The sequence below is a fragment of the Lactuca virosa genome, chromosome 6 (assembly GCF_052849685.1).
Source record: "Lactuca virosa cultivar CGN04683 chromosome 6, Lactuca_virosa_CGN04683_v6, whole genome shotgun sequence".
NCBI classification, from domain to species: domain Eukaryota; kingdom Viridiplantae; phylum Streptophyta; class Magnoliopsida; order Asterales; family Asteraceae; genus Lactuca; species Lactuca virosa.
This window is the reverse complement of record NC_136431.1, coordinates 205,892,323-206,036,501: the sequence shown is the minus strand read 5'-3', so window position 1 is coordinate 206,036,501 and position 144,179 is coordinate 205,892,323. Positions and strand designations below refer to the sequence as shown.

Sequence of the window (144,179 nt, the reverse complement as noted above, 5' to 3'; positions counted from 1 at the left end):
ACTGAGTATATTCATAATCGTTGTTATGAACCTATAAGTGTTGATGGGTCTACTTACGGGAAAGGTGTCTAGGCTAGACACATTGGCATGGTTTTAGGATTTTAGAAAAGCTAAATTTCGAAATGGTCATACCTCCCGACTGTCTTGACTGACTGGTCCTTATTTTATAGCCATGAAAGTATATTTTGCGATTGTGAAGGAACTAATTATTAGTTTCCATGCTTAATAGTCAGTAACCATAATAGTATATTACATATTACTGTGTGTTGGTTGAGCTATTTGCAAATCCACCTTCTTAGCAGCTTCAGAACTATTCAAGTGAGTTTTCTCACTATAATATATATTACAGTATGTACCCTCTGTATGTTAGGATGTAGTAGTATTGTATTATGTTGTTAGGCAAGTAGACTAGCTTAGTTAGTGGCATGTTCTGTAGAAAGGATTTCTTATATGTCTGTCATATATGTGTTGACATATCATGTTGTAAGTTGAGGGTGGACCATCTTTGTGCTAAAGATCATTAATTGTGTGTATTGTGTGTATATTATTGTATGTGGTATTTTAGGGAACTCACTAAGCCTTGGATTATAGCTGTTGAATAAATGTTCTTTAGGTTATTCATATGATAGGGAGAAGGCTCCAGCATGACTATATTCACATCGAAGAAATAATTATGTTTTTAGACTTTTGCTAAAACTCCCTTTTATGTTAATGAATGTATGACTATGATCTTTTAATAAAAAATGCACCTTCAAATTTATTCTATGTATGTTTTAAAAATGAAAAAATTGTGTTGAAAACTAGACGTTACAAATGGTACCGGATTTATCCACTGTATTGTTGAGCGAAAAGTCTTGAGAGAACAGGTTGTAGTGAAAATTTGGATTTCTTTTGTGACATCCTCTAATTTTCAGAACCAACTAAAACTTTTATTAACGCTTTAAAAATCATTTATTTATATTTATGAAAAATATCAGTACAAAAGATAATTTTGATTACAAATGTTTGTTTCCAAAATGTTAAAACGCTAAGGATGTCATAATCAATACAGATACATAAGTTATGGCTTAAAGACCTGATAGTCCTGAATATTATTGCAGGTTATCTCTTAATCACTCATTATCTAATCAGGTTCCACTAGCTTAAGTCTTGATACCTGTGATACATATAAACTGAGTTGGTCAGGTTCGGAAACCTGGTGAGATGCATAGGGATTTCAATCCTACAATATTGTTATGATAAAATTCCTTAATTATCAGACCTGCGAAATCAACTGTTACCATACAATAACCATATAGGCTTACATTCCCACATATCCATTCCTATTGATCCTCATAGATTATCAGGGAGAAATTATCTCTCCTGATGAACAGTTAAAAATCTTGACTACTCAGCTAGGGGCTTCCTTGTTCGGTGCAGTCATAAAGACATATAGGTCATCAAAGTATTTGATGAATATTGTATACTATTTCAACTACGTATGTGAGTAATGAGCTCACGCCACCAACGTATTCAAAAGATTATCTAGAATGTCAAGTGTTGTCACCTACTCTTGGAGGTGACCAGACATACCATTGCAGTTGTCTAAACAAGACCTACCATTTCTGGTTATCCTAGGGGAATACTATAATATACTCATGTACAGAGCTACCGTACATCGACACTTGAAAGTGTCATGGAACAGAACTTTACTCTCCGTCCCTAGGTTACACACATTCTCCTAATGAGACTACCTGATATCAAACTTAATTGAACTAGGCATATTCATTAAGTCTAAGCTTATCCCTAGACTAGATTACAACGCATGTAAGCAACTTCTAATACCAACTCTATTCTTGAGTGACACTAACATATCTTTAGTGTGTGTGTGTGTGTGTGTGTCTATATATATATATATATATATATATATATATATATATATATATATATATTCCATACAGAGTAAAAGGTATTACCGTTCATTTATCTTCTTAACAATGCTACTTCTAATATTATTATCTATTTATCCTAACATAAAATAGAACCATATTTATTTCGCACATAGCATGATATATATATATATATATATATATATATATATATATATAATCCAGGCAATAAGCATATAATTCACATACGACTATCAACAAATATTTAACACTTCGATTTAAACTTGTATTAAATCATTTTCATGAAAAGGACTATGCACTCACTTGATAAAAATGGGTAACTGATGATTTCGGCAGCACTTCGCTTCGCACTTCCAAAGAGACCAAGACGTATAAAGCATTAAGTCTTAGTCTAGTTTCATATTCCTGGAAACTATAATAATTATAGTCTAGATTCCTCAATAATCTCAATGTCTACATCAAGATCTATCAAGTAAGGAATAATCAGGTAGGTTCATATCAGAGGTAGGGTCCGTTTGGTATACATAGTATACTGTTTGGAAATCTCACTTTAAACACCTCACTAATTCCAGCCTAGATATCAATCTTGTAAGTAGATTAATCAGTATAATGACTTGGAATCACTGATAAATCCTAATTATAAGTTCATAATAACGACTTGTGACTATCATTAAAAGTTACACTTAAATAAAATAAGTGTAGCTTAACTTATAGAGTAATCTAGAGAAAACTGGGAATTATGCAGGCAGAACTAAGACCCGGAAGCTTCTATTCACCGGTTATCTGACACCGCAGGGCTTTTGTCACACCCCCAAACCAAGGATGGCGGAAACGTCCGGGGGTGGAGGACTTCATGTATAGTATCATAACAACAATCGTAATAGTAATTCAAGCAACCACAACCAACATATATATATATATATATATATGAAAAAGTTACATCGTTGTATGAATTACATGTTTCCAAATCAATTACAATATGTTGACAAAATGTGAAATGTTTGACGCCTTAACGTCCCATCCTCAAAAGCACTTGGTTACCTGTTTTAGTGATTTCCTAAGAATACAAGTTGTTTGAAAAAGTGTCAACACAAAGGTTGGTGAGTTCATAAGCATTTGTACGTAGTTATGAAAACCTTTTTCTTGTGAAAGTATCGTTTGTTCCAGAAAATCCAATATTTTCCTTAAAGTGTGAATGTAGTCTTAAAAAAAACCCCAAAGACCAAGATGTATAAGTACTTTCCTTACTTATAGTAAATAATGCAAGTTTAAATCAACATAAACTCTTTTGATTTCAATGAAATCCCTGTAAATTCCTATGTTTGTTAATACTTTCTGTGAGTTATTATAACCATGCTATGACCTAGATGGCCTGAAACGACGTTCTTCAAGCGTCGGAAATGTTATGACATGTGTCACCCCAGACCTGCCGGTCTAACTGTTGCATGCAGTTAAGGTGTGGGTTTGTCAGACCCAATATAGATCTATATACAACTATCACGCTCTCCCTCCAGGAGACTCTGGTTACAATACAGGACTTATTTGTAAAGTGAAGCGAATGTCTCACAAAGTCATTAACGGAATTACGTGTTGTGTAATGAAAATCCTCTTTGTACAAATGTACCCTTTTGAAATGTATGTATTATGTAATGTATCATAAACTATACCTATTATAGTTTATCAAAACAAGGGTAGTAGTAGTAATGTATGTAAACTATACTAAACATAGTTTATCCAAATGTTTGTATGTAATGGATGTACTTTGATTATAACAATTTGTTATTTCTATGCTTTATCTAGCAAAATCCATTTGTTAACTGTTGTATGTCCTTATACTAATACAAAATGTCATATAATGCAATAACATATAATCACATAAAGATATACACCTTGCTCAACATGTTACAATGTGTAATGAAATTGATAGCATTTTTCTGTTGTTAACAATTTCTATTACTGTTCTTAGAAAATTGTAGAAAAATCATCAAAGGTCCAAATCAGAATCCATAAATTCTGAGAGTTTGGGAAATGAGTCTAGTTTGTTCATAAATTTTCTCACGACTTTTAGTGACCTCCAACTTAGGTGAAAACGTCCATAATCACATACTGGTCCGGATTGGTTCTTGAAATGATAGGCAGTTTTGTAAAAATCACCATAAATTGTAGAAAAATCTTATGGAGATGTGAAAGTAGCCATTTTAAAGCTAAGAACTTGAACTACCTGCACCTTGTACAGTTTTGAAAACAAAAATGTTTAAGTTGACCAAAACAGTCCGTGAATAGAGTCCAACTTTTCTGATGAAAGCTGTTAGAAGAATTTAGTTGTGTTCTTGGTGTTTTAACTTGTATCCCCCCCCCCTTAAAACATAAGAAAACATGAAAATGTAGGGGTATGAACTCACCTTGTGTGATTTCAGTGGATGAGTGTTGGAGAAGGGAAGTGTTCAACTCAAGAACACTTGAAGAAGCCTTGAAGATTTCGAGAATCTAACACCAAAGGGATGGAATTTGTGTGAGCAACCCATGATTTGAGTAGAATGAAGTGTAATAATCACAAGGAGGATGAGTTATACTTACCAAGAGTGGAAGAAAACTTGATGATCAGCCTTGAAATCCCGAAATTGAGAGAGAAAGTTGGAGAGAAAAGTTGTGTTTGATCTTTGGTGGAAATGAGTGAAGTGGGTGAAATGAAGAGAGAGAGTGGGAGTCTTTCAGCTCTTTGGACGAGATAATGGCTGAAAAATGATGAGAAAGTACCTTAACATGACCAAGGTAGGGTGGGAGGAGTGGCTGGCCATAGAGTGGGTGAGGGGGGTTGCTTGTGTCATAAAGTAAAGCAAGGTCAACACTCCACCTTAATTACTCCAACCACTAAATCTTGGATAAGATTTGCATAAAAAAACATGATTAATTAAGACATATGGGTCTTAATATGTTAAAATAAAGTTTTGGGTGGAAATCCCCCAATAAAATAATTAAAGACGGACTTAAAATGAGTCGTGGTCGAAAACCGGGTAGAAAAGAGGAGAATCCGAAGTCTAGCGAGGATTGGGTCATCAACAACCTAAATCCGGAGTGGCATTGGTCGCATGACTGCGGTCCGTGGAGAAGAGAGGCTGCGGATCCGAGCTGCTACCGCAGGCGGCTTTGTCCAAAGGAAGACTGAAGGCGAGGTGGCTGCGGGCTTGACGGCTGCGGCCCCGGGCTCCGGCTTGGTGACTGCGGCTGCTGGCTGCGGTCGATGGCTGCGGCTGCTGGCTGCGGTCGGTGGCTGCGGCTGCTCAAGGAGACTTCGATCCAAGGAGGGTTTGGCCCCTATAGGGGGACTTCGGCCTCAAAAGGGGTTTCGGGTCTTTTGGGGTATTTTTCCCGTTCTAACCCCGTTTTAAGCGATTTTTGACCCGGTTAAGGGTCGGGATGACCCGAATTGTTTCAAAAAGTTACGGGAACTTTTGAGAGAGATTTGGGAGAGATTCGGGAGAGATTCGGGAGAGATTTCAAATAGAAGGAGATAGAGTGAAAACGATTGAGAGAGGTTTCGTTTGTGATTATTTTCAGGGTCCGGCTTCGCAACGCTAGGTCCGTAAACCTCGTTAAACCGCGTTTTAGTGTCTTACACACTCCCGATGAGTGTGTATAAATGTTTTATCGTTTTGGTTCAATGTTTACCGCTTTTAAGGCTTAGGAAAATTCAAACACACGAACTTTCCAACGATGTTTTCTTATTAAAATAGTGAGTTGTACAGTATTTACACAATGTAAACCCTAATATACAAGGGTTAATTGAGTCGAACGGTTTGACTCGTTGACTTTGTTTGACTTTGACTTGGCTCTAATTTGCCGATTGTCACATCATCCCCCCGTTAGAGGGAATTTCGTCCCGAAATTTGCATTTTGACTGGGACTTCAAGAGTTTGGGAAAAGATGTGGGTATTTTTGTTTCATTTAATCTTCGCGTTCCCAGGTGAACTCGGGTCCTCGTTTAGTGTTCCAACAGACCTTCACGATGGGGATACGACTTTGTTTTGTTCTTTTGATCTCTTGATCCATGATTTCGACTGGTTCGTCCACGAAGGTGAGGTTCTCGTTGATCTCGATCTCGTCGAGTGGAATGACAAGAGTCTTGTCGGACAGATACATTTCAAGTTTGAGGCTTTGAGGGTAGAACGTACGGTACTGAGTTCGCGGGGTAGGTTGAATTTGTAAGATACGGGGCCGATTCCAACAAGAATCTCGAAGGCATCAATTATCTTGGATTTAGATTTCCATACTTTCCGAAACGTATCAAGCCTTTCCAAGGTGAGACTTCCCAAAAGAATTTGGTCTCTCTCTTGGAATTCTAAAGGTTTCTTTCTCTTGTCTCTCTTCCCAGTTAAGGGTCATTCCCTGCTGGGTCAAGGTCGTAAGAGGTTCCGTAATTCGAGAGGAGTCCCGAATGCACTTACGACAATAGTCTGCGAGACCTAGAATTTGGCGAATTCTCGTAGGTGTCTTTGGTGCTGACCAATTCTCAACGGTTTTTGATTTTGGAAGGGTCCTCATGAATTCCCACCTCACTCGTAGTGTACCTTAGGAATTCGGCTCTTCAATTCCCAAAATTCGTATTTAGAGAATTTTGCGTAGAGCTTCTCTGATCGTAATGTTTCCATGGTTTGTTGTAGTTGCTTTTTATGATTTCGTTCTCACTATGAGAGTATTTAAATAAGTCATTTCACAAGGAGAATGACGAACTGGTCCTAGCAAGGATGGCATACCCTATTCATTTAGTTCATGAACACTACGGGTGCATTGGTCTTATCCGAGGGGTATCATTTACGGACTCATGGCGTCCGTATCGAGTTTGGAAGGTCGTCATCAGGACATCCTTCTTTAACACTCGCAGCTGGGGATATTCGGGTCTCAGGTTCATTTCTGAAAGGTAATTTCGTTCCTTGCGGTTGGTCAAACGATCCTTCTACACGAGGCAGGGGTAATGATTTCTATTGGGGATCTTGTCGAGTTCTCCGTTAGGCGATGCTCTTACGAAACCATTCGTCTATCTTTTTGAAGAATAAGACCTAAGCTCTCCTAGGTGAGGAGCTTGGTCTTCAAAATCCATTGTTGAGTAGTTGTTAAGTTGTCCAGACGGTTCTTGCATCTTCGTTGGTGTGAGACTATAGGCGATCTGGTTACATGAGTCGTATTGGGTTATGAGTTTGTTTGCATGACGATGCAATTACTCGTAGTCTTGGGCAGTCTCCGTCCTGAAGTTCATATTAAAAGTCATACATGGTTCATCAATCACAGACTCGTGTATACGAGTCGTATATAATTAAGGTTGAAAAGGTAGTCGAATAAATGATTCTACTGTAAGCTCACATCCCAACGAGGAGAAGAAGTTACAGTGGAATCATCACTTCTAAACCTGTGGAACCTTGTTTATATACCACCCTTGTGTATACATTCTTCAGCGATAGATCAACCGCATGGGTCTTTGGTCTGAATTTGACGTACTGTACGAGTTGTACTCCGGGAAGGTTTGCTGAGGTTTCTTCGGAACGGTCACGAAACATGAGGTACTCTACGCATGAGTACTTAGGAGTTCTGGAGTGACGGCTTTGCTAGGAAGGCGATTTCGGAAAAATAGATTTACGCACGAAACTGGTATTGTGAGGATCGAATGGACTCAAGTTGTATGATAATATCGGACTCACTTAGAAATAATGGCATTAGATTTGATTATAAAGGCATCACAGACAAAACACAATAGTGCAACTTTTAACAGAGTTACAGTACTTTAGATTAACTACTAGATTGTTGCTGCGAACAAGGAGTACTACAAATAGGCAAATATACGCAGCACGAGGGTCCCTTTACTGACGGGATCTCGCAAAAGATAAGACTCTAGTTGCACTAGTTTTAAACAGTTTTATGGGTTTATTACAATGAAACGCCTTAAGTACTTTAGCGTGGCTCCGGGGTAGTCTCTCCTGCGGCAGTGATCCTTAGTATCCTCCTGTCTGCGTCGGAGTTCTTTGTTATTGGGCAATCCTATTTGAGGTGTCCAATCTCACCGCATTGATGACATATCTGGCTTGTGCTAGCATTGGTGGTGGAAGTGAGGTGTCGAGCCAGAGTTATGTAGACACGGGTGTTTTCCTTGTTCATCCACTTTGAAACTTTCCTTTGATAGGGTCTGGTTTTACCACCACCACCCCGTGCAAGGTTGATCCCGCTGTCAGGGACTCGAGTGGTGGGTCGTGCTGGTGCTCCCCAGCTATGGGCATGGTGTCCTAATTCGTGGCAATTGCAACATTGCATTTCTTGACAAGCCCCATTATGATGGAAGTTACACTTATGACACTTCGGAAGTTTGCCCTTGTATGGTCTGATTGGTGCTGAAATGGCAGGGGTTGCCACTTGTTGTTGTAGTATGGCAAGTCTTTGAGATCGCTTGCGCTCCTTTCGGGCTTGGCGTTTTCGTTTCCTTTTCTCGGTTTTACGGTTTTGCAAGTCCGTGGTTGTTGTCGTTTGTTGGCTTCCCGGATCGATACCACAATTGAAATTGTCAACTCCTTTGCCAGTCGTGATTTCGTTGCCAGAGCTGAGGTTCGCAAGGACAGCCGCCACGGCAGCTGTTACTACGGCTTGGAAGGTAGCGGCATCGATATGAAGGATAGGAGTTTCGTTGCTCGGCTGACTATTTCTGAATGACGACATGATTCTGTCATATGAAAGAAAAGGAGTTCGTGAGTGATTATGTTTGAACCTAGCTGTATTTTGATCGTTCATGCAAAGAGTGGTATTATGTTCTCGAGGGTTTGACCTACATCCCTATGATGCAGTCCTAGTAAAGAGTATGAGTCAGTTCATAGAATGGTCACAAGATGTTTGCCGTTCGAACCGGGGTACCATTGGTTGGTGGACAACATGATCCAACCCTTGAAAGAGAGTTGGAAATGATCCCGAGGCCAAATTACTATAGTCCAATAGCTTGACAAGAGTGAGTTTCAGATAGACTTCAACGATAGTCTGAGGAAAGTATTTGAATAAAGAGTGACAAAGAAATTAACCAACCGTCAAAATCATTGATATTCATGATGAAATAAGTTTGGGAAAATTGACCTTATAGGAGGCCTTACATCATATCCGACGCCTGAAGCCTAACTAAAAGTATTTATGGTACGGGGGTAGTTACATAGAAAAGTGCTACATAGAGCATAGACAGGAAAGTGATTCCTTAAAACGAGGACTGAAAGATAAAGCGTCTCCTACTGGTGATGGTCATCCCTCCGGTGAATCCTCAGTTCAGCCAGCTGGCGCTCCATGTCAAGCATGTGTCTTTCATATACCCTCTGGCGTATTCGAAGTTCTATGACTTCGGCTCGTGTTTCAGCGAGTGCTGACAGTAGGGTCTCATGGTCCCTCTCAGATCTCTCACGAGTGTCTTCAAGGCGATTGGTGCGGACGGTATGCATCCCTGCATTAACATCAACCTCTGTGATACGCTAGAGAGTTTTCCTGCCCTGAATTTCGTTTCGGGCAACTCTACAGACCAGGATTGGCAGGACTCTGCCTGCTGAGCCCCCTTCGCTTAATTTGTAGAAGTTTCGGTCCCCATTAAATGGCATAGGTTGGTCCTGCTCTTCGCTCCATATTTCCAAGCATTCTACCCAAGGGGGTGTCGGGCCATGAAAAACCGGACGAGGATTAGGATTTGGAATGGGAGCTACCGGGGGTAGGTTTTCAACCTTGGGTTCGGAGTTAGCTCCATCCGAAAGGTCTTCAGCATGGTGATCATCCAAAGGGATTGGATGGTCGTCTTCTGGCTCTTCATCAAACCATCCAGCATAGCCTTCGATTGGTAGGTACGGTTTGCCGTGGGGATGGAGTCCAGCCATGTTATCTATGCGAGAATAGGGAATAGAAGGATTTGATAACGGAAGATCTATCTAAGGGAAATATTTTAAGATGATCTTTATCGGTTACTTCAATAGTTGCAAAGTGCATACTAGTCATATGTGATCAAGACAGGATAGTCCTTCGAATAGATGACCCTAACTCCAAGTCCACAACCAAACAAGGACAGGAAATAAAGCAAAGATACATAAATTCTGAGTCTATAGCATCTTAGTTACATATAACCTTAGCATATTCACTTAGCAGCCATTGATCTATAAATAAAGACCTATTTAATTCTCAGATAAGTTGTTATAGTAACACAAAATACTCCTATAGTATTTTAAATTTCTGTTCCGTTCTGTTGTCATCATTGTGAAAGTATTGGTAAGTTTGTTAGACTTGTTGCCATATCATGACTATCCCCCAGTATATGCAAGTCACTTCTCGGACAGATATAATTGATCAGGCTATATCCCTCCCAGACTTGATTCACATATACCAAGGCATACTCATAATGTACAACTCCTCTTCTTTTGCTTTATGTTTTCCCTAGTCATGATACTATGCGAGCATGTAAGGCATGTATGTATACTTAAATTAAGAAAACCATTAATTTTCTAAAAGTATAGTCATTTGAAAAATTGTTCAAATCAGAGACTCTTAGTCCCAAATGTGTTTATAGTTTGTATATCTTATGTGGTTTGATATACTTAATTCACTATAAACTATGCTCTGATACCAATCTGTCACACCCCCAAACCAAGGATGGCGGAAACGTACGGGGGTGGAGGACTTCATGTATAGTATCATAACAACAATTGTAATAGTAATTCAAGCAACCACAACCAACCTATATATATATAAATGAAAAAGTTACATCGTTGTATGAATTACATGTTTCCAAATCAATTACAATATGTTGACAAAATGTGAAATGTTTGACGCCTTAACGTCCCATCCTCAAAAGCACTTGGTTACCTGTTTTAGCGATTTCCTGAGAATACAAGTTGTTTGAAAAAGTGTCAACACAAAGGTTGGTGAGTTCATAAGCATTTGTACGTAGTTATGAAAACCTTTTTCTTGTGAAAGTATCGTTTGTTCCAGAAAATCCAATATTTTCCTTAAAGTGTGAATGTAGTCTTAAAAAAAACCCAAAGACCAAGATGTATAAGTACTTTCCTTACCTATAGTAAATAATGCAAGTTTAAATCGACATAAACTCTTTTGATTTCAATGAAATCCCCGTAAATTCCTATGTTTGTTAATACTTTCTGTGAGTTATTATAACCATGTTATGACCTAGATGGCCTGAAACGACGTTCTTCAGGCGTCGGAAATGTTATGACATTTGTCACCCCAAACCTGCCGGTCTAACTGTTGCATGCAGTTAAGGTGTGGGTTTGTCAGACCCAATATAGATCTATATACAACTATCACGCTCTCCCTCCAGGAGACTCTGGTTACAATACAGGACTTATTTGTAAAGTGAAGCGAATGTCTCACAAAGTCATTAACGGAATTACGTGTTGTGTAATGAAAATCCTCTTTGTATAAATGTACCCTTTTGAAATGTATGTATTATGTAATGTATCATAAACTATACCTATTATAGTTTATCAAAACAAGGGTAGTAGTAGTAATGTATGTAAACTATACTTAACATAGTTTATCCAAATGTTTGTATGTAATGGATGTACTTTGATTATAACAATTTGTTATTTCTATGCTTTATCTAGCAAAATCCATTTGTTAACTGTTGTATGTCCTTATACTAAGACAAAATGTCATATAATGCAATAACATATAATCACATAAAGATATACACCTTGCTCAACATGTTACAAGGTGTAATGAAATTGATAGCATTTTTCTGTTGTTAACAATTTCTATTACTGTTCTTAGAAAATTTGTAGAAAAATCATCAAAGGTCCAAATCAGAATCCGTAAATTCTGAGAGTTTGGAAAATGAGTCTAGTTTGTTCATCAATTTTCTCACGACTTTTAGTGACCTCCAACTTAGGTGAAAACGTCCATAATCACATACTGGTCCGGATTGGTTCTTGAAATGATAGGCAGTTTTGTAAAAATCACCATAAATTGTAGAAACATCTTATGGAGATGTGCAAGTAGCCATTTTAAAGATATGAACTTGAACTACTTGCACCTTGTACAGTTTTGAAAACAAAAATGTTTAAGTTGACCAAAACAGTCCGTGAATGGAGTCCAACTTTTCTGATGAAAGCTGTTAGAAGAATTTAGTTGTGTTCTTGGTGTTTTAACTTGTATTCCCCCCCCCCCTTAAAACATAAGAAAACATGAAAATGTAGGGGGGTTATGAACTCACCTTGTGTGATTTTAGTGGATGAGTGTTGGAGAAGGGAAGTGTTCAACTCAAGAACACTTGAAGAAGCCTTGAAGATTTCGAGAATCTAACACCAAAGGGATGGAATTTGTGTGAGCATCCCATGATTTGAGTAGAATGAAGTGTAATAATCACAAGGAGGATGAGTTATACTTACCAAGAGTGGAAGAAAACTTGATGATCAGCCTTGAAATCCCGAAATTGAGAGAGAAAGTTGGAGAGAAAAGTTGTGTTTGATCTTTGGTGGAAATGAGTGAAGTGGGTGAAATGAAGAGAGAGAGTGGGAGTCTTTCAGCTCTTTGGACGAGATAATGGCTGAAAAATGATGAGAAAGTACCTTGACATGACCAAGGTAGGGTGGGAGGAGTGGCTGGCCATAGAGTGGGTGAGGGGGGTTGCTTGTGTCATAAAGTAAAGCAAGGTCAACACTCCACCTTAATTACTCCAACCACTAAATCTTGGATAAGATTTGCATAAAAAAACGTGATTAATTAAGACATATGGGTCTTAATATGTTAAAATAAAGTTTTGGGTGGAAATCCCCCGTTAAAATAATTAAAGACGGACTTAAAATGGAGTCGTGGTCGAAAACCGGGTAGAAAAGAGGAGAATCCGAAGTCTGGCGAGGATTGGGTCATCAGCAACCTAAATCCGGAGTGGCATTGGTCGCATGACTGCGGTCCGAGGAGAAGAGAGGCTGCGGATCCGAGCTGCTACCGCAGGCGGCTTTGTCCAAAGGAAGACTGAAGGCGAGGTGGCTGTGGGCTTGACGGTTGTGGCTCCGGGCTCCGGCTTGGTGACTGCGGCTGCTGGCTGCGGTCGATGGCTGCGGCTGCTGGCTGCGGTCGGTGGCTGCGGCTGCTGGCTGCGGTCGGTGGCTGCGGCTGCTCAAGGAGACTTCGGTCCAAGGAGGGTTTGGCCCCTATAGGGGGACTTCGGCCTCAAAAGGGGTTTCGGGTCTTTTGGGGTATTTTTTCCGTTCTAACCCCATTTTAAGCGATTTTTGACCCGGTTAAGGGTCGGGATGACCCGAATGGTTTCAAAAAGTTACGGGAACTTTTGAGAGAGATTTGGGAGAGATTCGGGAGAGATTTCAAATAAAAGGAGATAGAGTGAAAACGATTGAGAGAGGTTTCGTTTGTGATTATTTTGAGGGGCCGGCTTCACAACGCAAGATCCGTAAACCTCGTTAAACCGCGTTTTAGTGTCTTACACACTCCCGATGAGTGTGTATAAATGTTTAATCGTTTTGGTTCAATGTTTACCGCTTTTAAGGCTTAGGAAAATTCAAACACACGAACTTTCCAACGATGTTTTCTTATTAAAATAGTGAGTTGTACAGTATTTACACAATGTAAACCCTAATATACAAGGGTTAATTGAGTCGAACGGTTTGACTCGTTGACTTTGTTTGACTTTGACTTGGCTCTAATTTGCCAATTGTCACAGCTTTGCCGAAGGGGACTGGAACTTAAACTAAATAAATCTTGGGATAAAAGAGAAAGAATTCGAGAGAGGATCGTTGGAAGATGTGAGGAATGAAGTGAGTTGAAGGCAGCTTTATATAGGCCAAATTGATATGCGCATCGCGCATAGATCTGGTGCGTGTCGTGTATCTGTTCGGAAGAGAGTAATGTGTTGCTTTCTGTGTGGTGCCATGTTTCGCATTCTGGGTGGTGTGTCAGTGTGCGTCACGTATGTTGTCTATGTGCACGGTTGTGCGCAAAGTTTTCTGTTTTCATAGAAAATTAATAACTTGCTCATAAGATCTCCGTTTTCGATGGGTTTTATATCCACACGTAACTATCGACGAGATCTACAACTTTCATTTAGACTCTGTCGGCTAATTTTTACTTAATTTTTAAAGTTATATTTTTAAAAGGCTTAGACTATTAAAGTCCGCTAAAAATTCATAACTCTCTCTTTCCAGCCTAGACATCAATCTTGTGAGTAGATTAATCAGTATAATGACTTGGAATCATTGATAAATCTTAATTATAGGTTCGTAATAACGACTTGTGACTATAATTAAAAGTTACACTTAAATAAAATAAGTGTAGCTTCACTTATAGAGTAATCTAGAGAAAACTGGGAATTATGCAGGCAGAACTAAGACCCGGGAGCTTCTATTCACTGGCTATCTGACACCGCAGGGCTTTGCCGAAGGGGACTGGAACTTAAACTAAATAAATCTTGGGCTAAAAGAGAAAGAATTCGAGAGAGGATCGTTGGAAGATGTGAGGAATGAAGTGAGTTGAAGGCAGCTTTATATAGGCCAAATTGATATGCGCATCGCGCATAGATCTGGTGCGTGTCGCGCATCTGTTCGGAAGAGAGTAATGTGTTGCTTTCTGTGTGGTGCCATGCTTCGCATTCTGGGTGGTGTGTCAGTGTGCTTCACGTATGCTGTCTATGTGCACGGTTGTGCGCAAAATTTTCTGTTTTCACAGAAAATTCATAACTTGCTCATAAGATCTCCGTTTTCGATGGGTTTTATATCCACACGTAACTATCAACGAGATCTACAACTTTCATTTAGACTCTGTCGGCTAATTTTTAGTTGATTTTTGAAGTTATATTTTTAAAAGGCTTAGACTATTAAAGTCCGCTAAAAATTCATAACTCTCTCTTTCGACGTCTGTTCTCGACTATTTTTATTTTCCGGGTTCCTATTAACGATATCTTCGATTCTTGTTTAGATTGTTTTGGCTAACAATCAACCGATCTAAAAGTCGATATTAGTGTCGCACACTGTTATGCTGGAACTTAGAAAAATCTTAACTTCCTCTTACAAAGTCGGATTTGGACGTTCTCTATATGCACGCTCTCAGTTTCACGACTGCTACAACTTATTTTTAGGTTACTTAGGCTAATAAGCAACTTATCTCCTATTCATTATTTACATTACGCTGACTGATCATGAAACTTTGGAAGTCTATAACTTCTACGTATGAAGTTGGATTTGAGTATGCTTTATATGTACAGGATTCATATCGCAACTCCTACATTTTATGTCAAGATTATTTATCCTAAATAATCTTCTATCAAGATTGACATTTCGTCGCTTATCAATAAAATACTAAAATGTCTTGATAATACGTAGTCTGCAATGCGCACAACTAATGGGAATCCTAATCGGGGATTTAAATTGTGATTATTATTTATTTTTTCTAGCCTGAAGATGCGGGTGTTACAATTATCTCCCCCTTAGATGATTAAGTCCCGGAATCATCAGCAAAGCAGTGCTGAATAACAATTCCCAAGTGGTCTCGCAATCCTCTACTAAGGAGTTTCCTTAGTACTTGTTTCCACACAGTACTATCCTAATTGTTTCTTTTAAACGTGAAACGACGCTTTAGGTTCTTTTTATTACCGCTCAACAGCTTATCGACCTAATTTCATCAACACCTTTACTTAAGTGACTTCTCATAACTATTCTTCCAAGAATAACAGGGTCCAGGAACTTAACCGTTATATGTCTCTTTCAAGTTTCGACCTTTTCTGGACTTCGAAAGTTCTTACACCATTATTAACATAACTAATAGGAAGATCTAAGAATGGTCTCAGATCCAAATACCTCAAGTTATTCTTTGATATTTAGGCTTTAATTTAATACATTTTAAGCTATATTTTGGTAAATTGCAAAGATATTTGGTACTTATTGAGTTGAATTACATTTTGCAGCCAAATAGGACATTCTTGAAGGAAAAGGACCAAAACTGAAAAATTACGGAACCTGGAAGGACTGGAGCTTAAAAGGAAGAAAACCCATGAAAATACAAGTCCCACAACGTGGATTCAAAGTACCGTGGCATGGAGGTTAGAAAATTCCCGATGATATGCACAATAACTGAGCTCATGCCGTGGGCATTATAATCTCACATCGTGAGGAAGAATCCTCCAGAAGATAATTACGCGGAAGGCAGTTTCCTTGCCAGACACGAATTGCATTGATCTCACGACGTGAGACCTTAATTCTCCTGACGTGAGATACGTTTTATGGAAACTATAAATATCCATCTACATAATCGATTTAGAGATGTTGGATCTGATATTCTAGAGACAAAAACGAATTCAGAAGCCAAAGAAGATCAAAAAACAACCCTTTGGAAGAGAAAATGTTTGAAGATTGAAGATTTAAAGAATACACATCACATTCGGTTTGCATTTGAATAAGTATTTTAAATTCTTATGTCTATGTGTGTTTATTTTCTACCATGAGTAGCTAAATATTAGGCTTTCATGTGTAGATGAACCCTAATACTATGTGTTAGTTTCTTGCTTATATTTCGATTTTATGAAGTTGGTTAATGCATGTGTTTGATTATCATTACCTAGCATGTTAAATTTTGCATCTTTGTTTCTTTTGATTCAAGTTAAGTGTAGTTTAATGACCATTTGAATTGCATGAACTTGTTTACCTAGTAATTTGTGATCATTAAATTGCTAGAGTTAGGATTAATCGCATCTTAGATTAAGTAATAAAGGTAACAACTTTAAATGTGTTGAAGAACATAAATTTGATCACAATTGTGTTTAGTAATTTGTCTTGATCATAGATGATTATCTTGATATATCTTACATAGCCCAATTATCATTAATAATCAATTTTGTGTTTGCTTGTGTATGATCATTACATAGTAGTTCATGAATTTATGAAAATATTAGGAGATCGGATCAAGACTGCTTATTATATTTAAATTGGTAACCAACTAAATAAATCCACACTAGAAACTATACATAGGAAAATGGGGGATTCGAAGCTAAATGGAAGTGTTTTCTTAATCTTGTTTACAATCGTTTTTTTTAGTTGAGTGTTGAGTTTTAAGTTAATCTGAACTTGCAAAATCAAATAAAACCCTCTCTTTACTTATTGTTTTTAGATTAATTTTTAGTAATTATTTTATTAGCTAAATCCGTTCCTTGAGTTTGATACCCAATTACCTAAGCTATTCTATAAATTTGACTAGGTACACTGCCTAAGTGCAATTAGCTAATTAAGTAGGTTAGTATTATAAATTTAAATTTGGGTAGTATATAAATTGCACATCAAGTTTTTGGCGTTGTTGCTAGCTGGGGAACGGATATTTTAGTTGTTAATTTAATTGCTTTTGGTTAATCGATCTTTTTTGTGGGGTAAAAACCATAAAGAGTTAATTTTCTGCAAAATTTTTATTTTTCTGGTTGCACAGTTCTCACGATGTGAGGGATACTTCTCACGACGTGAGTTCAGTGTTTTTCAGTTTTTTATTTATTTTCTTTCTATTTCGTTTTTACATGTTTTGTATTTTGTTTTATTTTAGTGCTTTATGACCCGAGGATCCAGAACTCCAATAATTCCACCACTCAAAAATCCAGAATTAGCATTCCACAAGAAGAAGGGTAAGAAGGTCGACGAGTCAAGTAGCACTTTCGAATTTGACACATTCGAGCATTTCGAGAAGACTCCAAGCAAGAAGGAAGTAGGATATAAACTAGAAACTTCTACCGAGGAAGATTCACAAGAAGAAATAAAAAGTAAGGTCGAAGAGATGGTGGACATAGCAAATATGACGATGGAGGAGTACAAGAAAAGGTTGTGTAACGACAACGGTCTGGGTCTTGTGCCACCCAAAATTCCAGCAACCTCAAATCTCGAACTCAATGGGCATATTTTAGCCATGATTAAAGATATTCCGTTCTTTGGGAAGGACCATGAAGATTCCTTCAATCACATCGATGAAGTCTTGGACATTGCTAACTACTTCAATGTCCCAAAGATACAAGGGTCTTCTAAGAAATATGCCCATTGAGTCATCATATGAAGCATGGGAAAGATACAAGGGTCTTCTAAGAAATTGTCCTCAACATGACTTAAACGTGCAACAATAAGTCTCTATTTTCTATTATGGGTGAACATTACAACAAGACAACTTCTTGATTCTCAAGGGCCAATGACAAGAAGAATCCGGCCACGATTGAAGAATTCACGAAACATTCAAGAGAATATCATAACCCGCTCGAAGATGCTACAAGAGGTAAAGGAGATGGAGGGAATGAGAACATGGTTACAATCATGGCTAAACTATATAATATGGATAGGCAAATGACGAAATTGGATCAATCTATACATGCTATAAGAGTAGGGTGTGAAAATTGCAATGGGCCACACTTAACTAGAGATAGTGATTTGGATGAATACGGAAATAGAAAAGAGCAAGTGTGATATTCAAGTGGTGATAAAGATGATGAATATTGGAGGAAGCCAAAGAAAGAATGGTTACCTTATGAAGAATAGAAGAAACAAAAAGAAGAAAATATAGGAAAACTAGACAAGGTTACTACCAAAAAGAACAACCACCACCCGAGAAGAAGATGGACTTTGAGTTAATACTTAATATGTTTATGGAAGCCTATGAAAAATGACACAATGCTACTGATGTGACCATTAGAAATCAACAAGCTTCCATCAAATACATTGAGACACAACTCAGGCAATTGACTACACTTGTTAAGAAAAGGTTACCACCAAAGAATCCCGATCAAAGACCGCAACCACATGTCATGGCCATATCCACTGAAGAAGACCTTCATTTAGAGCCTATAGTGATCCATAATAAAGCCTCAAATCAGCCCGATCCTCAGCCAAATAGAATGAAGCTCGAAGAAAAAGAAAGGGTTGATACCCAGTTCTCATGACGTGAGCAACAGATGCTCACCACGTGGGCTCAATCTGAACAGAAAAGTTCGTCTTCTGTTAAACCTTACCAGCCTCCGCTACCTTTTCCTTCTCGAGCAAGGGCACATCCATTGGAGCAATAGCATAAGAAACCTATCAATCAAGTCAACGGTATTCCAACTAATACCCCATTTATTAAATCATTAGCAAAAATGACTGAATACTCAAAAAAATTTCAAGACCTACTTGACACTCGCCAAAAATTAGAGAAGACTTCCAAGGTGGTTCTTAACGAACAATTTTCAATGGTAATCATGGAAGGAATACCAAAAAAGATGTGAGATCTAGGACGCCTTACACTACCATGTGAATTTGGAAATTCCATGAAAACATTTGCCTTAGCCGATTCTGGAGCTAACATTAATTTGATGTCCTATTCCTTTTATTAAAAGCTCAACCTTCCATAATTGAAGACTACAAGGATAGCGATCCAGATGGTAAATCGTTCAATAAGTTATCCTAGAGGAATAGTAGAAGATTTATTGGTCAAAATTGGAACATTTTTTTTCCAGTTGATTTTGTAGTAATAGACATGAAAGAGCATGAAGATGTGCCCATTATTTTGGGAAGACCATTAATTAACACCGCTAGAGCCTTGGTGGATGTTCGTGAATCATAGCTTACTTTACGAGTGGGAAAAGAAGGGATACCATTTGGGGTTGAAGAATGATTCGAGAAGTCTAAGAATCAAAATGAAGTGTTCTTTTTAGATGAAGAAAATGAGCTTGAAGAATTATAGAAATTAATGGAAGAAGAGGTCCAAAAAAGAGAAAATTCTAAAGAAGAAGTCAAGCCCACCAAGCCAAGAGCCTTGATCCCAATGATTTTTGAAGTCTTTGCCTTTACTTCACCAAAAGTTCAAGATGAAAAGGTTTGTGAAAGCGTAGAGATAAGTTCAAGTGATGAAGAAGATGATCAAGAAGGCGAGGAAGTAAAGCTTGATAATATGGGGATAGACAAGAAGGAGTTAGTTGAAAATAAAGATAAAATCTCGAATGATGAAAAGTCCCAAGGAGTTAAAAGAAAGCATGAAGCTTGAAATAATCAAAGGAAAAGGGAAAATTAAAAGAAAGCATACATAAGGAGAGTTCAAGCGTACAAGAGGGGGGTGGAAGGAGCAAAAGGAGAAGAATGAGATTCCGCTCCCAATTGACGCAACGTAGAGGGGGGAAGGAGTCCGGCTCACGACTCCTAAAAAAGCGCTTCTCGGGAGGCAACCCGAGCTCGGTTTCCATTTTCTTTTCTTTTTCTTTTTAGTTTTAGTTAGTTTTTCATTTATTTTATTTTATTTTTAAGAATAGTCATCTTAGTCATCTTCTTTTTTTAAAATCAAGTGTGGGATTAAATTCATGAGTGGTAAAAAAAATTGTTTTTTTTATAAAATTTACAACCCACGACGTGGGCTTAGATACCACAACATGGGGAATAATGAAAGTCTCGATCTATTTCATCCGTTTAAAACTCACGACGTGAGGGTAAAATCTCACGACGTGAGCTTCAAAGGGGATCAGATGTATACACCATGATAATCCTTTTGACTTTCAATCTTAAAAAAATAATCACGAAGAAAGAAGTAACTATCGGTCCCCACTTCGATTTTCTACACTTTTCGCCTGATTTTTGTTCAATTTCATGTTCCAAATTTGATTATGATAAGATTCCCATGCTTTAAACTTGCTAATTTTACTAATTTTAAGTGTTTAGAGTTAGGATTTGTTCTTGAGATGCAAATGTCGAAATTGGTACTATTTCTATCAAAATTGTTCTTGCATGTTGGTTTTATGGACTTAGATTACTACTTAAGCAAACCCCCGTTCGTTATTTTGATATTTGATGTCCGATTTCATTTTTCATGTCGAACCAAACTAATAACATGAGCCTTAAAGCTCACAACATGAGAATTGGACGTCCAACCTGCTGAGCTTTCTGTTAATGCTAATTATGGTATACTTTTGTTTGCAATTGGTTTTCTTTCTATTTTGCAGGTATTATGGGTTCAATAAAAGCTCCTCAATAGCAACAAGGCCATGTCTGGAGCCTACATCCGTTTATGAATTTTCGGATGATCTCCCATGTGAAATTTTAAACAATTACATGAACAAGCTGGGATGGCTCTACAACCGCGAATTTCCAATTTCACCAATAATATATTGGAACACACTTAATGAAGTTGGGATTTTGGAAAGATTGCACCTCTATCTCACAAATACGGATGTTGAAATGGGATTTCTTTCACTTGCAACGGGTGGAAAAATATATTTTCAATTAAGGAACCAGTTTTCAAAGAATTGTGTGTTGAGTTTCTCTCAACAATTTCTTTTAAAGCAAACACATTTGATCCTCCCTTCGCTACGGCTTTTGTTTTTTGTCTCAGTGGCCAATATCGAGAATATAGTGTGGCTGAGTTCGCATGGAGAATGGGCTTGTACGAACAACATGAAGCAATGTCTCCCATTTTTGATAGATTTTTTAGATTGACTGCTCGTGATTACTCTCAAGGTGTGAATGGGTATGGTATTTGGACAACAATAGCTAATGGTGGATTTCATTCCGGGGTATCTCAAAAGAGCCAAACCCAGTCTCCCATCTATTGTCTCATTCACCACCTCGTGACATTTTCAGTCAACCATAAAAAAACATGGGGATAAAGTGACAGCTTTGAATTTGTTTTTTATGTGGAGCATCGTCACACTGAAAGTTTATTGCAATATTCCTTATTTTCTTTCGCAATATTTGGCAAGTAAAGCAGTAACATCTAGAGCCGGGAACCCAATAGCAGGTGGGCATTTGTAACTCACTTGGAAAATTCGTATAATGTGTTCATTCCAAGAGTGATTTGTACTCTTACATACATCAAGGGTACCGATCTTACCTTGAGTTTTTTTGGAATCAATTAATGTTGTAACCAATATGGGAACACATTGGAGTATATTGGTTGATGAATAGGTGGAACCAGTCGCAACCAACAAAGCAGCCGAGACAACGAGGACGTAGGAATGTAATAGGAATAGGAGAACGGGGTCAACCACAACAACAATTTCAGGATGTACCCATTGGATGTGTACCCACCGACCCTTTCCAAAATCGGGTCAGGTATTATTTGGACAACATACGAGGGGAGATACACTATCAAAACTGAGCTATTGATGGAATTTATACGCACTTTTAAATTAAGCGATAGCCTGACATGCCACCACATGGTCCTTACATTCCGACTTAGGAGGAGATATGGGCCACACGTGATTTCGGGGTCGAGCCGAGTGGAGCACATGGAGATGATGATCATGCATGATGACTTATCCATCCTTTTATTTGAGTTTTTATTTTTATTCTTAGTTTATTTTTGGTGTGTTTTAATGTGTGTTTTTATTTTTATTTGGTTTGTTAAAATGATGTAACCGAATGATGAATGTTTTTTTCTTTTTGCAACCTAGGAGTTTGTTTTGTTTGCAGAATTGATAATTTGTCGAGAAAAAAAGTGAGAGAATTCGTAAGTGTGAGAAATAAGAGCCGAATACCACACTTTTTGATAAGTGTGGGGTGACAATTGTGTGAAATTTTAGAGAATAAAGAAAAGAGTACACATTCTGTAAAGCTCCAGTTCTCACGACATGAGCTCTTTACATCACGTCGTGAGCTTCATATTTTCACGATTCAGAAAGTTGGTATTCCATACTTATTTCGTGGATCTCTATTATCAGGACATTTTATGCACCACACTTTTTGAAGATGTGAGTTTTTGGTTTACATTTTATTCTTCACATTCACAAGTAGCGGTTGAGGATCCATTTTCCAGATATTATCAAGATGTCTAAGCTTTTACACACATTTTCAAGAATTCGATCTCACCACTACTATCCCAGGGGAGTCTATTCCAATTTATCCTTTTTATTTTTATGTTCTTTAATTGTTTAAGTATGCAATATAGATATTGCATCAATTAAGTGTGGGGTAGGGGGTTGAATTTAGGAATGCAAGCTTACTGATAAAAATTAATTTAAAATTTATTAGAAAGATTTGAAATAATTGAATCTATTTAAAAAAACAATTTGTTGTAATGTTGTGTTGAGACCTAGGTTGCTAGTGTTGTGTGGGACGATCCGATGTGAGTTTCGATGTTTATTTGAGCCAATATATGTTCTAGTGTATTTGTGGCTTCCCTGCCATAGTGAAATCATGGAACAAAAACACGACCTTACTTAGTTTAAGGGACATGATATGTTTAGCATCGTGTACCATAAATGTATCCAAGAGAGGTTATGTAGTCATTGCACTTTAGACTAATACATTTAACCAATAAGGGTTGATGTTAAGTTCCCTTGCTTAAGCATATGTTTTTCTTTTTAGGATTTTATGAGGTTGGTTAAAAAAATAATTAAAAAATTTGCAAAACTTTGAGAGAATAAGAGTCTACAAAGTTATGAAGATCAAGAAATATGAAGAAAAGTTCAAGAAATCGAAGACTCAAGAATAAGGTAATTTGTCAAGTTATTATTTATTGTAACTTTTTTATTTCTAGGTTATTTTTCCATATGTATGCTTGGGGCCTTAACCAAAAATTATTTTGAGGTTAAGAAAGATTTCTGAGAATATATTGGGAGGGATGCATAAATGAATGTTGTTCACAAGAAATGGGGAAGTGTTTATGAACATTGTGAGTATTTAGGATTGGTGAGGTTTTTAGGAAATTAGACACAAATACATGTGTTGCAGTCTTGATGTAATGTAGAAGCTCAAAATGGATTGTCTTGTGCGATGTTGGTAGCTATGGTTTTAATATGATGGTATGATAATAAAAATCAGTTTTGCTTCAGGGCAAGCAAAAGGCAAGTGCGGGGTATTTTGATATTGCTATATTTATACATATATTTAGGAATTAATTTAATACATTTTAAGTTATATTTTGGTTAATTGCAAAGATATTTAGTACTTATTGAGTTGAATTACATTTTGCTGCCAAATAGGACATTCTTGAAGGACAATGACCAAGAATGAAAAATTTTGGAACCTGGAAGGACTGGAGATGAAGTTGGGAGCTTAACGGAGCTTAAAATGAAGGAAAACCATGAAAATACAAGTCCCACGATGTGGATTCAGAGTACCGTGGCGTGGCGGTTAGAAAATTCTCGATGATATGCACAATAACTAAGCTCACGACATGAGCATTATAATCTCACATCGTGAGGAAGATTCTTCTAGAAGATAATTACGTGGAATGCAGTTCCTTTCCAGACATGAATTGTACTGATCTCATAACGTGAGACCTTAATTCTCATGACGTGAGATACGTTTTATGGAAACTATAAATATCCCTCAACATAATCGATTTAGAGAGGTTGGATCTGATATTCTAGAGAGAAAAACAAATTCAGAAGCCAAAGAAGAGCAAAAAATAACCCTTTGGAAGAGAGAATGAAGATTTAATATTTGAAGATTACACATCACATTCAGTTTGCATTTGATTAACTATGTCGAATTCTTATGTCTATGTCTGCTTATTTTCTGCCATGAGTAGCTAAATATTAGGCTTTCATTTAGTGTAGATGAACCCTAATACTATGTGTTAGTTTCTTGCTTATATTTGGATTTTATGAAGTTGGTTAATGCATGTGTTTGATTATCATTATGTAGCATGCTAAATTTCTCATCTTTGTTGCTTTGATTCAAGTTAAGTGTAGTTTAATGACCATTTGAATTGCATGAACTTGTTTACCTAGTAATTTGTGATCATTAAATTGCTAGAGTTAGGATTAATCGCATCTTAGATTAAGTAATAAAGCTAACAACTTTAAATGAGTTGGAGAACATAAATTTGATCATAATTGTGTTTAGTAATTTGTCTTGATCATAGATGATTATCTAGATATAACTTACATAGCCCAATTATCATTAATAAACAATTTTGTGTTTGCTTGTGTATGATCATTACATAGTATTTCATGAATTTATGAAAATATTAGGAGATCAGATCAAGACTTCTAATTACATTTAAATTGGCAACCAACTAAATAAATCCATACTAGAAACTACACATAGGAAAATGGGGGATTCGAAGCTAAACGGAAGTGTCTTCTTAATCTTGTTTACAATCGCTTTTTTTAGTTGAGTGTTGAGTTTTAAGTTAATTTGAACTTGCAAAATCAGATAAAACCCTCTCTTTACTTATTGTTTTGAGATTATTTTTTAGTAATTGTTTTATTAGCTAAATTTGTTCCCTGAGTTTGATACCCATCTTACATAAACTATTCTATAAAATTTACTAGGTACATTGCCTAAGTGCAATTAGTTAGTTAAGTAGGTTAGGATTATAAATTTAAAACTAGGTTGTATATAAATTGTACATCAAAAAATAAACTTTTAAACCGTAATGGAAATCGAAATTCACAAAAGGAATAATTTACCTTTGATTTGTTATTTTAAACAAACCCTTTTGTTCCAACTAAATCAATCCAATAGCCTCTTGAAAACTAGCTTCGATTGTGTGCATGCCTATAATGGTTCACACACACAACACAAGAACCCTAGAAGATTTAGGAAAGAGGGGAGAGGAGGTAAATTTTTGGATTTGGTATGTGCAATAGCATGGCCAAAAATCCTCAGGTATAAGTCCATATTTATAGCTGATTAGGAAACACCTAAAAACTCTAATTTGAACATATTATAATATTATTTCAAATAAGGTAATTATCTAGTTCCTTAATTATCTACATGAAGGCTTCCAGAAGGCTCGAAGAGGAGCCTCCAAACCGTCCAACAGGGGAAGGTTCTGGAACCTGTCCTATGTTCAAGTTTTGAACAATTACAGCTATAGTCCATCAACTTTTAATTAATTCTAATTAAACTAGAATTAATTAATTCTGAATTAATTAATTCTAAATTAATTATAAATATTTCTAATTAATATGTTACTTATATAATATATTAATAAAACATTTATCTCTCTCCTATAATCAATCTAAGTTTTTTCTTGGTTATGAGGGCAACCCAAAAAGTACTTTACTTTTATCCATAAACATTATACCAAATTAATTAGAACCTTAGACACCTTAATCCAACAGTTGATTGGGTTCCTGCAAGTCGGTGGGTTGGTGATTGTTTATCTTTAGGCCCTTGTCATGCTGGTCGTCAGTCTTCAGGCTAGTGATGGAATAAAGGCAATATCGGCGTAGTACTGTGAGCTTATTGTTTTAGTGGTTTGAAGGTGTCACGATGTATAGTGAACCAGTGGATGTATGATTTATATGGGTGGGGCCCGGTAGTCATTGATTCAGACTCTTAGGTCTCAAATCGTTAGCCTTATTGACATGTTTGGGTGTTAGTGCATTGTTGGGAGTCGGGAAACTCATTGCCAAGCCGTTTTGGAAAGTTTGTTGGGAGTATTAACTGTGCATCAAAACTCTTTTGCTAAATTTTTGCATTATGAAGCCCATTTGCTTGCGGGCCGTCTGTAGGAGCTTGGTTACCAATGTCGGGTATCGATTTTAAAATCTTGAGACATGGAGTTCGTTGTAAGTATATCGAGTGTTTTGTCAGGTGTATGTATGCCTGAGCTAATGAGGGGTTTGGATGCAACGTGGGAATTTTTGCATCGACCATCCTTATGCTTGTGGGGGCAGCGTGTTGGTGATGACTTGTCAGGAATTCAATAGAATATTTAAGGTTTTGGGGCATAATTTCTGGATTTGGGATTGAGTGAAATTCACGATCAGGATGTTTGAGTATTCTTTTTGTATGGTTTGGTGGTGTTCCTAGTCAGGGAACTAGGGGTAGGTTCGACGATTGGATGATCGTCAATCTTAGGGTAAGGTTTCTGAAGTTTAGATTGATGGGTTCTCGATTTCAGGGAGTATAGTGACGAATTTGGTTTGTTTTTGTAGTTCTGAGAATTCCCGGTTTGAGTGGTTTTCTCTGGAAGATGGGTCATACAGTTACGGAGAGAAAGATAGTTTTGCGGTTGAGTATTTTCAAGTTATTGGGTTGTTTGCTGGATGTTATGGGTTTCCGAGTGGTCTCTCAAGTTTTCTTTATAATATGCCTTGATTTTGAAATGGTTAAAGGGAGCTTAAGGAATATGTTGGTGTTGTTTCATAGATCCTAACCAAGACGGATTTCGAGGACGAAATCCAATTTAAGTGGGGGGAGTTGTAACATCTTATTTCGAGAAGTCTCTAATTTCGGGATTTTGAACAATAAATGGATCAAGTAAATGCCTTGGGCTTCAGTGGAATAGGTTTTAGACCCTATTGGAAGTTGATAATATTGGTTATGAGATCCAAGCCCTCAGTTTGTGTTTTGGAGTCAAAGGTAAAATGGGAAAAGTGATGTTTTGGACTTCTTTCATGAAATAATGATTTTAGTTCAATATGTTTTAAAACTAATTAGATAGTATTGTGGGGCTCTTCAATACCACTTTGTGCATATAACGAATGCCGAAAACAGAGTTGAAACAAAGAAGTTATGGATGTTTGAAGTTGAAGTAGAAAATGGGGGTTTTTGATTACGCATGACGTAATTTAAAGTTACGTAGGGGTAACGAGGGTTAATGAATTATTCAGGGCGTAATTTATGTTACGCAGGGCTTAAACTGGGCAGATCGAAACCTCAAATCTTCGGTTTTAAACCATATTTAAGGGCTCTAACTTATGGGAAACCCTCTTGTTACCAGCCTCCATCGCCTAAGATCATTCCTTGAGAAACCCTAGCATCCTCTCACTTGTTTTGAGCCTTGGCATCATTTATGAGCTTATTTCTCCATTGGAAGGTTGAATCTTGAAGAACAAGGAAATGGAAAAGTGTATACAAGAAGAGTTTAAGTATAGATCCAAAAAGATTACATCATTCCTAGACCATTGTAAATAAAAAGCTTCTAACTTGCTCATTGGTTTAATAAATCTAGTCATTTATCATATTTGCCACTTTTTGGTCATTTTAGTGCATAAAGTTTAGTTCTTGAAATTTTGTGACCTTGTTATGGATAAAGTTGGAAACTTTGTCCATCTAAACATCATATTGATTTAGATCTGAAGGTTGGCGACTTGGACTTAATGGATTAAGTTAAGAAATATGCATTTTTGGTCCCTTTGAGGCTTAAAGACTAGATCTTGGTTGTTTGGACCATCCTAATGGTTAAAGTTGGAAACTTTATCCATTATGGAGCTATTTGGAACCTGACCTGAGCTTTGAGTGAAATGCCTTAATTATTAAGGACGTAAAAATGGATTTTGGCAACTGCTTGGTTACGCATGGCGTAACCTTGGATTACACAGTGCGTAGCGTGACCTTGCCCCGTTTTCTGTGGGAAGGCTCTACACATGGCATAGATATAGAGTACAAATTGTGTACGATCATAAGGTGTTATTAGTTATTTTTGAGCATTATGTCAAGTTAGGTGGGGCCTAGCCTTCGAAGGGTAAAATGGTCTTTTACCCTAGAAATAGAGAGTATGAAATAGACCTTTGATTATGGATATTTAATTAGTGTTGTTGTGGATATGTTCAGTGTGAGGAGATTTTGTATCAGCATCGAGTGTGAGATTTGGTTATCTTCCAATCGATGTGAGTATTCTCACTTTACTTGTGCGTCAAAGGCACCAATACTAGATTGTGTTACGTAGGATGCTAATTGTCTTTGTGACTTTTGAATGTATGTTTGGGTTGAAGTACACCCCAGGGTTGGGTCCACTATTATACGTTTAGATTGAAATATACCCCAGGGCTAGGCCCATTATTGTATGTTTGGGTTGAGATAAACTCCAAGGTTGGACCCATTATGGTATGATTGGGTTGAAACATACCCCAGGTTTGGGCCCATGATTGTATGTTGAGTTGGAATACACCCCAAGGTTGGGCCCACTGATTTGAATGGTATGTGGTATTTTGGGGAACTCACTAAACTTTGTAATTATTCTTTATGTTTAAAATGTTTCAGGTATTCTGGTTTCAAAAGGAAGGGCCCGAGTTGATCGAACTGCATCCCCTATAGATTTATTATGCACTGAATGTTTATGAATTACTCTGATATTTTGCGAATACTTTGACTGTGATCCTCTTTTGGAACAATAAAGGAATGGTTTGAACTTATTTAAAAGTGAAACTTTTACTCGGTATTTTTGCAACGTTACACATGCCACGGTAGTAGCTAGCAACCACATGTGGGGTTGTCAACCCCGTATAGATATATACATACCATCAACCCTCACTTAAGATTAACGATTTTAGGTCTGGGGTTAACTGAACTTAATCGACTAAAGGATGACTAATAAGACTCATTTAACAACTGTTTTGTTTAACCATTAAAGTATGATTATTTATCTTTATTATTCTTCCCTTTAGCTTTTCCTTTAGTATTATATATATATATATATATATATATATATATATATATATATATAATATTCTTTGATAGAATATTAGGACACAGTACACCTAAGTCCATTGCTTATCCTTAAGGTTTCCTTTAATATAGTTTTCTTACATAATTATTCAAATAATTATATATATATATATATATATATATATATATATATATTTATATATATATATATATATATATATATATATATATATATATATATATAACCATATACATATCATAATAATAGTTATGATTTTGATATTGATAGGATAATAGGGCAGATTAACAACTAGGGATAATGTTTATCATTAAATTTGGCCAGCATAACGACTATATACTAGGTTATTCTAGGGAATTGGACAGCATAATAACTAGGTATAATCCTCCAGTATAATTTTAGGCATTATAACGACTAGGCATAATATCATTCTTAAAGCTTAGGAGGGGTAACTACCATGCATAATATTATCCTAACGTTTCATGTATTTTAAAAACAATTGATATATTAAAAATAATAATATTTTTGTAAAATCATTGATATATTTTTATAACATGTATTATCCCCCATAAAATATTTAAAAAAAACTAAAATTAGGGTCGTAAACTCACCTTAGTGGCGTGATCAAAGAGACTCTGACTACTTCATTGGTAGTTTCGAGCAGTTGAGAAGAGGAAAAGGATTTCAGATCGGTTCTGAGATAAGAGAGGGTGGTTGAGGTGTGGAAATTAAAGAGGTGAGGGCCTCTATTTATAGGGCCGATTTTGATGTGCACACGGCGTAAATATCTATGCACGTCGTGCATGAGCATCGTGGCTCCATTCAAAACTTGTCACGTGTCACTATCCTGGTGATCCACGTGACACGTCTCTCATATCTCAACGAATACGGGTGTCATAGGTGCACGTCGTGCATAAAGTGTGTGACGCGCGCACAATTAATATTTTCAAAAAATTCATATCTCTCTTATATGAATTTTGTGTCTAACATTCCTTATATATTTGTGTACCTATGGATGAGTACTACAACTTTCCTTTAGGTTGTTTTGGCTAAGTGTTTTATGTTCTTCCAAAAATCATATCTTCTTCGTACGTACTCCGTTTTTGGTCTTCTTTTTCTCAAAGTTCTTATCTCTATGAGCACTACAACTTTCCTTTTAATGACCTTAGCCAAACTCAACCAATCTCTTAGTACTATTTTGACGTTGTAAAATTTATTTACGTTGTTGATTTTACTTTTTAACAATTAATCATTACTCCTCTGATCGAATTCATATTTTTACGAAGTTTATATCCTTGAAATCACATCATCATGTACGTTTCTAATATGTTACCCTTTATACTACTTAATGTAACTTTCAGCGTATTTAATTATGCGGTTTACGTATATCTTTGACTATTTTCTCTTGTATATCGGGTTTCTATGCCGTGTGTTTAGATAATTATCATAATATTATGAGTCTTTTACAATTGGTGACTAGTGACAATTGTTACTATTGTCAAATTTTCCCCTGTTAGGATCGAGACACTTAACACACGACTCTAAACACACACACAGCTCACGAAAAACAAGAACACAAGGATGAACATGAGGGATTTAACGTGGTTCGGTCCTTCTCTGACCTACGTCCACCAGTAACTAGGAATTTACATTTCTTGGTGCTAATATGCACTCTTTCTGTGTTACACTAGATACAAGTTTTACAAATACAGATGAATCTCTTATATAGAGATGGAAATCAGAAGTAGTCAAAAAACACAACCGGGTCTTCAGCCAACCTTTGAAAAAAAACTTCACATTCAACAATTGTGGCTTCACATTCAACAATTGTGGCTTCACAACTTCACATTGTTCCTGCCATTTTTGACCAGCTGTGGCTTCACATTCAACAATCTCCCACTTGAAGCCACGGAACAATCTTCACCTGTGCTTCAACTGTGCATCTGTATTTGATCTTAACTCCTTCCTAGTTACCCGGCCTTCTCTTCAATTTACCTGTTCTCTGTCTCCACCGGCTCCCACTGAAATGAACTGCCGATCCTGGAACATCCTGAGAACAAACGACACTCTCCATGTGAAGCAGATAATCTGGAGAGACTTTTACAGATGGAATACTGGTTCTCTTAACCCACTGTGTTCTGGGTATTCTAGCTGAAACAAAGCCCATGCTCCCACTGCTATGAATGCCCTTGACTGGTTTTTTTGAACCGTTCCAAACACGTTCAACCTGAATCTGACCTGTGACTCTGGGTTTGCCATCTGCAAAGCAAACCTTCTTCTGTCCACGAGACTCTATGAACCGGATTTTGTTTTTCTTCTGAACTGGGACGGTTACTCCCTCAGACGGTAAACTGACCATATATAATGAACCCCTCTTATGTCCACGAGCTATCACAAGATTTCCTTTGACAACCTTCCACTGCCCATTCCTAAACTTAACCTCGTGTCCCTGTTCATCCAACTGCCCAACAGAAATCAACTGTTTCTTCAGACTTGGAATTACCCGGACATCCTTCAAAGTCCATGGACCGACTGGAGTCTTCAAATCTAAGTCACCTATGCTCGTCACATCAAGAACCTCATCGTTTGCCAGTCTTACCTTACCAAAATCCCCTTCTTTCAGATTCCGCAGTGCTTCACGGTTGTGGGTAGCGTGAAATGAAGCACCCGAATCCATAACCCAGGAATCCACATTGCTCTCCACACTACAGATCAAAACATCATCATCTGAATGGTCTACTACAACGTTAACTTCTTTCTTGTCTTTTGGACATTGATTCCTGAAATGTCCAACCTCTTTACAGTTCCAACAAGTCACATCATTTCGAGTCCTCGACTGACTCCTTCTCCTGTTCCCGCTCCCACTACCTCTGTTATTTCTTCTACCTCTGACCGCATTCAATTGTTCACTTGATGATTCCCCGGAATTTCCTCGTCTGACGTCTTCGCCTAGAATTAAATCCCGAATTCCCTCAAAAGTAAGCTCTTTCGATCCTGCGGAACTAGTAACGGCTGTAACTGTTCCGGACCAACTGTCAGGTAATGATGATAACAGTAGTAAAGCTTGAACTTCGTCCTCAAATTTTATTCCCACTGACCCAAGTCTGGATAAAATCGAGTTCAAATTGTTGATGTGTACTGTAACTGAACTTCCTTCCCTCATCCTCGTGTTGACTAGTTCCCGAATCAGGAAGACTTTATTTGCTGCCGACGGCTTCTCGTACATATTAGACAATGCCTCCATGATTCCCTTTGCCGAGGTCTCCTTCAAAATATTGAAGGCAACATCCTTTGACAACGTCAGTCTAATAAATGCCTTGGCCTTCTTATCCAAAGTCTCCTAGTTTGCCTGTGTCATCGCCTCCGGTTTTTCACCTAAAACTGCGTCCAAGTCTTTCTGTACGAGCAAATCTTCAATTTGCATCTTCCACCAACCAAAATCTTTCCCATCAAACTTCTCAATCTGAAGCTTACTGCTTTCTGCCATTTTCTGAAAGAACAATGACCTATCTTGCAATTTTTTGGAAATTCAGGGGCCAAATTGCAAATTTTCAAATCTGCTACAGTGTTGCTACAGTGCCTGCTACAGTGTCTGCTGACGTCGTGCTACAGTTCCTGCTACAGTGTCGTCTTCTCCGGCGAACTGGTTTTCCCGGTCACTATTCCGGCAAACCTTTGACCGGCGATTTGGACGTCTTCCGGTGGTCAAAAAATTCAGAAAAAAATATTTTCGGAATCTTCGGAACGAGACCTTTCCAACGGTATACACCAAAATCGTTTTTGACGAAAAACAATTTCGACCAAAAAACAGAAAATCACCCTCTGGAGCTAAACCAAGGCTCTGATACCACTTGTTAGGATCGAGACACTTAACACACGACTCTAAACACACACACAGCTCACGAAAAACAAGAACACAAGGATGAACATGAGGGATTTAACGTGGTTCGGTCCTTCTCTGACCTACGTCCACCGGTAACTAGGAATTTACATTTCTTGGTGCTAATCTGCACTCTTTCTGTGTTACACTAGATACAAGTTTTACAAATACAAATGAATCTCTTATATAGAGATGGAAATCAGAAGTAGTCAAAAAACACAACCGGGTCTTCAGCCAACCTTTGAAAAAAAACTTCACATTCAACAATTATGGCTTCACAACTTCACATTGTTCCTGCCATTTTTGACCAGCTGTGGCTTCACATTCAACATCCCCCTGTTTAAGGAATTTAGTCTCAAAATTTAGATCATAGGCTTTTCTTATTATGAAGATCGGTTTCTTAATCCTTATTTGATCCTTCCTTTTGTTGGGATTACTTATTCTCTCTTGGTCACACTTCTTTTGGGTTTTCATTGTTTCTACTTTAATTTCATTATTTTGGTGTTTATTTATTTTTATTTTACACCAATACGAAACCTAGGTTTAGGTTTTATTCTTTCTTTGTTTTGTTATTGATTTTTGGAGGAATTTCTATGTTCTAATCTCCATGTGTAACTACTGATTTTTACTATTCTTAAGAATATCTTACACGTAATTGTATAATAAATAGGTGTGTATATATTACATTTCTTTCAAAAATAAATACTTCAAGGATTTCCAGTCCTTCCACTCAATATCCTAAGCATTACATAGATGTTTTCACATGGTATCTAGGTTACATTATTTTATAACCCCTGGATATCTTACTTCAAGTATCTTTCCACTAGCTTTGTTAGTTTTTGCAATACTTTACGATGTGCCCTTTTCTACCGTAGTTGTCACAAACTAGCTCCCTACAATTGCCATGATGGTGATAATTGCAATTGTCACACTTGGGAAAACTCCCTAAGTATTCTCTTGGTGGAGTTGGCGATCTTTCCCGAGATTTTTTTATGTCTACTTTCTTCCAATGAAGATCGACTTGATTCCCCCCTTGGGACCTTTTTCACACTTCTTCCTGCAATCCTTGACTCCTTTTTTATTCTTTCTTAAGTTGAATGGTTTCTTCCTGATTACTAGTTCTATTATACTAAAGGCTAATTGTCTAGCATCTTTGTAGGTATTGGGTTGGGCTATGCATATCATCCTTTGAATTCATAGAGTTAGCCCCTTGATGTATGCTTCGATCTTCTTGCCTTTTGATCCGATAAATTCTATACATATTGTGGCTAGGTCCTCAAAAGGTATGTTCTAGGTTTCCAAGCTTGTGTTTCTTGTAGTCGGGTGGTGGAATTCATGTTCCAATCGGGTCAAATCATCCTTAGAAAAAAAATCTCTTATCATCAGTTTCTTCAGTTCTTCCCATGAAATTGCATAAGTTGTGTCTCCGCCTAAGGTTTTGACCTGAGCATTCTACCAGATAAGAGCCATACCCATAAATGTGCAGGTTGTAAACTTTACCCAACTGTCTGTAACACCCGCAGATTCGGGCTAGTCAATTTAGAGATAATAAGTGTTAAAAATGACTTTTTGATAGAAGATTATTTAGGATAAATAATCTTAGTCAAATTTATAGTATATGTCACAAGGATTTTGTACATATAAAGAAAGTTGCAATCCGACTTATAACGAAGAAGTTGTGACCCGTCGAAGTTTTGCAATTAAACCGGCACGGCTCCACGTATCGTAAAAAGTGAATAATACTTTTTAGCCTTAGAGATCTAAACGAAAATCATTGTAGACGTTAAACCGAGAGCATGCATATAGGGAACGTCTAAATCTGACTTCATAAGAGGAAGTTATAAATTTTTTGAAGTTTCAGCATAGCAGTATACAGCTCGGAAATCGAATTTTAGATCTGACAATTTTTAGCCAAAATGATCTAATTGAGAATTGAAGATCACATTAATAGGAGTTCAACGATAAAAAGACAGTCGAAAACGGAGTTCGTATGTAGAAGTTATGAATTTTACACGGTTGTTAATAGTGTAATCTTCTCATACTATTAAATTTAAAATCGGTCAAGAATTAGTCAATGGGGTCAAAAGTAAAGTTGTAGTACTTGGAAATACCTACGTGTGGATATAAATAACTTCAACAACAGCGCTTGTATGCGAAAGTTATGAATTTTTTAAGAATAGTTGTTTTACTTGCGTCATGCGTCACGTGTCACCACCAAGCGAAGCCTTGGTGCCTACGCAAGACTCATGACGTGAGAGGCATGTCTCACGATGTGAGAGGCCCCTGTACAACCTATAAATAGATCCGACAATCACTCTATTCTTCACACCTTTCAACTTTATTCTCTCCCCAACCCCCCAAGGTCCTAAGACCTTTTCTCTAGCACCTCCTAGGTGTCAGTAGTGAAGTACGGTGCGCCGGAAAGCCCCGAGGAGAACAGCTTTCGGCTCATAAGTTCTGCCCGCATAGATCCCGGCTCCTCGCTAAACCCCCAATAAGTGAGTTATGCTTACCATACTTTAAGTATAAATCATGTTTAAGTTCATTATCCTTATTATGAACCTATAAACAAGATTTATTAGTGATTCCAAGTCGTTATACTAATTGATCTACTTACGGGGATGATGTCTCTAGGCTGTGATTTATTGAGGTGTTTAAAGTGGGATTTCCAAACAGTATACTTTGTATACCAAACAGACCCTACCACCGATATGATCTTACCTGTTTATTCCTTACCATATAGATCATGAAAGTAGACTTTGAGTTAATGATGAATCTAGACTAATAATTAGTCGCAATAAATATTAGACTAAAACTTAGTGATAATGACACTAGGTTACGTCAACGGAAAAGACAATTGCTAGAAGCGAAGCGCTGTCCGAATTACGAATCATCACTTTAATAAGTGAGTGCATAGTTACTTTCATCTTACACATAGATATGAAGTATCTGGATAATTACATGCTTATGTTCTTATTATCTATGCTGAGAATATTATGTGTTAGGTAAGATATTATGAGATGATGTTTAACTGATTTAATCATATAAGTATTACATACTTATAAATATGTATTGGGTAGCAACGGGTGATGAGAGATAGGTGATGATAGAAAGGTGATGATAACTAGGTGATGATAAATAGGTAATGATAAATAGGTGATGCGAGATGAGAGATGATTAGGAGATTCCATAACCTTGACCTACGATGTTGCGATGTAGTCATCTACCAGAGTATAGACGGCGCCCACTGACTAATCTAAACAAGTCATGTGGAAACATCGGCAGGCTCATAACCTGTAGGTGATGAATTACGAGTTCATGCGATGTAGTAACTACGTATTCATGCGATGATACTCTAACCCTTACTGGACACGTATTGGGGGAGTAATCCCCGAATCAGTGTTGTCTATGCGATGTAGGCAATGATCCTTAGGAAGAGTCGTTAGGAACAAACATATAAGGAAATACGATGTAAGGCGATGAGAGGTAAATACGATGTAGGAGATGACCCTTAGGATAAATCTTTAGGAATGAAAAAATAAAGAAAATGGGGATGGGTAATCGGGTTAATTGTTTGACAAGAAATATGTGAAGAAACAAATTAACTATATTATTGTGGGTTGAAAACCTTATGTACTCACCAGGTTTCCCAACCTGACCCTCTCAGTTTATTGTATCACAGGTAGCAATATTAAAGATAAATTCTGCTGAGGGATTCAAGGAGATGTAGATCATTAGTGTAAATTAATGTAAGGTATGGTTTTGCTTATGTTTTTATATTGACGATGGCATCCCAATGTTTTAATATAAATAAAATACATTTCTTTGGAAATGCTTTGATAATATCATTATCATGTTTTCTGGGAACAAATTTCGCAATATTATTCTTCAAAAAGGATACTCTTATTTTAAAATAAGCATAAATAAAATTTTTAAAATGACCGTGAATTTGGGATGTCACACTGTCCTTGGCACCCTTGTTTTCAATCTATTTTATCTAATGGATTAATCCATTTACTCCTTCATCTCCATAGAAGGGTCTTGGTTTGTCATTGAAAAACTCCTTGTAGGTGCATGTTATCTTCCTACCTTCTTTATCCCCTTGGTCGATATTTCCTTCCTTCCTAGCGACTCTGTAATTTCCTAGAGCATCCGAGACTTGACGTTCAATCATTAACTTGATGGTGGTTGAATCTACTAATTTTAACATTGTCATGTTGTCATCCTATAATGATGTTATATATGTTACTCGTTATTTCTTATGCATATATTTGGCTGGTATAATTGAAATTTTTAAATCTTTATGTGTTTTAATCCTTTAAGAATATACTATTCTTCCTACTTGTACTTTTCGCAAATATTACAGTTTCTAACTAGTTAATTCCTTAGCAACTTATCTTCTTATCGGTATATGCTTTATTTAGAGGGTGTTTGGATAAATTAGCTTATATCTTATTAGCTTATTAGCTTATAGCGGTGAGAGAAATCAACTTTTGTAAAAGTGTTTGGATTAAAAATAAGCAATAATCTATAAGCAAGGGGGTGCTTATTAAAATTAGCTTATTTAGCTTATCCCCACCACAATAAGCGGATTTTTAATGTTCCTATCCAAACACTTAAACTTAGCTTATAGCGGTAGGGATAAGCAATAAGCTATAAGTACCCTCTTTTTCCCTATCCAAACACCCTCTTAGATGGCTTGGCTGTCTTTAAATGAGATTCCTTGTCATTTAATAGAATTACTATAATTAATGACATTATTCCTTTCGCGCTTCGCGATTTTAGATAGGCAAGGTTTCTATGCTTAAATGGATTTCTAGTTCTTAGGGTGCAAAAGTGATGACGAAATAAATTTGGGGTAAAAGGTGTCAATTTTTGAAAATAGGGTGTTGTGTGTCATGCATGCCGTATGCGCCACGCGCACCTTCATCAGTTCAGTATTAAATGACGATTTTGGCTTTAATCGACACATGTTTCCTTTTCTAACTAGTCCCCACACGTGACGAGCACGTCGTGCGTTTGTCATTTTCGAGCTTTGATTCTTCGATTCCTCCTAATTTCAAGGTTCCTTGATGTTAATCCTAACTTCCTGTTAGTCCCTAACAACCTGTTAATTCTGTATATAGTGTTTTTTAGGCTTTTTAGGATTTTATCAATTTTACTCGTAATACTCGAAATTTATTAGCTAAATATCTAATTTAACAACCATTTACAAAACCCCGATGCTTAATTCCTAGTTTAATTAGTTAATCTAACCTCGATTTGGGGTTTTCAGTTTTGGTGAAAAATCAAGGGTTTTTCTTAAACCGTTGATTTGTGATGTTTTTGATTAAATTGGTAGTGAAATCTACTTGTCTAAGCCTCGATTATCAATCCTTTATAGATTTTAGGTTGAACATTGCACGAATTCTAAGCTTTTGGAACCGACTGTTCGTCGTGTTATTAAAGCATGTCGGGCATCTTCAAAGACGGGACGCACCTTCAGCCTGCACGTGGCGCAGTTATTGGCGTGTACGAACTCTTTTTTTGTCATTTTGCAACCTTTTTACTTATCTTATCTTAATTCTAACTATCTTGCCTTATTTTTCTTAGGTTTTACTATGTCTTGATCAGGTCGCCAGCGGGCGGGTCAGTTACCACCTAATTGGCCATCTCATCCATTCCTACAGTTTCTGGTTGATATTCCTTTTGCTGGTCAGAGTTTCTTTGTTTCACGGGTGACTGTGCTACTGTCCAATAAGTCTAGTATAGAGGACTATTAATGATCTCGGGCTGACTGCATGTTTGGAGTTGTATCTCACTCGGGTCCTTTGCAATGATAACGGTCTCCAGCTTTTTGTCTGCTAGGGGTGGCATTGGATCTTAAGGATTCAGGAGGTTATCTACCAAGAGCTCTGTTGGGAGTTCTTTGCTATAGTTTGTTTGGACATGCAGTTGACGAACTGGATTGATCAGTCTGTTTTTACCTTTCGTCTAGGAGGGGTATCCCGCTCTTGCAGCATTGCAGAGCTAGGACGACGTTTAAGGGTTTATACTAAAGAGGAGGTTGTTGGTCCTTAATTCATTCCCTATCTAGATAGCTGCATCCTTTCACCGCCACAGGATTATGATCAGCTGCAAATCTAGGCTCATGTTAGGGGTATCTATGTCTCTACGGTGGCCAATGATATTTCCTTCATATCTCTTATCTTCAGGTTGAATCATCATATGATTTCTTCCATTATCTGTCACCGCGAGGAGTGTGACAATGTTCCTTTAGGAGACCTTTTCTACATGTGGTTCCCGATCCACACTGAGGTTCATCTCGACCTCCTTATTCTCTTGCCTAGTACTTATCTAGTTTGGCTGCAGGCTCTATGGCAAAGAGCTGGATTTGTGGAGGTCATTAGGTTACTCGTCTGGCTCATTCCTATAGGATAGACACTAGTAGGATGGTTTTGTATCCCATCAGAGATTTAGGTGCGACTACTTTGAGGAAGATACGAGAGGTCGTATGTGGATCTGATCAGATTATAAAGATCCATGAAGAAGATATCGTCGTGCCCCTTAGACAGGTGGAGTCGGTGCATGTTCTTGATCCTGCATTCGATAGGTGACAGAGCTAGGTACTCACCATAGGCTGCTCGACAAGATCCTGAGCCTGAGGTCGGCTTACACTTTTTTGCTCGGCGCATGGATGTTTTACATCTGGAACATCAGTGGATCATTACATCTCTTATTAGTATGATGGATTATTTTGGGATCAATCATCTACCCTTTCCACATTCATAGTATGGTGCCAACCCTTCAAGCACTCAGTAGGGGGATGTCGGTGATGACGACAACGATGACGATGAGGATATGGAAGAAAAGGACGAGTATGAGAGTGGTGGTGGTGATGGTGATGGTGGGAGTGATGAGGATGTTTGATTTGATATTTTGTTATATTTTGGTACTTGTTCTATAGATTTATCTTGACCTCTTTTGATATACTTTATGTATGTTATACTCTTATTTTGGATTGTATGGTGTATATATATTTAACATCCCCCTCTGGCACGTATCACAATATTGTCCGCTTTGGGCCACTCGGCACGAGGACTTCTCAGGGGGTCACCCATCCCGGTACTACTCCCGCCCGAGCACGCTTAACTGCAGAGTTCTTATGGGATCTGCTGCCCTCACGGATTTAAAACGCGTTGTGACAAGGAATGTATCCACACCCCTTATAAGGAAATGTTTCGTTCTCCTTCCAAGCCGATGTGGGATCAGGTGCAACCCACCTTCACCACCCATTATGGGGTTCGACGTTCCCATCGAACACATCGACTCGTGCCCTAGCTCTGATATCATTTGTAACATCCCCCTCTGGAACGTATCACAATATTGTTCGCTTTGGGCCACTCGGCACGAGGACTTCCCAGGGGGTCACCCATCCCGGTACTACTCCCGCCCGAGCACGCTTAACTGCAGAGTTCTTATGGGATCTGCTGCCCTCACGGATTTAAAACGCATTGTGACAAGAAAGGTATCCACACCCCTTATAAGGAAATGTTTCGTTCTCCTTCCAAGCCGATGTGGGATCAGATGCAACCCACCTTGAAGGTGGGTTGCACCTGATCCCACATCGGCTTGGAAGGAGAACAAAGCACTTTCTTATAAAGGGTGTGGATACATTCCTTGACACAACGTGTTTTAAAGCTGTGAGGGCAGCAGATCCCATACAAACTCTGCAGTTAAGCGAGCTCGGGCGCGAGCAATCCAGGGATGGGTGACCCCCTAGGAAGTTTTCGTGCCGGGAGCCCAAAGTGGAAAATATTGTGATACGTGCCGGAAGGGGATGTTACAAATGGTATCAGAGCTAGGGCACGGGTCGATGTGTTCGACGGGGACGTCGAACCCTATAATGGGGGGTGAAGGTGGGTTGCACCTGATCCCACATCGGCTTGGAAGGAGAAGGAAGCACTTTCTTATAAAGGGGTGTGGATACCTTCCTTGACACAACGCGTTTTAAAGCCGTGAGGGCAGCAGATCTCATACAAACTCAGCAGTTAAGCGAGCTCGGGCGAGAGCAATCCAGGGATGGGTGACCCCCTGGGAAGTTTTCGTGCCGGGAGCCCAAAGCGGACAATATTGTGATACGTAATATATATCAAATAAGGATCGGCCAGGTGAGGAGTGTCGGAGGGCATGACCATTTTAGCATATAGTCGTTCTGAAATCCAACAACCCAAGCAACAGTTCAAACTAGTCACCTCTCTTGTAAGTAGTCTATCAGTAGTGTACTTTATAATAATACTTTTATTTACAAGGTTGAGGAAAATCCTTATCAGAGTATATGCCCTAGGTTATAGTTGTAATTTCCTAAGGAAGTACTAGTTCGCTATAACCTTCGGCTCTAATACCATTCTCTGTCACACCCTCGGCAGAAGGCAGAAATGTCGAGTTGTACACGGTACATTGGTTCCCCAAATCACAGAGCAATAAACGAACAACACATGATTCTTTTATTAATAAACAATGATTACATTGATTTTTACACGATAATAACTATTTATTCACATGCGTTTTGTCCTTCCTTGCGATGGCATTTTCTTCTTATGATTCCCAAGGAATACATGTGATTTGAAAACGGTCAACACAATGTTGGTGAGTTCACAGGTTTTTATATTTTTATTAAGAAAACTCTTTATAAAGTATAGAATCTTTATTTATGAATATGATTGTATCATAATTCATTATACTTTAAATTTGCGCTTTTCTCCTATAATTTTCTTGTATTTAAGATATATTTGATAACCAATAAGTTACTAATATATTACTTACTATTATATTGGATTTGCTATTAATATATCTTTTCCTATGGATGCATTTTCATCTTATAGTTTCCTTAGTTTTATCGTTATTCTTTATAACTTATTTTTCTAGGATAACTTAGTTGTTGTTTGTTTTTTTGAAGCTAAAGTTCATTAGCTCTGCAGACCACCTCTGCATCCATCTACAGTAGAAGAGGTGGACCAAACGGCTACAGACTGTAATAAGAAGCGTGTTTGTTTTTTTAACATCTGCATGTTGCTGCAGATATTAAAAAATTAAAATAAACTGATTTTATAAACCAAAATAGTTTTTTAATACCGAAAAATTAATAATGTATGACATTTCAACAAAAATTTATGATATTTCAGCAAAAATTAATGATATTTCAACAAAAAAGATAAATATATTTTAGCAAAAAATAATGATATTTCATCAAGAAAATTATCATTATTCAATATAAAAATCGAAAAAAAAAAACAATTCAACAAGAATAAACAAAAAAACAAAATAAAATAAGATTTCAGCAACATATAATCAAGATTTCAGCAAGAAAAAAGAAGAAGAAGAGGTTGTAAGAGGCAATACAAGTGTTGTACCAAACAGAACACGCGCAGAGGTTTTTTAGTCTAAAGATTTCTAAAAAACAAACAACTGCGAGATTAAAAGTATTGTACGTGCGCTGCGCCCCGCGGCAATAAGAGGTCTGAAGAGGGTTTTACAAAAAACAAACAGCACCTTACTCTTTTTGTACTTATCCTATAACCTTTCTTTTATAGATTTTTATCCCATTTTCTTATCCTTTTCATACTTTGACTACTTTCAAGGTGTTCCTCTCTAGGTAGTTTAATTAATTAAGCTTGGTGAACAATGTTACAATGAGTTCCTATAATCGAGCTATATGACTTGATATTTCCCCGCCACGACGCTTCATCCGACGTCGCAAGACTATAAAGTTATGCATGTCGGGGTTGTAGCTAGCAATCGCAGGTGGTGGTGTCAACCCGTATAGATCTATACATACATTTAACATTCACTTAAGATTAACGATTATAGGCTTGTGGTTAGCTGAACTTAATCATCTATATATATATATATATATATATATATATATATATATATATATATATATATATATATATATATATATATATATATATCTTTGTAATGATATTCTTTTATAGGATATTATGGCAGAGTACAACTAAATACATTGTTTATCCTTAAGGTTTCCTTTAATATAGTTTTCTTACATAATTATTCTGATGCTTATATATATATATATATATATATATATATATATATATATATATATATATATAACCATATACATATAATAATTATTGTTGTGATTTTGATATTGCTAGGATATTAGGGCAGAGTAACAACTAGGTACAATGTTTATCCTTAAATTTGGCCAGCATAACAACTAGATACTAGGTTGTTCTAGGGAATTGGTCATCATAATAACTAGGTATAATCTTCCAGTATAATTTTAGACATTATAACGACTAGGCATAATATCATTCGTAAAGCTTAGGCAGGGTAACTACCAGGCATAATATTATACTAAGGTTTCATGCATTTTAAAAACTATCGATATATTTCAAATAATAATATTTTTGCAAAATCATTGATATATGCCAGGAAGACATCCGTCGTGGTCTCAACTCCTCGGGAAAGACATCCTGAAACTCCTGTACAACCGGCACACTGCCCACATCCATCGTGGTCTCAACCCTCGTATCCGAGATATATGCCATAAATCCCGTACAACCTTGCTGCAGAAATCTCCTAGCTCTCGCAGCTGAAAAGAGGATTGGCCCCTGCGAGGACCTCCCACCATGAATAACCAGTTCTCCCCCACTTAGGGTTCGAACCCTCACCAACTGGCGCTCGCAATCGATCATGGCCCCGTTGGCCCCAAACCAGTCCATCCCGACAATCACCTTCAGCCCTCGCAACGGTATCAGGACTAGATCAACACGAAACCTCTCCCCAAGAACATTCAGGACACAGTTCCGATACACCCTCGCAACACTCACGGCGCAGTCATCCACAATCTCCACCTTAAGCGGGGAATCTAAGGTTCCTGGCGCATCCCGAAACTTCTTGCTAAGCGCAAGAGATACAAACGATCGGGTAGCACCATAATCGAACAAAACGTGAGCAGACATACCATTGACCAAAAAGGTCCCTATACATAAACACAATATATACATAAGCAATGCAATAAGTTTAGAGTAGGGAAATAAAATATGTACGAACCACAACGTCTGGCGCTGCCCGAGCATCCTCGGTGATCAACTGAAATGCGTGGCTCGTCACTGCTGGAGTATCCGCCTTAGCAAGGCGGCCATCGGTGATCATCATCGTGACGGGCGCAAGCGCCGCCACTGCTCTTCCCCCTCCTTGCAACCTCGGACAATCGGCCCGCTTGTGACCGGTCTGGTTGCAGTGAAAACAAATCAAGCCCTTCTTGGGGCAATCCCTGCTCAAGTGACCCTGTTGGCCACACGCATAACATCCTGAGCCCGCTATCCGACAAGTCCCACTGTGCGATTTACCGCACTTGGCACACTGTCCACGTCCCTGCTGGCCCTACTAGAAGAATCTAAGGTCTTAGGCTTTTTAGCCTGACCAACTGCTGTCTGTGCCTGCTCGGGTTTTCGCTTGGTGCGGAACTCCAACTCCATCTCCCGCCCACGGGCCTTCTCCACCATCTCGTTCAGGGTCTTGCACCCTGTAAATCTCACAAACTCACGGATATCATCCCTCAGCATGGAATGATACCTCATCCTCCTCATATCCCCATCCTCAGCATACTGCGGGATCAATAGTGCTCGTTCCCGAAACTTAGTGGTGATCTCCGCCACAATCTCGGTGGTCTACTGAAGCTCCTGAAACTCCCTCACTAACCGTTGCACCTCGATAGGTGGTGCAAACTCCAAATCAAACCGCCTAACAAACTCATCCCATGTCATCTCGGCCACACCAGGTGTCCCCACCTGACTAGTCACCTCTCCCCACCAGTCTCGGGCTCTATCTCTCAGTATACATGAAGCAAAACCCACCTTTGCCGCATCAGGGCAAGAACTCGTGCGCTGGGCGTTCTCTATGTCCGCCACCCAGCGTCTGCTAACAATGGGATCCCTGACCCCGAAAAACTTCGGCGCCCCGCACGCCTCTAACTCCCGGAACGAGGGAGTTACGGCCCCGACCTGGCCCGCATCAATCTCAGCTCTGAATGCCCTGAGCCTCTCCTCCATGATCTCCATCATACCCTCCTTGACCATCCCAAAGATAACTGGGGTAGCGTCAAGGATGCCCCTCGTAACCTCTGCTGCAATAAGCTCACACAGTCTCTCGTCAATGGGCTCGGTAGTGTCACCCGACCCAGATCCAGATCCTGATCCTGATCCCCCATCTTCATGTCGTGTCACCACCATACTGTACTGCAATACCATAAAACATAATGATCAGGATGTCCATAGAGGGGTTCCTCCCACACCGGTCCTCCTTAGAGCTTCCAGGTCTAGCATTGGTTCGGGTACAGGTCCTATGCTTTTAGTAGTACAGGCCCAATACTACCTTCCACACCTACTTGTACCTTCCCAAAGGCTCTACTTGATAACTCCAATTCGTCCCAATACAAATCATATCCCACAGACTACCGCATAGCTCGAACCCTAGGCTATCCTAAGATTTTCTCTACCCACATCAATCAGACCAATCATAACAGGTTGCCTTTATGCATGCAAATTATACACAGAAAAGGATCAAATAGACTTTCGAATAATAGATTCTACCCTAGGACCACAGCCATACAAGGAATAGGAAATAAGGCCAAATCAATCATTCTAAGGCTATAAGCTCCTAACTGTATATAATTTTAAAAGCATACACATAGCAAGATCCATGTGATTATCATAATTCAAATATCAGCATAACATGGATAACATATTGGGGAACTACTTATTTGGCTCGGCCGATCACGCGCATTGTACTCTCCTCTTTTCCATTCTTAAAAAGTTTTTAACTTTTATTTTTGAAAACAATTTTACCATTTCCTTAGTTTGAGTCCTGGCACACCCGAGAGTGTGCCCGAATCCCTCAAACCAAGTGTAACATCCCAAAATTTAAGACCAAAAATTTTGTTTTTAATTAAGTTACTTATAAAACAGTTTACTGAAAAACATCATCGATATCATACTAATCCATAAAAACCATAATCACATGTCTCAAAAATCGTATCATCAATAGTAATAATATTAGAGTACAATCCCATGGATCTCAAAATGCAGAAATCGTGTGTGTGCGATGCGCTGCTACCGTGCCGACTCATTCCCCTTCGACGAAGAGGTACCTGAAACTAAAACTGAAAACCGTAAGCACAAAGCTTAGTGAGTTCCCCCATCATACCACATACCACCTAATGCCTATTCATCGGTATCTTTCAACTGGTATCGGTCTGGCATAGCTGGGAGCTGGGCTCCCCTTCGGTATCTTTCAATCGGTAACCGGTAACTAACCTCCCCTTCGGTATCTTTCAACCAGTAACCGGGAGCTAACCTCCTATTCGGTATCTTTCAACCGGTAACCGGGAGCTAACCTCCCCTTCGGTATCTTTCAACCGGTAACCGGGAGCTATCCTCCCCTTCGGTATCTTTCAACCGGTAATCGGGGACTATTTCACTCCCTACCACTACCACATAATAACATATCATGATCATACTACTAGGCATGCACGGGTACTATCTACCCCTTCGGTGTCTTTCAACCGGTAACTAGGGATTATAACACCCCTACCACTACTAACTCATATACCATAGCATCCTTGCACATAAAGCATATCATATAGCAACATACCAGACAATTATCACAAAGACAATCATCTCTACTACAATCACTTACTAGTGGGCCAGCCTTGGTGCCTTAGACCTACTTCTACTGGAAGGTAACTCACCTCAATGTCGTGCAGTCTGAACTGTCCTCGATGCCGGGATCAACTCCTCTCAACTCCTGCACATAACAACCTTCCTTAATTTACCTTTACATACCCTTAACCCTTACAAGGTTTACTCATGTCAAAGCCAAAGTCAAAGTCAACCCCTTGGTCAAAGTCAACTCTGGGTCAAAGTCAACTCTGGGTCAAAGTCAACGTCTGGTTGACTCAACTCGCCGAGTTGACCCAACAACTCGCCGAGTCCCCAAATCCTCAAAACACTAAAACCTCGATCCTACTCGCCGAGTATTGCACGTACTCGCCGAGTTTTCCTTCATACAAAGTCGGGACCTTCTATAACTGACTCGCCGAGTTCATCCTTGAACTCGTCGAGTCCTTCTTCATGCAAGAAGACACATTTAGTCCTGGACTCGCCAAGCTCCTTATGAACTCGTCGAGTTCATCTTCATGCAGTTAGGACTTGTCTTGAACTCGCCGAGTTCTGTTCTTGAACTCGTCGAGTTCCATAATCTTCAGGTCCATATTCACATCCATCTTGTTGAGTCCTCTTCTAGACTCAACCAGTTCGATCAAAACAGAAAAGGTTGGGGAACCATACCCCGACTCGTCGAGTCTTATGGACGACTCGTCGAGTCCCCATAAAGTCCATGTCCATACAGTTGATTTCAGTCGAGTTTAATACATCCAAAACATAGATCTAACCTCCTAGGGTCCATAATACACGTAAAGTCACAAACTTGACGTTCATGCATGGGGTATTTGGCTCAAATGGCCCTAAAATGGAGTCTACAAGATGCATGGGGCTCTTATGGCAGTAAAGTTGGCATCTTTATGCCATGGGAACCCTCAATAGTTCCAGATCTGAAGTCATACCCCTTAGAACCACAAAATCCCGAATATGGCTCTACTAAAGCTTAGAAAAGGTAGAAATGAACCCCAACTAGAGATCTAAGAGATATATGGTCAAGGTTGAACCTTTTTACCTTGAATGAACTGGAAATGAAGAAAAACCTCTGGATCTACTTGTTTCTTCTAGAACCCCAAGCTTCTACTTCCTTCTTCAAGCTTAAAACAACCAAAAACACACAAAAATGGCTCAAGAACACTCCAAGTGTTTTAGGGTTTCGAGTTAGGGCTTTTCTGGACTGGGAGAGGCGATGGAGGATGGGTTGGTACAAGATAAGGCATTTAAATAGGGTGCAAACCCTAAATATTAGGGTTTCACCCAGACAGACCTACTCGTCGAGTCAGGCTCCTGACTCGTCGAGTGGGTTACCTAAAACCCGCGTCCAAAGTCTAGTCTACTCGACGAGTTGGGCCTCCAACTCGCCGAGTCCCAGTGTAAAATATGCAATTATTTAAATTTAAAATATATACCGGAAACCGGGCGTTACAAATCCCCCCCACATATTTTAGACTTCGTCCTCGAAGTCTGCTGCTGCATCTGGAAAAAGCTCGGGGTAGTGCTCCCTCATCTCGTCCTCCGGCTCCCAAGTCCACTCTGAGCCCTTACGGTGCTGCCATTGCACCTTCACCAGCTCGACCCTCTTGTTCCTCAGATCCTTCGACTTCATGTCGAGGATAGCTACTGGTCGCTTAATGTAGTTCAGGCTGTCATCCACCTGAATATCCTCCAGAGGCACCACTGCAGAGTCGTCTACCAGGCACTTCCGTAGCTGGGAGACGTGAAAGGTACTATGAATCTGGCTAAGCTCGTCTGGCAGGTCAATCCTATACGCCACCTTGGCCACCCGGGCTACAACCCTGAAAGGGTCGATGTACCTGGGGCCCAACTTGCCCCGCTTCCTGAACCTGATGACACCTTTCCAAGGTGACACCTTCAGGAGGACCCTATCCCTGATCTGGAATTCCATATCCGAACGACGCTTGTCGGCATAACTTTTCTGCCGACTCTGAGCAGTCTGAAGCCTGCTCCGGACCTGCTGGATCCTCTCCTTCGTCTTGAGTACCACTTCGGTACTCCCCATGACTCTCTGCCCAACCTCACCCCAGCAAATCGGGGTCCTGCACTTCCTTCTGTATAACATCTCGAAGGGAGGACGGTCGATACTCGCATGGTAGTTATTATTGTAGGAAAACTATGCCAAGGGAAGGTAGGTATCCCAGCTACCACCAAAGTCTAAAACGCATGCCCGCAGCATATCCTCCAAAGTCTGGATGGTTCGCTCACTCTAACCATCCGTCTGTGGGTGAAAAGCGGTGCTAAAGTGCAGACGAGTACCCAACTCATCATGGAATTTCTTCCAGAATCTGGAAGTGAACCGCACATCTCTGTCAGAAATCACGGAGAATGGCACTCTGTGTCGAGCTACAACCTCTCGGATGTAGATATCGGCCAGCTTCTCGGCCGAGATGCTCTCCTGGATCGGTATGAAATGAGCACTCTTGGTCAACCGATCCACGATGACCCAAATCGAATCCACCCCTCGTGCGGTCCTGGGAAGCTTTGTGATGAAATCCATAGTAATATCTTCCCATTTCCACATAGGGATATCCAACGACTGCGACTTTCCATGAGGCCTCTGGTGCTCGGCCTTGACCTTCCTGCAGGTCAGGCATCTCTCGACGTACCAGTCTACATCTCGCTTCATGCAGGGCCACTAGTAATCAGGACGAAGATCTTTGTACATCTTCGTCGCCCCGGGATGAATCGAGAATCGGGATTTTTGCGCCTCCTCCATCAAAATCTGGCGCACCCCTCCATGATATGGAACTCACACTCTACGGTGTAGTGTCAACAACCCACGACTATTGTAGTCAAAGTAGGAGGCATGTCCTACAATACGCTCGCTCTCCCGATGTTCCTCCTTCATAGCCTCCTGTTGGGCCTCTCGGATCTGCTTTAGAAGCGGAGTCACCACTGTCATCCGCAAGCAAACGTCTCTGATCAGGTTTGGCTTGCGGCTAAGAGCGTCGGCCACAGCATTGGCCTTCCCCGGGTGGTAGAGGATCTCACAATCATAATCCTTCACCACATCTAGCCACCGACGCTGCCTCATGTTCAGGTTCGGCTGATCCATGAGGTACCTCAGACTCTTGTGATCCGTGTAAATGGTACAACGGACCCCATAGAAGTAATGTCGCCATATATTGAGGGCGAAGATGACCGCCCCCAACTCCAAATCATGCGTCGGGTAGTTCGCCTCGTGAGGCTTCAGCTGCCTCGAGGCGTAGACGATAACATGCCCGGTCTGCATCAATACTACGCCCAAACCCGAAATGGACGCATCACAGTAGACTAAAAAATCCTCCACGCCCTTTGGCAGGGATAAAATCGATGCCTCACATAATATCTGCCCCAATGCCTCATGCGCTGCCTGCTGAGTCAAGGGTACAGCTATCTTCGTCAGCCGAGTCAAGGGTACGGCTATCTTGGAGAAATCTTGAATGAATCTCCGGTAATAGCCCATCAATCCCAGGAAACTTCGAATCTCGGATGGAGACTTCGGAACCTCCCATCTCATCACGGCCTCTACCTTGGCTGGGTCGACCAAAATACCATTCTAGTTGACAAGGTGCCCAAGAAACTGCACCTCGCGCAACCAGAACTCACACTTGGAGAACTTAGCATACAAGCTCTCCCTCCTCATGGTATCCAACACCTCCCACAAGTGCTCCTCATGCTGCTCCTGCGTCTTGGAGTAAACCAAGATGTCATCGATGAAAACTATCACAAACCGATCCAGCATCGGTCTGCATACGCGGTTCATGACGTCCATGAACGCGGCAGGAGCATTGGTGAGCCCGAAGGGCATCACCACGAACTCGTAGTGGCCATAGCGAGTCCTAAACGTTGTCTTCTGCACGTCCTCGACTCTGACCCTCATTTGATGGTAGCCTGAACGCAAATCTATATTGGAAAACCAAGATGCCCCCTGAAGCTGGTCGAAAAGATCATCGATCCTCGGGAGTGGGTAACCGTTCTTCATTGTTACCTTATTCAGCTCCCGGTAGTCTATACACATCCGATGCGACCCGTCCTTCTTCCTCACAAACAGAATTGGGGCTCCCCAGGGTGAACTGCTCGGTCTGATGAATCCCTTGTCTAACAGCTCCTGCAGCTATGTAGACAACTCCTGCATCTCAGTAGGAGCCAACCGATACGGTGCCTTGGCTATCGGAGCCGCACCTGGGACTAGGTCGATCCTAAACTCCACCTGCCGCTCCGGAGGTATCCCAGGAAAATCCTCTGGAAACACATTCGGGTACTCTCGCACCACTGGCACATCGCTCACAGTCGCCTTTCCCTCCTCTCGGGTATCCATGACGTAGGTGACATATCCGGCGCAACCCTGCTGAAGGTAGCGTCTAGCCCTCACTGCTGAGCATAAAGTTGGTCTGCGTTGTGGCCTCTCGCCTTGAATCACCAGCTCTCCCCCACTTGGGGTCCTGACACGTACCAACTGTTGCGCGCAGTCAATCACAGCCCCATTAGGGCTCAACCAGTCCATACCGATGATGACCTTGTTCCCACGCAATGGTATGGGGACCAAGTCTACCAGGTAGCGCTCCTTGAACAGCCTCAAAACACAATCTCTGAAAACCTCTGATGCTCGAACTGATCAGTCGTCAGCAATCTCGACCTCTAGAGGGCAATCCAACATGCCCGAAGACTCAGGGAACCTCTTGCTAAGTGCAAGAGAGACAAATGATCGGGTAGCACCCGAATCGAACAACACTTGAACTGGAATACCGTTCACATGGAACGATCCTAAACAAAACACATAACATGGAACATATACATCATAAACAACATATAATAAAAGCTAGGGAGAAGAAATCATACCCGTCACCACATCGGGTGCGGCGCGTGCCTCCTCGGTAGTCAACTGGAAGGCTCGGCTCCTCACCACTGGAGCCTCTGACTTGCCCTGCCGGCCATCAGTAATCCGCAGGGTCGCTAGAGCTGGCGCCGCCACTGGCGCTGCTTCTGATTGCAATGAAAGCAAATCAGTTATGATGTATGGATGGTGGGGGTAGGGACAGTACAATCCCTACCAAAGTGCCCAGTCTTGTTGCACTTATAGCAGCCTCATCCCGACCCAGTGCGGCAAACTCCCTCATGTGACCTGTCGCATTTCCCACAGCGGCCCCAGCCTTGCTGGCCCTTCGACCTAGAGTCGAATCCCTTGGGTTTCTTCCCAAAAACCCCTGTCACCTGCCCCTCCTCCTCTTTCCTCTTCCTGATGTGCTCCAAGTCAATCTCCCTCTCCCCCGCCCAAGCAATCATGGAATCCAGGGTCGGGCATGCCGAGTAGCTAACATGCTCCCGAATGTCAGCTCTCAACATGTCATGATAGTGGGTCTTCCGCATCTCCTCATCCCCCGCATAATGAGGCACCAACAAGGCCCTCTCTCGGAACTTGGCGGTAATCTCCGCCACTGTCTCTGTAGTCTGTCTCATGTCGAGAAACTCCCTGGCCAGCTGCTAAAGCTCCACAACCAGCGCAAACTCAGCCCTAAACCTGGTCACAAAGTCTGACCAGGTCATAGCCTCAATGGCTGAGGCTCCCAGAGAGTCACCACCGACTCCCACCAATCTCTAGCCTTGTCCCTCAAACAACCTGCAGCATATCGAACCTTCGACCCCTCAGGGCAGAAGCTCGTCAACTGTGCAGACTCGATGTCTGCAATCCATCTCCTGGCCAAGATGGGATCCTTCGTCCCATGGAAATCTGGCGCACCACTCCCCCTGAAGTCCTTAAAGAACAGTGTGCACGACCCTGACTGGCTAGACGCCCAGTCACTCCTAAACGTCCTGAGGCAATCCTCCATCAGCTCGATAATCCCTTCCTTGATCGACCCGAAAATCACTAGGGTCGCCTCAAGGATGCCTCTCGTAATCTCTGACGCGATGAACTCGCGTAATCTGTCATCAACCTGCTCGGATCCCGCACCCGAACCCGAAAGGGCTGATGTACCTGGGGCCCAACTTGCCCCGCTTCCTGAACCGGGTGACACCTTTCCAAGGTGACACCTTCAGGAGGACCCTATCCTCGACCTGTAATTCCAGATCCTAACGACGCTTGTCGGCATAACTTTTCTGCCGACTCTGAGCAGTCTGAAGCCTTGCCCTTGCCCTTGGGTTCAGATGTATCATCAAGCCTTGCCCTTGCCCTTGGGCTCAGATGTACCTGAAACAAATCCACAAACTGTAAGCAAATGCTTAGTGAGTCCCCCAGAGCATACCCCACACACAATCCACATAACACATATCATATTAGCTATAAAAGCTACATATATCACATAAGCCATGCATACAAACATATAAGGATGATGTGGGCTCCTCCCAAGGTCTTACTCCAGGATGCCATGGGCTCCCCCACATGGCCTTACATCCTAGTGTCATGGGCTCCTTCCATGGTCTTTACTTGAAAAGCCATGGGCTCCCCCCACATGGTCTTACATCCAAGTGTCATGGGCTCCTCCCATGGTCTTCCCTGCAAGTATCACATATATAGCTAGCATAACACAAAGCATAACTAACTATCATACCACATATCTCTACGACAAGGAGTGTACCACATATCACAAAATGGGCCAGCCTTGGTGCCTTAGACCCATTGGTATGGTGAGGAAACTCACCTCTCGAATGCTGAACTGACAAGCTAAGATCAGATAAATCCCACGCACTACTCCAACTCAACTGCCTATAATCATCATGTGATTAACTTGTCACAATCCCGAAATACCATAAATACCCTCAAAGTCAACCCTGGTCAAAGTCAAAGTCAACGGTCAAGGTCAACAGTCCTTGTTGACCTTAACTCGTCGAGTGCATCCAACAACTCGTCGAGTTCCTCCCGAGTCAATTCCACTGAATCCTGAGTCAACTCGTCGAGTCACCTAAGTGACTCGTCGAGTTCATCCAATGTCCAAAAAACCAAAGGTTCATTCAGACCAACACTCTAATCCTTCACTACGCTCATTCAGAAACTCAAAAACGGGTAAACCCTACCCCGACTCGTCGAGTCGACCAATGGACTCGACGAGTTCCTTCATTCCTTTTGTGTTCAATCCTTTCTAGTGGGATCTAAGGTCCCAAACTTCAGATCCAACCTCCCCTAGTGCAGATACCACGTAAATTTGCAAACTTTACGTGCATGCAAGGCCTCCCAAGGCTATAACATCAAAACTAAGCTTCATATAAGGTTTTAGTGCATGGAAAGGGCCTAAGCTGGATAAAGTGAGCAACTTTATGTCATGGAGGACCTAGAGATGTCCATATCTAGAACCATATCCTTTTGATAAGTCCAAATCTGAGTATGACCCCATTTTGCACCAAAAGTGACCATATTCTTCCATAAAATGAGATCTAAGCAAATAGAGATCAAGTTAGCAACTTTTTACCTCTAAATGGATGCTAACAACAAGTGGATGCCGGATCCAAAGCCTTCTCCTCTCTTCAATCTCCTCAACCTTCAAGTTTCCTTCTCAAAAGCACAAGTTCCACTCTCCAAGGCTCACACACACTCAAGGAAGCACCAAAATGTGGCTAGGGTTTCTTTCTGGACTGTAAGAACGATAAAGGGGGCTACAAATGAGCCGTCGGTTCTTTAAATAGGGTAAAAACCCCTAAAAATTAGGGTTTTCCTCTACAACACCTACTCGTCGAGTCGGGGCCTTTCGACTCGTCGAGTAGGTTCTAAGTCCTGCGTCCACATAAATGATCTCTACTTGACGAGTTAGAGCTCCCCAACTCACTGATTCCATGCACAAAACCCTAAAAAATAGATAACTTAATTAATACCTGGAACAGGTGTTACACTTTAGGTTGTTTTGGCTAATTCCTACTTTTGTTTTTAGCTCGTATTTTATGTTTTTCCAAAAATTATTCTTCGTACGTACTCCGTTTTGGGCCTTCTTTGACTCAAAGTTCTTATCTCGAGGAGCATTACGACTTTCCTTTTTAATGACCTTAGCCAAAACTCAGCCAATCTTTTAGTACTATTTTGACATTGTAAAATTTATTTACGTGGCTGATTTTACTTTCTACTAATTAATCATAAGTCTTGCATTCGAAGTCATATTTTTACGAAGTTTATATCCTTGAAATCACATCGTTGTGTACTTTTCTAATATGTTACCCTTTATCTTTTTGGCGTATTTAATTATGTGGTTTATGTATATCTTAGACTTTTTTCTCTTATACATGGGGGTTATAAGCCTTGTGTTTAGATAATTATCATATTTTTCGTCTTTTACAATTGTTGGCTGGTGACAATCGTTGCAACTATCACACAGGTCCAAGTTCAGGTCCATGTCCAGTTCCCAGTCCAATCCAGTCTGAAGGTCCAAATGTTCACCCCTACTTCCAACTAAAGAGAACATAGAACATGGGGGCAAAAGCTTTCTTTCTGGAGTGACACATGTCCTCATACATTTTCGAAGAGAAAATGATTGAGAATTAAATTCTAAATCATTTGAATTGAATTCAAAACATTCTTTTTTCTCCTTTGAGAAATAAATTTTGATTTAAAACAGTTTTAATTCATAAAAACTGTATTTATTTCCAATGAAAAAATGAATTTTGGACCCAGAGAAGTAGAAAAAGGGATACTCTCCGCATCAAATAGCATTGACCTTTGGGAAAGAAAAATATCTTGAAGACACAGACTATAGGGTGCGGGTAAAGCAACTGAGAAAAAAAGTTAGTGAAGTATTAGAGAGATAAACCGTAAAATTATCATTGGAGCGCTAAAGACATGTGCAACCTTCATGGAGTAGAAGCTGTCCGAAAAAATACAATTGCTACAGGGATTGTGATGAATCAACTTCGTTTTGAGTTAGACTGAATCATTAGGGAGAACATGGAATATTACTTAAGAGGTACTTTGCTAGACAAAGCTAATGCATACTCTATATTGGAAAGATTAAGATAATTCTAATATACGAAGGCACCATAACTTGGCAAAAAATGTTGATGTAGCTCTATGGGTCATGTTATGTTGATGCTTTAGGGGAGTAGAATCGGTACGAGCAGAAAGATTGACCTTTTAAAGCTCTTTCTTTTGGAGCTCTTAATCGGTCGTGATGGTTTAAGTTGGGTTTCGAGTACGGTTTCGGGTACGGTCGCGTCATCGTCAACTGATTAAGGTTGGGATGCATGAAATTGGTTTTGTAAAGTTGGCATGGAATAGTACAAAGGGTTTGTAGGAAAATGTGGATGTTGGCATCCCCAGGAAATTTTAATTGTGTGAAAAAATGGGATCAAATTGTGAATAGTATGGTGGTTGTGAAGATTCGAGACAGAAAACATTTTCGACAGGTGTTGTGCTTGAACTTGTAAGTTGAGTTTTGTTACAATCGGATGTAGAGGTGGTGTAATTTGACGAATTATGTGGATCCATTGTAGGTGAAAATAAGAAAGAAATATATAATGATTATGTAAAAATAATGGAGGTTTAATAAGTATTTTTGTATTTGTAGGTGGCATAAAAATTAATGAAATAACTGTCTGCAATGAGTCGTGAGCTTAGTGGGTCTACAATTTGCATGGCTGCCTTAGATGATGTGGTGTTCCCAGTAGGCCCAAACGCTACATCAACATGCCACAACCAGCATGGTGACATAACGTATAGTCTAAGATCGCCTGGTATGGGTATCACAAAGCCTTTTGTGGTCCAGGTGGTCACGGTCGTTGTTCGTACACACCATCCCGGTCCTCTCGTGGTGCTGATCTGGAACCACGAGCGTGGTCTCTCGTGTTGGCCACCACAATCCACAACAACCTCTTTCTTCTCTCTTCCTCTCTTCTTCTCTCTTGCAGCTTAAACCCACCACGACCAAATTCCCTCGTTGTGAGTATACCGAGAATGAAAGGAGGGTGAAAGAAGAAGATGATGAGGTGTATACACACCACGAGCCTTCCGGTGGTGTGTATACAGGAAGGCCTAATAGATAATGGCCAATATGATTTTTGCATTTTTATTTATATTAAAATTATATTTTTAATTATTAAATAATCAGATTGTTTTTGTAAATCATATTTGGATTCCAAAATTGTAAGTTTCATGGAAAGTGAGTTTTCTGGAAATAATTGTTGTCAACTTCGAAGTTGCATGACACTTTGCAACGTATTAAAATTTTAAAACCGATTCAAACAAAAAGTACTATCATAATCGATAATATATATATATATATATATATATATATATATATATATATATATATATATATATATATATATATATATAAAAGGTGAGTTCAACATAGAACCAAAATAACTCATAAAACCATATAATCAATTTTCAACCATTATATCAATTTAAATGATTAGGGGTATGATGGTAAAATAACCTATTATTATAATAAGGCATTTTCAATTCTAAACCCATTAAAAGGTTTTACTTTTGCCATGCCAAATTTTTATCAAATTATTTTAAAATAATAATTTATCTTTTTAAATCGTAAACATTTTCCGAATGCATTTTTTTGGAATACTTTAAATTACTCTTACCTATATAAAACGTGTTATAAAATGCATTTTCAAATTCATCATTTTTAAGTTTATGTATATAATTATAAAACAAAAGATGGTAGAAATTATCATATAGTTATAAAAGTAATAACAATATATTATATGTTTCCTTTGTTTTTTTAATATTCAATAATAATGTTTTTTACTAATGTTTTTACTTTGTATGTTCAAAGTCGTATGAAAAGAACTCAGGACAATAAAAACTTTTCAATAAATTATTCAATTAATAAAAGGCTTTGTAAATAAAAAGATATCATATTAGAGGTGTTTTAATATTAAAGGGCATTTGTCCTAACGATAAGGAGTGACACTCTCAAATGAGAGGTCATGAGTTCAAGTCTCGTTAGGACTTACGAGCCATAGAATGATATTTAAAAGTAGGTTAGTTATCTCGTTAGGACTTACGAGCCAAATCAGGAAGTTTCATAAGAAGATAATTGTAGTTAATTTCAAGGTTCCATGCTTCCATCTCCCTTTTTTGGAGACTAAAGTTGTCGATAATTACAATGATAAATATGAACCTTTAATAATCCAACCTCAACTTTGCGCCGCTAACAAAGTTCCAAACTACAAGTCCTAATGCAAAGAGATTTTAGATGTGCCATCAGTCTAACTATTACCACAATATAATAGTTTGTATTTATATATATAGTTTCATGTTTAGTCTTGCTAATTCTTTATCATATATTGTAGGCACGGTTACTCATTGATTTTGTGATATCGCGTATATTGTACAATTGATAATAGCTTACAAGAAAATATATTTAATATTTGTATTATTGGGACTTTATACACCATGTATATGTACAGGATGAGGGATAAGGAATTTATCCAATTTGTGAGATGCTCATTTCCTTCATTTATTTGTACATATCCAGTATCCACATAACACTTGGCTACTAGCCTACTACGTTCAATAATATATTAAATTAATTAGGATATAATAAATATAATTATTATAGAAATTTATGCTTACAAAAGAATTTAAGTTACTATGTGATATAGAAAATTGTAAAAAAAAAAAAAAACAATTGTTACTCACCTGTGTGTATTGTTTAGTAAAATCGGGTTTATGCAATCTTTTTTTTTATCTTGAAATAATTGTTTAGTAAAAAACACTTACGGTTATTAAATATTGAATACTAGTTACTATTATTATTCTTCTTCTTCTTCTTCTTTTCTTCTTAATACAACCTCAATTCCTTTCGGAAGTAAGGTCATGTTTGGTTCGTAGAATGTTGCTGAAAAAATTTGAATTGAAATTGAAAAAAGAATCTATCAGGAATTTGAATCAAATTTCATATGTTGTTTGGTTGGCAGTAAATGAAATTGAAATTAATTTTAGATTCTATTTGGTTCGCAGGATATGGAATTGGAATTCATATAAAATGACTGAATTACATTTTTTTCCTGTTTTGCTTAATTTTACCTTGTTTTCTAACTTATATGTAAAAATACATTATATAAATTATAAAAACAGTAAAATTTCGGCGGTGGTGGTGGGGGCGGTGGGTGGCGGTGATGGTGGTGGCGACGGTGGTGGCGACAGTGATGGTGAGGGTGGTAGTGGCGTTGATTGTGGTGGCGGCGGTGGTGGTAATGGTGGTAGTGGCGGCGACGATAGCAGTGATGGTGTTGGTGCCTTGGTGGTGGCAGTGGTGGTGGTGGTGGCAGTGACGACGATAGTAGTAGTGGCGACGGTGGTGCTGTGACTGGTGGTAGTGACAGCGTCAGTGGTGACGGTGGTGATAGTGGTGGTGGTGGTGGCGGGTGCGGTGATAGTGGTGGTGGTGTTGGTAATGGTGGTGGGTGATGGAAGAAGTGGTGATGGTGGTTGCGGCGTTGGTAGTGGTGGTGGTGGTTGCGGCGTTGGCGGTGGTGGCGGTGATGGTGGTGGCGGCGTTGGTAGTGGTGGTGTTTGATGGCGGAAGTGGTGATGGCGGCGTTTTTAGTGGTGGTGGGTGATGGTAGTGGTGGTGGTAGTGGTGGTGGCGGCGACAGTGGTGGTAATGGGTGGTGGTTGGCGGCGGCGTTAGTGGTGATAGTGGTGGTGGCAACGGCGGTGGTAGTGGTGTAGGCGGCGATGACGACGACGGTGGTGGTGGGTAATGGCGGCGGCGACGGTGGTGGTGGGTGGTCAGCAGCAGCAATGGCAACGGTGTTGGCGGTTACAGTGGTAGTAGTAGTGGTGGCGGTATCAGCGGTGGTGGTGGTGGGTAATGGTAATGGTAGTGGTGGTGGGTTTTCTGATAAGTAGAAGGGGTATTTTTGTAATCTGTCACTTTCTTTGATGAAAATGAATGTTTTTCATCCAACTTTGGAATGAATCTACTTTCATCCATATGATGGAAAAAAAAATTTATATAGAAATCATTTTCCCCCTACTAAGTCCAATCAAAAACATGAATTCGAAAAAATTTGAATCATTTTCCTTCGAATTTCATTCTTTTCCTGTCAGCCAAACGCGCCCTAGAACTCTTACACTTTCGAACTATTTTATACACTTCTTAAATAGATAATTTAATTATGTAAACATATTCTATTTTTTTAAATTCTATACACTTCTTAAATAGATAATTTAATTATGTAAACATATTCTACTTTTTAAAATATATCTTACACTAAAAGGAATCCTAAGGTGTTGTTTGTTTTTTGTCTGCAGACTTTCTTGGCTTTTTTTGTCTGCGCCGCGCAGACATTAGCCTTCGCAGACTGTTTGTTTTTTTGAAGACTGCACACCTAAAATGTTTGCGTGCCCTCTTCTTGGTGCAGATGTGGAGCAAAGTCTTCTAAAATCTTCAGACGTCTTCTAGCCTAAAAAAACAAATATATCTTTATTTTTTTTTAGTTTTTTTTAATTTATATTTATTCCAACTTTATTAGTGATAAACAATTTGAAAAAAAGTTACAATACTTTAAAAAAATTCGACGACACAAACATAATATTTTTGACAAATTTATAAATAAAATTTTATTACAATAATGATCGTTAAAGTTGTTTATATAAATATGACAAAAATCATAATATATTCTTATATTTTTGTGCCAAATTTTATAAACGTTATTTACTATAGTATCGTTAATTTCTTGGAAAAATATTTATGATACGTTTTTAATTGATTTAATTGAGAAAATCGAAGTTTATTTACATCCATTTATGTATCAAATTTTTTGATTCCTAATTACAATGTTTAGATATAACTTTGCGACCAAAATTGTTGGATTTTATCAAATATATACATTAAGTTGTACCATTTTTATTTTCACTTTTTATACATTAATACATAAAAATTGATCTAGATTTGTTAATTATTTATAACAAAGTCATAAAAATATTAAAAAATCACTTTGAAATTTAAAAAAAAAAATCTGTTTATTTAGATTTTAGTTTATTTTAGTAGCATGCAGATGTTAAAAAAACAAACAGTTTTCTTTTTCAGACTACAGACGTTTGATCCACCTCTTCTGCTACAGATGTCCACAGATGTGGTCCGCAGACTGCAAACATTTTTCCTCAGGAAAAACAAACAACACCTTTTATCATTAGCATTACTTACTCTAAAATTATAAACCGATTATAGTTTTGCTGATGCATTTGTTTTTATAGATTATATATATGGATATTTACATATAAGACCATTCTGAATTATAAAATATAGAGGAATAATCTAATTTTTCAGTTTTATGAAAATGTTAATCATGTTTGAAGTAGGGGCGTTCCGACCAAGGTTCTAAATAACGTAAGGCGTGACTTGGCAGCAATGTCAAGCCTCAAGCTTTTTCGAGCCTTGGTGAGTCACGTCGTTTGTAAGGCGTGACTTAAGGCGTCAATTTTGTATATAATTAATATTTGTATATGTATTTTCAAATATTATTCGATTTTATACACATATATGAGTTATGGCGGCATTTTAGTAAAGCTTGACGGCAAACACAAGCCTTGGAGTCATGACACGCCATGACGCGAGCTTTTTAGAACCTTAGTTCCGACTAACTTTATTATTTTTATGACAACAAAAGTGTATTTTTTATTCATATCTTGGACTCGAATTATGGATTCAAGATTTTGGATTTTGGACCGGATAAGATCTTCTAAAATTTTAAGAATATGTCCGAGACGTTACAAAAATATGAAATTTTGAAAAAAAAAAGTTATGTTTTGATACTGAAATATAACAAAGACATAAAGAAGCGTAACAAAAATTAAATACGATGTAAGGACATTAAATGTGATGTTTTGTTGTAAAACGATGATATTAAATATTTTTAAATGACTATTTCAAAAATAAATATAAAGAATTTTGAGAAAAAAAATCGTTTATAACTAATAAAAAACGACAAAGCAGACAAAAATAACCATTTTCTAATCACTTTCAAACAAATCTGCAAAAATTAAAAAATAATACCATTTTTAACCAACAAAATAGCATAATAAAGGAATGTATCTGCAATTTCAATTTTTTATCTGCGATTTTGACTCTTCTATAAAAAAAACTCGTTTGACCATTTTCACCGACGCAAAAACACAGATGACTTGAATGTGGAATTTCCACATATTCCATATAATATGGAGTTATGTGGAATTTTCCTCTCTCCTTATTTGCAATTTAATGTGGATTTTTTTTTTTTGTCGATTTCATACAAGTTTATTGCACAAAGGATTACGTAGTAGAAGGCTTTAATGCATAAACAATTAAAGTGTTCTAAGTGACAAAATTACAAATGGCATGGTCATTTGCGACTGTACAAATCGTACAACCTTTTAATGCATAATATATGTATTGAAAACTTGTACAATCGCCACATGGTCTTGTCATTTGTGATTTTATCTATTAATCTTTTCATAAATCAAACATAATAATTACAAATTACTACTTGGTTTCAGCCAATATGATAGAATACAAACAAGAATTTTTCATTGAATAAAAAGGAATTTTCTTTATAGGTGATCTGTCTTTCGTCGTAAGAGCATTTCTCTAAGCATTGAAATTGAAAAAATGAGGTGGACAATTTTTAGGGTTTAAGTATCTTGTGCTAATAAGCAACGAAATAGTAGACAGGACTATGAAATAGCAGCCCATTTAGGCATTTATTGAAATCGTAAAAAGGACTTGCTATATTATTGATTAATATGGAATTTTCTTAATTTTTAACTATTTTTAAAAGGTGATTAGAAAAATCATTATTTTTATTTTTCTCTCGTAAAAAAATACACATTATCTATTTATTTAAATCTTTGTGGTCATTTTATATATTTAATCAAGAAAATTTCTTGAAATTACAATAAACTGAAAATAATAAATTTCAATGCAATTTGTAATTGTATACCAACTTTTGCAACCCAATAATTGAATAGAAAAAATGAAAAATCAAACCAACCGAAAAGCTGTCACGATCTGACTCATCTTTCATCTTCACCTCTCAAAATTCTTCTCAATTCTGTGTAATATATTTACTCTCAGGGTTGCACGCAGAAACCTACTCAAGGATTGAAGTAACACATATTCTCAGGTGTTCTTTGATGGTGGAACTTCCGAGCCGAATTGGGATTCTTCCGTTCAGGAACAAGGTATTGTTGCCGGGCGCAATCATTCGAATTCAATGCACGTCGCCGAGCAGGTAATGTAATTGTAGCTTCTTTTGATAGATTTTAACATGATGATCCTATCAACTTTTGTTTTTAATTCATTGAATACATTCAAAAGCTGGGTTGTTTGGCTCTTTTCTAGTTAATTTGTTTGGTAGCAAATGAATCATCATGGCAAGTTGATCGATTTTGGGTTTCTAAACGCCCTACCATTTCTAGGTTCAACAATTTGATGGTTTTATCTGTAATTTGAATAATATTGTTGGAAGTTTGTTGTTTCATATAGTCTGAGGAGTTCAAATTGAGTTGATGCTTTTAATTATCTAATATTATTCTCATTTAAATAAGCTAATTTTATACTAAAATTGCATTCAAATAGTGTTTGTGGGGTGTTCTCAAAGTGATTGATTGGTGTTTCCATTGATGCAGTGTGAAATTGGTGGAAGAAGAATTATGGCAGAGGGAGGAGAAAGGATTGATTGGCATTCTACCTGTTCGAGATGTTGCAGAGGGTTCCATGGTGACTCAAGGTGGTGATTTCATTATGACTCCATCTTTTCCTTTTGAGTTAAAATGATAATTTTGTTAGGGTCACTTTCCTATTCTTCAATCATTTGAGAACCATAGTCATTCTTTAATAAATGATCATTATAACAACTATATCGGATTCCCATGTCATCAATATACATGTCATCAAGATACATCTACAAAAGATAAGTAACATTGACCCTGTTGAGTATAGGGGCTGATTTGGGAGATAGAAGCTCCAAGAATCAACAAGGTTTATCAGATTCTCACAAGCTTGATGGGAAAAGTCAACAAGAACCCAACTGGCATACAAGGTATATTTTGTTAATGTAGCTATTTTATAAGCAAATTATGATAAAATTCTTTGTCTTCATGACTTTATGTTTGATGTTAGGGGTGTTGCTGCTCGTGCATTACATCTATCAAGAGGAGTTGAGAAACCAAGTGGTAGGGTTACTTACATAGTTGTTCTTGAAGGATTGAGCAGATTTAGTGTTGAGGAGCTTAACACAAGAGGAACTTACACCACTGCAAGAATTTCTCCTATTGATATGACAAAGGCTGGTATACCATCAAAACCACATTATTCCTTTTCAATCTCTATGTACATGTTTACTTTATGGATTTCATGCTATTTGAATAAAGTGAAAAGATTTGAGAATTTGATGCCACACTTGAGAAAATGGAAGAATCCCCTAAGTCAAAAAGTTCATTCAATCCAAAAACAAAACAATCTTTGTCTATACAAAAGGGTAGAATCGTCATTTTTTCATATTCAAATAGTTCAGTCAGTCCAAAAAAGAAACAATCTTTGTTTATACAACAACATCATTTATCCATTATTCCATTCATGCATGAAGATTGAAGAAGCATTATGCCAATGAGTTGAAGTTTTCATCATTGGTAATTGAGCTATTCAACTATTAAAATAAACATGAAATGGAAAATAAATATGTTAAATTTCAAAGTTTATATCATTTAGGGTCTTTCAAGATGCTGAGTTGCTACAGTTTTCTAATCTTAATTAGAAATGGAGCAAGTAGAACAAGACACAGACTTCATAGTATTGTCTAGACAGTTTAAACAAATTGCCATGGAGCTTATTTCTGTTCTTGAACAGGTATAAACAGTCACTATTCTCATTCTTATTTTATTAAAAGTAATATTGTAACATTTTTTTTTTTTTCAAAATTTCATTTTTAGAAACAAAAAACTGGAGGGAGAACTAAAGTTCTTCTTGAAACTGTCCCTGTGCACAAACTGGCAGATATATTTGTTGCAAGCTTTGAGATTAGCTTTGAAGAACAGCTGGCTATGTTAGATTCTGTTGATGTAAAAGTAAGGCTTTCAAAAGCCACAGAATTAGTTGATAGACATTTACAGGTAAAAAAAACTTATAATTTTATTTTTAGAAACTTTGCAATTTATAGTAGAAATTGATGAAATTATTACATGTATCAGTCTATTCGTGTGGCAGAAAAGATTACACAAAAGGTTGAAGGACAGCTGTCAAAAACACAGAAGGAATATCTTTTACGCCAGCAGGTATGTTTTTGGATTTTTTTTTCTTTTTTTTTTTAATATAATTTTTTTCTTGAATGTAAACCAGATGAGGGCTATTAAAGAAGAGCTTGGAGATAATGATGATGAAGATGATGACGTGGCTGCCCTTGAAAGAAAGATGCAAGATGCTGGAATGCCTCCAAATATTTGGAAACATGCACAAAGGGAATTAAGGTATAGCTGATTTTTGCAATTTTGGTCCCAATATGTTGTCTTTTGCAATTTCGGTCCTTATTTATGGTTCTTGAAACGTTTTTGGTCCCTATTCTTCCAAGTAAAATGAATATTTTAGGTCATTGGTTATAGTGATTTTTGCAATATTTTTCCCAAAAAATATAGTCATGTTAATGTTACTTGGAATAGGAACTAAAAACATGTCAAAAACCTCAAATTAGGACCAAAATTGAAAAAATAAGATATACTCAGGGACCAAAAATGTAAATTCCTTTTCCAATTATGATTGTTTCTTACTCTTACCTCATTCATTATGGGATATCGAGTATTGTTGTTGTTTCGTTAAAATCTTGACAAATAAATATGATTTTTTTTTTAACATTTATGTAAAATGTTATTATATTAGGAGATTGAAAAAAATGCAACCTCAGCAACCGGGGTATAACAGCTCACGTGTTTACCTTGAGCTTCTTGCTGATTTGCCATGGCAGACAACCAGTGAAGAAGCTGAGTTGGACCTAAAAGCTGCAAAAGAAAGGCTTGATAGTGACCACTATGGCTTAGTCAAAGTCAAACAAAGGATTATTGAATATCTAGCAGTTCGCAAGGTTGGAAAAACATTTAATTTTGTATGATGGAATCATGGAAGGAATGGAATTGTTCATTCCATTCCATTGCCATGTTGTGATGAATTTCTTGAATTGCAGCTGAAACCGGATGCAAAAAGCCCGATATTATGCTTTGTGGGCCCACCAGGTGTCGGGAAAACATCATTGGCATCATCAATTGCTGCTGCTCTTGGGAGGAAGTTCATAAGAATATCACTTGGTGGTGTAAAAGATGAAGCTGACATTAGAGGCCATAGAAGGACATACATTGGAAGCATGCCAGGTCGCCTCATTGATGGATTAAAGGTGAACTTTTTCATTTTTTTTTTATAAAAATAGGTTTGAAATTTTTACTTTTATTATGTGCTTTACGACATTTGATTTGAGGTTAATTTAACTAATTTATAAACGGTTAAACCACAAAATTACCCAAAATATAATGTGTTTTTCTATAATTTACCCTTTTCTTTGACTTTCTTAATTCAATTTTGACTTCAGAAAGTATCCGTTTGCAACCCCGTAATGTTACTAGACGAAATTGATAAAACGGGTTCCGACATTCGCGGTGACCCTGCATCAGCACTTCTTGAAGTTCTTGATCCTGAACAAAATAAATCATTCAACGACCAGTATCCTAATTACGAACCAATTTTTAACAAATCTTTGTATACTTTTATGTGTAATTCCTTAACTTTTATAAACTTTAAAGCTATCTGAATGTTCCTTTCGATCTATCAAAAGTGATATTTGTGGCGACTGCAAATAGAGCACAACCAATTCCTCCGCCACTTTTAGACAGAATGGAAGTGATCGAGCTTCCTGGATATACATCTGATGAAAAGCTTCGAATAGCAATGCGCCATTTAATTCCACGTGTCCTTAATCAGCATGGCTTGACTTCCGATTTCCTAAAATTTCCCGAGGTATGCAATTATTCTAATACTAATATTTTCTGTGATCATATTTAATACTATATAATTTGATTTTATATATATTATGGTAGGAAATGGTGAAACTTGTTATTGAAAGGTACACAAGAGAAGCTGGTGTGAGGAACCTTGAAAGAAACCTTGCTGCCATAGCTCGATCAGCAGCTGTAACAGTTGCAGAACAGCAACATAATAATAATAATAATAATAATAATGTTCCACTCAACCAAATTTCTTCACCATTGTTGGAAACTAGACTTGAAGGAGGAGGGGCAGAAGTGGAAATGGAAGTTATAGCAATGGGTGGTGGTGTTAATAATCATGAAATATCAAATATATTCACCATTATGTCACCCTTGATTGTGGATGAAGAAATGCTGGAAAAAATACTAGGGGTAAGTTATAGCAATGAATGTTAATAATCATGAAAGGGTAAAATGGTCATTTAATGATGCAATTGAATGCAATGCAGCCTCCAAAGTATGATGATAAGGAAGCTGCAGAGAGGGTGGTGACTCCGGGAGTTTCTGTTGGTTTAGTTTGGACGGCTTTTGGTGGAGAAGTCCAGTTTGTGGAGGCTACTGCCACCGCCGGAAAAGGTGATCTCCACCTCACCGGTCAACTCGGTGATGTCATCAAAGAGTCAGCTCAAATAGCATTGACATGGGTATGGATGGCATCCTTTTTTTATTATTATTTTTTTTCTGCTGATGTGGAATTTGATGCTGACATGGCAAAGAAAAAAATTTGAAAGTAGGTTGCCTTTTTCAGGTAAGAGCTCGGGCAAATGAACTTGATTTAGTTAGTGCAGAAGAAAAGAATCTTCTAGAAGGTCGAGATGTCCATATACATTTTCCAGCAGGGGCAGTGCCAAAAGATGGACCATCAGCTGGCGTGACACTTGTCACTTCACTGGTATCACTTTTTAGTCGAAGAAGGGTAAGACCAGATACCGCAATGACAGGTGAAATGACCTTACGGGGTCTCGTTTTACCAGTCGGGGGTATCAAGGATAAGGTTAGTTTCGTCATTTTACATAAGTAGATTGCTATTTTGGGAAGTTTATAGTTATACTATGAAATTTTTAAATAGGTGTTGGCAGCTCACCGGTATGGGATTAAGAGAGTGATTATGCCGGAAAGAAATTTGAAAGATTTGGTTGAAGTCCCGGCGGCTGTTCTTGGAAGTTTGGAGGTAAATAAATAAATGAAATAACAAACTACTTTTTTATAGAGATGAAAGTAGAATGATATAATTGGGTTGATTTTTGAAAGTATGATGTATGAATGATTTGGTGTGTAGATACTACTTGCAAAGAGGATGGAGGATGTGCTTCAACATGCTTTTGAAGGTGGGTGTCCATGGAAACATCATTCCAAGTTATAAAGAAAGAAAGACCATTTTTATCTAACACGTGTTATATTATTGTTTTCTTTTCTACAATGTTGAATTGTTTTCTTTCTTGTATCATCTCATGAATGTGTAAAAATCATCTAATTTTTTTAATCACAATGAGTTGTAATCTTTGTTAAAAGACATTTTTTTTGTCTCGTTAAGTGAAGTGTTGTGTTGATCGTTAAGTGTTGTGTTGATGAATGATGAAAGAAAACATATATAATCGGCTTTATAAGATAGCTTATAACGAATCTTATCCAAATTCTAAAAGCCCTAATATTTAGAAATGTTCCCAATTAAAAAATTAGTCCTGATTATCATCTAATACCTCATTAGATTATATTTTTGGCTTTTATTATAAAAATAGATCATGTAGCAACTGTGGAATAGAAGTTGCGAATAAGGAAACTAAATGCAAAAACTGCACAGTAGAATATGCAACACTTCTCATAAAAAGATTGCATTAGATCATAAACATACTTCCATGCATAAATAGGTTTAGGAGCGTCATTAACAAACTCCACGTCAATCCTAAACCAAGCTTCAGCAAGATAAACCTTCAACCTTTAACGGAAATCAAAAATAAGCCAAAAGTCCTTAAGGATTTATACTTGAATACGAATCTTGGATGTAGAAATCGACATTGTCAAAATTGGGTTGTTGAATGTCCAACCTTTTGGGCTTGACATGTTGAACCAGGGGAGAGATTGAAAATGCAACTTTAGAATAACCTATAATGGTAATGTCTCAGACATAGTAAAAACTCATCAGTCTTCCTCAAATCGGCTTTAATCACAACTCGGGAACCTTTTGTGATCTTCAAAACACCATCTTCATTTGAATATTTGTAATTCTCATCGTAGAAAATGCCCGGTAGATAAGATTTCTCTTCATTGTAGCAATATAGCGAACATCGGTTAAGGTTCGAATCATGACATCGAACATCTTGAAATTGATAAACCGACGCCTTTAATTTTGCATTGGGAACAACGAAAACCACAAAATGACTCTGCATTGCAAATTGGTTCAAAAGTAGTAAACAAATCTTTGTGAGAACACATGCAAGAGGTACAAGCTGAATCAAGAACCCAATTATCATCAACACCTCTAGCAACAATAGTAAGAACCTCTCCATTGGAATTATTGTCACACATAATTTGCAGAAATTTCATATACGGACAGTTGTCAACTGAATCCTATTTTTCCATTATTTTCATATCCATAACAGTGGAGGAAAAAAAGGCTCGATCCCAAGTTGTTCAAAAATAGTGTCGTTGAGTTTCTCGACCCTTTGCCTTAGGATTAGTCGGTTCTATTTCACCATGGGGGCAGAGAAGGGATATAACTCAGTGGTAGAGTGTCACCTTGACGTGGTGGAAGTCATCAGTTCGAGCCTAATTATCCCTAAACCCAATGTGAGTATTGATATTTTGATTTACTACTGGTTGTGATTGAATGAAAAAGGATAAGAGGCTCGTGGGATTGATGTGAGGGAGCGGGCATGGCTATATTTCTGGAAGCGAACTCCGTGTGAATATGAATCGCACTGTTACAGACAAACTTTTTAGATGTTTCCTGGCTTCTCTAGATAACGTTGGAACGATCAAGAATGCTCGGGAAGACACTGGAAACATCTAGGACGCACTTGAAGACTTCAGAAGATTATAGAATGTTCTGGAAGACCATGGAAGATTCTAGAACACCCTAGAAGACATTGGAAGGTTCTAGAACTTAATGGAAGTCACTAGAAGATTCTAGAACATCATGGAAGTTCCTAGAAAAGTATGGAACATTCAAGAACACGTTGGAAGACCCAAGAATATCCTAAACATATCTAGGACACTAAAGAACAGTCTAGAACATTACAGGACCTTGCAGATAGATATAGAGAATGTAAGAATATTCTAGAATAGTCATGTATAGTATGGAAGTCTAGAAACTTCCTAAGAGGAGGTGTAAGTCACCTATAAAAGAGGTGTGGAGCTCATTTGCTCCAAACCATCAAGAAGTTCTCTTGTAAAGAAGTTGAGTTCTATAAAAGAAGTTTTCTTTCTTTCTTTGAAGTGTTCCTTGTCACATCTCTTGCTTCTTTGAGTCATTAGTACATCATAAGGATGAAAATTAGCCTGACTTAGTCGAAGATAAGTTAAGTGGCACACGAGATAGACTATTCGCAAAAGTTATTATGTGACACATGGTATCAGAGCTAGAGTTCGTGCAAGCAAAAAAAAAATTATGGTTACAGAAGGAAGTGAGATTGTCAACATTCCCCCGATCGATGAAGGTGGGGGTCGACGATCCAAAAAGAGCATTAAGGACCAGGCGGTAGATACCTTGGCTAGCTTTGAGAACAAGCTGACAAGGATGGAGATTAACGTTGGTGAGATCCTTGAGTGGAAGGATAACGATCAGTTCGTTGCAGAGATAAGTGACACGAACGATGGATTGAAGGAAGACATCGGTGTCATCAAGGAAGAAGTCCTTGGACTTATCAACACCTTGTGGAATGAGTTTCGTGAGAAGGTAGCCACGTTAGAATCTGAAGTAAACTTATGCAATGTGACGATCGTCAGAGGAGCAGTTGCGAAAAAAATGATAAATTGGCTTTCATGATTTGTATGGGTAGACATATATATTTTTAAAGAAAAAAGAAAAAAAAATATCCTTCAAAAAGAAAAAGAAAAACGATATAGATTAAGTGGAACTAATGACCAAAGAGCTACTAGCATCAGGTGTTGTTGTAACATCCTTAATAATCATGAAAATTTTAAACTTTTAAAACCAACCCAAAATCATAAATTGTTTACACATAGTTTTCAAAACATGTTCAATATCAAAGTTTCCCAAAATCATAAGTCAAAAAATGAGGATGTGTACGGTCACGCCTTTGCCTTCCCGCGATCATCTGAAGTACCTGAAACATAACCCAAAACTATAAGCCCAAAGCTTAGTGAGATCCCCCAAAGTACCAACACATAAACAGATAACAATTACAATTTACAACATATTATGGGCCCAATCAACCGTTGGGTTGGAATACCCCAGGCCCCTCAACCATCGGGTTGGAATGCCAATATACTATGGGTCCAACCAATCGCCAGGTTGGAATATCCCAGGCCCCTCAACCATCAGGTTGGAATATGTGACATCCCCATTTTTCACGGCCAGAAAAGACCAGTTTGTTTATGCTTATTTAAAGATCAGAATATCCTTTTTGAAGAATAGTATTGTGGAATTTGTTCCAAGAAAAACATGATAAAGATGTTATCAAAGCGTTTCCGAATGTATTTTATTTATATTAAAACATTGGGATGTCATCGTCAATACAGAAACATAAGCATAACGAAAATTACAAGCCTTACAGTAATTTAAACTAGTGGCTTAATACTCCTTGAATCTCTCAGCAGAATGTATCTTTAACATCGCTACCTGTGATACAATAAACTGAGTGGGTTAGGTTGGGAAATCTGGTGAGTACATAGGGTTTTCAATCCCACAATGTGATAATAATGTATATCTCAAACATGCAAAACCAACTATTATCCTTAACACGGATATATCATATCTCTAAAACAATCTATCCCATCTCGTCGATTCCCACGTACTGATCCTATACAATGATCTTACAATATCTAGCCTAAAGGATCAATATGAACAACAAACTGACGACGCTGCTTCAGAAATTCCCTGGCAGCAAACGATGATCAATAAATACATCAAATGAGGGGAATGGAATAAGTTTCACCACAAACCTCCGTTCGTAAAAACCACAAGACAATTAAGTCAGGGGTGGTTATCTAGATAACTATGCCTAGCAGTGGTCTGACACAGTGAGGTATTTTACCCCCAGACTCACCCTATCCGGCAATATAACATCAGATATACCTGGTAGTGGTTTATTACTGACACACTCTATTAGGAAGTCTACGAAGTTCCCTCAATTACTTCGTGAAAGGAAATGCTGACACACAAAGCTCATCAAAAGAAAAAGTATGGGGAAATACTAATAAATTACTCACGTACGCTCTCGTACTCCGACACATAATAGTGTTGAAAAAGACTTTGTACATGATAGTACTTCTGGCACATTATAGTACCCTGGTATGAGTAGGACTCGTACCCCAGAACATAATAATACCTTGGCACAAGCAGCACCTGAGATACAGAGCTTTGAAAAATACTTGGTAGTTAGAAAGTACTTTTGTACATAGGACATACTCCACCGATCAATCTCCTCGAACAGAGTTTCTACTCTCTATTCTGATCACACAGGTACCCTTAATAAGATGCTACCCAGTATCCAAACTTAATTGAACTAGGAATCTCTTTTAAGTCTTCTTTCATCACTAGGAAAGCCTACAATCCTTATAATCAACTTTCAATACCAACTGTGCTTCGGCACAACTATCCTAATTTAGTGTAATATTTTATACAGAGTATTAAGTATTAACATACATGAACAAAATAGTTCTGTAAAATGTCGTGTCTATTCATGAAGACTGAAACACTATATATAGTACAATGTTTGGGACCTAGGAATGGAAAGAAATCATCTACACCAATTACTACACATGTATACAGCATCAGATCATTTCCAAAGATTAGTATTTTTACTAAATCAGTCAGCTAGAAATCAGGGAATTAATTAGCCGGAAATCAATCCTGTGTATTTTTACTTCTCCATGTGATCAGGTTACCTCCAAGAAAGGTGCAATATCCTGAGGTGGATCGGAAATCATGAGGGGATCCAGCCCAATCTGCGTTTGTATATGCTGCTAAGTCTAGTCTCCCAATTCTTCTAAATAGAATTCATTTTCCTAGAGTAGCCTTGAGATATTGAAGTACCTTGTATGCGGCTGTTAAGTGTACCTCTAAGTAAATGAACTTCCCAATCAATCTTTGGTAGTGTCCCTTATCAACTTATTGTCCATCCAATCCTTTCCCAAGTTTTCACTGGTAATCCATAGGAATTTCTGAAGGTTTGCACCCCATCATTCATGTTTCTTTGAGTAGGTCCAGAATATATTTTTGTTGGGAAATAAAAATTCCAGCCTTAGAGTGTGCAACTTCAATTCCTAGTAAGTACTTGAGTCTTCCTAGGTCCTTGATCTCAAATTCATTTGATAATTGCAACTTCAACATCTTTATCTCTTTCACGTCATCTCCTGTGACGATTATATCATCCACATAGACGATTAATGCAGTAGTCTTCCCGTCTTTTGATCTTTTGACAAATAAACTATGATCTCCCACACTTTGTTCAAACTTCATTCTGTTCATGGCTTTGGTAAATCTCCCGAACCATGCCCTTGGTGATTGTTTGAGACCGTATAAAGCTTTCTTTAACCTGCAAACCTGGTTAGTACCAAACTTTTGATTGAATCTGGGCGGTGGCTCCATATATGCTTCTTCTTCCAAGTCTCCATCTAGAAACGCGTTTTTCACATCAAATTGTTGTAGGCTCCAATTGAGATTTGCTGCCAATGACAATAAAAGTCTAACAGTGTTTATTTTAGCCACATGAGAAAACGTTTCATTATAATATATCCCATATGTTTGAGTGTAGCCTTTTGCAACAAGCCTAGCCTTATATCTCTCCAATGACCCATCTGCTTGATACTTAAGAGTATATACCCATTTGATGGGTTTTATGCATAAGAAACAATCATATGTGCTCATACAAACCCTAATGCTTGGATCTAGGTTTCTCTATTGTACATGCTTTGAATCCAAGTCTTGCAAACCCTAAACTAGCATACATATTATCAAAATAACAAACAACATCAGATCTAGATGTTTACCTCTTCAAATAGCTTGAATCTTCTTTGCTTGAGCTTAGAATCACAATTGTAATTCCTCTAATGGATCACAAACACCAAGTAGCAAGAAGGCAATAAGAGATAGGAGGGAGGATGCTAGAAATCGGCCTAGGGTTTCTCTTGGAATAATGTCTAGCCGATTTCCATAGCCTAGGGGTCATATTTATACTTGCAGGCTACTAGGGTTTCAGTCTAAACCCTAATGGACAGCTTAGCGCCAAGCAGCCCAAGGAACCTTCTGGAATAGGGCCTTGGACGAAATATGATGATCCTTTCATCATATTTTCGTTCCCCCTCTTGTCCATTAGGTTTCCTAGCCCAAAATCCAACTATCACACATTTGACAGTTTATACCCCTTTATTTAATTAATCTCTTTTAGTCACAAATTAATTCCTAATTAATTTATGACTAATACTAATTAAATAAATATGATTTCTCCTTTAATATATTATTCTTATAATATACTAATAAACCATAATATCCTCTCTCTCATATCAAATTACCTTGTCAAGTTGCTTTGGTGAAGGCAACCCAGAAGGACCATGCACATCCGGGTCAAGTACATACCAAATATAGTTACGGGCTTAGACAATAATCCAACAGTCTCCCACTTGAATAAGTCTAGTAACTATATCTCACATACGTCTTCAGAATCCGATTAGCAATCGTAGCTCTTATACGCTTCTGTCACTCTGATCAAAATCCTGTCCTTCAGATAAGGGATCCTATAATCCTCTGTTCTAGATATCATGCAGACAATACTTATTGTCTAGCATTCTGTTTCTCGATCTCTAATTCGTTCGACATAGAATTCAGTTGAACACATCAACATTATCCTGACCGGGCCCGGCACATAAGTCAAACCAAATCATCGAGTGGCCAAGATATCGCTTTTATCCTCTTAGAATAAAAGGAACAGATAAACTTCAACTTATATCCTGACCGGGCCCGGCACATAAGTCAAACCAAATCATCGAGTGGCCAAGATATCGCTTTTATCCTCTTAGAATAAAAGGAACAGATAAACTTCAACTTATATGCTCTTATTATCTACTAGCTAAGTTACACACAATAATACGTTTTATAACATCAAGTTACTGATGTGTTTTCGTATTATCAATATATAATCAACTAGCAAACAACAACCATATCTCTAGGTTTTAAGATTATATGATATTATCATCTTGCGATCACTTATGATAACATTCAAGAAGTGATACTAGCAAGTGCGGGTTTATTCCAATGCTCAAAACATATTTCATAAGCACTCATAAACTTTGCAGCAAACATTTGCTATGTCTAAAACCTTTTAGACAATCTACAAACTAATTTATGACAATCTTCTTTCATATCTATTTCCAACATATGATCGATTGTGGACTGTTCGAATAATCTTATTATTCAGGAAGTCAAAACATGCAAAATTGAAACAATAGATAAATAATCAACATAGGATAGTAACTTTCTTATAAATAAAACACCTTTATTTAATCATCAAATGTTGAATATAAAATTATCTATTACAAGTTTCCTACCTATCTAATCTAAACTAATATCGTCCTTTAGCCCAATGCTCCTAGCGTGCTTCAAATGCTTGACCCTACTCAGTCCCTTCGTAAGGGGATCTGCTGAGTTATCTTCTGACGATACCCTCTTCACAACGAGGAGTCCCTCTTCTACCCGATGTCTAATAAAATGATATTTCTTGTCGATATGTCGAGATCTGCCATGATCCCTTGGTTCCTTGGTCAAGGCAACCGCTCCTTCATTATCACAGAAAATTTCCATGGGCTCCTTTATGGTTGGCACAACTCCAAGGTCTCCTATGAAGTTCTTTAACCATATAGCCTCCTTTGACGCTTCGCTTGCCGCAACATACTCCGATTCGCACGTTGAATCAGCTACGGTCTCTTGCTTGGAACTCTTCCAAGTCACTGCTCCTCCATTCAGGGTAAAGACCCAGCCCGACTGTGATCGGTAATTATCCCGATCCGTCTGGAAACTAGCGTCACTGTACCCTCGCACCCTTAAGTCATCACTCCCACCGAGGACTAGAAACCATTCCTTGGTCCTTCGTAGGTACTTAAGAATATTCTTGACAGCAATCCAATGTGCTCTACCAGGGTTCCCTTGATATCTGCTGACCATGCTCAAAGCGAAGGCCACATCAGGGCGAGTACAGGTCATAGCGTACATAATCGAGCCAACTGCGGAAGCGTAAGGTACTCGGCTCATATCTGCTATCTCTGCCTCTGTACTTAGGCTCTGAGTCTTACTCAGTTTGGTATTGCATTGGATTGGTAACTCCCCTTTCTTGGAATTTTCCATACTAAAACGTTTTAGTACCTTTTCCAAGTATGTATCCTGACTGAGTCCTATCAGTCTCTTACTTCTGTCTCTCACTATCCTTATTCCCAGAATATATGCAGCTTCTCCGAGGTCCTTCATAGCGAAACACTTCCCAAGCCAGGACTTTACCTCCTGCAAGGTTGGGATGTCGTTTCCTATGAGTAGTATGTCATCGACATACAATACGAGGAAGCTCACTATACTCCCACTGGCCTTGACATACACACATGACTCATCCTCGTTTCGCAGAAAACCAAACTCTTTGACTTTCTCGTCAAAACAAAGATTCCATCTGCGAGATGCTTGCTTTAATCCATAAATGGATTTCTCAAGCTTGCACACTCTATTTGGATGCTTCGCATCGACGAAGCCCTCTGGCTGATTCATGTAAACATCCTCAGCTAACTTCCCATTTAGGAAAGCGGTTTTTACGTCCATCTGCCAGATTTCATAATCATGAAACGCAGCTATTGCGAGCATTACCCTAATAGACTTTATTTTGGCAACTGGCGAAAAGGTCTCATCATAGTCAACTCCAGGAGTTTGAGTAAAGCCCTTTGCGACCAATCGCGCTTTGTAAGTGTGCACTTTCCCATCCATGTCTGTCTTTTTCTTGAAGATCCACTTGCACCCGACCGTCTTACGACCTGGTACATTATCAACCAAATTCCAAACTTGGTTGTCATACATGGACTGAATCTCGTTGTCCATTGCCTCTTTCCATTTATCAGACTCTGGGCCTGCCATGGCTTCCTTGTAGCTGTTAGGTTCGTCCAGATTTACTAGTGTACTATCACTAATAAATGTGTCCCCGTCAGTAGTAATATGGAAACCATAAAACTGGGGTGGAACAATAACTCTACTTGAACGTCTAAGAGGTAAGGACTGGTCAATTGGTTCAACCGGAGTTTCCTCCTCAGGTTGCATGCCAGTGTCAGAGGTTCCTTCATCTCCTGACTCTTGAAGCTCTTCAAGGTCAATCTGACTCCCACTGTCTCTTTGACTTATGAGTTCTCTCTCTCTGAAAACCCCTCTCCTAGCAACAAAGACAACATTGTCACTTGGTCTATAGAAGAGATAGCCAAAAGACTTCTGTGGGTAGCCGATGAAATAACACTTCTCACTACGAGGTTCTAGCTTGTCGTGAGTCTCTCGTCTTACGAAAGCTTCACAACCCCAAACCTTGATATGTGCTAACGAGGGAGCTTTCCCTGTCCACATCTCGTGAGGTGTCTTGGTAACCTTCTTGGTGGGAACTAAGTTAAGGATATGGGCGGCAGTCTCTAAGGCATACCCCCAGAATGAGATTGGTAACGAAGCACGACTCATCATAGAGCGAACCATGTCCAACAAGGTTCGATTACGTCTCTCAGCCACACCATTCAATTGTGGTGTTCTAGGAGGCGTCAATTGTGAAACTATTCCACACTCTTTTAGATAGTCGTGAAACTCAAGACTTAGGTACTCTCCCCCTCGATCAGATCGAAGCATCTTGATTTTCCTGCCCAGCTTGGATCTAGGTTTCTCATAAGAAACAATTCTATGTGCTCATACAAACCTATGTGCTCATACAAACCCTAATGCTTGGATCTAGGTTTCTCTATTGTATATGCTTTGAATCCAAGTCTTGCAAACCCTAAACTAGCATACATATTATCAAAATAACAAACAACATCAGATCTAGATGTTTACCTCTTCAAATAGCTTGAATCTTCTTTGCTTGAGCTTAGAATCACAATTGTAATTCCTCTAATGGATCACAAACACCAAGTAGCAAGAAGGCAATAAGAGATAGGAGGGAGGATGCTAGAAATCGGCCTAGGGTTTCTCTTGGAATAATGTCTAGCCGATTTCCATAGCCTATGGGTCATATTTATACTTGCAGGCTACTAGGGTTTCAGTCTAAACCCTAATGGACAGCTTAGCCACCAAGCAGCCCAAGGAACCTTCTGGAATAGGGCCTTGGACGAAATATGATGATCCTTTCATCATATTTTCGTTCCCCCTCTTGTCCATTAGGTTTCCTAGCCCAAAATCCAACTATCACACATTTGACAGTTTATACCCCTTTATTTAATTAATCTCTTTTAGTCACCAAATTAATTCCTAATTAATTTATGATTAATACTAATTAAATAAATATGATTTCTCCTTTAATATATTATTCTTATAATATACTAATAAACCATAATATCCTCTCTCTCATATCAAATTACCTTGTCAAGTTGCTTTGGTGAAGGCAACCCAGAAGGACCATGAACAATCGGGTCAAGTACATACCAAATATAGTTACGGGCTTAGACACTAATCCAACACCATTTACAACCAATCACCTTTTTTTCCTTTCGGTAGTTCCACAATTTCCCATGTTTTATTTTTTTCAAGTGCCCTCATTTCTTCAATCATGGCCTTTTTCCACTCACTGTCCCCAAGTGCTTCTTGAACATTTTTTGGAATCGAGAAGGCATTTAACTCGGTAAGGAAGGCTTTATGTGATGAAGATAGGTTTGAATACGAGAGAAAATTGGCTATCAGATGTTCTGTGCACTTTCTAGTCCCTTTTCTGAATGCAATTGGTAGGTGATATTCAAGTGGTAAGGAATCAGTTTTTTTACCTGTCTTTTGAGTGTGATCTTGTACCAGGTCTAATGATTGAGCTGTTAGCTTGTCAGGATTTCGTCTTCTTCGCGAGTACACTTGTAGTGGTGGTTCAGAACTTGTTTCTGTAAGAGGTGGAGTTGAAATAGACTCATCTTGGGCTGTTTTTTCTTGTTCAGAATTTGTTTCAGTTGATTTTTCTTATTCAGAATCAGTTTCGGTTGATTTGGTGGGATGATGATCAGGTGGACTTGAGGTGGACTCAGGCTGTGATTGCGGTTTCAGGTGTTTGAGTCGGAGTTGGCTGATTTGGAGTAGATAAATCAAAAGAAAGAAATTCTAGAGCATTGACATCTATGCTAGACTCTCTTGGAACACAAACTTGATCATAGAACCCTTGGTTTTCAAGAAATGTGACATCTTTGGATACATAGGTTTTTCGAGAACTTGGATGATAACACTTGTACCCCTTTTATGTAGAAGAATATCCAAGAAAAATGGTTTTTAAGGCTCTCGGATCAAGTTTACTCAATCGATCTTTTTGTTGAATGTGAACATAAGAAACACACCCGAATGTTTTTAATGGAAGGGGTGAGTGTTTAAGGTCTGGAAAATGTTCAGAAAGAACATCAATAGGGGATCGACCTTGAAGGACTCTACTGGGTAATCGATTGATCAAATACGCAGCTGTGCAAACTGCTTCTCCCTAATAAAATTTAGGAACCTTTTTTTCGAATAGAAGGGCCCGAGTTATTTCTAAAAGATGACGGTTTTTTCTCTCTGCAATCCTATTTTGTTGCGGGGTCGCAATACAAGAGGATTCATGAATGATACCCTTTGCAGTGAGGAATGGGGACATAATTTGATTAAAATAATCAGTACCGTTGTTGGATCGAATATGTTTAATGCATACTCCAAACTGAGTGAGAATTATCTGATGAAATTGGGGAAAAATAATACTAACATCATATTTATTTTTCATCAGGTAAATCTAAGTAATTCTCGAATAATCGTCGATAAATGACGCAAACCATCGTGTTCCATTGATATTAGGGATCTTTGAGATCTGTATGAACTAGGGAAAAAGGCTTAGAAGATCTTGAAGTGTTGATTGGAAAGGAGACTCTATGGTGTTTGGCCATTTGACACACTTCACAATTGAATTCATTGACATTCAAATTTTTAAACACGAAAGGAAACATTGTTTTTATTAATGCAAAAGATGGATGACCCATCTGAACATGATGAAGCCAAATTTGAGCCTTATTGGCAGAATGAGTTAAAGACAAATAAGCTTTAGAAAGGAAACTACTTCTAAGACCACCACTACTTGTGCCCAGGTAATAAACCCCATCCTCCTCCTTAGCATGCCCAATCATCTTCCCCGTTTTCAGATCCTGAAAATGACAGTAGGGTGGATAAAATGTCACTTTACAATTCAATTGAGATGTAACCTGCTTAATAGAAAGTAAACTAACGGATAATTTTGGGACATGTAAAACCGAATGAAGGGTCATGGTTGGAGTGGGTTTGACGGTTCCCTTTCCAGCAACAGAAGTTAAAGTCCGTCGGCAGTTTTTATTTTTTTGTTGCCAGGACATATGGTGTATGTTGAAAGATTATGTGAGGAGTTCGTCATATGATCAGTTGCACCCAAGTCTACCACCCAAGTTCCATTCGATACAGTTGAAGAGCCATTTAAAGGACAGTTTGTAAAGTAGTTACCTGACTGAGCCATAGAGCATGAACCTACTAGTTTATCGATAGTGGTGAGGAAGTTGCGAAGTTTCTCAATCTCTTCTCTATTTAACCCGCTGATTTCTTGAATCTCAGCAGTTGTGACATCCTTCTGTTGTCCTTGGACAACATTAGCTTGATGATTTCCAGGTTGAGACTGCATTTGGTGGTTGTTCCCCGGTTCCCCTTTCCTCGTAGCCTCCAACAACTTTCTTTTGTGTGTCCCGATTTCTTGCAATGGTTGCAATAGAGGCTTTCTTTGCTGCCCGAAGATTTAAAATTGGTATTGGTTGACCAATTTGGGTGTTTTTGCATCGTTGGTTGGGCAGTTCTGGTTGTAGCATTACTTGGAGCACGTTGGTTTGAGGCAAGTAAGGCAGAACCGTTAGTTGATGGGTTCTCAAGCATGACGCCTCTTCTTCCTTCTTCTCCTCGGATGGTTGAAAAAACCTCATTTAGACTTGGCAAGGTGTCCTTGCCAAGGATTTGGATGCGGACTTGGTCATATTCGACATTAAGTCCTGCTAGAAATTCATAGACTCTTTCTCCTTCAACAAACTTTAGCATCATCACTGCATTGCATCTTTATGTTGTGGTAGTAGTAGAGCTCAAGCCATAAATTCTTCATTTTGTTGCAATAATCTGTAAAAAAGAGAGTACCTTGTTTGGTTGAGTGAATTTTGGTTTTGATCTCATATACTTAGGCAATATAATGAACTTCGGAATACATATGTTTGATGGTATCCCAAATGTCTTTGGATGTTGTCAGGAACATGCAGGTACCACTAATCTCAGGTTGCATTGAGTTCCACAACCACGACATGATCGATGAGTCTTCAACATCCCAAGCAGCAAATGAGGGTTCATCTTCCCTCGGTATATGACCTGTCAGGTGGCTAAGTTTTCCTTTTCCTTTCAGAAAGGTTCGGACAATTTGAGACCAAACTATGTAGTTGTGGCCATTGAGTTTAAATGATGGCTGTAAATTCTGATACTCTCCGGTTTGGGTTGGTGGGATAGTGTTTGAACTTGATTCATTAGAAATGGTGGATTCGGAGATGACAGACATTTTAAAACACAATTTTCTGGAGAGGAATGTTTGTAGAGTTGTTATGGCTCTGATACCATGAACAAAATAGTTCTGTAAAATGTCGTGTCTATTCATGAAGACTGAAAACACTATATATAGTACAATGTTTGGGACCTAGAAATGGAAAGAAATCATCTACACTAATTACTATACATATATACAGCATCAGATCATTTCCAAAGATAAGTTGTTTTACTAAATCAATCAGGTAGAAATCAGGGAATTAATTAGCTGGAAATCAATCCTGTGATTTGGTGGATTTATTGTTGTTCTGTCAACAGCTTGAGTTGTCAACAATACATTTATCTTCTCATTTATAATACTTCTATTATTATTATCATGTAAATACATCTTAACACATATAGAACCATATCTGGTTCGCATAGCGTATAGCATCAAATATACATATAACACATATTTCCAGATAATAAGCATATAACTCACATATAAACTTTTAACATATATTTAGTACCTTTATTAATATTTGTATTAAAATCATGTTCATGAAAGTGACTATGCACTCACCTTTTAAAGTGACGATTCAAAATTCGGACAGCGCTTCACTTCTAGCAATTGTCTTTTCCATTGACGTAACCTAGTATTATTATTACTAAGTTTTAATTAGTATAATATTTATTCCAGCTAATTATTATTCTAGATTCATCATTAATTCAAAGTCTACTTCACGATCAATCAATTAAGGAACAACCAGGTAGGATCATATCAGAGGTAGGGTCCATTTGGTATACGAAGTATACTGTTTGGAAATCCTACTTTAAACACCTCACTAAATCCAGCCTAGACATCATCCCCGTAAGTAGATCAATCAGTATAACGACTTGGAATCACTGATAAATCTTGTTTATAGGTTCATAATAACGATAATAAATTTAAACATAAGTTACACTTAAAGCGTAATAGGTGTAGCTCAACTTACAGGGTTTCTAGCGAAAACTTAGAACTCTGTGGTCAGAACTTCGTCGCTGAATCTTTTTTCTAAAAAGATTCTTGTAGCGCTTCAGCGCTCACCTTACTATACTAAAACTACAGAAAGAGAAGTCGAATCACGAGGGACCGAAATGCTTGGGAGAAAAAGAGAAAGACTCTTCAATCAAGAGAATGGTGCAAAAAATATGAAAGTCTAGAGGCTCTTATTTATAGTAATTGAATTTTCCAAAACCACCATCTTTAGTTACTTAAATGACCTTATAGTTATTTAAATGACTAAACACCCTTTTATAATATTATTTTAAATAGATTTAACGATATTTGTACTAAACTAATGTCGAAAGTACTCAACACTAGTCTTATAACGATCGCATCGTCAATACCTTTCTAATGATATATACATATGTATATATATGTATACGTATATATGATTTATACTTTTTTTTAATTCATAAATATGCTATTATAAATTATAACTCGTTCATACGAATTCCGTTTTTGACGTTCTTTATATCCACGGGTAGCTATCGACGAGATCTAGAACTTTCATTTAGACTCCGTCGGCTAATTTCGACTTTATTTTTTGTCCATATTTTTATAAAATTAAATGATTTTGCTAAAATCATAACTCTTTCGTACGGACTCTGTTTTTTGCATTCTTTTTCTCAAGATTCTTATTTTAAAAAATACTATGATTTTTTTGATGGCTTTAGCTAAAAGTCAATCATTCTCTCCGTAGCTTTTTACGTCATACATTCATTGTGCGCGACTGACTTTTATATCTTATAAAAATCAAATCTGATTCATACAGAGTCGAATTTCTACGAAATTTATATTTTCGGGATCGGGAAGACGTGTGTTTTCTAAATATTATATATATATATATATATATATATATATATATATATATATATATATATATATATATATATATATATATATATATATATATATATATATATATATATATATATATATATATATGTTTCGGCACACTTATTTTTACGATTTACGGACAATTCAGCTGATTTTTCCTATTTTATTATATTAAAATAATCACTAAACACATAATATTCATATAATTCTTCTTTATTACGTCATATAGGTTACAATTGTTGACCCTAACTATTACTTTGGTTAAGATTATTAATCCTAGATAATCTATAAAAAAATCATTTTTAACGTTTATTATATTTTAATTGACTAGCCCGAATCAGCAGGTGTTGCAGAATGCCAATACACTATAGGTCCGATCATCCTCGAGATGGAATACCCTCGGGCCCATTCAACCATCGGGTTGGTATGCCCCGACATGTTGGCTTACGCATAAACAGTGAAGCCTCAGCCACCGACCAAATATGTGCACATATAACAGATAATCATATAACAGTCTACAGCCAGTCAAACAGATCTATCGATCACTAAGCATAGCATTGTCCTATATACCAAGATACCGATCTAACAGATCACTACAGTACAATAGCATGCATAACAGGATATTAATCAAATGGGTCGGCCTTGGTGCCTTCGACCCGTAATTACAGTGAGGAAAACTCACCTCGCAAACTGAACAGAAGTTGATAAGGTCCCGACTCTGAATCTTCGCTCTCTAACTGACACCTAATCCCTCAAATTGATAACTTTCGTCAAAATCACAAAATACCCTCTCGGTCAAACTTGGTCAAAATTGGTCAAAGTCAACTAGTCAAAACCCACTAAGTCAACTGAGTCAACCCAGCCGATTCAACCCAACCAAGTCAAATCATTAGGGCTGACCCAGTGCGAGTATGTGAGGCATACTCTGGAGGTACGCATGGCGTACACGAGGCCTCGCAGCTTGACCACCATCGGGGTAGTTGACCGAGTACGCGGGGCGTACCCTCGCATCCTTGAAAATCCAGTAAGTGCTTAATGGCTTAACACTTAAGTCTGTATTCCAGATACAAGGCTCAAATATACTCTAGAGTCATAAAGTTTCCAACTTTATGACTTTACAAGTCCAATAAGTGCTTAACTCAAGGTCTTAATCCATTAAGACCTTCCACAAGATGAATGGAACAAATCTAACCAATGGGACTTTATTTTTATGGCTTAGGACCCCTACTAGGGTCTGAAAGGACAACTCAAATCGACAATAACAAGCCATGCACAAGACGAGACATTTAGGACCAAAAAGTAGCATAAAAGCCCCCATTTCTAGATCTACAATATTGGAAGACAAAGGTGCAAGCTTTATACCTTAGGAGACTTGCAAATGAAAAATAAATCCCAGATCCAAGGTGCTTATTCCATCCAAGATGAGTTTGGTTCCTTCCTTCTTCTTCTAAGCACACAAACACACACTTTAATGCCTGAAATGGTTTCACAAGGTGGTTTTAGGGTTACAATCACGAAAGAGAGGATGGATGTTGTTAAGGTGAAGGGAAATGAGGCCATAAGGAGGCTTAAATACCAGCCAAACCCTAAGAATTAGGGTTTCCTCATTTAGCAAGTATGTCATGCGTACATTGATGTACGCCCAACGTACACACTAGTACGCATGATGTACTCCTTACTGCCAAAATTACGAAAATGTCACTATGGCTCCAATGCACATTTTCTTGGACTAAGGGACCAAAACGCAATATAATAAAATTATAGGGTTGAAATTAGAAGTACCTTAACATCAGGATGTTACAGTTGTCCTTCCTCTTTGAGGTCGAGGGTTCAAGTCACGTCGTGGACATAGATAGAATTAGGTGTTAGCTTAGGAGTAAATTAAATTTTTCGGTCAAAAAAATGAAACAAACGGTTAAAATGATTTAAATGAGTTTTAGGGTTTTAAAAATGTTCCATAAACCCATATATTTCTATAAATACTTCAAACTCAATCTTTGCTTTCCAAAATGGAAACATTTAAACGAACAAAACACACTTCTCCTCTAACGTCTCGATTTCTAGCTGTAACAACCGGTTATTTCGGGTCAATAAAAGTCAAACAAGTCAAACCAAAGTCAAACGAGTCAAACAAAGTCAAATAATTAAAATTTAAAATTTAATAATGAAAATTAACATTACTTTTTGAGGTTTTCGGTTTTGAGAATCAAAATCACCACCTAGAGCGAAAACACCTTGGACCGAAATCACTTCCTTAGGCCAAGAACACCTTAAGGCCGAGGACCCACCTAGGCCGAAATCCCTTTGGACCGAGAACCCCTAGACCGAAGACTTGGTTCTTGGTTGGAACCTTAGACCGAAATCAAGGTGATTTCGGTGAAGATAGGCCGAAATCACCAAACTTTATCCAGTGGCACTTTTTCCTAGGTAATAAATTACACATTTCAATGCAAACATCACGTCATCCTTACCCCCCTTTATAAGTATTAGACCGAGATCACCTTCCCATTTCTCATTTTATGTCTCAAACACCCCTCGCTTTTCTCTCAAAATTCATAAGAACTTCTTCTAATCTTCAAACTTTCCCAAGAACATCAACAAGATATTCCCAGGAACATCATCAACTTTCCCAGAAGGCTATTTTATATAGCTTGATTGTTAAGAAACATTGTAAGTTTCTTGTTTAATTTAGTGTTTTTACAACACTTCAATTGTTAGTTTATCTAATTTACACATGTTATTATGTGTTTAAAACAAATTAGGATACGACTATATTCACGTGTTTTAACTTGAAGAACATCGTCACTCACTTCGTTATCCAACCAACAGGTGAGTTCATACCCCTACAGTTTTCACGATTTTTCTATGTTTTAGGGGGGGGGGGAATACAAGTAAAACACAAGAATTTGTGTTATCATACAAACCGTTATATTTGTTGTTTTCATAATATATATATATATATATATATATATATATATATATATATATATATATATATATATATATATATATAGATCTGGTAAGAAGGAAATTTTTGGTAGGAAAGTAAGAAGTTTTTTTTCTATATATTTTTTTGACGAACAAAATAAATGAATCACTAGATGATTCATTTGTAAGATGATTCACAAGAAAAAATTCCCAAAAAAACATCTTTATGATTCATTTTTAAGTAAATTAAGAAAAAAATCACTTTTATGACAATTTTAGTGAATAACAACAAAATCATTGTATAAATGAATCATCGAGATGTTTTTTTGAGAATTTTTTCTTGTGAATCATCTTACAAATGAATCATCTAATGATTCATTTTGTTTGTTCGCGAAAAAAATATGTAGAAAAAAAACTTCTTACCTTCCTACCAAAAATTTCATTCTTATTTGATCTTGACTCTATATATATATATATATATATATATATATATATATATATATATATATATATTAGGTATAAATTTGATTACAATGATAAACTATATATTTATAGTTTATAAAACTATAACCCTTTTGTAACATGTTGAGCAAAAAGGGTATAATTATATAAAAATCAATATATAATTATTTCCATCCATTTTATTATCATAGTAAAAATAATAATGTATATACAAAGGATTCATCATTTCAGTGAAACATTTTTATAAACTATAATAGGTATAGTTTATGAGACATACACACTGTGTTACCATTTCAAGATACAATACAAAAATAATTATTTAAAGGCATAATTATTTTATACCATGTAAACACTATAAAATGATGATACATACATTTACAAGAAAAAGGAGTTTTCATCATACTACACGTAAACTGTCAATATAGCTTTCTGAGACACGTCTTCAAGTACTTACCTAAGTACCAACAAAAGTCTTGTATTATAACCAGAGTCTCCGGGAGGGAGAGCGTGACACTTGTGTATAGATCTATACGGGACTGACAATCCTGCACCTAAACTGTAAGCTACAATTAGACTGGCAGGTCTGGGGTGACAAATGTCGTACCATTCCGACACCTAAAGAATGTTGTACAGGCCATCAGGTCATTAGCATGGTTATAATAACTCACAAGGGGTATTAACAAACATTTGGTTTATTAGGCTAGTATACATTCAAATGATTTTATTTAGATAAAATTTCATTACACTATTTTCAGTACAATACAGTTTACATTTCTGGAAACATGCACATAAATTGTTTTATAAAGATATAAAACTACATTATACTACTTCAGAGTACAACAATACTTATACATTTTCAGTCTTAGGGTATTTAAGACTACAATTCAATTTAAAAGAAAATATTTGATTTTCTGGAAGAACACACTATCATTTTCAAGGAACAATGGCATACCTTTTTCATACAAAATGCTTATGAACTCACCAACTTAAATGTTGAAAATTTTTCAAAACCACTTGTATTCTCAGGAAATCAGTAGATAGGTACCCACACAGGTTTTGTGAAGACGGAGCGTAGCAGTGTCACTTCTTATATTTTGTCTTATGTTTTTGGAGTCAACAAACAATGAAATGAACTCAATGTAAATATTAAATTATCAATATGATGGTTCTGATTTTTATTATTCAATTGTTATGATACTGTACATGAAAGCCAACCACCCCCAGACGTTTCCGCCGTTTTTACTCGGTTTGGGGGTGTGACACTAGCCTCTCCTCTTCCTTCCAAGAATTCCAAAATTGATCTTGAAAACCCTGCTCGTAATGTAAGTTTGTGATTAACATGTATGATATGCGTTTTATCACACAAACAATTTCTGTCATTAATCGATTTCACTGAAAAGTAGTTGTTTTTTTTTTTTTTTGAGGTTTCTAATCGATTCTTGATTACAATATATAAACCATGTAAGCATGTCAAGTTTGGTGTTTTTAAATATTTTTCTTTTTGCAAGAAATGGAATATGTAGTTAAACGTTATAAATACTTGGCAGCCACCATCTGCTATTGGAGACGTTTTTCTAGTAAAGACAACAATATCATCTGAATGCAACAGATGTAAGCAAGAAACGTTGGTAGTTATAACTTAGGGTGACTCCAAGATTAAAAAAAATATGGTATGTTTTCTATTCCTTGGAAGTTTTTAAGATTTTTTACTCAGGATTATTTGAAATTTCATGATGAACGGTGTATTCCTTGTGACAAAGATTTGGTGGTCAGTAATGGAGCCATCCGCCTCAATTTTTGATGGTTTTAAGGCAAAAGTAGAAGTTATTGGAGATTACCTCCTTATTAGATTATATTTTCTTTTTATCTAACACGTGTTATATTATTGTTTTCTTTTCTTTATTGTATCATCTCATAAATGTGAACGAATCATAATTTTTTAATCACGAATAGTTGTAATCTTTGTTAAACGAGTTTTTTTGTCTCGTTAAGTGTTGTCTTGATGAATGATGAAAGATAACATATATAATCGACTTTATAAGTTAATTTTATGAATCTTATTCAAATTCTAGAACCCCTAATGTATAGAAATGTTTCCTAATTAAAAATAAATCGTAATTATCATCTATTACCTCCTTATTAGATTATATTTTCTGATTTTATTATAAAAATAAATCATGCAACAGTTGTGGGATAAAAGCAATGTATAAGGAAACTAAATTCAAAAAATTCATAGTTGAAAATGCAACACTTCTCATAAAAAGATTGCATAGATCAACAACATACTTCCATGCATAAATAGGGTTTAGGAGCATGATTAACAAACTCCACCTTATACTAAACCAAGCTTTAATAAGATAAATCTTCAACCTTCAATAGAAATCGAAAAATAAATAGCATCAAAAGTTTTTAAAAAACTTGTACTTGAATACAAATTCTAGATGTAGAATTCGACTTTGTCAAAATTGGGTTGTTGAATGTCACCCTTTTGGGCTTGACATGTTGAACTATGAGAGAGGTTATTGAAAATTGCAACTTTAGAATAACCTTTAATGGTAATGCCTTGAACATAATAAAGACCATCGGTCTTCCTTAAATCGGCTTTAATCAAACTCGTGAACCTTTTGTGGTCTTCAAAACATCATCTTCATTTGAATATATGCAACCCTAGTCATAAAAAATGCTCAAGGAGATGAGATTTCTCTTTCCTCATAGGAATATACCAAACATCGATTAAAGTTCGAGTCATGTCATCGAACAGATAGTAACGACACCTTTAATTATGCATTGGGAACTATCAAAACCACAAACTCACTCAACGTTGCAAAAATGGTTCAAAAATAGTTAACGCCTCTCCATCGAGAACTATCAAAAATAGTAAACACTTTTAATTTTGCATCAGGAACTATCAATCTTTGTGAGAACACATGTCAGAGGTGGTGCAAGCTGAATTAAGAACCCAATTATCATCTATTATCGACACCTCTAACAACAATAGTAAAAATCTCTCCATCGAAATTATTACCACAAATTTGCAGAATTATCATTACCCTTTGATTTATTTGAGGCATTCCTTTTTTCTTTATTCTGCAACTTTTAACATTCAAACATTCAGTAGTCTCGTGATCATTCTTACAATGCCAACAAGACCTATATTTACCTCATGACATGTATCAACCATTTTTTTCCCAAGAATCCATTTCACTAGATCGACCCCAAATGTAAGGTGAGAGTGTCACCACTATAAAGAATAGTATCTTTTATATTTGAATATGAGTTCAAAGAACATAAAAAAAATAATAATAAATAAATCAAGGTCTTCTTTTGTCATACTTATTTCATTTTACAAAGAAAAAAAATTGTTAATCTAAAAAAAAGTATTCATACTTGAACCATTTATAAAGAAATTTGACGAATTGATCGGGTTTTTTTTGTGATTGATATTCAAAAGATGGTCATTTTGAAGCAATTCGGGTTTTTTTTTTTTTTTTTTTGTGATTGATATTCAAAAGAAGGTCATTTTGAGGGGGGACTCCATCCATTTTTGTCATTTTAGTGGTTAAACTTAACCTATTTAAAAATAATAATAATAAATAAATAAATAAAAATCAACTCTCTTTTAAATGGAAGGATTACACTCGCTTTTATATTTGGTTTCTTTTATAAAAAACTCCCACATACTTGAATAATTATTACATTATGACAAACAAAATGATTAACTTGCAATAAAAACTACAAGATTCCATCAAAAAGAAGAAAAAAAAACATTCAAACCCTTTTTCTTTTTGTCATATATCGATCATGACATCAAATTACTAAAGTCACACATAATGCGCATTACATACCCACTACCACATATATCTCGTAAAATACCATCATCCACTCCACTACGAGAAAATCCCGAAAGCATCCCTCCCTGTACAGAAGAATATCGCCACATCACCACCAACATGACTATTATGCCTCTCATTTCAAATCTCTTTCAGGGTTATATTCGACATTTCTCTCTTCATTTGCCATGAGTCATTAATGGATCAATCCATATCCATTATTCACAAACTCTTCATATCACATGACCTCCTCTTAACTGTTGTAGCGTCCCTGTCCCTGCTGCTGAGGTGGCATGTTTATGGGTTGGGAGTTGTAATGTGTAAAACCCTGGGATGAGTATACATGGTTCATGTTCATGTTCATCACACCCTGCACTAACCAATTCCATCAAATACCAACCTACTTTCCCACTCATTTGTTTATTATTAATAAAAAAAAAAAAATACAATGCTACAATAAAAGATTGACCTGTGTCTGAAGAGAAGTGGTGGTGGCTGCTGAAGTGAAGTGGCTCTGTGAAGAATCATCTTGTGATGGATCCTTAAATCCAACTTGTGTAAACATGTAGTCCTGTAAATACAACATAATCTAAATACTTTCCTTTTCTTTTCTTTTTTACTTTTTTTTTTTTATTAAATTCCAAGTTAAGTAAATAAAGTACATTTGCATGTTGAATAAAAGTAAGTAGGTTGCAAATAGAAAAGTAGGTTGTTATTTCTAGTAATATAACAAACCTGAGACATGAAATCATTCCCACTACCAAATCGAGAAAATCCAGCTTGCGAATTTTGATTTAAAAAATTCCCCGGAAAACCACCTTGGGTGGCTGGAGTCACATACTCAACACTATATCCACCTTGAGAAGCCTGAAATATTATTATATTATTTTTTACATAAAAATACAAAATAATAATAATTAATTAATCATCAAATATGTGAAAAATGTTAAAGAGTAATGAGTCATGACACTTTACCTGTGTGGAAAAATCAGCAACATTATACGCCACATGTGATCCTTGGCTTTTAAAATCATCCCCCAAGAAATCCTGTTTCATTTTTTCTTTTTTTTAATATTTATAATTTTATATTTAATTTTTATAAACTTGAATAATTAATTACCTGCGACATCCCCCCAACAGAAAACCCATCACGATATGTCTGGCTTTGCCCCTGAGTCATCTACCAAATGCACCAAATTTTCAAATATATATATATATATAAAATTCTAAAGAAACAAAGGGCAAAATGGTAATTAAAAAAAATACTGACATTAGAAACATATCCAGGCTGAGATAAGGGACCACCAGGGGATGGTTGACTATTTGGATTTTCCATTGAAGGAAAGTTAAAAGCAGACCCTATTGCTTGCTGTGAGCCTGAGCCTTGCTGCTGATGTGGCAGATGACCACCTCCACCTCCACCTCCAGTGAAACCCCGGTTCCCTGGTGGCGGGACATGAGAAACACCGCCAACGGGTCCATGAATTGCACCGCGTGTTGGTATGGCGTAAGGCTGAGGACCACCATAAGGCGGCGGCACACGGGGAACCGGATAATGCAGACCGGATTTATGAGCACCATTTGGCATGTATGAACCTAATATAACAATGTAATTTACTCTTTTAACTAATATAAGCAATGTCCTTTATTTTTTTACCCATAATACCAATTTGAGTAAAAATATAACTTTTATTATTGGAATCATTAATTATGATTTATCATTTATGACCTCTAGAACGACCGTTTCTTCTGTCAGCATTAGAATTTGTTGAGGCAACAGAACCAAAGCTATCAGTAGGTACAATGGGCCCACCACCAAAGAAAAACCTCCGCTCATTGTATACCTGAATCAAATGAAAAACAACTAGTAAATAATTTTTTTTTTTAATATACAAAAAAAGAACAATGAATTTATGAATTTATTATTATGATTACTTTTTTTGGTTTTTGAAATTGAACCATACTTTGCTTCAAGTTGTTGAGAGGTCCTTCCACCAAACACTCATGCTCCTGGTCTCAACATAAAAGCAAAAGACAAAAATGATGAGATCTTTTTTTTTTTTTTTTGTTTAATTGGGGGGAAGGGTATTATTGTCTTTTCATAGATGTTATAGGGTATGACCTTAAAGTGTGTGAGTAAGCCATTCCATAATGGTTGTTTACTAAGAACTTTTGGATTTCCAAGAATCACAATTCCATATCGAGCACGAGTAAGTGCAACATTAAGCCTACGTGGATCATTCAGAAACCCAATACCCTAAAACACACAAACAAAACCATAATTAAAATCTCATTAAACCCTAAACCCTAAACTAAATACAGATCAGACCAATGGGTAGTAAAAACTGTATGTGTTGTTGTTTTGTATAAAGAAAATGTAAGTATGTTGCTATTGAGGGTTAAATATTTGTTATTATTGGGAAAAAAATATTAACCAACCTGATGTTCGTTACTTCTGACACATGACAAAATAATGTAATCTTTTTCCCTTCCTTGGAATGAATCCACACTTGCAACCTGAGTATACATGATGAAGCTCATAAGTTATATGAATTTCTGAAAAAAATGAGAAAAAGCAAGATGTGAAATTACCTCAATGTCCTTGTAAAGCTGCTGCCTAAGTGCACCGTTTCTTGACATGTAATTAACAATATATGCACGCTGGCCTTCATATGGTGTTATAACACCTATCTGCATAATATTTAAATTAATTATAGCCTATCAATGACATTTTTTTATAAAAATACAGACATGTATATATATATATATATATTTATATACCTGACTTGGAACTACACCACTTTTTAAAAAAGTAGTCACTATTTTTTCAACATTTGCAGCTTCTGTTCTATTAAGATAGGATGTCCCACTAGCACTTATTTCTTCTTGTCCCATCTACAATACAAAATAAATTAGTGAATTCATACATAAAAGAACATAAGATTAAAGACCATTATGCCCTTGTCATGCATACCTGGACATAAAAAAACATGGGGCGATTTGGGACAGGCCATGGAAAATCAATGCCTGTTGATTGCCTTTCGTTTATGGTCACTCCATTTTGAAGGGTACCTTCGTAAAAATTATTCGAAGGGAATTCTGAAAGACATGGATGCATACGATATTGGACCTGAAAATTTTCAGATAGCAAAAAAAAAAGTCAACATTTTTTTTTGTTTTGTAAAAAGACGTATTTGCCCTTGTCAAACGCATATTACTATTATTTTTTTAAAACCTGTAATCTAATTGGTTTTACACCAAGAAGCACAAGTCTTTCAAATAGAGACTGAGCTAATCCAGCACGTGCTGCTTTCTTGCACATGATGACTGGACCAAGCTGGCAATGATCACCAACAAGGATAACCTAGTACAACCAAATAATATCTATCCATTAGTTCAAGAGCTTCATTGTAGAATTTATATAAAATTTGTAGCTATGTATAATTATATATAATATATACCTGTTTTGCCCCAAGAACAAGAGGTATAAGACATTCAGGCTCTGTGGATTGAGTAGATTCATCAATAAGCACCTACATATGATATAGTTCATTTACATTGTGAAAATTTATATTTGTTTTTAATTTAACTTGTTTTGGTTAAATTTATAAAAAATAAACCTGGCGGAATCTAAAATTTGCCAACCGTGGGTCCCCTGCACCAACACATGTGCAACAGATGACATCAGCACTCTGAGATATCTCCCTTTCTGTAGCCCGTTTTAGTGCTTTATATTTCTTCTCATCACTGCTAGATAACTCTCCTGTATAAATTATAAAAATAAAAAAAGAAAAATCCATCACCCAATTCCAGGTTAATATAAATTCATAAATCTAACCTTGTTCATCTTTCAATTGTTGAAGCTTGTGGAGTTCACTCTTTTCAGATGTATCAAGATGGCGAACCTTAAATGAAAACATATAGAATTCAAATATTAAAATTCATAAACGTATAAAACTTAGAACATTATAAAAAGAAAAAAAAAGAAAAAAAAAAAAAAAACCTGATAATGAAGAGTCAAATGTTCAACAGGTGAACTCACAGCTTCCCTTGATTTTGCACACAGCCTTACAACCTAGTTATAATAAAATAATAAATATCAGCATAATGATAAACAAATAGAAACTCTGTATAACTTATAATTTATATACTCAATAATAAACGAACAAAACATTGTTACCTTTAAACCAGTGGCACTTATCTTTTCTGCAAGTTGGTCTACAGCCACATTGCTTGGAGCACATACCAGAACCTGATTTTAAGTTAAATTACCATTATGCCATTATGCCATTATTTCATCATGTAATGACATGAGCATTATCCATATGAAAAACATGCAAGAAATATGTACCTGTCCTTGGCCTTGTTTAGCCATATGATAAACAATTGCAGCAGAAGTGACGGTTTTACCCGTCCCTGGTGGCCCTTGAATCAAACTTATTGGCCTTTGAAGGACACTTTTTACAGCAAAAACCTATTTTTAATTGTTAATTTGTTATATAATAATAATAATAATAATAATAATAATAATACAACCCATTAGTTCAACAAAATCAAACATGCAAAAAGTAAAAATATGCAAGAAACAAAACCTACTTGAGATGCATTAAGCTCAGGAAGACCAGGGGCACCAAAACGACGTGGCAATGCATTACGCACCATTTGAACCTCAACCTCATGTCCTAACAGATGATGGTAGATATACCTGTAAATTTGGTGCACACCAAGTGTTTGATAAAATGTCTGACTCATAAACAGAACATATTTAAAGCCCTTTATAAATGCATATAACTTTCATATGCCACAATATACAACCCACCCACTAACACTTGTTTCATCGACTGCAAAAGTTTTCATAGCCCCTTGCATCCGGTCAAAACTTGTGCTCTTCCATACAAAGTCAACACTAAAACCATGATTCACATCACAAGGAACTCCCTACAGATAATAAATAGTTAAATACCCTAATAAGTAGTGCTCAAATAGTCAAATACAAAAAAAAGAATCATAAGTTATCAGGATTCATGATGATATTGATAGTACCTGGCTTACACGAAGCTCAAGTGCTACCTCTTCTTGTGCAGTTAGCTTTATCTAAAACAACAAAAACCCAATTATTGGATTTTAAAATCTTAACATGGAAAACTAAAAAAAGTGCATAGTCAAGAAACCAGTACCACATGTCCAACTGACTGCCAGGCTGGATGTGCTGCATCCCCTGAATACCTGAGACGTAACTCATCACCAGGTACAAGGCGCAATTCATTGTCTTCCTACAGTTTTTTTAAATACTTGGACTTATAGTTATATCAAACTGAAGGTTAATAAGATGATAATCTTAAAAAGATAAACTTGATGATGTAAATGTCAATCAAGAAAATGAAGCACCTTTGGGAAAACAAAATATGCAACGCGCTTCTTGTTTAGACCAATATCCCAACGAATCGTGAGATTGTCTTTACTTTGAGATTCTTTCATCATCTGTCAAGCAATATATACAACAATTCAAAACTAAATAAAGGTTGCAGTTGCACCAAGAAGAATAGAAATACTGCTTACTTTATCATAGTCAGCTTCAAGCTTGATAAGTGGGGCAAACACATTTTGATACTGCAATTAGAAACATGAGCACACATGCGACATTAAAGTGTGATGACTGAATTGGAACAATGCATGAAGAAGGTGAATACTTTAAAATGTTTTTAGAACCTGATAAGCATCTTCATACTTTAAGACTACAGGCTGTGGTTCATCATCTACACCAGGTTTCTCAAGATCTTCCAAACTTGCATCAGGATTTGTCTTCCAAAGTTCTTCTACTTTGTTAATTTGCTGAGCACTGATCTGTCTTGCCCGTAGCTGCTCTGTTTCAGATGGAACCTTAACAAGCCACTGTAAGAAACATCTGTCATCAATAAGTGGACACCATTGACTCAAGTCCCAATTCATGTCTTTCAAAGCATTCACATTCAGACAAGGTTCCCTGCAAAGAAGAACGACAACACTCTCTGTCTTCGCTGAAATAAATCCCAGAAGGAAAACATTTCTACACCCACAATTGTAGCATTCGAGAATTGTCTCCCCTAGAGGACTGTCTTTATGGAGACACACTTCTTTGTGTTTAGCTCGAACCTAAAAAAGGAGATTACAAACTTCGCATCATAAATCATAATCAATGTAAATAAGAAAGAGATGAAGGTATGATATTACGACTTACCAAATGATTAACAATGTGAGAGCCAGAAGTATTCCCTCTCGAGTTACAGAACCATTTACGACACGAGGGAACGTTACACCTCACAACACACGCCGGATTCTGCACCCCGCAATACCTACATGCATGTTCCATGAAATCCCCTTTCGCGTACTCATAACCTTCATCGTCTCCCGTGTCTTCAAAATTCAAGCCGCTCATCCCCGCAGCTAGGGCATCAACCGCAGATGCCTGATTATTGTTATCATTGTTATGATTGTTAAGGTGATTATTATGATTATTATTCCCCCTACCACCACCACCCTTGGCCGAAGTTTCTGAGACAGGGGAAGCGTTGTTGTCGGAATGATGATCGACTGCCGCAGTTGCGTCGACGGAGATTGAGTCCGATGGTGTTGGCCATACCGATGATGATGGTGAAGATCGAATGGCATTTGGCTGTGAGAGCTCTTGAAACTCGGGGTAATCGAAGTCTTCTTCTCCTTGAGTGTTGAATTCCAGAAATCTATAGGCGTCGTCGTGACCGGTGTCCGGCTGAGACGCGGTGTCGTAGAGGTTGTTCGGCTGTGAATCCATTGTTTCTGCTGGGAATTATCAGAGAAATTATGGATTCCTTTATGATAAATGGAGAGAAGTGATATTGATTGAGGATTTGTAAGGATTATTTGGGGTTCTATGAAATGCAGATAATCCGCTGCTTCAGCCTTCAAGTACGATGAAAGGAGAGAGGTGATGTCGATTGTCAAATGTTTACGTACTTTTTTTTTTTTTTTTTTTTTTACAAAACTGCAAAAATATCCCTGCCGTGTTACATTTTTTTCGGATATGGTACAAACCATAATTTTCTACTATGGGGTGTGGGCAATGGGAAGCCCCGTTATAGGTGACATGGCACCTAATAACGGTGTCATATCGGGAGGAACACCGCCCCCCAGCCGTTATTAGGTGTTATGTTATGACACGTTATGGTGAACACAGGAGGTAACGTCACGATTTTGCTTGTGTTTTTATTCAACGGCCATAATTTCGACCGTTTATTTCAAACGGTAACATAAAAAAATAATAAATAATAAAAAAATAAGAAAAAACAAGTTTATATATACTATCACATAACCTATATTATTTTTACCTACAAAACACATACTTCTCTACATATTTCTTTCAATATTTCAAAACCAAAATATGGATCAATTTGATCCGGCCCATCCGTTCAACGATGATAACGACGAAGATGATTTGTTCGTGAGTATGATGTATCGGTATTATATAGACAACCTACTACAGCCAGATCCAGCTTCACTACTCACGCGACGTGCGGCGTTAAATAGAGATCGTGAGGAAGGGCATAGACGGCTAGTTAACGATTACTTTGCGGAAAATTGTGTCTACCAGCCAAACGATTTCAAAAGAAGATTTCGTTTGCGAAAAAATGTGTTTGAAAGGATAGCCAACGCTATGGAAGCAAGGTATCGTTTGTTTCAACTTTTATAATTTCTTCTTTTGAAATAAATACAATTTTTACATGTTTAATATATATTTAGGTATCATTTGTTTCAACTTTTATAATTTATAAAATGTCACTTTTAGATAAAATAAATACAATTTTCACATGTTTAATATTTATTTAGGTATGAATTTTTCCAATTGAGATATGATGCTAGAGGCAAACGAGGTTTCACAGGGTTGCAGAAATGTGTTGCTGCAATTAAACTTATGGCAATGGGGGAGTCCCCCGATTCTGTTGACGATTATATGAGAATGTCTGAGAGGACCGCACGAGAAAGTTTGTATTTATTGGCAAGAGGTGTTGTCGAAACCTTCGGTGACCAATACTTGCACAAACCTTCGTTGCATGATATGTAACAACTATATGCGACGCATGAAGAAAGACATGGTTTTCCGGGTATGCTTGGGAGCATTGACTGCACACACTGGAAATGGAGAAATTGCCCCGTGGCGTGGAAAGGCCAGTATTCGAGCGGTCATCATGGAGCGCCTTCGTTGGTATTAGAGGTTGTTGCTTCACAAGATTTATGGATTTGGCATGCTTTTTTCAGGGTTGCGGGTTCTAACAACGACGTCAACGTTCTTGATCAATCACCAATATTTGACGATCTTTTGTCAGGAAAAGCCCCGGATGCTCCTTTCACAGTGAATGGAAATGAATATAAGTTTGGGTATTACCTTACAGACGGAATATATCCACAATATTTCACGTTTGTGAAGGCGTTTCGACACCCAATAGATCCAAGGGACAAATATTTCAAGAGACGACAAGAAGGAGCACGTAAGGACATTGAACGTGCTTTTGGGGTTTTGAAATCAAAATGACACATAGTTGGACATGCGGCGAGACCTTATGAGTTAGATACTCTACGATATATCATGTATGCATGTATCATAATGCATAACATGGTTATCGAAGATAAAGGACACAATATTGCAACGTATTCGCCTACGGAGCCAAGACATGTGCAATTTCAACCAAGCACATCGGAATATTTACATAGAGTGGTTGATATTCAAGATCAACGAAAACACAAGCAACTCCGTGAAAACTTGGCGGATTACATCTATGTTGGTCACGAAGATGAACATGAATAGTTTTAGGCCAAAAAATGTAGGTTTTATCATCTTCTTTTTTTTTTTTTTTTTGCTTTTTAGGTTTTTAAATGTTTTGTGTTTTGTTGTAATTTTTTTAACGTTGTTTTTAATTTAAGTTTTATTAAAATTTTATTTTTACTTTTCAAATATAAATAAATAAATAAAACAAATTCGAAATATAGAAAAAAAAACATCAAAAAAAATAAAAATAAAATAGAAAATAATTGGTGTTATCACATGTTATTAGATGTTGCTCATTTTCAAATTGGTTGTTATAACACCCATGTATGAGTAAGATGCTAACATGGCACCTTTTGGGTGTGGTAACATGTAATAACATGTTGCCCACACCTAGTAGTCCTATGAAATGCAGATAATCCGCTGCTTCAGCCTTCAAGTACGATGAAAGGAGAGAGGTGATGTCGATTGTCAAATGTTTACGTACTTTTTTTTTTATTTACAAAACTGCAAAAATGATCACTGCAATATTACATTTTTTCGGATCTGGTCCAAACCATAATTTTCTACTATCAGTGGTCCTTTTAACAATATTTGTATGTGGTTTTCGTGTCTTCGAAAATTAAAATGACTATTATACCCTTTTAATTTTATTTTTACATTATTAATATTTATTTTAATATTTTAATAATTGAAAAAAAGCCCACATCTCTCTCTCTCTCTCTCTCTCTCTCTCTCTCTCTCTCTCTCTCTCTCTCTCTCTCTCTCTCTCTCTCTCTCTCTCTCTCTCTCTCTCCTTTATGCACATTCATTCCCTTCAACAATTCACCAGGTTTCTCCTTCGTTTTCACAAAAGAAGCAACTTGCAACAGCAACAAAAGCTTCTGAAAAGCTCCCACTTGAAGTGCTTCAATGGTGATACATTCCTCCATCCCTTACTCTTCTCATCTCTACTCAGCATCCAAAGAATCGAAACCAAAAACTCAGATCAAGAGGGAGAGATACTTTAATGAAGGAAAGCATTTGTAGAATAACACTTTCTCAGAGGTGTAATCCGGTGTTGAAACCCTCAAACTTGTTATAATCTTCTGTAATTAGTTGCTTTGATTTACAGAATATTGTAGATTATATACGAATCTTATAAAAAGGAAAAAAGCAATCCAAATGAATGCATCAGAAATTCAACTTAAAATTAGAAGAAAAAAAAATTCTATGTAATATTTTTCCTAAAGAAATACAAAAATTACCCTTACTTAGTGACTAAGAGAAACGTTGGAAAAAAAATTTTGAAAAAATATATATTTTTTTTACACATGTACATATGCATGCGTAGCCTCCTCATTAAGCCTCAAAATGGGTTTTCCCCGCCTAAAATATACACCTAGATATGTTTATGCTCATGTTAATTTATATACTCTTCAATCAATTTTTCATATAAAATCTAATTAAATCAGAGAGCAATTGATTTTAAATCCCTTAAACTATGCGTCATAACGGTCTACCAGTTTGTAAGTTATTTATTTGATTCCTTCCTTTTTCAGATATATTTTAATTCGAATTTGAATTGGATTTATTTTTGGGTTATGATTATCAAACATTGATCATATTATATTCTATTAGGCAAAGAATCAGAAATAGAATCTTGTTTAATTTCGATTATGATTAGCCAGATGATTGTATTCATTTTAAAAAAACAAATCAACAAATCATGTTCAAAATTATAACGTCTCAAAATTTAAGACCAAAAATTTCATTTTTAAATAAGTAATTATAAAACCAATAGTCTGAAAACATTCATAGTATCATCCCATATCAAAACCAATAAGTCAATAATCAACACATGTCATAATAAAACAACATCGGAGTTTCATTCTCAAAGATCTCATGTGCGGAAAACATAGTGTGATGCGTTGCGATCATGTCGGCCCCTTTCCTTTCGAATAAGAAGTACCTGAAACCAAAACTGTAAACCGTAAGTACGAAGCTTAGTGAGTTCCCCCATCATACCACATACCATAGAATAATATACTGCCTAGCATATCTGGGTGTTGGCCTACCATTTCGGTCTCTTTCAATCGGTAACTGCCTAGCATATCAGGGTGCTGGCCTACCCCTTCGGCCCTCTTTCAACCGGTAACTGTCTTGCATATCAGAGTGCTGGCCTACCCCTTCGGTTTCTTTCAACCGGCTACGAGGACTATTTCACCCCTACCACTACCACATAATAGCATACATAATCATACTGCCAGGCATATCTGGGTGCCCGACCTACCCCTTCGGTATTATCGGCCGGATACGGGGTCTATTTCACCCTTACCACTATCACATAATATCATAGCATACTAACACATAAGTCATAACAGATAGTGGCATACCAGATACTTATCACAAAGACAATCATCTAACTAAAAACTCCTACTAGTGGGCCGACCTTGGTGCCTAAGACCCACTGCTACCGGGAAGGTAACTCACCTCGAATGATATAAAGTAGTTGGACAATCCCCAACTCTGAAATCAACCCAACTCAAACCCCCACACATAAAAGATTTCCTTTAATTACCCTTTTCATACTCATAACCCCTTAAGGGTCAACTTTAGTCAAATTCAAAGTCAACACCCTAGTCAAAGTCAAAGTCAACATTCCCAGTTGACTCAACTCGCCGAGTTGACCCTTCAACTCGTCGAGTTCCATAAATCATAAAATCCTGAAATCGCGATCCAACTCGTCGATTTCTTTCATGAACTCGTTGAGTTCCTCCTATCAACAGAATCGGGACTTTTCAAATCAACTCGTCGAGTCCTTCCTTTTAACAGAATCGGGACACTTCGACCTAACTCGTCGAGTCCCTCTATGAACTCTTCGAGTTCTTCAGTCTGTTAAGCCTTCTTAATGCATTAAGCCTTTATTCTTCGAATTCGAGTCCCATATTTCAGATCTGGGTCGAAAACACACCTAGGAGGGTAAAGTTTCTGGTAAAGTTTTGTAACATCCCAAAAACACGGTCTAAAAATTTCATTTTAATTTAATAATAAAAACCATAGTCATCATACGTCATAGAAAAATCATAAACAATGTATCTCAGAATACTATAACAACTGTCATGAATATCAGAGTATAAACATCCCCGGCTGATCAAATGGTGTGTGCATTGCAATCTTCCCGAGCCCCTCTTTTGAAAAATGAGTACCTGAAACCAAAACTGAAACTGTAAGCACGAAGCTTAGTGAGTCTTCCCAAACTACCACATACCATACAATAGCACATATTGGGCCTTGCCCACTGCATCGGGCCCCGCCCGGCATCGGACCGAAGTCCGGACTAACTTGGGCCCCGCCCATTGCATCGGGCCCCGCCCGGCATCGGACCGAAGTCCGGAATGTACTGAACATAACAAAACATAATCATATATATATATATATATATATATATATTGCATTGGGCTTGCCCGGCATCGGACCGAAGCCCGGAACATATAACACATAACACAAACATGCGTGTGTCACAAAGACGACAAGCATACATAGCTACTTCTCGGGATTGCCCTGGCATCGGGCCGAAGTCCAGAAACATAACATATAACATGAAGCTAAACCACTGCATCGGGCCCCGCCCGGCATCGAACCGAAGTCCGGAAACATACAATCTACATCGGGCTAACCCCGGTATACTAAACTACTAAACGGGTCGGCATTGGTGCCTTAGACTCGTTCCTACTGTAGGGAAACTCACCTCACACTGCTGAAGTCCGGATGACAAAACCATAGTTGCTCGATGACAGATTCCCGATCTGTCAATATCAAAATAACACCCAATTAATAATTAGGTTCCAACTCATAACCATAATAAGTTCATACTTGGGGCAAAAGACTACTGTACCCCTATCTTAGCTTGACTCAAGCCCAAGGGCCAATCCAAAGGCCCAAAGTCTAACTATGGCTCAAAGCCCAACATATGGCCCAATTTTCCAAATTGGGCCCATACCTCTACATGGCCTTATTCAAAGGCCCAACCATTTAGTCCAGTCCAAACATATCTCATTCTAAGGGCCCAATATCATACAACCATCTAGGCCCAAACTATGGCCCATCTATGGCCTAATTTTCCAAATTGGGCCCAACCCTCCTATGGGCCTTACCCTAAAGCCCATCTAATTGTTCTAGTCCATATGATCATTCTCGGATGGCCCATTATTGGCCCAAAGGTGGATCCAATAACTCCAAGGCCCACATATCTAAAATTAGGGTTTTCTAAACCCTAATTAGGGTTTCCCACCCAAACATGGCCCAATAGGCCCAAAACAAATCTTTAAGCCCATTAGGGTTTTTGCTAGGTTCATTAGGGTTTTGCTAGTGGGTCACCACCCACTACCACCTCGGGTAGTGGTGGTCAACGGCGGTTCGCGGCGGCGGCCACCACCTTACGGTGGTGGTTATTATTTTCATTATTCTTTGCTAATTACAGATACAATGCTTGAAACCAAAAATAGACACACACACATACACTAACTAACATAATACACACACAACCACCCTAGTGGCGGCCAGCGGTGGCTCGTGGCGGCGATGGCTTTTTTCCAACCAAATAAACACCCAACACTACATCATTGAATAACACACACACAATTACTCCATTCCCATAACAGTAACACAGCCACCCACCTGGTGGCGTTTGGCGGCGGCAGGACCCTGGAGAGGTGGCAGTTGTGATGGTTTCGCGATGACAGTCGGCGGTTTCTCTTTATTCCCAATCAAGCAAACCTATGTGCACACTCGAAAACATGGTCTAAAGGCCGAGACATCTCCAACTCAGCCACTACGGGTGGCAGGCGACGAACGGAACCCTAGAGATGGCGACCAACAGCGGCGGCGACCCAAACGGCGACCATAGGGCTGGTAGCGGCGGCACCTGACATACACAACACCAAATCACAGAAAGAACGAAGAAGAAAGGATAGATGGGTGGTTTGCGGTGGACTAAAAAAGAGTTTCAGGTCGTTCATACTCAACAGCGGCGTTCACCGCCTCCTTCATGGGTCTCGGTGGCTCCTCCGGCTTCCTAACGTCTCCGGTGGCAGCGATGTGGTGGTACTCGTCGGTGAGGCGGTAGGCGACGCTCTTGACTGGTCGGAAGAACAAGAAGAAGGTGGTGGCTGAGAGTGTAACACATGTTGGTGGTGGCTCATCGTCTTCATCGGAGGGCACAGGGACGGCTCGGTGGTCAGAGAAACAAGGGGGTAGGGTGGTGGCCGGTGAGGGAGGCATAAGGGGGAAAAGAAGATGACGGTTGTGACAACCCGAAATTTCTCTTTTGTATAAACCATTCAATTCAATCAAAGTCAGACTCGTTTCTGTTATCTTTTAGCACTGTTTAAGGGTTCGTTTAAGTGTTCTAAGCTTAAGTACAATCAAGGTTGAGATTAGGGATGAGTTAACAAAGTCGTAAAGTAGCATTTCGGCCCATACACTCCTTCAGGAGGAGTGTACGGCCGTACACATGGGTGTACGGCCGTACACCCCCTCATGGCCGCACACTCAAGGTGGTGGGTCACCCACCCCTATATATATATGTGTAGACCTCACTTCCTTCATTTCTTTCTTCCCTTGGCTGCACACCACTCCATTTTCTCTCAAGCTTCTTGAACCGTGAACCCTCCAAGGCTTCAAAAACGTAAGTATTCCATCCTTTAGCTTGTTATACTTGAAAGACCTCTTGATTTAAGCCTTGATTCTTCAAGTTTCAACATGTTCTTCATCCTTTGAAGGGAGTACGGTCGTACACCTTCATAAGGTTGGCCGTACACACCTTAAAGGCCCTCCAAAGTGAGAATTTAGCCCTATCATCTAGTTGGACATGCTAAAACTTTGATCCTAGCCTTGATTCACCTTAAAATCGACCAATTTAGCATGACATGAAGGGTGTACGGCCGCACACCCCTTGTACGGCCGTACACACCTCATAGGACCGTAAACCCTCTTTGATGATCATTGATGGCCTTAAACTTCCAATAAAGCTAAGCATGGGACCAAGAACACTTCCTTGATGCTTCTTAGGGCCTTAAAACACCTCAACATGCACACTTCTTCATGAGTGTACAGCCGTACACCCATGGCCGTACACACCCTTAGTGTGGCCGCACACCTCCCTCATTCAATCACATATGATTTTAACACTTAGTTCAAGTGTTTCCAAGTCCCTAGAGTGGTTTCCTATAGTAGTGAAATACCCTAATTTGATTTATATATGTGTTCTTACATGTTAAATAGGATTCATTTGTGTTCGAGACTTCACTTGACACTCAACACCTCATATTGGTCTTTCATACAAACCACTCACTCGAGGTGAGTTCATACCCCTACGCTTTTACGATTTTTAAACGTTTTCAGGGGGGAATACAACCCAAACACAATTGATTTTGTGAACTAATACAAAAAGGATTTTTAACAATTATAAAACTTATGCAATTGATGCAGACAAACGATTTCCGTATTTTTATAAAATATTTATATATTTTATCCCTTTTGTAATATGTTGAGCATAAGGGACGTTTTCAACTTACAACCATAATTGCATAGTTTTTCAGATTCAATATTCACATCAACTACACTATATACATGCAAACTGTAATAGGTATAGTTTGGGGTTTTCAATACACAGCTTTTACGAATTCAGAGTTATTCACTGCTAAACATATAAACCATGGCATATTTAGTTTATGATATACATTACTATAAGAGTACAACATTTAATAATTATTTAAGTATAATTATTACCGTATACAATATTCAACAGATTCAAATACAAGAGAACAATACAAAATTACATGTAAACTAGATTATACAAAATTGTGAGACTCTACTTCAAAACTATACCCCTAGGGTACTGAATTAAATCCTATCATAGTATAACCAGAGTCTCCTGGAGGGAGAGCGTGAGATTTCTGAATAGATCTATTCGGGATTGACAATCTCACACCTGAACTGCTAGCTGCAGTTAGGCAGTCATGCATGAGGTGACAAATGTCATTTAACCAACACTTGAAGAACGTTGTAAAAGTCACTAAGTCATATCAAGCATGGTTATACGACTCACAATAAGTATAAACTAACCTTTGTTTACAAGATTTCATTCTTCATTAGTTTTATTTAATTAATAGAACTATTATACACTACATTTGGGGATTTCAAAAATACAACACATGGCTTTATTTAATAACACTACCATACATAATGGTAGTAGCCAGGGTTTTCAAACAGAACATTCCACACAGCGGATTTTCATACAGAATTCATCATACTATACACTCTAGTAGTAACCAAGCATACAGACTAATTTGTTTTATACTACAAAGGATACCGTAACAAACATCCATAGAAGGAACTAGCAAGGTCATGCTTTTACTAAAGAAAATATTGGATTTTCTTGGAAACATACAAACATTTCTACAAATTCATCAACAGATTTTCACTACAAAACATCGCTTATGAACTCACCAGCTTTATGTTGATACTCTTTCAAAACTGCTTGTATTCTCAGGAAATCAGTAGACAGGTACCACCTGGAGTTTTGAGAAGACGGAGCGTTTAGAGTCACGTCTTTATATTTTGCTTATACTTTTTGATGTATACAAACAAGACTTAAACAGATGTAAACCTTTTTCATATATGTATTCAATGTAATGATTGTGTTTACTATGATTGCTATGATACAATTGTTGTGATACTACACATGACGTCATCCACCCCCGAACGTTTCCGCCATTCCGGTTTGGGGGTGTGACAACGGCTGCTAACTCTTGAGATAGGGTTAGGGTTACGGGTCTTATATACCCCGTCCAATTGACAACTTTCCCATAATTACAGTTCTGGTCCCTCCCCATGGGATATTTTCAAATTAAATCCAATATTTATCCTTTTGCCCCTTATTCCATAATTTTCTTTCATAATAAGTCCTAATAATTACCGAACATACCCCCGCTTCTAAAATTCTTCTCAAATCAACTCCGTAATTTACTAAACAGCCCTCAACTATCAAAATTCTTCACAATTTAGTCTGAGAGTTACATTTATTAATTTATTTGTTTATTTATTAATTAAACGGGGTGTTACAACTCTCCCCCACTTAATTTGGATTTTGTCCTCGAAATCAACCTTTATAATTCCTTACATGCCAACCCACTCAAGTAGCTTGGCCACAACCCTGGGTACACCCAAGCCTTCTCAGGGTACCCGTGACCAACCCGTGCAGGGTTCTAAAATTCTGCAGATGAACGAATTCCTTGCAACAAGATCACATCTACTCCTTCTGAACTCTGTTGTCTCGAGATAGTCTGAATCCCTGACAGACCACTCATACTAAACCATTATAGATGAACCGCGTGGTGGGTGACTTGCATTACTCAACAATATGTTACGCTTACCATACATGAGATCCTCAATTACCATTACCGCTGGAGACCCAAAACTGTCTAAAACACTGATCTGCCTGAAACACCGAACTGCTACATGACCGCTTTCCCAAAATCTATTGAGACTTTCCCAGTCTCAATTCATCCGTCCGTCATCTGAAATACCGGATTCTAACCCGGCTGCGGTGTCAAAAGACTCCCACTTAATCTCCTCACACAACTTCCGAATGAAATCCTTCTCTGGAACTAGTTGCCACTAGTTACCATGCCACTGAGGCTCTAATAAATTTCTGATCTAAGTGATCGAGTTCATACGTCGAATCCTGACGTCACCAAACCCAAGGCTAAAAGTGATTGCTACATGACCATTGGTAGCCTTATGTCATGAATGACCTTAAGCAGTCTACTGCTTCCTTGCTCTCATAGCTGTAGTGGCGCTTCTACAGTCTTATCACTGGCTTAACCAGGTCTAATCCGTCTGGGTAATTCTGAAATCCAATCCGTGGATTTCCATATCCTCACTGCTACACCCGAACTGGTGGGTACTACTGTTCTTTCCGTGCCCTAACAACGCACTCACACTATCTACCAACCTAGTGAATGCTACGGCTACCCCTGTAGACTTACAACACTCTATCACTATCTAGCTGCTAGTGAATGCTACGGCTACACCCGCAGACTTACAACACTCTAACACTATCTGGCTGCTAGTGAATGCTACGGCTACACCCGCAGACTTACAACACTCTAACACTATCTGGCTGCTAGTGAATGCTACGGCTACACCCGTAGACTTACAACACTCTAACACTATCTGGCTGCTAGTGAATGCTACGGCTACACCCGCAGACTTACAACACTCTAACACTATCTGGCTGCTAGTGAATGCTACGGCTACACCCGCAGACTTACAACACTCTCCATACTGGGCCGAATACGCGCTTGAACTACACTCAAATTAACTCATATCCTGACTGGAATCCCCAACCTGATTCCCTAAGGCTTGCTAGCAAACATTACGGGAACGCGATCTCCTTATTGGCAAGTTTTTCCAAACTTCCATCTCGCACTATCCTCAAACCATACAGCCGCTTGGGTTGTCATCCTTCCAGACAAGGATGCGAAACTTATCCCAGTTTCAAAACTACTCCTACTTTTGAATCCTTGGATGATTCTCCCCCACTTTGATTCAACTAACGTCTTACAACACACAATACTTGAAGGATTCTCAATCCTTCTTACCATTCTATGCCCAATCTGCTGAAACCCACGTTTACCATTGCTAGTGTTTCAATACTAGCCAGTCCAAAAGATCACACCACCTCCAAGAACCCGAATAAATCTCCGGTAATAACCCGCTAGACCCAGGAAGCTCTGAATCTGAATTGGAGACCTCAGAATCTCCCACTGCATCACAGCCTCTATCTTGGCCGGATCGACTAGAATACCCTTCTGATTGACAAGGTGCCCAAGAAATTGCACCACGCGCAACCAGAACTCACATTTGGAGTACCTTGAAAAAAGTCTCTCCCTCCTTAGAGTCTCTAGCACCTACCTCTGGTGCTCCTCGTGCTCCTCAGTCTTGGAATAAACCAAAATGACACTGTACTCTCCCAATCCCGCAATTTGGAATGATCTATCGCTATCCGCTAATAATTCTCGGTACGCAATTGGCATATGACTTCTCTTGAAAATATAATTCAAACACAACAGAGGATAACCCAGAGTTACACTTACTCAGACCCTTAGAACGAAAGGCTCCCTTGTGCAGTTTCTCGTAAGTGTTGCACCAAATCTGGCCCTGCTGGCCTCTCACAAGCTAATCCTAACTCTTGGTTATCCTCCCAAGACACTTCTGTATAAGCAATTGATCTGATTCCCTCTTGCCAACGTGCCCCAAGTCAATACCTCGTTCTCGTGCTCTAGAAGTCATATCATTCAGGGTCTTGCACCCCGAGATACTCACGATCTCCCTGCTATCATTCTATAGTACGTTCCGATACCCTACCTTCTTCATTTCTTCATCTGTTGCACATTGTGGTACTAAATAAGCTCTTTCCCGAGACTTGGCAGTGATCTCTGCCACAGTCTCAGTCATCTGGTGGAGACCTAACAACTCTCGCGCCAGGTCAAGCACCTCTATATTATCCATGCAACAACCCTCTTCATACAGGGCCACCAATAGTCTCTCTTCAGGTCCAAATACATCTTTGTAGCCCCGGGATGGATCGAGAATCCCGATCTATGCGCCTCCTCCATCAGAGTGCTACGTGTCCTGCCCGTATACGTCACCCAAATCCGACCACGAAAAGTCATGAGCCCTCGACTATCCGTCACAAACTCGGACACCTGTCCAATCACCCACTCCCTTTTGCGGTTCTCCGGTCTCACAGCTTCTGCCTGGGCCTCTCGAATAGTGTCCAACACCGGAGTCATCACCGTCATCCTCATACATATGTCTCGAATCGGGGCACTCTCCGCCCTGCGGCTCAGGGCATCGACTACCACGTTAGCCTTGCCCGGGTGGTACAGGATCTCACAGTTATAATCCTTTACCACGTCCAACCATCTCCTCTGACGCATGTTCAGGTTGGGCTGGTCCATCAGATACTTCAAACTCTTGTGGTCCGTGTATACAGTACACCAAACCCCATACAGATAATGGCGCCATATCTTGAGGGCGAACACCACTGCCCCCAACTCCAAATCATGGGTGGGATACCTCGTCTCATGAGGCTTCAGCTGCCTCGATGCGTATGCTATCACGCGCCTTCTCTACATAAGTACCGCACCCAACCCTGATATAGACGCATCACAGTAAACCACAAAATCATCCATTCCCTCCAAAAGGGCTAACACTGGGGCTTCGCATAGCCTTCGACGAAGGGTCTCAAACGAGGTCTGCTGCTTTGGACCCTAAGAAAAAGCAACGCCCTTCCGGGTCAATCTGGTGAGGGGAACGGCAATCTTAGAGAAATCCCGAATAAATCTCCGATAGTAGCCGGCCAACCCCAGAAAACTCCTGATCTCGGTGGGGGATTTCGGCACCTCCCAACTCATCACGGCCTCAATCTTGGCCGGATCGACCAATATCCCATTCTGATTGACGAGATGTCCCAAGAACTGGACCTCTCGTAACCAGAAATCACACTTGAAGAATTTGGCATAAAGCCTCTCCGATCTCTACACTCCAAGTATCTCCCTCAGGTGCTCCTCATGCTGCTATCTGGTCCTCGAATACACTAGAATGTCGTCGATGAACACAATCACCGATCGATCCAACATCGTCCTGCATACTCGGTTCATGAGGTCCATGAACGCTGCTGGTGCATTGGTAAGCCCAAAAGGCATCACCACGAACTCGTAATGCCCGTAACGAGTCCTAAATGCTGTCTTCTGGATATCCTCATCACGCACCCTCATCTGGTGGTATCCAGACCTCAAGTCTATCTTGGAAAACCAAGACGCACCCTGCAACTGATCGAACAGATCGTCGATCCGCGGCAATGGATAACGGTTCTTGACCGTTAATTTGTTCAACTCCCGGTAATCAATGCACATCCGGTGTGAACCATCCTTTTTCTTGACAAAAAGGATCGGCGCTCCCCACGGCGAGCTACTCGGTCGGATGAATCCCTTCCCCAACAGCTCCTGAAGCTGTGAGGATAACTCCTGCATCTCCGGTGGCGCAAGGCGATAGGGTGCCTTGGCAATAGGTGCTGCCCCCGGAATCAAATCGATGTGAAACTCCACCTACCTCTCGGGAGACACACCCGGCAACTCCTCGGGGAAAACATCTGGAAACTCTCGCACTATCGGTACGTCACCGACAGAACTCGACCTCTTCGTGGCAACTCGCGTATCCATCACATAGGCTACAAACCCTCTACAGCCCTGCTGTAGACTCTGTCTCGCTCTGGCAGCCGAACAAAATGCTGACCCATATCGGGTACCCTCTCCATACACCGTAAGTACTCCCCCACTAGGGTCTCGAATGGTCACCAACTGTCGCTCGCAGTCTATAACAGATCCAAATCGGCTCAACCAGTCCATGCTCACGATGACACAGACATCACCCATCGCAATCGGTACCAGGTCTATCGGGAACTCAACGCCGAAGATCTCGACTACACACCCTCGAATCACATCAGCAGCATAAACCGCTCGCTCGTCAGCTATAGAAACTCGTAGAGGTCGACTCAACGCCTCTCGTCGGGCACTGATGTGCTGACTAAATGCTAATGATACGAAAGATCGACTCGCACCCGAGTCAAACAACACCAAAGCAGGTACAGAATTCACAAGAAAAGTACTTATGCATACCACAATATAAGCACAATATCTCAAACCCAAAATAAAAAAAAATAAAGAATACAGACCAGCCATGACATCGGGTGCTGCGCGGACCTCCTCCGCTGTCAACTGAAAGGCTCTCCCGCTGGCCTCCGGTGCCTCGACCTTCGCTGGCCGGGTCTCGGTAGCCCTAGCAGCAGGTGCAGATCCCTGTGCTGATCCCAGAAGTAGCTGTGGGCACTGGTCCTTCTGATGGCCCGTCTGGTTGCAATGAAAGTAAACCGAAAATCCCTTAGGGCAATCCCTCGCGATATGCCCCTCCTTCCCACACTTGTAACACATACCCGCTCTGCATACCCCATCATGGCTCTTGCCACACTTCCCGCAAGTGTGGCCCTTCGGACCTCCAGATCTCGAATCAGCGGGCTTTGCCCGCTTAGCTGCCGGCTGAGACTGCACCGGTCGCCTATCCCTCCTCTGAGACTCGGCCTCCTCCCTGGCCTGAGTCTCTAGCTCAATCTCCCTCTTCCGGGCATTCGCCTGGAGCTCGGAAAATGTCCGATAGGTCGAGTTCGCCACGAACTCACGAATGTCCCTCCTCAGTATGCTCAGATATCGGCTCATACGTGCCTGCTCGGAAGACACGTGCTCAGTGCAAAACAATGCCCTCTCATGAAACATCCGTGTAATCACAGTCACGGACTCTGTCCCCTGCTTGAGGGACAAGAACTCCTGCGCCAATCGTTCCCTCTCCACCAGGGGAACATACTCATCTCGAAACATGGTGGTGAACCTCTCCCAGGTCACCGCTGTAATCTCTGCAGGAGTGAAGTCTGTCGTAACAAACTTCCACCAGTCCTTCTCCCCCAAACGAAGCTGGTTCAGCGCGAACCAGACTCTCAGATGCTCCGAACAAGAACAGGTGTAGAAGCATCCCTCAATGTCAGAGATCCACCTCATCGCGGCTATCGGATCCTGAGTCCCATCAAACTCTGGTGGCTTCGTGTTGCTGAACTCTCGGTAAAGCAACGAGTCACCCCCTGTGGCCTGGCAGCTGCGACGGCTGCGGTGGCTGCGACAACAGCAGCCTCGGTAAGAGAAGCATACCGCTCGTCAAACGTCTCAATCAAAGTGGTCTTGATAGACCCAAACATCTCAGGAATCTCAGCTCGAATAGCTGCGGCCACCTCCTCATGAATCAATCTGCGGATCTCCTCATCACTGGCACTACTGGTACCACTGCCTCCTGGGTTGTGGCGCGTCCCAACCATGATGTCTCTGAAATACAACACAAAAAGAATTAGAGACTCGCTCGAGTATACTCGCACTCGATACTCAACCCTACTCGTTCTTAGTACCCTAAGGATTCTTACTTGGGCTGCTCACCAATCCGATGTTTCCAGTAGTACGGGCCCTATACTACCTTCCACAACGCATCGGTATTCACCCCAAGTCCTCCTCCTAGGATCCCAGATCACAAGTACTCTATATCTCACAAAACTCAGGCTACCCTCCAGTAGACCACTCATAAGCTCCTCGCTGCTACCTACTCACTCCCGAAGTATCTCATAGTAACAGTAACTCCTAGGCTAAGGCATCACAAATCAGGCCCACTCTAGTCCTAACTATGAATACCTAGCCTACTCTAGCATGCATAACATATCACATAATATCTCATAACACATAATGTAAGGGTATTTTGGGAAATCACCGTTCGGGCACTGGCTGATTGTACACACTGCTCCGCTCTGCTTTTCTCAAACCCTTGTTACTCTTTTTAGAAAAATTGTTTCTTTTATGAAAAAAAAAATTCTCAAATCCTCAGTTTGAGTTCAGATACGCCCGAAGATGTATCCGAATCCCTCAAACCAAGGCTCTGATACCAACTTGTAACAACGTAAATTTTCAAAACAATTTTTTTTTTCAACATAATAAAAACACATATAATGTTCCCAGAATCCCATATCAAATATCATCATAATAAAACACATCCCCAAAGTCTCAAATCATAATCCTCTGCCAGTGTGTACAAATCATGCCGGCGCCTTCCCGCGATCCTCACTGGTACCTGAAACACAGAACACATAACACGGTAAGCATAAAAGCTTAGTGAGTTCCCCAATATACCACATACAACACATAAGCCTCTCGAGGCGATAACTCGGTATGACCCTCTGGTCAATTTGTCTCAGCGGGACCCTCCAGTCCCGTAGCTCGTTGGACCCTCCAGTCCGGTCTAATTCGTTGGACCCTCCGGTCCGGTCTATACAACACAAAACTTACATATATCACAAGCACATAAACTCAATCATACACATAACACATAAGACCCTCCGGTCTGCACATAGTTACCACTCTAGGTAATGTATAGTGAGAAGACTCACCTCGGGTAATCTCGGAAAGTCTCGAACTCGAAATACTGATCTAGCCTCCGCCTAATCACACGAAATAATTATCTCTAATTAATATGGCTCTCAAAGGCTAGACTAGTCCCTCCCTATATTCTCTCAGAAGGGAAAAATACCATTTTACCCCTCCAATGGTCCAATGTCCAAATGTTGACCAAACCCTAAAAGTCAACCACAGTCAACGGTCAGATCTGCCATGAGAATGCTCAAACGACCTTCTGAGGTCAGATCTGTTTCTCTAACCTATAGATCTGGCCTCCTAACCCTCGAAAGTTACGTAAAGGTCCAAACTTTATGCTCATGCAACACTCATATGGCTCTATATGATGATTTAGCCCTAAAATGACAACCATGCTCTAGAACCCAAAAAGGAACTGCATAAAGCTGGATGTTTGGGGCTCTCTAGACCTCTCAAGGTCCAGATCTAAGGTCTATTTCACATTGGGACCTCTCATGCTCTTATTTCAACTCAAGAAAAGGGTAAGAAACCCTTGATTCAAGAAGCATACACAATAAAGAAGAAAAGGTCGAATTGCTACCTCCAAGAGAAGCCTCCTTGCTTGAAAGTCTCAGAACAACAACATCCTTTGGTCCTTCTTGCTGTATCACTCCTCCTCCTAAGCAAAATCACAACAAAAGGATCAAGATGGCTCTCTCTCACTACCCACGCTCAAATATGCTAGGGTTCTTTCTTCTGGGAAGGTAGCCGCCACTGAAGGCTATAAAGGCCTTTAAATAGGGCTCAGGCCCAAAATTTTAGGGTTTCTGCCAACAGCGCAGACTCGTCGAGTCGCCTCACCGACTCGTCGAGTCCGTTCATTAATCCGAGTCATCAGTCGCGATCCTACTCGACGAGTCTAGGCGTCAACTCGTCGAGTCCCTCTTCTCAACTCAAAATAAACACTCAATTTAAGATACCTGGAAATCCGGATGTTACAGTCATACAATGACATAGCATCAACTGCTTCATCACTCAACTCACTACCAATCTCTTCCTATCAATCTCGTGCTCTGTCCCTCAGGAAACAGGAAGTAAATCGGATCTCGTCTCCCTTCGAGACTACGGTTGGTACAAAAATATTGGCGATATCTGCTAATCACCTGCTGCTAGCAATGGGGTCCATAACCACATGATAACCTGGAGCTTCACAAGATCTGAACTCCCGAATCATCAACGTACGCGCCCCTATAATGGCTGCTATCTCAGTGCAGAATGCACTCATCCTATCATCACAAATCTCTAAAATGCCCTCCTTGATCATACTGAAGATCACAGGAGTCTGGACAATGATACTGCGCGTAATTCTCAGATGGAATGAACTCCCTCATCTGATCATCGAGCTGCCCGGCTACAGATTCCGAGCCTGATCCCTTATCGACACCGAAACTACCATCTGGTCTACCACGTAGCGTCACCATACTCGGTAATATACCATCACTAACATCACAATACTCAACAAAATTCGAGGGATCTCACACACTACTAGTTCCATGGTCTTATCTCAGCCTTCCTTGATTCGAGTACGGATCCTCTGCTTTCAATAGTACGGGCCCATACTATCTTCCACATCTATCTGTACTTTCCTCAAGAACTGCCTTGACTCCACCAAGTCCCTTCTACTGCTACTGGTCTCTGCTACTCTCATCCTAGGCTTGCCCTAGGGTAATCACCAATTCACTCTCCGCCATCAGCTGCATAAGAAGTCCCTGCTTTCTTCCCCTAACTAGCTCGCGAATACTATTACATATTACTCAGACTAGATAATTCTTCGAATGAGAGATCCTACCCTATAACTGTTGGACTCAAACAAGAGCTGCGAAATAGAGCTAGACCTAACCTTCTGAAATTATTTAGTCCTTGCAATATGTAACTTAACATATTCGTTTACTAGTTAGTAAAAGATAGCTAAGACTCCTAAAAGCACAAAGCAAGCAACATTCGAGCATCGAGTACACATAATCAAGCGTCTACTACTCTGGCTATCATACCGACAATTCTGTACTAGCATGCAGTTCTCATAAAGCTGAAACACATATAGCATGCACATAAGGCATCCTTCCTAGATCCTTAGTTCTAATCTAGCATGCTGCTCTAATAAAGCTGATAATTATAACATAACATAAACTTGTATGGGTAATTTGGGAGTACTTATTTGAGCTCGGCTGATTGCATGCACCACACCCTTTTCTCTTTTCAAAGTTCCTTTCTTTATACTTTTCTAAAATTGTTTTCTTTTCTCAAAATCCTTTTATAAACATGGTTTTTCTTTTGAAAACTTTATACCACTTCCTTAGTTTGAGTTCAGACACACCCGAAAGTGTGCCCGAATCCCTCAAACCAAGGCTCTGATACCAACTTGTAACATCCCAAAAACACGGTCTAAAAATTTCGTTTTAATTTAATAATAAAAACCATAGTAATCATACGTCATAGAAAAATCATAAACAATGTATCTCAGAATACTATAACAACTGTCATGAATATCAGAGTATAAACATCTTCGGCTGATCAAATGGTGTGTGCACTGCAATCTTCCCGAGCTCCTCTTTTGAAAACTGAGTACCTGAAACCAAAACTGAAACTGTAAGCACGAAGCTTAGTGAGTCTCCCCAAACTACCACATACCATACAATAACACATACTGGGCCTTGCCCACTGCATCGGGCCCCGCCCGGCATCGGACCGAAGTCCGGACTAACTTGGGCCCCGCCCGGCATCGGACTGAAGTCCGGAATAACTTGGGCCCCGCCCGACATCGGACCGAAGTCTGGAATAACTTGGTCCCCGCCCACTGCATCCGACCGAAGTCCGAAATGTACTAAACATAACAAAACATAAACATATAACATAATCACATATATATATATATATATATATATATATATATATATATATATATATATATATTGCATCGGGCTTGCCCGACATCGGACCGAAGCCCAGAACATATAACACATAACACAAACATGTGTGAGTCACAAAGACAACAAGCATACATAGCTACTTCTCGGGATTGCCCCGGCATCGGACCGAAGTCCAGAAACATAACATATAACATGAAGCTAAACCACTGCATCGGGCCCCGCCCGGCATCAAACCGAAGTCCGGAAACATACAATCTGCATCGGGCTAATCCCGGTATACTACAATACTAAACGGGTCGGCATTGATGCCTTAGACCCGTTCCTACTGAAGGGAAACTCACCTCACACTGCTGAAGTCATGATGACAAAACCATACCTGCTCGATGACAGATTCTCGATCTGTCAATACCAAAATAACACCCATTTAATAATGGGGTTCCAACTCATAACCATAATAAGTTCATACTTGGGGCAAAAGACTACTCTACCCTTATCTTAGCTTGACTCAAGCCCAAGGGCCAATCCAAAGGCCCAAAGTCTAACTATGGCTCAAAGCCCAACATATGGCCCAATTTTCCATATTGGGCCCATACCTCTACATGGCCTTATTCAAAGGCCCAACCATTTAGTCCAGTCCAAACATGTCTCATTCTAAGGGCCCAATATCATACAACCATCTAGGCCCAAACTATGTCCCATCTATGGCCCAATTTTCCAAATTGGGCCCAACCCTCCTATGTGCCTTACCCTAAAGCCCATCTAATTGTTCTAGTTCATATGATCATTCTCGGATGGCCAATTATTGGCCCAAAGGTGGATCTAATAAGTCCAAGGCCCACATATCTAAAATTAGGGTTTTCTAAACCCTAATTAGGGTTTCCCACCCAAACATGGCCCAATAGGCCCAAAACTAATCTTTAAGCCCATTAGGGTTTTTGCTAGGTCCATTAGGGTTTTGCTAGTGGGGCACCACCCACTACCACCTTGGGTAGTGGTGGTCAACGGCGGTTCACGGTGGTGGTTATTATTTTCATTATTCTTTGCTAATTACAGATACAATGCTTGAAACCAAAAATAGACACACACACTAACTAACATAACACACACACAGCCACCCTAGTGGCGGCCGACGGTGGCTTTTCCGGCCAAATAAACACCCAACACTACATCATTGAATAACACACACACACAATTACTCCATTCCCGAAACAGTAACACAGCCACCCACCTGGTGGCGTTTGGCGGCGGCAGGACCCCGGAGAGGCGGCAGTGGTGGTGGTTTCGCGATGACAGCCGACAGTTTCTCTTGATTCCCAATCAAGCAAACCTATGTGCACACTCGAAAACATGGTCTAAAGGCTGAGACATCTCCAACTCAGCCACTACGGGTGGCAGGCGACGAACGGAACCCTAGAGATGGCGACCAACAACGGCGGCGACCCAAACGGTGACCATAGGGCTGCTGGCAGCGGCACCTGACGTACACAACACCAAATCACAGAAAGAACGAAGAAGAAAAGATAGATGGGTGGTTTGCGGTGGACTAACCGAGAGTTTCAGGTCGTTCATACTCAACAGCGGCGTTCACCGCCTCCTTCGTGGGTCTCGGTGGCTCCTCCGGCTTCCTAACGTCTCCGGTGGCAGCGATGTGGTGGTACTCGTCGGTGAGGCAGTAGGCGACGCTTTTGACTGGTCGGAAGAACAATAAGAAGGTGGCGGCTGAAAGTGTAACACATGGTGTTGGTGGCTCATCGTCTTCATCGGAGGGCACATGGACGACTCGGTGGTCGGAGAAACAAGGGGGTAGGGTGGTGGCCGGTGAGGGAGGCATAAGGGGGAAAAGAAGATGACGGCTGCTAACTCTTGAGCTAGGGTTAGGGTTACGGGTCTTATATACCCCGTCCAATTAACAACTTTCCCATAATTACAGTTCTGGTCCCTCCCCATGGGATCTTTTCAAATTAAATCCAATATTTATCCTTTTGCTCGTTATTCCATAATTTTCCTTCATAATAAGTCCTAATAATTACCGAACATACCCCCGCTTCTAAAATTCTTCTCAAATCAACTCCGTAATTTACTAAACAACCCTCAGCTATAAAAATTCTTCATAATTTAGTCCGAGAGTTACATTTATTAATTTATTTGTTTATTTATTAATTAAAAGGGGTGTTACAAGTTTCCAACTTTACCCATTAACACCCACCCTAGAAGGAATGAGCTCTAACCCTAACTCAAAATGGCTTAGATCCAACTCCAAAAGTCATCAAAACTTTAAGATAGACCATGTGGTCATAGATCTGGACTATAGGGACAATTTGGTCATGTAAAGTTCCCATCTTTACTTGCATGCATGATCTTCTAGGCTCAAAAGACCAAAAAGATGGTCTAAAAGTTGCATGGGGTTTCCATGGCCATAAAGTTGGCACCTTTATGCCATAAAGCCCTCTCAAGACCCTAGATCTGAAAGGTTTGCCCAAGTGGGACGTCCAAATCCCAACCATCAACATATATGGACCAAAACATGAAGCAAAACATCCTAAAACTAGATCTAAGCATGCTATAGACAAGGTAGAAGCTTTATACCTTAGATGAACCAGAAATGAAGTCCAACTTCTGGATCTACTCTCCTTCTATACGTTCTTGCCCCTCCTTCAAGCTTCTTCTTCTTCAATCTCACCAAAAAATGCACAAAGTTAGCTCACAATCACCAACAATGGCTTAGGGTTTCGTGATTAGGGTTTTGGACAATGGAGACTGGAAATGAAGCCAACTTATGGGGGTTAAGGTGTTTAAATAGTGTGCAGAACCCTGAAATTTAGGGTTTCACTCTGCCAGCCTACTCGTCGAGTTGAGGCCTCTCAATTCGTCGAGTAGGTTTCTTAACCCGAGTCCAAATTCATCTCTACTCGACGAGTCTGGGGCTCCCAACTCGTCGAGTTTCTCTATAAAAGTGAATAATTTATAAATTTAAATACATACCAGCAACCAGGCTTTACAAAAATTCATATCAATTTGTTCAAAATTCAAATCAATTTGCTTAGAGTTTTACATTTATACATGTTTCGTATTCTTCCTCTATATTTCATATACATCTCTATATGCGTAAGTGTGACAAGCATTCATCTTTCTATTATGCAAAATTCAAATCAATTTGCTAGGGGTTTTACATTTATACATGTTTCGTATTCTTCATCTATATTTCATATACATCTCTATATGCACAAGTGTGACAAAAATTGGTCTTTCTATTATGCAAACTCAACCCTACTCCTCGATTTCATGGGATCATCATGCCAGACAATTGTTTTTCAAATATCAACCTATATGTGTTTAATTTGGAAATCCAATGTTCTCACTTTTCTCCATCTTATCGGTTTAGTGTTTAATTGATCATCAATTAACTTTATTAACTTTATGTTTCATTTTTCAGGTTCATTTAGTTTTTTTCAAATATGTGTTTGATTTTTTTTCTCAACAACAATATATGTTTTTAGTTTGGAAATCCTCTGTTCTCCCTCTTCTTTATCTCATCGGTTCAGTGTTTAATTGATCTTCAATTAATTTTTTGTTTCACTTTTCGGGTTCATTTAGTTGTGGTTTGTTCATATGATTTTTGTCCTCATCCCTCTTGATTATAGGTGTAAACAAGCCAAGCCGAGACCGAACCTTACCAGGCTGAGCCTCGATTTGTTTAAATTTTTTTTGGCTCGAGCTCGGCTCGTTTCAAGCTTATAAGACAAAGCTCAAGATCAACTTGTTAAAAATGATATAGACTCCGGCTCGGCTCGTATACGATATAACTTAATTCCCAAAAATAGTGTTTATTAAATATTTATTTATTTTAAATTTTAATATATAAAATAAAATTTAAAATTTTATATTATATAAATGTAGGCCGGAGCCTAACACGATAACATTGCAACATTGATATGCATAATAATTTACACTTATTTTCATTACGATAATGATAGGGCAAAATGTTAACATCTATTAGAAAGTCAAGTAACAATCTTGAAGACTTTGGAATGTATCATAATATTCAAAAAATTTAAACATCAGGAGTTCAGGATTCGTCACTGTTGTTATCAGCTGCCGATGATTCAAAAGCAGCAATTGATATCAATTCTGATCTGATCAGTTCATCTTCAATGGTCTTGATTTTAGCATTATGGATAACTGTAGCATCTTCTACGCCGTTTCCATTTTCAGACTCTGGTAAATAAACAATTTCTTCAACACCGTTTGAAATGGCGATGAGAGATTCCCTCGCAACTTCCTCTTCTAGAAGATGTCTATAATCCATAAAATGTAGAAAGCTTCTCCTGTACATTAGGTTTTATTCATAAATGAAATCAGTTTACAGATGTATTACCAAATTAACTCGATGATAACAAATCTTATCCTCTCTTTTAAACAGATAAATTTTTATTCGGATTAGCACAGAGAAACAGAAACAGAAACATAAACGAATACGATGAAATGAATTCTACACAGAAATGTAGTTATTCTCATCAATCAAACAGATTCGGAGTTTGTAGAAAAGTAAACGAATCTAAGATTTACGAGCTAAGAACATAAAATAGAAGGATTGTAGATTGTAGAATTGAAGAAAGAGAAGAGAGCGTACCTTAAGGGGTTTGTTGAGTGTTGAGAATCGAAAGGAAAAGAGAGCTGTGAGTGTTGCTGTGTTGATAAGTGATCGGCGGTGGGGATACTTATAGAGGCGGGGGATTTGGTTTTTCCGGTGGAGGGTTTGGGTTTTTATCCCGTACACCGTATTCCAACGTGGAATCCAGTAGGATCCTATCAATCAGTTTTTGGACTCTACCTTGACTCTCTTTTCAAAACTACAATGATCTATTATTATTTTTTTCCAAAAATATAACAGGTTGTATATTATAGAAAACTAGTTTTACATGTTTGATTTTCAGTTAATATATATATATATATATATATATATATATATATATATATATATATATATATATATATATATAGCTTTTTGCAAAACATTGTTCTTTGTGTTTCTTTCATTACGTAAAAGTCATTATTATTAGGGCTGTAAACGAACTGAACAGTTCAACCAACTGTTCGTGAACCATTCGACGGGAAGTTCGATTATGTTCGTTTATTTAGTAAACGAACGAACATGAACACAAATTATTGTTCGTTTAGTTAAACAAACGAACATGAACAATGGTCTCGTTCGTTCAATTATGTTCGTGAATGTTCGTTTATAATTTTCGTTTACGTTCGTTCATACAAGTTCATTTTATGTTCACATATGCTTAATTGTATTTGATTACACTAGTGTATTATATGTTCATTTATGTTCATATATCTTCAATTATGTTTTTTTTTTATCTTTGTTCATTTATGTTCGTTTGTTTATGTTCGTTTAGCATGTTCACGAACATAAACGAACGAACATGAACAACGTAATTTGTTAAACGAACGAACATGAACAAGGAAACTCGTTCGTTTATCCGTTCGTGTTCGTTTATTTGTTCGACTAACTTAAATGAACGGACATTAACAAGCCCCGTTCGTGTTTGTTTACAACCCTAGTCATTATCAAGTACATCTTGATCATAATTTCCTTATGAGTAGCGATATATTCTCGTAATTTACTGTATAGGCTGAAGGATGTGGTGGTTTATCAAAATTTGGTGGTTTATAGACGCTACATAAGCTTTTGCAATTCTTATTGTTTTTTGTCTATGAGTGTGGTGTGGTAGCATCTTTGCCTACCAATTTTTTTAATTAAAAAAATATAATGCTACATAATCTATGTAATGTATTTTATGTGATGCTAGTTGTACAAGTCTCTCAATGCGCACATCATTACTCTTCATTAGTTATTGAATGACAATAGTGATCGGCAATAGTATGTTGATAAAAAGACTAGTCAAGAGGTGGTGTTTGCCGTCAGTAACATTGTCCACGTCGGCTTGTCGTTGGCAAAAACGTCATTATACCGTATAGCCCTAGAAGAGTGAATGTTTGTGTGTGTGTCGGATTGTGTGTATTAAATATTTATAAAAAATAGTTAATAACTATTCTAGGAAAATTTATCAATGATATTTTATTATTAAGTTCTTGACATCAAAGCATTTGAGTGCAAGTGTTTTCAATTTTCGCCCCTAAAAATTAAAATATGAATATGAAAGTTGTAGGACTAAAAGGAATGGTTGCGGTAGAGTCCTTGTCAACACTTTGTTGGGTTCGCTAAACACCACCCTTAGCATCCCGTTAAGAAGCTTGCCAAAAATGCAATGTTGCCCGAACAACGAGAGGAAAGAGATGAGCGAATGACGGTTGTGATTAGTTGTTCTTTTATTAAAAAAAATTATAATCAAACACATTTAAACAGCGTCACCACCACTCACTAAAAGAAATGGTTGCGGTACAGTCCTTGTCACACCCCGAAACCAGAATGGCGGAAACATTCGGGGGTGGATGACTTCACGTAGTATCATAACAGTTGAATATTTGTAAAGAAAGTAACCCAACCATCATAAATATAATAAAAGTTACATCGTTGCATGTAATACATGTTTCAAAAGAATATTACAAATATGATGATTTAAAATGTTTTGATAACAGACGCCTTAGCATTTCTTCTCCAAAAGCTGATGGTTACCTGTATTACTGACTCCCTGAGAAATACAAGTAGTTTTGAAAAAGTGTCAACAATTAAGTTGGTGAGTTCATAAGCGTTTTTGTACTAAAATTTGTATGTCTTTCGGTAAGAATGTGTTTTCCAGAAAATCCAATATTTTCTATGTATGCGTGATAGTTTGAAATAGTTCCAAAGGTTGGAATACAATAGTATCTTTCATGCTAAAATGGTGAAAGTGGATTTATACATATATAATGTAACACTGAATGTATTTAAGAGTCTCGTAAATCAAAGTATTTCGATAATCCATGTGAGATTTATAACCATGCTATTGACCCAGACTACCTGTAACAACGTTCTTCAGATGTTGCAGTGTTATAACGTTTGTCACCTCAGACCTGCCGGTCTAACTGTAGCTAACAGTTTAGGTGCGGGATTGTCAATCCCGTATAGATCTATACACAAGTATCACGCTCTCCCTCCAAGAGATTATGGTTTATAATACATGACTTGAAATGCGTACTTGAGGGTACGTTGAAGATGAATGTCTCACAAAACTTAGTATCAAAAGATTTACGGAATGAAAAGTCTACATTTCTCGTAGATGAAAGTATTTCCTTTATACAGTGTTTATGTAAAGTTGTCATGAATATTTCATAAACTATACCTATTATAGTTTTTCAAAAGTGTGTTCCATTTGGTGATAAAAACTTGACGTAATACCAACTTTGCATGTAAAGTGTAACGTTGGTATTAATGTTGTTTAACATTTATAAACAGGATGTAAGTAAAATAGTCGAAACCATATATAACGATGCGTATTTGAACATAAGTTTTCTCGTGTTTCACTTGTATTTCCCCCCTAAAACATGAAAAAGACGTGAAAATGTAGGGGTATGAACTCACTTGGAAAGTGTGATGATTTGATGGAAACGAGACTTTACTCGGGTAGCACTTCGACCGGGAAGTGGTAAGTTTCTCGGGATTCTCGGGGCTTCGGACCTTCGTCGGAACTTGGATATGTAACCGGGGTGTCGGGGTCGTCTCGGGATGCTAAACATAGAGTAGAAGTGAGAGAGAAGAGGGAAATGAGCAAGGGAAGTCGGAACCCTCGCATCTTATTTATAGGGTGAACTTTCGGGACTCACGTCGTGAGCATGGGATGGCTCACGTCGTGAGTTTGGCCCGTAGACGTGACGAATGGTGGTCTAGCTCTGGCACACATCAATCATAGACTCACGTCGTGAGTCTCTTGCTCACGTCGTGAGTCTTCGGATAAGGTTGGTGTGCGTGCCCCGAACTTCAGAAATTCATATCTCTCGCATACGAGCTCCGATTTCGACGTTCTTTATATCCACGCGTAGGTGAGATTGTGCTCTACAACTTTCGTTTAGACTCCATCGGCTAATTTTGATTTAAGTTTTAATATTATATTTTTAGTAGGTCGGGACAAGAAAAATCCATAAAAAAAAAATCATATCTTCTTCATCTGACGTCCGTTTTCGTCTGTCTTTTTACCGTTGTACTACTATAGTTGAGATCTTCAATTCCCGTTTAGGTTGCGTCGACTAAAAATCGCTCGATCTCTACTTCGAGTTTTTAGCTGTCTACTGCTACTTCCGAAACTTAGAAAAATCATAACTTCCTTATATGAAGTCAGATTTGGGCGTTCTTTTTATGCACGTTTATGGTTTAACATAATCTACGACTTTCGTTTAGATACCTAAGGCTAAAAAGTATTTTATTGAAATTTCACTTTTTACACTTGACAGTGTTTCATCGGTTTTGTCGTGAATCTTTGATTAGTCATAACTTCTTCGTTATAAGTCGGATTTGCGTGTTCTTTATATTTCTGTAATCCTTGATATGATATCTAACAATTTATGTATCTAAATTGAGACTTTTGAACAATTCGTTTTTGACGCTATTTTTATTGATTTCAAAATAGATTATAATATTTGACTTTTTGAACATTACATTGACTTGAAATATCGGGTTGTCACATTATCCCCCCGTTAGAGGGAATTTCGTCTCTAAATTTAATCTAAGACAGAGTTTATGGACTTGGAAAAAGATGCGGGTACTTTTGTTTCATTTGATCATCGCGCTCCCAGGTGTATTCAGGTTCTCGCTTGGCATTCCAACGGACATTCACAATGGGTATGCGACTTTGTTTAGTTCTTTTAATTTCCCGATCCATGATTTCTACTGGCTCTTCTATGAAGTGGAGACTTTCGTTGATTTTAATTTTGTCCAGAGGGATGACGAGGGTCTCATCGGACAAGCACTTCTTTAGGTTCGACACGTGAAAGGTAGGGTGTACGTTATTGAGTTCCTGCGGTAATCGCAGTTTGTATGCCACCGGGTCGATCCTGGCAAGGATCTCGAATGGTTCGATATACCTTGGGTTTAGTTTCCCACGTTTTCCAAAACATATTAATCCCTTCCAGGGTGAGACTTTCAGTAGTACCCGGTCCCCAACCTGTAATTCCAAGGGTTTCCGTCTTTTATCCGCATAACTCTTTTGTCTGTCCCTTGAAGCCTTCAGTCGTTCTCGGATTTGGACAATCTTCTCGATAGTTTCCCTTATGATTTCCGGGCCAGTGAGAGTGTTGTCGGGTACTTGACCTCTAGCTAGTTGCGTATCACCCACTTCAGCCCAGCACAGAGGTGATCTGCACTTACGGCCGTAGAGGGCTTCAAATGGAGCAACCTTGATGCTAGTGTGATAGTTATTGTTGTACGAGAACTCAACCAATGGTAAATGGGTATCCCACGCTTTACCAAAATCGATCACACAAGCTCTTAGCATATCTTTCAGGGTTTGAATGGTTCTCTCACTCTGACCGTCGGTCTGTGGGTGGTAGGCGGTACTCATGTCGAGCCTCGTTCCTAGAGATTTTTGTAGTGACTGCCAGAACCTCGAGGTGAATCTACTATCTCGACCCGAGATAATGGATATTGGTACACCATGCAGTCGTACAATCTCCCTGATGTATGTTCTAGTTAGTTTCTCCAGCTTATCCGTTTCCTTTATTGGTAGGAATTGCGCGGATTTGGTTAACCTGTCGACGATCACCCAGATGGTGTCAAGTCCACCCGCTGTCTTGGGTAACTTGGTTATAAAATCCATGGTTATCCGCTCCCACTTCCACTCGGGTATTTCTGGTTGTTGCAATAATCCCGAGGGCTTTTGGTACTCTACCTTGACTTTGGCGCAAGTCAGACATTTGGCTACATAGGTAGCGATTTCAACTTTCATGTTTGGCCACCAATACAGTTTCTTGAGATCCAGATACATCTTGTCTGAACCGGGATGTACGGAGTATCTAGTCGTATGAGCTTCATTCATGACAACATCTCTAAATCCGCCAAACTTCGGCGTCCAGATCTGATTCATGAAGTAACGAACTCCGTCATCCTTGACTTCAAGATTCTTATCCATTCCTCTTAAGGCCTCCCCTGCCACATTTTCGGATTTCAAGGCTTCCATTTGAGCTTCCTTTATTTGTGTGGACAGGTGTGAATGGATCGTCATGGATAAGGATTTCACTCGGCGGCCCGAGTATTCCTTTCGGCTGAGGGCGTCAGCTACTACATTAGCTTTCCCGGGACGATAACGAATTTCGCATTCGTAATTGTTTAGTAGTTCTACCCACCGCCTTTGTCTCATGTTGAGTTCCTTTTGATTGAGGATGTGTTGAAGGCTTTTATGATCGGCGAAGATTGTACATTTCGTGCCGTAGAGATAGTGCCTCCAGATCTTTATAGCGAAAACGACTGCTCCTAGTTCGAGATCGTGCGTGGTATAGTTGACCTCGTGCGTCTTGAGTTGTCTCGAGGCGTATGCGATGACCTTCCCTCGTTGCATTAGGACATATCCAAGTCCCTGGTTTGACGCATCACAGTAGACCACAAAGTCTTCTGTTCCTTCTGGCAAAGATAATATAGGTGCGCTGCATAGGGCTCGCTTTAGCGTTTTGAATGTAACATCTTGTTTTCCTGCCCAGCTGAAGGTTACACCCTTCTGAGTCAGGGTGGTAAATGGCTTAGAAATATTCGAGAAGTTTTGTATGAACCTCCGGTAATACCAAGCGAGGCCCAAGAATTGTCGGATTTCCGTTGGAGTCCTTGGAGTTGCCCAGTTCTCGATGGCCTTGATTTTGGAAGGGTCCACGTGTATCCCCTCCTTGCTGACCACGTGACCTAGGAAATCTACTTTCCGAATCCAAAATTCGCACTTTGAGAATTTTGCGTATAGCCTCTCTGTCCTTAATGTTTCCAAGACCTGTCGGAGGTGTTGGCTATGATCCTCCTTGCTCCTTGAATAGATGAGTATATCATCTATGAACACGATCACAAATTTGTCCAGGAAAGGACGACATACTCGGTTCATCAAGTCCATGAACACTGCCGGTGCATTTTTCAATCCAAATGGCATCACTACAAACTCGTAGTGACCATAACGAGTTCGGAATGCCGTCTTGGGAATGTCTCCTTCCAGGACTCGCAGTTGGTGATACCCAGATCTTAAATCGATCTTTGAGAAGTAGCTCGCTCCTTGGAGTTGGTCGAATAGATAGTCTATGCGCGGTAAGGGATATCGGTTCTTGATCGTGAGTTTGTTCAGTTCCCGGTAATCGATGCACATGCGAAAAGATCCGTCCTTCTTCTTTACAAACAAAACCGGTGCTCCCCAAGGTGAGAAGCTCGGTCTGATGAATCCTTTGCTTAGAAGCTCGTTCAGCTGGCTGGATAATTCCTGCATTTCTGCCGGTGCTAGACGGTACAACGATTTTGCTACTGGGGTAGCTCCGGGAATGGTGGGACTCCTGGGAGATCTTCAGGGAAAATGTCGAGGAAATTGCAGACTTCCGGAATGTCTTTAATGTCTTTCACTTCTCGTTTCTTATCTACCACGTGGGCTAGGAAGGCATGATATTCTTTGCGAAGGTATTTTCGGGCTTTGACACAATACATGATTTGTAAATTGGTACCGGGTTTGTCACCATAAATGACAAGAGTTTCGCCACTTGGCAGATTTAGGCGAACAACCCTTTCGTGACACAGAATATCGGCATGGTGAAGGCTTAACCAGTCTATACCGATGATGACATCAAAGCTTCTTATGGTGATCGGCATTAGATCGATTAGGAAAAAGTGTTCATTTAGAGCTAGTGTGCAGCCTACATACAAATCGTTTGTGCTTTCTGTTTTTGTCACACCCCCAAACCAAGGATGGCGGAAACGTCCGGGGGTGGAGGACTTCATGTATAGTATCATAACAACAATTGTAATAGTAATTGAAGCAAACACAACCAACATATATATAATTGAAAAAGTGACATCATTGTATGAATTACATGTTTACGAATCAATTACAATATGTTGACAAAATATGAAATAGTAGACGCCTTAGCACCCCATCCTCAAAAGCACTTGGTTACCTGTTTAATGACTTCCTGAGAATACAAGTTGTTTGAAAAAGTGTCAACACAAAGGTTGGTGAGTTCATAAGTTTTTGTTTGGTATTATTAAAAGCCTTTCGTTTGTAAAAGTAGTATTTGTGTTAGAAAATCCAATATTTTCATTAATGTGTAAATGTAGTCTTAAAACCTAAAGACCGAAATGTACAAGTAATTTGTCATATTTATAGTAAAACAATACAAGTTTAAATCGACATAAACTCGTTAAATTTTAATGAAGTTCCCGTAAATTCCAATGTTTATTAATACTTTATGTGAGTTTATTATAACCATACTATGACCAAGGTTGCCTAAAACGACGTTCTTCAGGCGTCGGAAATGTTATGACATTTGTCACCCCAGACCTATCGGTCTAACTGTTGCATGCAGTTTAGGTGTGGGTTTGTCAAACCCAATATAGATCTATACACAACTATCACGCTCTCCCTCAAGCAGACTCTTGTTACAATATAGGACTTAATGGTAATTTGAAGTAAATGTCCACAAAGTCATTAACGGAATTACGTGTTATGAAAACTTGGTACCGTATGGCCGTACCTTGCTTAATGAAAATATCATTTGTATAAATGTACCCTTTTTAAATGTATGTGTTATGTAATGTATCATAAACTATACCTATTATAGTTTATCAACCAAGGGTAGTACGTAGTAATGTATGCAAACTATATTCAAAATAGTTTATTAAATGTTTGAATGTATCGGTTGTACTTTGATTATAATCACTTGTTATTCTTTATATTTTATATGTCCAAATCCATTTGTAAACTGATGTGTGTCAAAATATTAAGATAAAATGTCATATATTGCAATAACATATAATCACATAAAGATATACACCTTGCTCAACATGTTACAAGGTGAAATGAAATTGACAGCAACTTTTCGTTGAATACAGTTTCTCTTACTGTTCTTAGAAAATTTATAGAAAAATAATCAAAGCTCCAAATCCAAATCCACAAATTATGAGAGTTTGGAATATGAGTCTAGTTTGTTCATAAATTTTATCATGATTTTTAGTGATCTCTAACAGAGATCAAAATGTCCATAATCACAGGCTGGTCCAGGTTTGCCTCTGAAATGATAGGCAGTTTTTTAAAAATCACCATAAATTGTAGAAACATCATATGGAGATGTGCAAGTAGCCATTTTAAAGCTAAGAGTTTGAACTACTTGCGCCTGGAACAGTTTTGAAAACTAAAATATTTAAGTTGACCAAAACAGTCCGTGATTAAAGTCCATCTTTTCTGATGTAATCTGTTAGAAAAAGTTTAATTGTGTTCTTGATGATTTTACTTGTATTCCCCCCTTAAAACTTAAGAAAACATGTAAATGTAGGGGTATGAACTCACCTTATGTGATTTCAGTAGATGAAAGTGAGATAGAGGAAGTGTTCAACCCAAGAACACTAAGAAGATGTCTTGACGATTCGAGAATCTAACACCGAATAACATGGAATTTGTGTAAGATATCAATGATTTGAGTAGAATGGAGTTTAATAATTATGTGAATGATGAAGATACTTACTAATTGAAGGAAGAAATCCCTGGAGAAAGCCTTGAAGTTCTTGAAGTTGAGAGAAAAGATGAGAGAATTTTGGAGAGTGTCCTTTGGTTGCTAAGTGTAGAATGAAAGAACTTTATGGAGAATGAGGAGAGAGGATCAATCCTCCAGCTCTTAGAACGTGGGAAGAGCTGGAGATTGGGTGTAAAGGTCCACTAAGGTGACAAGGAGTAGTGGGAAAGAGTGGATGATCATAGAGTGAGGTGGTGGTGGCTTGCTTTTGTCATAAAATAAGGAAAAGCAAATATTCCCTCAATAATTAGTCCAACCACCAATTCTTTTAATACATTTTTATAAAAACCCTGGAGATTTATATATTTTGGGGCCTTAGTTTATAAAATAAAGTTTTGGGTGAAAATCTCACGTTAAAATAATGAAAAACGGAGTTAAAACGAAGTCGTAGTCGAAAAACCGGTAAAAAGGGGCCGTCTTTGGGAGATTTGGGAGAGATTTCAAATAGAAAGAGATAGAGTGAAAACGATTTAGAGAGGTTTCGTTTGTGATTAATTTGAGTGTCCGGCTTCACAACGCAAGGTTCGTAAACCCCGTTAAACCGTGTTTTAGTGTCGTACACAATCCCGATGATTGTGCAATAGTGTTTTATCGCTTTGGTTCGTTGTTTAGCACTGTTAAGGCTAAGGAAAATCAAACACATGAACTTTCCAAATGATGATTTCTCATTAAAATAGCGAATTGTATAGTGATTACATAACGTAAACCCTAACATACAAGGGTTATTGGAGTTGACCGGTTTGACTTGTTGACTTTGTTTGACTTTGACTTGACCGAAATTTGACGGTTGTCACATCATCCCCCCGTTAGAAGGAATTTCGTCTCGAAATTTTCATTTTGACTGGGATTTCAAGAGTTTGGGAAGATATGTGGATACTTTTGTTTCATCTGATCCTCGCGTTCCCAGGTGAATTCGGGTCCTCGTTTAGCGTTCCAACGGACCTTCACGATGGGAATACGACTTTGTTTCGTTCGTTTGATTTCCCGATCCATGATTTCGACTGGTTCCTCCACGAAGTGGAGATTTTCGTTAACTTCGATTTCGTCAAGTGGTATTACGAGTGTCTCATCAGACAAACACTTCTTTAGGTTCGACACGTGAAATGTGGGATGTACTTTGTCGAGTTCCTGAGGTAATCGAAGTTTGTATGCTACTGGCCCAATCCTAGCAAGGATTTCGAATGGCCCGATGTACCTTGGATTTAGTTTCCCGCGTTTGCCGAATCGTATCATTCCTTTCCAAGGGGAAACTTTTAGTAGTACACGATCACCCACCTGGAATTCCAAGGGTTTGCGTCGTTTGTCTGCGTAACTCTTTTGCCGATCGCGAGACGCTTTCAGTCTTTATCGAATTTGAACGATCTTTTCTGTGGTTTCCCTTATGATTTCAGGGCCAGTGAGGGTACTATTAGAGACTTGCCCTCTAGCTAGCTGTGTATCCCCCACCTCAGCCCAACACAGGGGTGATCTGCATTTGCGACCGTAAAGAGCTTCGAATGGAGCGACTTTGATGCTAGTATGATAGCTGTTATTGTAAGAGAATTCGATAAGCGGTAGATGGGTATCCCATGCTTTGCCGAAGTCTATCACACAAGCTCTTAACATGTCTTCCAACGTTTGAATGGTTTGTTCGCTCTGTCCGTCGGTTTGTGGGTGGTAGGCCGTACTCATGTCAAGCCTAGTTCCCAATGATTTTTGTAGAGACTGCCAAAACCGTGAGGTAAATCTACTATCTCTATCGGAGATAATGGATATCGGCACACCATGGAGTCGTACAATCTCTTTGATGTACGTTCTAGTCAGCTTCTCCATCTTGTCGGTTTCTTTTATCGGTAGGAAGTGTGCTGATTTGGTCAATCTGTCTACGATTACCCATATGGTGTCAAGCCCGCCCGATGTCTTAGGCAGCTTGGTTATGAAGTCCATGGTTATTCGTTCCCACTTCCACTCAGGTATATCCGGCTGTTGTAATAGCCCGGATGGTTTCTGGTATTCGATTTTGACCTTGGCGCAAGTCAGACACTTGCTCACATAGGTAGCAATCTCAGCTTTCATGTTCGGCCACCAGTATAATTTCTTGAGGTCCAGATACATCTTATCCGACCCGGGATGGATGGAGTATCGAGTCTTGTGTGCTTCATTCATGACGACGTCTCGGAGTCCACCGAACTTCGGTGTCCAAATCTGGTTCATGATATAACGTGCTCCATCATCCTTGACTTCTAAGTTTTTATCCATTCCCCTTAATGTCTCTCCTGCCACCTTTTCTGGTTTCAAAGCTTCCAGTTGAGCTTCCTTGATTTGTATGGTCAGGTGGGAATGGATTGTCATTGTTAAGGATTTTACTCGGCGGCCCGAGTACTCCTTCCTGCTTAGAGCATCGACCACTACATTGGCCTTGCCCGGATGATAACGAATTTCGCACTCGTAGTCATTCAGCAACTCTACCCATCTCCTCTGTCGCATGTTGAGCTCTTTCTGATTGAGGATATGCTGAAGACTTTTGTGATCAGTGAAGATAGTGCATTTCGTGCCGTAGAGGTAGTGTCTCCAGATCTTCAAAGCGAATACTACTGCTCCTAATTCCAGGCCGTGGGTAGTATAATTAACCTTGTGCGTCTTAAGCTGTCTTGATGCATACGCGATAACCTACCCTCTCTGCATGAGCACACATCCGAGGCCTTGATTCGAAGCATCACAGTACACTACGAAGTCTTCGGTTCCCTCTGGGAGAGACAAGATCGGTGCGCTGCATAGGGCTTGTTTTAACGTTTGGAAAGCAGTTTCTTGTTTATTTTCCCACTTGAATATCACACCTTTCTGCGTCAAGGTGGTGAGTGGTTTCGCAATCTTGGAGAAGTTTTGTATAAATCTTCGGTAGTAGCCAGCAAGCCCAAGGAATTGTCGAATTTCGGTTGGCGTCTTGGGTGCTGACCAATTCTCGATTGCCTTGATCTTGGAGGGATCCACATGTATGCCTTTCTCACTTACCACATGGCCAAGGAAATCCACTTCTCTAATCCAGAATTCACACTTAGAGAACTTAGCATAAAGCTTCTCCGCTCTTAGTGTCTCTAGCACTTGGCGTAGATGTAGGCGATGCTCTTCTTCGCTTCGCGAGTAGATCAAGATATCGTCGATGAATACGATTACAAACTTTTCTAGGTAGGGTCGACACACTCTATTCATTAGGTCCATGAATATCGCAGGTGCGTTTGTTAAACCGAAGGACATCACCACAAACTCGTAGTGCCCATAGCGAGTTCTGAATGCAGTTTTGGGAATATCTTCTTCTTGAACTCGTAGCTGATGGTAACCTGACCTTAGGTCGATCTTTGAGAAAAAATTTGCTCCTTGGAGTTGGTCGAAAAGGTCGTCGATTCGGGGTAGAGGATATCGGTTCTTGATGGTGAGTTTGTTTAGTTCCCGATAGTCGATGCACATGCGAAAGGATCCGTCCTTCTTCTTTACAAAAAGGGCTGGTGCTCCCCAAGGTGAAAAGCTTGGTCTGATGAACCCTTTGCTCAAAAGCTCGTTCAACTGACTGGACAACTCTTGCATTTCTGTTGGTGCGAGGCGGTATGGAGCTCTGGCTACGGGGGTAGCTCCGGGTATTAAGTCAATTCTGAAATCGACTTGTCGTGCGAGTGGTACACCAGGAAGATCTTCTGGGAACACATCCGGGAAGTTACACACTTCGGGGATGTCTTTGATGTCTTTCACGTCTTGTTTCTTGTCTACTACGTGGGCCAAGAAGGCGTGGTACTCCTTCCGGAGATACTTTTGGGCTTTGATGCATGAGATGATTTGTAAATTCGCACTAGGTTTGTCACCATAGATGAGAAGGGTTTCGTCATTTGGTAGATTAAGGCGAACGGCCCTTTCGTAACATAGAATGTCGGCACGGTGAGGAACTAACCAATCCATCCCGATGATTACGTCGAAGCTTTTTATGGTGACCGGCATCAGGTCAATTTTAAATGTATGGTTGTCTAGAGTGAAAGTACACTCTGAGTATATATCGCTAGTGCGTTCTACTTTCCCATTTGCCATTTCTACAACATAAGTATCCTTTAGTGCTTGGGGATTTTGTTCAAGTAATTGTTTATATTGGTGGCTCACGAAACTCCTCTCTGCTCCACTATCGAATAGTACGCATGCATAAGAGTTATTGAGGAGAAACGTACCGGTAACCACCGCGGGATCCTCAACTGCTTCCCCATGTCCTATTGCCAGAATTCTTCCTACTCCATCAGCATTAGGGGCTTGTGCTTTGGGGCAGTTTCTTTTGAAGTGACCGGCGTCTCCACAGTTGTAGCAGGTTCGGGTTGCCCCCGTACTGGCGACTTGGTTGATTGGTCGAGCCGGCGCTTTATAGAAACGAGCATTGTGCTCCTTCCTGTCGCAGTTGTTACAGTGCATCTCCCTACAAGCACCATTGTGGTGAAAGTTGCACTTGTTGCACTTAGGTAGGGTTCCAACATATGGCTTCGGTGGTGCTGGAGTGGTAGCAGTAGTGGCAGCATGGACAGCAACAGTTTGTTGCTTCTTAGCGGGGTCTTGTGCTGGTTGGCTCTTCTTTTGGTTCCAGAACTTCCTTTTGTTGTTTCCCCCTTTTGATTGATCAGTGGTGGTGGTTGTAGTATTATGACCGGCTCGGTGGTCAACAAGTTGTTGTGCCAGCTCCCTAGCACTGTCAAAAGTAGTTGGCCTTGAAGCCAGGACACTACTTTGCACTTGGTGAGACAGTCCCCAAAGGTATCGCTCCACCTTTTTCTCCTCCGGAGTAACCATTGTTGGGCAGAGGAGAGCCAATTCATTGAATCGGGTGGTGTAGGTTTCAAGGTCGGAGCCCGTCATCCTGAGGTTCCAAAGTTCTTGTTCCAGCTTTTGAATTTCACCTCTCGGGCAGTACTCCTTCATCATCAAGGTTTTTAGTTCTGCCTAGGATATGGAGCTAGCCACTTCGAGAGTAAGTGAATTAATCCGACAGTTCCACCAAGTAAGGGCCCGGCCGGTGAAAGTGAAGGCTGCGAACTTAACTTTGCTCGCTTCGGGGCAAGAGCACACTTGAAAGACTACTTCGGTCTTTTCAAACCATTGCATTAAAGTGATGACTCCCCCGCTCCCATTGAAGTTGCCGGGTTTGCCATTGGTGAAGTCTTTGTAGGAACACTCTCTTGTACGCCATGTACTGTCTCCGTGGTTAGAGTTTGTAGCACCCGATCCAGAACCACCAGCTCCGTTTGTCCCTATCTGCGATATTGCGGCCGCTACGGCTGCTGTTACTGCAGCCTGGAACATCGCAGGATCAAATTGTGGAGGCAGCGGCGGAGGAGGTGTTGCTGTGTTGCCGGAAGGTCTTGGTCTTCTCCTTGGCGGCATGGTTCTGTCATAAGTCGTAAACCAATGTACTTTTAGTAAAAGTATATTTATAGGAAGAGAAATCTTTTATACATAAAGTATATTATTACGTTGTTTTCCGGTATGTTTACGATACATACGATTTTATAATTTTAATTGACCCAATACATTGGGTTATGAGGTAAAATGAAAGTATAAAATATTTTATTTGAGTTTCCTTGTTTCCAAGTATATGACTGTTTGTAAAAGTTTTACATATACTAATTTAGTCGGGACATAATTAATATATTATATTTTAAAATGATCTTTATCAGTTACTTAATTAGTTGCAAAGTGCATACCAGTCATATGTGATTAAGATATAATAGTCCTTCGAATAGATGACCCTACCTCCAAGACCACAACCAAACAAGGACAGGAAGTGAAACAAAGATACATAAATTCTAAGTCTATAGCATCTTAGTTACATATGACCTTAGCGCATCCACTTAGCAGCTATTGATCTATAAATAAAGACCTATTTAATTCTCAGATAATTTATTATAGTAACACAAAATACTCCTATAGTATTTGTAAATGTTTAGTTTTGAGTTCTTAAAGTATCCTTTTGTAGTATGTTATTAGGTTTGTTAGATTTGTTGTCCATCCTGACCATCCCCCGGTATATGCAAGTCAATTCCCGGACAGATATAGTTGATCAGGCTATATCCTTCCCAGATTTAATCCACATATACTAAGGCATACTCAAAATGTTCAACTCTTCTTCTTTTGCTTTATGTTTTCGCTAGTTATGATACCATGCAAGCATGTAATGTATGTATGTATACTTTAATCAAGAAAATCATTTATTTTCTAAGAGTATATTTATTTGAAAAATGCACAAATCAGAGACTATTAGTCCCAATTGTGTTTATAGTTTGTATATCTTATGTGGTTTGATATACTTAATTTACTATAAACTGTGCTATGATACCAATCTGTCACACCCCCAAACCAAGGATGGCGGAAACGTCCGGGGGTGGAGGACTTCATGTATAGTATCATAACAACAATTGTAATAGTAATTGAAGCAAACACAACCAACATATATATAATTGAAAAAGTGACATCATTGTATGAATTACATGTTTACGAATCAATTACAATATGTTGACAAAATATGAAATAGTAGACGCCTTAGCGCCCCATCCTCAAAAGCACTTGGTTACCTGTTTAATGATTTCCTGAGAATACAAGTTGTTTGAAAAAGTGTCAACACAAAGGTTGGTGAGTTCATAAGTTTTTGTTTGGTATTATTAAAAGCCTTTCGTTTGTAAAAGTAGTATTTGTGTTAGAAAATCCAATATTTTCCTTAATGTGTAAATGTAGTTTTAAAACCCAAAGACCGAAATGTACAAGTAATTTGTCATATTTATAGTAAAACAATACAAGTTTAAATCGACATAAACTCGTTAAATTTTAATGAAGTTCCCGTAAATTCCAATGTTTATTAATACTTTATGTGAGTTTATTATAACCATACTATGACCAAGGTTGCCTAAAACGACGTTCTTCAGGCGTCGGAAATGTTATGACATTTGTCACCCCAGACCTATCGGTCTAACTGTTGCATGCAGTTTAGGTGTGGGTTTGTCAAACCCAATATAGATCTATACACAACTATCACGCTCTCCCTCAAGGAGACTCTGGTTACAATACATGACTTAATGGTAATTTGAAGTAAATGTCTCACAAAGTCATTAACGGAATTACGTGTTATGAAAACTTGGTACCGTATGGCCGTACCTTGCTTAATGAAAATATCCTTTGTATAAATGTACCCTTTTTAAATGTATGTGTTATGTAATGTATCATAAACTATACCTATTATAGTTTATCAACCAAGGGTAGTACGTAGTAATGTATGCAAACTATATTCAAAATAGTTTATTAAATGTTTGAATGTATCGGTTGTACTTTGATTATAATCACTTGTTATTCTTTATATTTTATATGTCCAAATCTATTTGTAAACTGATGTGTCAAAATATTAAGATAAAATGTCATATATTGGAATAACATATAATCACATAAAGATATACACCTTGCTCAACATGTTACAAGGTGAAATGAAATTGACAGCAACTTTTCGTTGAATACAGTTTTTGTTACTGTTCTTAGAAAATTTATAGAAAAATCATCAAAGCTCCAAATCCAAATCCACAAATTATGAGAGTTTGGAATATGATTCTAGTTTGTTCATAAATTTTATCATGATTTTTAGTGATCTCTAACAGAGGTCAAAATGTCCATAATCACAGGCTGGTCCAGGTTTGCCTCTGAAATGATAGGCAGTTTTGTAAAAATCACCATAAATTGTAGAAACATCATATGGAGATGTGCAAGTAGCCATTTTAAAGCTAAGAGTTTGAACTACTTGCGCCTGGAACAGTTTTGAAAACTAAAATATTTAAGTTGACCAAAACAGTCCGTGATTAAAGTCCATCTTTTCTGATGTAATCTGTTAGAAAAAGTTTAATTGTGTTCTTGATGATTTTACTTGTATTCCCCCCTTAAAACTTAAGAAAACATGTAAATGTAGGGGTATGAACTCACCTTATGTGATTTCAGTAGATGAAAGTGAGATAGAGGAAGTGTTCAACCCAAGAACACTAAGAAGATGTCTTGATGATTCGAGAATCTAACACCGAATAAGATGGAATTTGTATAAGATATCAATGATTTGAGTAGAATGGAGTTTAATAATTATGTGAATGATGAAGATACTTACTAATTGAAGGAAGAAATCCCTGGAGAAAGCCTTGAAGTTCTTGAAGTTGAGAGAAAAGATGAGAGAATTTTGGAGAGTGTCCTTTGGTTGCTAAGTGTAGAATGAAAGAACTTTATGGAGAATGAGGAGAGAGGATCAATCCTCCAGCTCTTAGAACGTGGGAAGAGCTGGAGATTGGGTGTAAAGGTCCACTAAGGTGACAAGGAGTAGTGGGAAAGAGTGGATGATCATAGAGTGAGGTGGTGGTGGCTTGCTTTTGTCATAAAATAAGGAAAAGCAAATATTCCCTCAATAATTAGTCCAACCACCAATTCTTTTAGTACATTTTTATAAAAACCCTGGAGATTTATATATTTTGGGGCCTTAGTTTATAAAATAAAGTTTTGGGTGAAAATCCCACGTTAAAATAATGAAAAACGGAGTTAAAACGAAGTCGTAGTCGAAAAACCGGTAAAAAGGGGCCGTCTTTGGGAGAGATTTGGGAGAGATTTCAAATAGAAAGAGATAGAGTGAAAACGATTTAGAGAGGTTTCGTTTGTGATTAATTTGAGTGTCCGGCTTCACAACGCAAGGTTCGTAAACCTCGTTAAACCGTGTTTTAGTGTCGTACACAATCCCGATGATTGTGCAATAGTGTTTTATCGCTTTGATTCGTTGTTTAGCACTGTTAAGGCTAAGGAAAATCAAACACATGAACTTTCCAAATGATGATTTCTCATTAAAATAGCGAATTGTATAGTGATTACATAACGTAAACCCTAACATACAAGGGTTATTGGAGTTGACCGGTTTGACTTGTTGACTTTGTTTGACTTTGACTTGACCGAAATTTGACGGTTGTCACAGTTTTACCGTTTGCCATTTCTACTGTAAATATCTTATTGAGTGCTTGGGGTTTTTGATTAAGTAAGTGTTTGAATTTATGACTCACGAAACTTCTCTCCGCACCACAGTCAAAAAGTATGCATGCATAAATGTTGTTGAGGAGAAACGTACCCGTAACCACTGTGGGATCGGCTATTGCCTCGTTCTGCCCTATTGCCAGCACTCTTCCTACACCGCCAACATTCTTTGCCTTAGGTCAATCCCTCTTGTAGTGCCCAATTTCCCCACACCCATAACATGCCTGACTCACTCCAGTACCAGGAACTTGGGTGATTGGTCGCGCCGGTGCCTTATAGAAACAGGCAGTGTGCCCTTTCCTGTCGTAGTTTTTACAGTGCATCTCCCGGAAATTCCCATTGTGATGGTAATTGCATTTGTTGCACTTTGGTAGGTTCCCAACATATTGTTTCACCGGCATAGGGGTAACAGGGACAGCAGTGGGGGCAGTAGCGGCATGGACCGCCACTATTTGTTTCTTTGAAGGTTCTTGCGAAGTTTGACCTTTCCTCTTGTTCCAAAACTTCTTCTTGTTGTTGTTGTTGTTGGCATTGTTGTTATTGTTGTTGCTTCCTTTGGTTGGTTCCGGGACGACGGTCGTGACATCTTGGCAGACCCTATGATCGACGAGGGACTGTGCCAGTTGTTTGGCACTGTCGAACGTCGTGGGTTTGGAAGCTAGCACACTTCCTCAAAGCTGGGGCGACAGCCCCCAAATATACCTTTCCACCTTCTTGCTTTCTAGGGCCATCATCCCTGGGCAAAGTATTGTAAAATCACTGAACCTATTCGTATAGGTTGTGATGTCCGATCCCACCATAGTCAATCCCCAAAGCTCTTGTTCAAGTTTCTGGATCTCGGTCCTTGGGCAGTACTCTCGCAGTAGCATTTGCTTTAGGTTCTCCCAACCCATGGAGTTTGCCACCACCAGAGTTAGTGACTTGACGTGGCCATTCCACCATGTTAGGGCTCGTTCGGAGAAAGTACAGGCAGCAAATTTTACTTTGCTCTCTTCAGGGCATGAGCATATCTCAAACACGGCTTCCGTTTTCTCTATCCATTGGGATAGAGCCATTACTCCCCCAGTTCCATTAAAGGGGATGGGTTTGCTGTTGGAGAAGTCCTTATAAGTACATTCCCCGGAACGACCCTGGTTTTGGCCATTAGTAGAGCTATTTATTCCTCCTCCTGATCCGTTGTTACTCATTTGTGTCATTGCTGCAGTTACGGCCTCTGTTACAGCAACCTGAAAGGTAGCAGCATCCATTGACGGAGGTGGTGGTGGAGGTGGTGTTGGTGTTCCTGTAGTATTGAAGCGTCGGGGATTCCTTCTTCGCGGCATGATTCTGCCATAAGTTAAGATACGGATTCTTGGTAAGTCTTCAAAAATGATTATGGAAAGTCTTGATATCAAATGCTTGGTGTTCTGAACATTACTGAAATTTGTAAGTTAATGGAAACTCTCAAAAAAATAAGTGTATGATTTCCTTAGTATTTTAAGAACTTAATGGAATACTCAAAGAAACAATGAATGCGTGTCAATCTCATTGATATTAATACTTGATACAACGATCAGGAAAATTTGACCTTACATGGGTCTAGGGTACATCAATGATAAAGGGAAAATTTGACAGCATTCGGGCCCCCGAATTGTGCACTCACAATCCGTCGGGATTACATTTAAAAAAAGAAAGAGTAACACCAACACTTAGTCGATAAGTATATATACATAGCGCCAGAAGCATGCGCTCTACTCCGAGCGGGTGGCACGCTGCGGACCATGGTATGTGGTTGTGGAAGTCTGAGCTCGGGCTAGTTGACGTTCAGCCTCGATGATGCGCCTCTCCATTGCGGCTTGGTTCTTACGGAACTCCCTTACTTCGGCTCTAGCAGCAGTAATGTCCTTCTGAAGGGAAAAGGTGTGCTCTATTGTCCGCTCATGTTCTTCGTCCAGACGACGAAGACGTACCGCAGTGACAGCAGCGGTGGCCCCAATGTCCAAGAGTTGGCTGGCATTCACTCTTGCTTGCTCGCCTTGGTTGGCAATGCGACGAACCATGACAGGGAGTGCCCTGTCAGCCAAACCCCCGTTGCTGAGGTTATAAAAGCCTCGTGTCATGTCGTAGGGTGGGCGTTGCCCTTGTTCCCTGCTCCATCGCTTCAGATCCACAGCCCAGCGGGGCGCCAGGCCCTGAAAGTTCCTTTGGGTATTTGCTGCTCCTCAGGGAGGATCATAGATCTCGGGTTCCGAGTCAGAGCTCCCACCATCTCCTTCCTCTTATGACTCTTCGTCTGGGTCTTCCTCGGGATCCTCCTCCATCCAGCCTCCATTACCCTGGTTAGGGTAGTAGGGATCCCCGGGAATGTGAAATCCTGCCATTTTGTCTAGTCGAGAAATAGAGGCAAGAGAATTATATAAAAACTTGGGAGTAAAAAGGTAATTTTTTATAAATAAAATTTTTATTTATTTGACGATTCCTAATTTTAACTAAATATCGAGGTTCGCACGATTCTTATAGTTCTTATGGTTTTATAAAATACTCCTATAGTATTTTAAATTTGTAAGTTTGATTCTAGTATTTTCTTTGGTAAGTGTTCGACTTGTTGCTCACTACGACCATTCCTCGACATACGTTGGTCACATCCAGGATAAATATAGTTGATCAGGCTATATTTATTCTCGATCTGATTACATACCCCGAGGCCTAATCGTAGCGTCGCAACTTGCCTTAATACTTTTGTAAAATTTTAGCTATGATACGAGACCGATGAATGCGTGTACTTATACTTTTATAAAAAAAATTAAAATATATATCATTTTTAATTTATTAGAAGTGTAGTTTGTGAAAACGTTTTGTCATAGGGTTTTAGTCCCTTTGCATTTATAGTTTGAATATCTTATGTGGTTCGATATACTTAGTTCACTATAAACAATGCTCTGATACCAATCTGTCACACCCCCAAACCAGAATGGTGGAAACATTCGGGGGTGGATGACTTCACGTAGTATCATAACAGTTGAATATTTGTAAAGAAAGTAACCCAACCATCATAAATATAATAAAAGTTACATCGTTGCATGTAATACATGTTTCAAAAGAATATTACAAATATGATGATTTAAAATGTTTTGATAACAGACGCCTTAGCATTTCTTCTCCAAAAGCTGATGGTTACCTGTATTACTGACTCCCTGAGAAATACAAGTAGTTTTGAAAAAGTGTCAACAATTAAGTTGGTGAGTTCATAAGCGTTTTTGTACTAAAATTTGTATGTCTTTCGGTAAGAATGTGTTTTCCAGAAAATCCAATATTTTCTATGTATGCGTGATAGTTTGAAATAGTTCCAAAGGTTGGAATACAATAGTATCTTTCATGCTAAAATGGTGAAAGTGGATTTATACATATATAATGTAACACTGAATGTATTTAAGAGTCTCGTAAATCAAAGTATTTCGATAATCCATGTGAGATTTATAACCATGCTATTGACCCAGACTACCTGTAACAACGTTCTTCAGATGTTGCAGTGTTATGACGTTTGTCACCTCAGACCTGCCGGTCTAACTGTAGCTAACAGTTTAGGTGCGGGATTGTCAATCCCGTATAGATCTATACACAAGTATCACGCTCTCCCTCCAAGAGATTATGGTTTATAATACATGACTTGAAATGCGTACTTGAGGGTACGTTGAAGATGAATGTCTCACAAAACTTAGTATCAAAAGATTTACGGAATGAAAAGTCTACATTTCTCGTAGATGAAAGTATTTCCTTTATACAGTGTTTATGTAAAGTTGTCATGAATATTTCATAAACTATACCTATTATAGTTTTTCAAAAGTGTGTTCCATTTGGTGATAAAAACTTGACGTAATACCAACTTTGCATGTAAAGTGTAACGTTGGTATTAATGTTGTTTAACATTTATAAACAGGATGTAAGTAAAATAGTCGAAACCATATATAACG

At 38.7% G+C, this 144,179-nt stretch overlaps 3 protein-coding genes and 1 long non-coding RNA gene across 6 annotated transcripts; 2 read left to right on the top strand and 2 right to left on the bottom strand.

The window, feature by feature from the left end:
- The first annotated feature begins 62,723 nt into the window (after positions 1 to 62,723).
- LOC145119384 (lon protease homolog 2, peroxisomal-like) lies at positions 62,724 to 68,286 on the top strand. 3 transcript variants are annotated; one of them, XM_079055034.1, is made up of 17 exons: positions 62,724 to 62,960; positions 63,358 to 63,458; positions 63,671 to 63,770; positions 63,851 to 64,020; positions 64,485 to 64,576; positions 64,660 to 64,839; positions 64,918 to 65,001; positions 65,066 to 65,193; positions 65,603 to 65,801; positions 65,901 to 66,107; positions 66,300 to 66,430; positions 66,511 to 66,724; positions 66,805 to 67,125; positions 67,203 to 67,397; positions 67,502 to 67,747; positions 67,823 to 67,924; positions 68,033 to 68,286. In XM_079055034.1, the coding sequence occupies exons 1-17, from the start codon at positions 62,863 to 62,865 to the stop codon at positions 68,114 to 68,116; spliced, it is 2,652 nt and encodes an 883-aa protein (XP_078911160.1). In that variant the 5' UTR covers positions 62,724 to 62,862; the 3' UTR covers positions 68,117 to 68,286. The 3 variants fall into 3 exon arrangements, with proteins under 3 accessions (XP_078911160.1, XP_078911159.1, XP_078911161.1); XM_079055033.1 differs by having other exon boundaries at positions 62,725 to 62,960; positions 65,600 to 65,801; XM_079055035.1 differs by lacking the exons at positions 62,724 to 62,960; positions 63,358 to 63,458; positions 63,671 to 63,770 and having other exon boundaries at positions 63,891 to 64,020; positions 64,467 to 64,576; positions 65,600 to 65,801.
- A 22,410-nt stretch (positions 68,287 to 90,696) lies between these two features.
- Positions 90,697 to 97,720, bottom strand: LOC145119869 (regulator of nonsense transcripts 1 homolog). The gene is made up of 28 exons (XM_079055635.1): positions 96,981 to 97,720; positions 96,473 to 96,895; positions 96,323 to 96,373; positions 96,152 to 96,244; positions 95,941 to 96,036; positions 95,807 to 95,857; positions 95,583 to 95,701; positions 95,360 to 95,468; positions 95,115 to 95,237; positions 94,944 to 95,015; positions 94,767 to 94,838; positions 94,602 to 94,668; positions 94,384 to 94,526; positions 94,225 to 94,296; positions 93,999 to 94,127; positions 93,738 to 93,893; positions 93,545 to 93,658; positions 93,356 to 93,454; positions 93,203 to 93,280; positions 92,886 to 93,020; positions 92,699 to 92,773; positions 92,493 to 92,607; positions 92,034 to 92,359; positions 91,884 to 91,943; positions 91,739 to 91,810; positions 91,499 to 91,630; positions 91,233 to 91,334; positions 90,697 to 91,133 (listed from the first exon to the last, which is right to left on the bottom strand). Exons 1-28 carry the CDS (start codon positions 97,551 to 97,553, stop codon positions 91,017 to 91,019), a joined length of 3,774 nt encoding a protein of 1,257 aa, XP_078911761.1. The 5' UTR covers positions 97,554 to 97,720; the 3' UTR covers positions 90,697 to 91,016.
- A 439-nt stretch (positions 97,721 to 98,159) lies between these two features.
- LOC145122244 (uncharacterized) lies at positions 98,160 to 99,308 on the top strand. Its single transcript, XM_079057878.1, has 3 exons — positions 98,160 to 98,443; positions 98,606 to 98,737; positions 99,035 to 99,308. The coding sequence occupies exons 1-3, from the start codon at positions 98,160 to 98,162 to the stop codon at positions 99,306 to 99,308; spliced, it is 690 nt and encodes a 229-aa protein (XP_078914004.1).
- A 22,066-nt stretch (positions 99,309 to 121,374) lies between these two features.
- LOC145118858 (uncharacterized) lies at positions 121,375 to 122,250 on the bottom strand. The gene is made up of 2 exons (XR_013713522.1): positions 122,141 to 122,250; positions 121,375 to 121,835 (listed from the first exon to the last, which is right to left on the bottom strand). It is a non-coding gene; the product is annotated as an uncharacterized LOC145118858 (long non-coding RNA).
- Positions 122,251 to 144,179: the final 21,929 nt, after the last annotated feature.

What these genes read in the sequence shown, in the direction of transcription:
- LOC145119384 (XM_079055033.1), top strand. Translation starts at nt 62,863, where the DNA reads ATGGTGGAACTTCCGAGCCGAATTGGGATTCTTCCGTTCAGGAACAAG. An exon ending in TAGTTGATAGACATTTACAG is followed by an intron (nt 64,840 to 64,917) that starts GTAAAAAAAACT and finishes TACATGTATCAG; the next exon opens with TCTATTCGTGTGGCAGAAAA. An exon ending in CTCAAATAGCATTGACATGG is followed by an intron (nt 67,398 to 67,501) that starts GTATGGATGGCA and finishes TGCCTTTTTCAG; the next exon opens with GTAAGAGCTCGGGCAAATGA.
- LOC145119869 (XM_079055635.1), bottom strand. Translation starts at nt 97,553, where the DNA reads ATGGATTCACAGCCGAACAACCTCTACGACACCGCGTCTCAGCCGGAC. An exon ending in TTGAAGCTGACTATGATAAA is followed by an intron (nt 96,245 to 96,322) that starts GTAAGCAGTATT and finishes ATTGCTTGACAG; the next exon opens with ATGATGAAAGAATCTCAAAG. An exon ending in AAGAAACGGTCGTTCTAGAG is followed by an intron (nt 92,360 to 92,492) that starts GTCATAAATGAT and finishes TTGTTATATTAG; the next exon opens with GTTCATACATGCCAAATGGT.
- LOC145122244 (XM_079057878.1), top strand. Translation starts at nt 98,160, where the DNA reads ATGGATCAATTTGATCCGGCCCATCCGTTCAACGATGATAACGACGAA. An exon ending in GCCAACGCTATGGAAGCAAG is followed by an intron (nt 98,444 to 98,605) that starts GTATCGTTTGTT and finishes ATATTTATTTAG; the next exon opens with GTATGAATTTTTCCAATTGA. An exon ending in GTTGACGATTATATGAGAAT is followed by an intron (nt 98,738 to 99,034) that starts GTCTGAGAGGAC and finishes TGCTTTTTTCAG; the next exon opens with GGTTGCGGGTTCTAACAACG.